We start from the raw sequence: 144,179 nt of genomic DNA, 5'->3' as shown, positions 1-144,179 counted from the left end.
AAAAATATATTATTTTTATAATTGAATGGCCCCTTTCTACATTTTTTATATTGCCGGATACATTTTTAGTTCTCTGCCCGCCATATAAATTGATGCCTGTTTAAAAATTAATAAAACCATTTTTCTAAAAAATATAAATTTTGTGGTAATTTTTAATAGTACCCTATGAAATTTAACAAAAAAAGGTATTTCCATCACTTTTTTGGATTGCTAAAGTCCCCCCCCCAAAAAAAAAAAGCCTGCAAAAACCCACATGGCGTTTTTCTTGCATTTTTTTTTTTTTTTTTTTTTTTTTTTTTTACTCCCATAGACTTCTATGGGAGGAAAACGCCAAGATTAAAAAAAATTTTAGAAAGTTTTTGAAAACCCAAAGGATAAAAAAAAAAAAAAAAAAAAAAAAAACACCAAAATGAAAAACGCCAAGTGGATCTGGCATTTTGCAGTTCACTATTGGCTAGCAGCTAACATCTGGCCTCAGCAAAATGGGCGTTTTTATCTGCGTTTTTGCATAAAAAACCTCAGTGGAATTCTAGCCTTAAGGGGTATTCCAGTATTTTTTTATTTGACTATGCTATAGACAGACTTTGAAAGTATTTATAAGCTGTGACACTGTGGCAAGGAAAGAGTGTATTTCCCTAACTAACCCCAGAGAAACCTCCACCTGTGGCCTAATTAATGAGGTAGCAGAAAGGGGAAGTGTGTTTAAAAGGAAGTCAGACAGAATAGTTGGGGCTCTCCCCAGAAGACAGCAAGGTGGCTGTGGGGGGAGGCAGGGGTCCTGGTGAGGAACACACAGCCCGAGCTTTGAGTGGCCCCAAGTGTGGACGAGACACACACAAAGTGGTTGCAAACGCTGTGTGAACAGTAAGTAGAAGGTTGCAGGAGGCATAAGTTTCACTGGCCGGGAAAAGCCCTCCGGTTGATAGTGGGCAAGGGGCCGGACTTGCATAAAGCCTGTGGCAATTACATAGATAATCAGAAAATACCCCATTACAGTCCCCTGGCATCCCTAACAGAGACATAAAAAAGCTCTGTGGAAATTCTTATTTTTTCTTCTTCATATGTATATATATATATATATATATATATATATATATATATATATATTAGTGCAGCATAGGCTTTGTAGAGGTATGGGTTGTGCTAGGTTGTGCTCCATGTTTGGTGTAAATGGATCCCTAAAATCCATTGCTTCTGCTGGCTACAATTCCCATGAATCCTTTGGCTCCTCCGAGGGACTGTGTGTGAGGTTTGATCACTGCACCTGGTCCTTTCCTTAAGCTGCTGGTTTGGGCGCTCACCTTAACAACGTAGGACGTAAATGTACATCCTGGTGAGCTGGTACTTAACGCACCAGGATGTACATTTACATCCTATACATAACCGTGAGCATTGGAGTGATGCTCGGGTCATGCGCGGCAGGTCCCAGCTGCTGATAGCAGCCAGGGACCCGCCGGTAATGGCAGACATCCACGATCGCGCAGATGTCCGCCATTAACCCCTCAGATGCAGTGATCAATACAGATCACGGCATCTGCAGCATTGCAGTCACTAAAATGTATGATTGAATCACCCGCAGCGATCCCATCATCCAGAACGGCAGACGGAGGTCCCCTCACCTGCCTCCGCTGCCTTCTGCTCTGGTCTGTGATCGAGCAGAAGATGACCTATAACACTGATCAGTGCTATGCCCTATGCATAGTACTGAACAGTATTAGCAATCAAATGATTTCTATAAATGTCCCCTATGGGGACTATTAAACTGTTAAAATAAAAAATAAAAAGTAAAAAAAAATTAGAAAACCCCCCTCCCCTAATAAAAACGTAAATTGTTCCATTTTCCCTATTTCACCCCCAAAAAGTGTTAAAAAAAAATAAAAAATTATAGACATATTTGGTATCACCGCGTGTGTAAATATCCAAACTATTAAAACATAATGTTAATGATACCGTACAGTGGACGGTGTTAACGTGAAAAAAGTGTCAAAAATTGCTGCTTCTTTATAACATTTTACTCCCAACAAAATTGATAAAAAAATGTACTAAAAGTTTTATATAAGCAAATATGGTATCAATAAAAAGTACAGATCACGGCCGCCGATTATACGGAAAAATGAAAAAGTTATAGGTCTTCAAAAAAGGGGGATTTTAGACGTACTAATTTGGTTAAAGTTTGTGATTTTTTTTCAGCACAACAGTAATAGAAAAGTATGTAATAATGGGTATCATTTTAATCGTATCGACCCAAAGAATAAAGAACATATGTCATTTCTACCGTAAATTGTACGGAGTGAAAGCAAAACCTTCCAAAATATGTGGTTTTCTATTTAATTTCCCCACACAAATAGTATTTTTTTGGTTGCACCTTACATTTTATGGTAAAGTGAGTGATGGCATTACAACTGACAACTGGTCATGCAAAAAACAAGCCCTCATACTAGTCTGTGGATGAAAATATAAAATAGTTATGATATTTTGAAGGCGAGGAGGAAAAAACAAAAAAATACAAATAAAATTGTCTGAGTCCTTAAAGGGGTATTCCAGGAAAAAACTTTTTTATATATATCAACTGGCTCCAGAAAGTTATACAGATTTGTAAATTACTTCTATTTAAAAATCTTAATCCTTTCAGTACTTATGAGCTTCTGAAGTTAAGGTTGTTCTTTTCTGTCTAAGTCCTCTCTGATGACACCTGTCTCGGGAAACGCCCAGTTAAGAAGCAAATCCCCATAGCAAACCTCTTCTAAACTGGCCGTTTCCCGAGACAGGTGTCATCAGAGAGGACTTAGACAGAGAAGAACAACCTTAACTTCAGAAGCTCATAAGTACTGATAGGATTAAGATTTTTTAATAGGAGTAATTTACAAATCTGTTTAACTGTTTAACCGGGCATGCTGGGAGTTGTAGTTTTGAAACATCTGGAGGTCTGCAGGTTGAAGACCACTGGTTTTGGAGGTTATACTGACGTGTCCCCGTCACCGCTCATCACCGCTGCCCTGTATGTCGCCTCCCATCGCTGTCGCCGCATCCCCGGGGTATCCCCGACGCTCCAGCAAGGCCTCCGCTTCCCCGGCATCCTCGCTCTCCGTCGCCACCATCACGTCGCTATGCACGCCGCTCCTATTGGATGACAGGATGGCGTGCGCAGCGACGTGATGACGACGATGGAGAGCGCCGACAATGCATGGGATCCCGAAGAGGTCGCGCCAGAGCCCCGAGGACAGGTAAGTGATCGTCAGCAGACCACACAGGGCACCGTAAACGGCTATCCGGTGGCAGCTGAAGCAGTCTGCGCTGCCGGATAGCCGTTTATGCGATGGCCCCGATATACAAAAGCATCGTATGTTGATGCTGCCTTCACCATGCGATGGTCTCTGATCGGCCATCGTATGTTGGGGCCATCGTAGGTCGGGGGGGTCACTGTATTTGATCCCAAAATGGAGAACATCTCAAATAAATTTGCTACATTTTACGGCACTTTTTAAAAGGGGAAGCTCATTCATTGTGTTTCACTAAAAGACTTACATGAGGTAAACCAGTTCCTTTCAAAGGCATCCCGCTTTTATTTTATTTTTTTTACATTTGTAGGTACTGCACAGAGGATACAGCATGGCTTTGCTTTTACTACTGGATGCGCCACAAAGGTAGATGAGTTGAAGATTATTTTTAATCATAGCTTTTGATGCTGCTTTTCATGTAGACTCCAAAGCCTTTTCCTGATTGATATAATCAGAACGTGAAAGATCCGAGTCAAGTTTGCCTGTAACCTTATAATATCATTGAATGTTTGATATGGCTGGAGGAGCACAGATGGATTTTTTTTTCACTCATGCAAATTATTTTGTTTTCTTTTTTGTCTATTTATGAAGAGAAACATAATACAAGGAAACTATCAATCACGGCACCAACAAAAATATAAGTTTGATGCTTTGCTATAAAACAAACAAAAACAGATGGATAAGCGTTTGTTGATGCAGTAAAACTGAGCTTAAAGGGGTACTCCAATGCCCCAGTGTTCAGAACATTTTGTTCCGAATGCTGGGTGCGGGGGTCGTGACATCACGGCCACGCCCCTTGTGATGTCACACTATGCCCCCTCAATGCAAGTCTATGGGAGGGAAATGGAGTATCCCTTTGAAGGAAAACCCAGGCCTAAGAGGCAGTATATGACTAAGCGATTCAAATAAATAAAAGAAAAAAAAAACAGCAGAGTGTTTCAGCAGTTTTTCTTGGGTTGTTCTAATGCACAGATATCACAGTTTATTAAGTAAAAGTCCAATAGGGATGAGAACTCTAGAATTGATTGACTTGTGTACCTGGGGCCGTGAGGATACAAAAAAGACCTATCCGAGGGGCAGCTTGTGGCGGTGCTCATATGTCAAGGAAACAAAGTCTATGTACATGGTATAGCAAGCAAAAACAGAACTCACCCTTTCGTTGCCAATAATTTTATTCAATCATTTCATTGGTACAGCAAAGTAAGGAAAAGTAAGAAAAGGAGCTCCGTGGAGACGACGGTAGCATTTTACAGGCTTTCTGCTAGGTCATGCCTTGGTCAGGCAAGACAAAGTGGAAAGACCGCGTAACTGTACAGTCATCTCCACAGTGCTGCTTTTGGGTCTTCTCACTCTTCCTGTACTAATGAATAGAAGTCCTTACTATTGGCAACGAAAGGGTGAGTGCTGTGCTGCTTTTGTTCTATATACCATATATAGTTTATTATGTGGTTTGGGATGTAGAAACACCCATTTTTGCTCTGCGGAAAAAAAAACTAGTAAAAATGGCCCTTATTTACTATTGCAAACCCAACATATTTTGTCAGACTGTGCGCCAGATTCTGTTGCTTTGCGCCAGAAATTCTGTCTGCGCCAGAATCTGCACCAGAATATAAAAAAAAAAACCTGCCTAACTCTCCATTTTGCTAAGAAAACCTGAAAAAGGGCATGGTCGCCAGGAAAGGGGGCGTGGTCTCCAAAAAGGGGTGTGTTTTCGACATTCTCACAAAAACCCAACATATTTACTAAGGTTTCCACATAAAATGTGATGGATTTGAGCTGAGGAAAACCCTACAGATCAGAGCATGTGTAAAAAAAAAAAAGCAAAGTGTAGGGAAAGTGGAAAATGTAGGGAAACCTTAGTAAATACCGTGGAAAATAAACTGTAGGGAATTAAACCCCACAAAGAAACTTACACTCCACTCTTAGTAAATAAGGGCCAATGTATACGCTCTCTTTGAAGTCAAAAGGAGTTGGGTGGCTTCTCCTAATAAAAAGGACCTGCCAACTGTCTTGACAAGTCCCAATTTAATTTAACAGTCCTGGAGCAACTCGATTGTGTGGTGCCGTTTTACTGTTTAACGTATGGATAATTGACAAGTTGGTGATGTCATTCCCATTGTTAAATGTTCTTATAATCCCTATAATCTTGGATCGTTCAGGCTTTGCAAGATTTAAAATGTATTCATACATTTCCAAGAGGAATAAAAGAGGAATGCACAATATGGTTCGAATAGGTCAGCTGTCTGTTTTTAAATTCTGATTGTAGATTTGTTTTTAAAGTTTATATCCGGTATATGATTGGGCACCCAGCATTTAGAATATGCTTTACAGCAGCTCATGGCTGTAGTCCAGAACAACCTGTATTTTCTTTGACTTCTATGTGAAAGTTCTCAAGACATGCTCTATGACCTATGTAGGTCACTGTGCAGGAAGGGGGAAGAGGTGAGCTGTAACCATTAGCTATTATCAATGCAGTATCCTTTATTATCTAGACACTAGTGTCAACTTTCACTGTAATCCAGTCTGTGATGAGAATGAGGAGAATGATGAAACAGGATCGGGAAGTTCCAGTCAATTACTAGACTCTTTGACCCGAGTGAAAACTAAAAAAATTGCTGATTTAAAAAAATATATAAATAGTAAAAAGAAATATTTTAAAATAAAATAGGTCATTGTATGAAGATACATTCCCTTTTAAGAGTGCCTGTCACCATATTGCTTTCGGTGCCTTTGAATAACCATTATAGATTGATTTATGATTCTATCTATTTACTGCAGCTGTCCGTTAAAGGAGTACTCCGTCCATAGACTCCATACCAAAGGGGACATTTATGTTCAGAACGCTGGTATTGGGCAGCTGTGGTCATGACATCATGCCCCCTCCAGTCATGTCTATAGGAGAGGACATGACAGCTGTGGTCGCTCGAATGCCAGCATGCTGGGCCGGAGATCTAGAGGATAAGAGGTCTGATCGCGGGGGGTCTGGCCTCTGAGACTTCCACAATCAGACCTTAAAACCCCTTATCTCTTGGATAGGGGATAAGATGTCTAGGGGCAGAGTACCCCTTTAAAAGGAGGAGGGAGGTTTACAACTTTGCCCATTGCACGTGATATAAAAAAAAAAAAAAAAAAAACCTTTACTTACCTCCAGCGTCCCGTTCTGGTCCCCAGCTTCAATCCTCTTTCTGTCAGAAATCATGCAGCACTCAGGGTCAAAGCATCAAGATTTCTGAAAAGAAGACGATCGCAGCTGGGAACCGAAACAGGACACCGGAAGCTTGTGAGCTATTTCAATCAGTACGGAGGAAAGGCTGGATGAACAGCGTGGGAAATTGAAGCTTCGGCTGGAGCAATGGACTTTCCTGCTAATGCCGCATCCATGAAGTTTCACTAGCAACTTTTTAGCACTTGGGTGACCATTATTTTTTGTATATTTAACCCTTTAAAGGACACAGCCCATTTTGACCTTTAGGACACAGCCAATTTTATTTTATCGTTTTAGTTTTTTCCTCCTTGCCTTCTAAAATCCATATCACTTTTATGTCTCCATTCACAGACCCATATGAGGGCTTGTTTTTTTACGCAACCAGTTGTACTTTGTAATTACATCACTCATTTTACCCTAAAGTGTATGGTAAACCCAAAAAATTATTTTGTGTTTAAGGAAATTTAAACGAAAATCATAATTTTGCAAATTTGGCGGTGGTGGTGGGGGGTACTTTTTCACGCTGTACACTTTACGGTAAACATTACATGTTTTCTTTATTCTCTGGGTCAATACGATTAAATTGATATCCATGGTTACATACATTTCTATTATTGTACTGCTTTTACATTTTTTTTTTTTTACTAAAATCTGTACATCCACATTAGACCACCTCTAACTTTCCTATTTTTCCATATTCAGGGATGTGTGAGGGCTAATTTTTTGCGCCATGATTTGTAGTTTGTTTTAGTACCACTTTTGTGTATATGTGACTTTTTGATCGCTTTTTATTGATTTTTTTTTGCAGTTTGATGTGGCAAAAAAAAGAAACTTGACTTTCTCCTCTTTTTTTTTTTAATGTTTACACGGTTTGCCATAGGGGATCATTAACATTATATTTTTATAGTTTAGAAACGCACGCGGCGCTACCAAATATGTTTATTATTTATCTTTGTTATGCTTTTTTTGTATTAATATGGGGAAAAGGGGTTATTTTAAACTTTATTGGGGGAGGGGCTTTTTAACTTTTTTTTTTTTTTTTTTACACTTATGTCCCCATAGGGGACTATTTGGAGCAATCATCAGATTGCTAATACTGTTCAGTGCTATGCATAGGGCATAGCACTGATCAGAATTATCGACGATCTTCTGCTCTGGTCTGCTGGAAGGCAGATCAGTGCAGAAGACCCTGGGAGACAGACTGAGGCAGATGAGGGGACCTCCTTCCACCATCTTGGCTGATCTGATCCCCACGGCAGTGCCGCGTGTGATCAGATCAGCGATTTTAAATGCTGCAGATGCCTTGATCTGTATTGATCATGGCATCTGAGGGGTTAATGGCAGACATCAGTGCGATCGCTGATGTCCGCCATTACCGGCGGGTCTGCTGCTGCTGACAGCCGCCGAGACCCGCCGCGAATGAAGCAAGCGCAGCTCCTGCATTCGCGTCACAGCCGCACTGTAAATTTAGGGCACTGTGCGCTAAGTAGTGCCGCACATTTACGGCACATTTGTCTCTACATGTACATTTTTTGAATGTTTATGGATCTTTCTCCAAAATATCCATATCTTCTGGAGATAGTCTCCAGTACTGCACACAATACTCAAGGTGAGGTCTCACCAGTGCTATGTACAGCAGCAGGAGCCCTTCCCTCTACTGCTAATTGTTACGCCGAGCGCTCCGGGTTCCCGCTCCTCCCCGGAGCGCTCGCTTCACCTCCTCCGCTGCAGCGCTCCGGTCACGTCCTCTGACCCGGGGCGCTGCGATCCTGCTGCTAGCCGGGATGCGATTCGCGATGCGGGTAGCGCCCGCTCGCGATGCGCACCCCGGCTCCCCTACCTGACTCGCTCCCCGTCTGTTCTGTCCCGGCGCGCGCGGCCCCGCTCCCTAGGGCGCGCGCGCGCCGGGTCTCTGCGATTTAAAGGGCCACTGCGCCGCTGATTGGCGCAGTGGTTCCAATTAGGGTTATCACCTGTGCACTCCCTATATTACCTCACTTCCCTTGCACTCCCTTGCCGGATCTTGTTGCCTTAGTGCCAGTGAAAGCGTTCCTTGTGTGTCCCTTGCCAGTGTTTCCAGACCTTCTGCCGTTGCCCCTGACTACGATCCTTGCTGCCTGCCCCGACCTTCTGCTACGTCCGACCTTGCTTCTGCCTACTCCCTTGTACCGCGCCTATCTTCAGCAGCCAGAGAGGTGAGCCGTTGCTAGTGGATACGACCTGGTCACTACCGCCGCAGCAAGACCATCCCGCTTTGCGGCGGGCTCTGGTGAAAACCAGTAGTGGCTTAGAACCGGTCCACTAGCACGGTCCACGCCAATCCCTCTCTGGCACAGAGGGTCCACTACCTGCCAGCCGGCATCGTGACAGTAGATCCGGCCATGGATCCCGCTGAAGTTCCTCTGCCAGTTGTCGCTGACCTCACCACGGTGGTCGCCCAGCAGTCACAACAGATTGCGCAACAAGGCCAACAGCTGTCTCAACTGACCGTTATGCTACAACAGTTGCTACCACAGCTTCAGCAGTCATCTCCTCCGCCAGCTCCTGCACCTCCTCCGCAGCGAGTGGCCGCTCCTGGGATACGCTTATCCTTGCCGGATAAATTTGATGGGGACTCTAAGTTTTGCCGTGGCTTCCTTTCCCAATGTTCCCTGCATCTGGAGATGATGTCGGACCTGTTTCCCACTGAAAGGTCTAAGGTGGCTTTCGTAGTCAGTCTTCTGTCCGGAAAAGCCCTGTCATGGGCCACACCGCTCTGGGACCGCAATGACCCCGTCACTGCCTCTGTACACTCCTTCTTCTCGGAAATCCGAAGTGTCTTTGAGGAACCTGCCCGAGCCTCTTCTGCTGAGACTGCCCTGTTGAACCTGGTCCAGGGTAATTCTTCCGTTGGCGAGTATGCCGTACAATTCCGTACACTTGCTTCAGAATTGTCCTGGAATAATGAGGCCCTCTGCGCGACCTTCAAAAAAGGCCTATCCAGCAACATTAAAGATGTTCTGGCCGCACGAGAAATTCCTGCTAATCTACATGAACTTATTCACCTAGCCACTCGCATTGACATGCGTTTTTCTGAAAGGCGTCAGGAACTCCGCCAAGATATGGACTCTGTTCGCACGAGGCGTTTCGTCTCCTCGGCTCCTCTCTCCTCTGGTCCCCTGCAATCTGTTCCTGTGCCTCCCGCCGTGGAGGCTATGCAGGTCGACCGGTCTCGCCTGACACCTCAAGAGAGGACACGACGCCGTATGGAGAACCTCTGCCTGTACTGTGCTAGTACCGAACACTTCCTGAGGGATTGTCCTATCCGTCCTCCCCGCCTGGAAAGACGTACGCTGACTCCGCACAAAGGTGAGACAGTCCTTGATGTCTACTCTGCTTCTCCACGTCTTACTGTGCCTGTGCGGATGTCTGCCTCTGCCTTCTCCTTCTCTACAGTGGCCTTCTTGGACTCTGGTTCTGCAGGAAATTTTATTTTGGCCTCCCTCGTCAACAGGTTCAGCATCCCAGTGACCAGTCTCGCCAGACCCCTCTACATCAATTGTGTAAATAATGAAAGATTGGACTGTACCATACGTTTCCGCACGGAGCCCCTTCTTATGAGCATCGGATCTCATCATGAGAGGATTGAACTTTTGGTCCTCCCCAATTGCACCTCGGAGATTCTCCTTGGACTTCCCTGGCTTCAACTTCATTCCCCAACCCTGGATTGGTCCACTGGGGAGATCAAGAGTTGGGGGTCCTCTTGTTCCAAGAACTGTCTAAAACCGGTTCCCAGTAACCCTTGCCGTAACTCTGTGGTTCCTCCAGTAACCGGTCTCCCTAAGGCCTATATGGACTTCGCGGATGTTTTCTGCAAAAAACAAGCTGAGACTCTACCTCCTCACAGGCCTTATGATTGCCCTATCGACCTCCTCCCGGGTACTACTCCACCCCGGGGCAGAATTTATCCTCTCTCTGCCCCAGAGACTCTTGCCATGTCCGAATACGTCCAGGAGAATCTAAAAAAGGGCTTTATCCGTAAATCCTCCTCTCCTGCCGGAGCCGGATTTTTCTTTGTCTCCAAAAAAGATGGCTCCCTACGTCCTTGCATTGACTACCGCGGTCTTAATAAAATCACGGTTAAGAACCGCTACCCCTTACCCCTCATCTCTGAACTCTTTGATCGCCTCCAAGGTGCCCACATCTTCACTAAATTGGACTTAAGAGGCGCCTATAACCTCATCCGCATCAGAGAGGGGGACGAGTGGAAAACGGCATTTAACACCAGAGATGGACACTTTGAGTATCTGGTCATGCCCTTTGGACTGTGCAATGCCCCTGCCGTCTTCCAAGACTTTGTCAATGAAATTTTTCGTGATCTATTATACTCCTGTGTTGTGGTATATCTGGACGATATCCTAATTTTTTCTGCCAATCTAGAAGAACACCGCCAGCATGTCCGTATGGTTCTTCAGAGACTTCGTGACAACCAACTCTATGCCAAAATTGAGAAATGTCTGTTTGAATGCCAATCTCTTCCTTTTCTAGGATATTTGGTCTCTGGCCAGGGACTACAGATGGATCCAGACAAACTCTCTGCCGTCTTAAATTGGCCACGCCCCTCCGGACTCCGTGCTATCCAACGCTTTTTGGGGTTCGCCAATTATTACAGGCAATTCATTCCACATTTTTCTACCATTGTGGCTCCTATCGTGGCCTTAACCAAAAAAAATGCTGATCCCAAGTCCTGGCCTCCTCAAGCAGAAGACTCCTTTAAACAACTCAAGTCTGCCTTTTCTTCGGCTCCCGTGCTCTCCAGACCTGACCCTTCCAAACCCTTCCTATTGGAGGTTGATGCCTCCTCAGTAGGAGCTGGAGCTGTTCTTCTACAAAAAAATCCTTCCGGGCATGCTGTCACTTGTGGTTTTTTCTCTAGGACCTTCTCTCCAGCGGAGAGGAACTACTCCATCGGGGATCGAGAGCTTCTAGCCATTAAATTAGCACTTGAGGAATGGAGGCATCTGCTGGAGGGATCAAGATTTCCTGTTATTATCTACACCGACCACAAGAACCTCTCCTACCTCCAGTCGGCCCAACGGCTGAATCCTCGCCAGGCCCGGTGGTCTCTGTTCTTTGCCCGATTTAATTTTGAGATTCACTTTCGTCCTGCCGATAAGAACATTAGAGCCGATGCTCTCTCTCGTTCCTCGGATGCCTCAGAAGTTGATCTCCCTCCGCAACACATCATTCCACCTGACTGCCTGATCTCCACTTCTCCTGCCTCCATCAGGCAGACTCCTCCAGGAAAGACCTTTGTTTCTCCACGCCAACGCCTCGGAATTCTCAAATGGGGTCACTCCTCCCATCTCGCAGGTCATGCGGGCATCAAGAAATCTGTGCAACTCATCTCCCGCTTCTATTGGTGGCCGACTCTGGAGACGGATGTTGGGGACTTTGTACGAGCCTGCACTATCTGTGCCCGGGATAAGACTCCTCGCCAGAAGCCCGCTGGTTTTCTTCATCCTCTGCCTGTCCCCGAACAGCCTTGGTCACTGATTGGTATGGATTTTATTACTGATTTACCCCCTTCCCGTGGCAACACTGTTATTTGGGTGGTCGTTGATCGATTCTCCAAAATGGCACATTTCATTCCTCTTCCTGGTCTTCCTTCTGCGCCTCAGTTGGCTAAACAATTTTTTGTACACATTTTTCGTCTTCACGGGTTGCCTACGCAGATTGTCTCGGATAGAGGGGTCCAATTCGTGTCTAAATTCTGGAGAGCTCTCTGTAAACAACTCAAGATTAAATTAAATTTTTCCTCTGCATATCATCCCCAGTCCAATGGACAAGTAGAAAGAATTAACCAGATCCTGGGTGATTATTTGCGACATTTTGTTTCCTCCCGCCAGGATGACTGGGCAGATCTCCTTCCATGGGCCGAATTCTCGTATAACTTCAGGGTCTCTGAATCTTCCTCCAAATCCCCATTTTTCGTGGTGTACGGCCGTCACCCTCTTCCCCCCCTCCCTACCCCCTTGCCCTCTGGTCTGCCCGCTGTGGATGAAATTTCTCGTGACCTTTCCATTATATGGAGAGAGACCCAAAATTCTCTCTTACAGGCTTCTTCACGCATGAAGAGGTTCGCGGATAAGAAAAGAAGAGCTCCCCCCGTTTTTTCCCCTGGAGACAAGGTATGGCTCTCCGCTAAATATGTCCGCTTCCGTGTCCCTAGCTACAAGTTGGGACCACGCTATCTTGGTCCTTTCAAAATTTTGTGTCAAATTAATCCTGTCTCTTATAAACTTCTTCTTCCTCCTTCTCTTCGTATCCCTAATGCCTTTCACGTCTCTCTTCTCAAACCACTCATCCTCAACCGTTTTTCTCCCAAATCTGTTCCTCCCACTCCTGTTTCCGGCTCCTCGGACGTCTTCTCGGTCAAGGAGATTCTGGCTGCCAAAAAGGTCAGAGGGAAAAATTTTTTTTTAGTAGACTGGGAGGGTTGTGGTCCTGAAGAGAGATCCTGGGAACCTGAGGACAACATCCTTGACAAAAGTCTGCTCCTCAGGTTCTCAGGCTCCAAGAAGAGGGGGAGACCCAAGGGGGGGGGTACTGTTACGCCGAGCGCTCCGGGTTCCCGCTCCTCCCCGGAGCGCTCGCTTCACCTCCTCCGCTGCAGCGCTCCGGTCACGTCCTCTGACCCGGGGCGCTGCGATCCTGCTGCTAGCCGGGATGCGATTCGCGATGCGGGTAGCGCCCGCTCGCGATGCGCACCCCGGCTCCCCTACCTGACTCGCTCCCCGTCTGTTCTGTCCCGGCGCGCGCGGCCCCGCTCCCTAGGGCGCGCGCGCGCCGGGTCTCTGCGATTTAAAGGGCCACTGCGCCGCTGATTGGCGCAGTGGTTCCAATTAGGGTTATCACCTGTGCACTCCCTATATTACCTCACTTCCCTTGCACTCCCTTGCCGGATCTTGTTGCCTTAGTGCCAGTGAAAGCGTTCCTTGTGTGTCCCTTGCCAGTGTTTCCAGACCTTCTGCCGTTGCCCCTGACTACGATCCTTGCTGCCTGCCCCGACCTTCTGCTACGTCCGACCTTGCTTCTGCCTACTCCCTTGTACCGCGCCTATCTTCAGCAGCCAGAGAGGTGAGCCGTTGCTAGTGGATACGACCTGGTCACTACCGCCGCAGCAAGACCATCCCGCTTTGCGGCGGGCTCTGGTGAAAACCAGTAGTGGCTTAGAACCGGTCCACTAGCACGGTCCACGCCAATCCCTCTCTGGCACAGAGGGTCCACTACCTGCCAGCCGGCATCGTGACACTAATACCTCTCCCTGTATACCCAAGAGCACTTCCCTTTTTCTACTGCTAAAATAGTGGTTGATAATTTACCTACATTACTCTCTTGAGCAGCATTGAATCTGACCAGAGAACTTACAGGAGCTCAAGACTTAAGAATCACATTATTCCTTCAAAGCAAAAAGATTCTAAAAATGTTCCCACAACATCCACAAGGGTATATTTCATAAGCCAAAACTTTGAATGGGTTTACATACACATTAAACCAGCATTTACTTTGGACAGTCGGTCCTCCAGCATCTTGGTTGTATGGGATAACCGCTCACCTCTTCCTAATTCTAGAACCAGTCTTGGGATCTATTTTGGTTGCACCTTGAAGGAACACAGCCAGGAGTTACTTGGTGGTCTTCTTGAATAACCAAATACTCAGAGACCGATCGTCACACTAAAGCTCAGTTGATCTTTGAAAATAGTGCAGAGCCCCTTGATATACCAGCACCAAAAGATATACTAATTTCTTTAAGTTCTTTGATCATGGTGTTTTTGATCTGTCTTAAAGTGTGGTGGGATCACAAATGCTTTCTAAAAAGTGTTCTGAGACAGTTATGACTTAAAAGAAAAAGACACACCTAAGTATATTCTCCTCTATTTGAATGGGATGCAGCCCAACTAGAATTCTTCCTCAAACTCATGTCTTATATCGTGGAGGAGGAATCTAAACTGTACTCCTTCACAGATGGTGCCATCTAAGACAAAATTGTTCAGACAATTCTGTTTTTTGATAAAGAGTCAAATCGACTTTGAACCAGTTTACAAATGAGAGGCTATCCGGATAGCCCCTTTAAAAAAGCAAACAACGGAACTAGACTTACCAATAGGTCAAAACACATTGCTACTAGTGGCAGAAAGACCTGATCGGTCAATACCTAATCCCACTTTGGTCACTGCATCCACTTGCCTATTTGCTTCTATTAAACGAGTCATTAACAAGTATATACTGGTATTTAGAACAAGATTATGGGCACCCAGAATAAGGGGATAAGATGTCTAGAGGCAGAGTACCCCTTTAAATACAATTTTCTGATATTGAAATATTCCCTTAATTTTGGTTTGTATGTCCTTAAACGGGCCCTGCTCTATATAAAAGTCTTAAAAAGGAAATTCAGGTACCCTGTTGTCTTTTCATCGGCTTCCGGAAAAAAAAAAAATAGGTGAGAAAATACAGTATCCCAATCACATTTCTAAACGACAGAACCCATAATGGATTAGTAACAGCAATACATTTTCTTTCCAGTAGCCTCTACTACTCTTGGTTTACTTTGATGTTAAAAGAGCACAAGTCATTTAACTTAAAAGCAGAGGCTCGACACAAGTAATCTAAAACACCATGTACTATGGAGCATGGCTGCTGTGACAATTCCAGGAAACCATGGCTTATGACATATTTCCATCTTCATTGTAGCAATTTCAGGAAAAGAACATTTTCTTTATTTCAGGTTTCACAAGAAATGTGTTATTAACTCCAAATAAATAAACTATGAAGATTATGAGATATCCTGAGCAGAACCAAGTTTAACACCTCTAAAAGGTAAGACCCCCAAGCATAAAAGCTTGGGATTTCCTTGAGGTCTTATAGTATTTCAAAGCAGAACATAAAAGAGACTTTTTGAGTAGACACCAATAAAAACTATAGACTGAATTATATAAGAAAAAGTGCCACAAGTAAAAACATACTTGAAAGCAGATAGGTCATGACCTACTAGATGCATATTCATTACATTTTGTGCTCATTCCATTTCTTTAATTCTGGTATATTACGTTTTTTACCGAATGTTCCCAATTGATTTGTATAGTGTCAACTTATTTTGTAGTACATTACTAAAAACATACTTTACAAAACCAGCTTTGCAGACATTGGTTAGGCCTGGTTCACACTTCATGATGATAGGCTCTCACTGCAAGACAAAGGCCAAAAGAGTATCCTTTTGGCCAGTATAGGTCAACTTACAACAACAACATGAGGAAAGAAAGGTGGAGCAAACTATAAGATTTCATTCAATGATGGAACAGATACTCCTGTATAACTAGCATTTTGCATTACATGTGTGTTATACACGGCTCTGCAGGTAGCTCAAGAGGAGAAGGTGGTTCACTACAGAGCTGAACTATTACCTTCCCAGGGAAGCTCTAAATTTTCATTTGTACAGCCTACTGTTCCAAAGATCTGTCAAACGCCAGTGGGGTGTAAATGCTCACTGCACCCCTTATTAAATTCTGTGAGGAGTGTAGCTTCCAAAATGGGGTCACATGTGGGGGGTCCACTGTTCTGGCACCACGGGGGGCTTTGTAAACGCACATGGCCCCTGACTTCTATTCCAATCAAATTCTCTCTCCTAAAGTTCAATGGCGCTCCTCCTCTTCTAAGCATTGTAGTTCGCCCGCAGAGCACTTTACATCCACATATGGGGTATTTCCAAATTTTGGGAGGCTTTTTCTCCTATTCCTCCTTGTGAAAATAAAAAATTTGGGGTTACAAATTTTGGGAGGCTTTTTCTCCTATTACCCCTTGTGAAAATGAAAAATTTGGCGAAACACCAGCATTTTAGTGAAAAAAATAAATCTAATTTTTCATTTTCACTTTTTTTTTTTGCTGTCTTAGCACCATAGGGGCTTCCTAAATGGGACATGAGCCCAAAAAACCACTTCAGACAAATTTGCTTTCCAAAACCCAAATGTGACTCCTCTTCTGAGCATTGTAGTGCGCCTGCAGTGCACTTGATATGGGGTATTTCCATACTCAGATGAGATGCGGTTACAAATTTTGGGGGCATTTTCTCCTTTTAGCACTTGTAAAAATTTAGGGGGAAAAATTTACACATCCCATTTTAACAAAAAGTCTTCAAACACCTGTGGGGTGTTAAGGCTCATAGTACCCCTTGTTCCGTTCCTTGAGGGGTGTAGTTTCCAAAAAAGCATGCCATGTGGGGGGGGGGGGGGGGTTGCTGTTCTGGCACCATAGGGGCTTCTTAAATGTGACATGCCCCCCAAAAAAACATTTCAGAAAAACTCACTCTCCAAAATCCCACTGTCGCTCCTTCCCTTCTGAGCCCTCTAGTGCACCCACAGAGCACTTGACATACACATATGAGGTATTTCCTTACTCGAGAGAAATTGGGTTACGCATTTTAGGAAGATTTCTCTCCTTTTACCCCTTGTAAAAAGGTCAAAAACTGGTTCTACAAGAACATGCCAGTGTAAAAAAAATTTAAGATTTAGAATTTTCTCCTTCAATTTGCTGCTATTTCTGTGAAACACCTAAAGGGTTAAACTTTTTGAATACTTTTGAGTGGTGCAGTTTTATAATTGGGTCATTTATGGGGTATTTCTAATAAGAAGGCCCTTCAAATTCACTTCAAAACTGAACTGGTCCCTGAAAAATTTCGATTTTGAAAATTTTGTGAAAAATTGGAAAATTGCTGCTATACTTTGAAGCCCTCTGATGTCTTCCAAAAGTAAAAACATGTCAACTTTAGGATGCAAATATAAAGTAGACATATTGGGGGAGATATAGCTAAACCTGTGCAGAGCAAACATTGACCAGTTTCCCATTGCAACCAATCAGATCGCTTCTTTCATTTCTCAGAGGCCTTTTCAAAAATGAAACAAACGATCTGATTGGTTGCTATGGGCAACTGGTCCACGTTTACTCTGCACAGGTTTTGATAAATCTCCCTCAGTGTGTATGTGAATCAATCTATAATTTATTTGGAATATCCATTTTCCTTATAAGCAGAGATTCAAATAAAAAAAAAATGCTAAATTTTCAATTTCATAAAATTTTGGAAATTTTCACCAAGAAATTATGCAAGTATCGATGAAATTTTACCTATAACAAAGTAGAATACGTCACAAAAAAAACTCTCTCTGAATCAGAATGAAAGGTAAAAGCATCCCAGAGTTATTAATGCTTAAAGTGACAGTGGTCAGATGTGCAAAAAATGGCCATGTCCTACAGTGAAAATTGGCTGGGTCCTGACCACTGTCACTTTAAATGGGTACTCCTGTGGAATTTTTTTTTTTTTTTTTAATCAACTGGTGCCAGAAAGTTTAACAGATTTGTATATGACTTTTATTAAAAAAATCTTAATCTTTCCAGTACTTTTTAGGGTCTGTATACTAGAGTGGAAAGGGTTCTCTTTTTGAAACACAGAGCTCTCTGCTGACATCTCTGTCCATTTTAGGAACTGTCCAGAGCAGCCTATGTTTGCTATGGGGATTTTCTCCTACTCTGGACAGTTCTTAAAATGGACAAATATGTCAGCAGAGAGCACTGTGCTCATGATGTCAGCAGAGAGCTCTGTGTTCCAAAAAGAAAATAATTTCCTCTGTAGTATTAAGCAGCTAATAAGTACTGGAAGGATTAAGATTAATTTTAATAGAACTTATTTCAAATCTGTTTAACTTTCTGGCACCAGTTTAAAAAAAAAAAAAAAAAAAAAAAAAAAAAAAAGTTTTCCATGGGAGTACCCCTTTAACCCCTTAAGGACGCAGGGTTTTTCGGTTTTTGCACTTTCCATATGATGGCTTATTTTTTGCCCCACCAATTCTACTTTGCAGTGACATAACACATTTTATCTACAGCGAAACGGAAAAAAAATCATTGTGCGACGAAATTGAAGAAAAAACGCCATTTTGTAATTTTTGGGGGCTTCCATTTCTATGCAGTACATTTTTCAATAAAAATGACACCTGATCTTTATTCTGTAGGTCCATACGATTAAAAGGATACCCTACTTATATAGGTTTGATTTTGTCGTACTTCTGGAAAAAATCATAACTACATGCACGGAAATTTATACGTTTCAAATTGTCATCTTCTAACCCCTATAACTTTTTTATTTTTCTACGTATGGGGCGGAATGAGGGCTCGTTTTTTGCGCCGTGATTTAACGTTTTTAGCGGTACCATTTTTGTATTAATCTGACTTTTTGATCGTTTTTTATAAATTTTTTCATGATATAAAAAGCATCCAAAAATAAGTTATTTTGGACTTCGGATTTTTTTTTGCGTGTACGCCATTAACCGTGCGGTTTAATTAATGATATATTTTTATAGTTGGGACATTTACGCACGTGGCAATACCACATGTTTATATTTATTTTTATTTACATGGTGTTTTTATGGGAAAAGGGGGGTAATTTGAACTTTTATTAACCCCTTAAGGACCAGGCCCATTTTGGCCTTAAAGGGTAGCTCCCACCATCCTTTTTTTTTTCCCTGCCTATTGCCCATCTTTCCCTAACCCCCTACCTGCCTTAATTTTTTTTTTTTTTACTATTTTAGAAATGCCTTTTTGTCTGCCTGGTAGTGTGCTCACTTACCAGGCAGACTTCCCCAGCAGGCACAACGTCACTGATGCCTGCTGGGGCCGGCACTTCTGCCCTTAGTTCACCTATACAGGGTGCCTCCAGCTGTTTTACCACTACAACTACCATCTTGCCCTGACATCTATCGGCTGTCAGGGCATGCTGGGAGTTGTAGTGGTGGAACAACAGGAGGCATCCACTAACCCCCCCCCCCCCCCCCCGCTGAAAGCAATACATGCAGCGCTAACCCCCGCCCGCTCCGGTGAAAGCATTACACTTGTTTTTGCATAGCGCTGTGGCCGCGGCGCTAACCCCCACCCCGCTGACAGCAATACATTTGTTATGGCCGCGGCACTATGCAACGCCCCCCACCCCGGCGCTAAAATCCCCCCACCCACACCCCAAGCACACATACCCAAGTGCTGTGCTAGTCCTTCCTGAGGCAGCAGCAGCGGTGTATGCCGGGAGGCGGGCCGGTGTGTGAGGCCAGGGAGCCAATGCGCTCTCAGCGCTCGCTACCTGCCTGTCTGATTGACAGGCAGACAGCGAGCGCAGGCTGAATGAAAAGGACCGATGCTCAGCCGCATCAGTCCTTTTTCAGCCATGACGTCACGCCAGGCTGCAGCCGGCCACTAGGAGGGAGACCCCTAGTGGCCGGTTTTCAAACGTAAGTTACACCATATTAATAAAAATAAAAAAAATAATGAAACTATATTAGAGATATGTTGTAGTACATAAGTACTACAACATATATAAAAAAAAAAAAAAGTTTGTGACAGTGCCCATTTAAGGACCAGACCAATTTTATTTTTGCATTTTATTTTTCCTCCTCTCCCAAAAATCATAACTCTTATATTTCCAACTTACAGACCCATATGAGGGCTTGTTTTTTGCGTCACCAATTGTACTTTGTAATTACATCACTTATTTTACCATAAAATGTACGGCGCAACCAAACAATTATTTATGTGGGAAAATTGAAAAGAAAAACACAATTTAGCTAATTTTGGAAGGTTTTGTTTTCACGCTTTACACTTTCCGGTAAAAATGACACCTTTTCTTTATTCTGTGGGCCAATACGATTAAAATGATACCCATATTATATGCTTTTCTATAATTGTACGGCTTAAAAAAAAATCTCAAACCATTTTAACAAAATTAGTATGTTTGAAATTGCCCTATTTTGACCACCTATAACTTTCAAAATTTTCCGTATATGGGGTGGTATGAGGGCTCATTCTGTGCGCCATAATCTGTTGTTTTTATCAGTACCACTTTTGCTTAGGTTTTACTTTTTATAAATTTTTATAAGTTTTTTTTGGAATAAAATGTGACAAAAAAGCAGCAATTTTGGACTTTTTAAATTTTTTTACATTTACGCCGTTCACCATATGGGATGATTAACAATATATTTTAATAGTTCAGACTTTTACGCACGCGGCAATACCAAATATGTGTTTTATTTTTATTACGCTTTTTTGGGGGTAAAATGGGAAAAACGGACTTTTACTTTTTTTATTGGGGGAGGGGATTTTATTTTCCTTTTTATTTTTTTTATTTTTATTTTTTACACTTTTTAAAGTCCCCATAGGGGACTATTCATTGCAATCAGTTGATTGCTAATACTGTGCAGTGCTATGTATAGGACATAGCACTGCTCAGTATTATCTGTGATCTTCTGCTCTGGTCTGCTCAATCTCAGACCAGAGCAGAAGACCCCGGGAAACGGCCGAGCCAGGTGAGGGGACCTCCGGCTGCCATGCTGGAAGATCGGATCCCCGCGGCAGCGCTGCGGGCGATATGATCATCCGTTCACAGTACCGCACTGCTGCAGATGCAGTGATCTGTATTGATCACGGCATCTGAGGGGTTAATGACGGACATCCGCGCGATCGCGGATGCCCGCCATTACCGGCGGGTCCCTGGCGGCTGATCGCAGCCGGGACCTGCCGGGCATGACGCGAGCACCGCTCCGGTGCTCACGATCATGGCGGCGTATAAATGTACGTCATGGTGGGTTAAGTACCACGTCACCATGACATACATTTACGTCCATTGTCGTTAAGGGGTTAAGGAAAGGGTTAAATCACATTTATTAACTTATTTTTTTTTTTTTACACTTTTTTTTTTGCAGTGTTATAGCTCCCATAGAGGGCTATAACATTGCATATACTGATTGCCAGCATTGTTCACTGAAAAGCCGTAGCTTTGCAGTGATCAGAGTTATCGGAGGTCGATTGCTCAAGCCTGCATCTCAGGCTTGGAGCAATCAATCGCCGAAGGGACACGCCGGAGGAAGGTAAGAGGACCTCCGCTCGTGTCCCAACTTATGGGGACACCGCATTTTCACTGCGGTGGTCCCGAACAGCCCCACTGAGCAGCCGGGCAGCTTTCACTTTAGTTTTAGACGCGGCGTTCAACTTTGAACGCCGCTGCCGCACGCTATTAGCTCCGGGTCCCGGGTTCAGATACATGCCGGGACCGACCAGATATGACGCGGAGTCACCGCGTGACCCCGCGTTATATCGCGGGAGCTGGCCAAGGACGTAAATATACGTCCTAGGTCGTTAAGTGGTTAAGCATTAATAACTCTGGGATCCTTTTACTTATGAATTTGATTCAGAGATTGTTTTCTCATGACATATTCTACTTTAACATAGTGGTAAATTTTGGTCGATACTTGCATTTTTCTAACTTTGAAGCTCTCTGCTTGTAAGGAAAACAGACATTCCAAATAAATTTTATATTGATTCACATGTACAATATACCTACTTTATGTTTGCATCATGAAGTTGACATTTTTACTTTTGGAAAACATCAGAGGGCTTCAAAGTTCAGCAGCAATTCACCAGCTCAGTTTTGTAGTGGATTTGAAGGGCCTTCTTATTAGAAATACCCCATAAAAGACCATATTATAGAAACTGCACCCCTCAAAGTATTCAAAATGACATTCAGTAAGTGGGTTAACCCTTAAGGTGTTTCACAGGAATAGCAGCAAAGTGAAGGAGAAAATTCTAAATCTTCATTTTTTAACCCCTTAAGGACTGGGGTTTTTTCCGTTTTTGCATTTTCGTTTTTTGCTCCTTGCCTTTAAAAAATCATAACTCTTTCAAATTTACACCTAAAAATCCATATGATGGCTTATTTTTTGCGCCACCAATTCTACTTTGTAATGACGTCAGTCATTTTGCCCAAAAATCTATGGTGAAGGGGGAAAAAAAATCATTGTGCGACAAAATTGAAAAAAAAAAACGCTGTTTTGTAATTTTGGGGGCTTCCGTTTCTACGTAGTACATTTTTTGGTAAAAATGACACCTGATATGTATTCTGTAGGTCCATACGATTAAAATGATACCCTATTTATATAGGTTTGATTTTGTCGGACTTCTGGAAAAAATCAAAACTACATGCAGGAAAATTAATACGTTTAAAATTGTCATCTTCTGACCCCTATAACTTTTTATTTTTCCGTGTATGGGACGGTATGAGGGCTCATTTTTTGCGCCGTGATCTGAAGTTTTTAACGGTACCATTTTTGCATTGATAGGACTTATTGATATAAAAAGTCACCAAAAATGCACTATTTTGGACTTTGGAATTTTTTTGCGCGCACGCCATTGACTGAGCGGTTTAACTAATGATATATTTTTATAATTCGGACATTTCCGCACGCGGTGATACCATATATGTTTATTTTTATTTACACTGTTTTTTTTTTTTATTGGAAAAGGGGGGTGATTCAAACTTTTAATAGGGGAGGAGTTAAATGATCTTTATTCACTTTTTTTTTCACTTTTTTTTTTTGCAGTGTTATAGGTCCCATAGGGACCTATAACACTGCACACACTGATCTTCTATGTTGATCACTGGTTTCTCATAAGAAACCAGTGATCAACGATTCTGCCGCATGACTGCTCATGCCTGGATCTCAGGCACTGAGCAGTCATTCGGCGATCGGACAGCGAGGAGGCAGGAAGGGGCCCTCCCGCTGTCCTGTCAGCTGTTCGGGATGCCGCGATTAGCCGCGGCTATCCTGAACAGCCCGACTGAGCTAGTCGGGAACTTTCACTTTCACTTTTAGCCGCGCGGCTCAGCTCTGAACGCGCGGCTAAAGGGTTAATAGCGCGCGGCGCCGCGATCGGCGCTGCGCGCTATTAGAGGCGGGTCCCGGCTTCACTATGACACCGGGCCCGCCGTGATATGACGCGGGGTTACTGTGTAACCCCGCGTTATATCAGAAGAGCAGGACCAAGGACGTACCGGTACGTCCTTGGTCCTTAAGGGGTTAAACTTGTATGTTCATGTAGACCCAGTTTTTGAACTTTTACAATGAGTAACTGGAGAAAAAGTCCCCCAAAATGTGTAACCCAATTTCTCTTGATTAAGGAAATACCTCATATGTGAACGTAAAGTGCTCTGTGGGTGCACTAGAGAGCTCAGGTAGGGAAGGAGCAACAATGGGATTTTGGAGAGTGAATTCTGCTGAAATGGTTTTTGGGGGGCATGTCACATTTAGGAAGACTCTAGGGTGCCATAAGAGCAAAAAAAAAAAAGAATGGCATACTATTTTGGAAACCACACCCCTCAAGGCACATAAACAAGGGGGCCAGTGAGCCTTAACAGGTGTTTGACGACTTTTCGTTAAAGTCAGATGTGAAAATGAAACCTTTTTTTTTTGCACTAAAGCACAGTTTGTTTCCTAAAATTTACCATATTTACAAAGGGTAATGGGAGAAAATACCCTGTAAAATTAGTAACCCCATTTCTTCGGAGTATGAAAATACCCCATAAAATGCTCTGGGGGTGAACTACAACGCTCAGAAGAGTGTCACACTTGGCTTTTGGAAAGCAAATTTTGCTGAAATGGCTTTTGGGTTGGCATGTCACATTTAAGAAGCCTATGGTGCAAGAACAGCAACAAAAAAGCAAACAAACAAAAAAAAAACACGTCATACTATTTTGGAAACTACACCCCTCAAGGAACGTAACAAGGGGTACAGTGAGCCTTAACACCCCACAGGGGTTTGACAACTTTTTGTTAAAGTTGGATGTGTAAATGAAAAACTTTTTTCACTAAAATGCTAGTTTTTACCCAAATTTTACATTTCTACATGGGGGCAATCAAAATGCTCCCCCCACTTCAAAATTTGTAACCCCATTCCTTCTGAGTATGTAAATACCCCATGTGTGGACGTCAAGTCCTCTGCTGGCACACTACAATGCTCAGAAGAGATGGAGCACCGTTAAGCTTTTGGAGAGAGAATTTGGTTGGAATAGAAGTCGGGGGCCTTGTGCATTTACAAAGCCCCCCATGGTGCCAGAACTGTGGACCCCCCCCTTCACATGTGACCCCATTTTGGAAACTACACCCCTCACAAAATTTAATAAGGGGTGCAGTGAGCATTTACACCCCACTGGCCTTTGACCGATCTTTGGAACAGTGGCCTGTGCCAATGAAAAATTACAGTTTTCATTTTCACGGATCACTGTTCCAAAAATCTGTCAGACAACTGTGGGGCGTAAATGCTCACTGTACCCCTTATTACATTACGCGAGGGGTGTAGTTTCCAAAATGGAGTCACGTGGGGGAGGTCCATTGTTCTGGCACTATGGGGGCTTTGTATACACACGTGGCCTTCAATTCAGGACAATTTTTCTTTCCAAAAGCCCAACAGCGCTCCTTCTCTTCCGAGCATTGTAGTGCACCCACAGAGCACTTTACATCCACATATGAGGTATGTTCTTACCCAGAAGAAATGGGGTTACAAATTTTCAGGGGCTTTTTCCTATTTTCCCTTGTGAAAATTTAGGGTAACACCAGCATTTTAGTAATAAAAAAATTCATTTTCCCATCCAACTTTAACGAAAATTTGTCAAAACACCAGTGGGGCGTTTCCAAAATGGGGTCACACATGGGCATTTATTTTTTTGCGTTTATGTCAGAACCACTGTAAAACCAGCCAGCCCTGTGCAAATCAATTTAGGCCTCAAACGTACATAGTGCGCTCTCACTCCTGAGCCTTGTTGTGCGTCCGCAGAGCATTTTACGTCCACATATGGGGTATTTCCATACTCAGGAGAAATTGTGTTACAAATTTTGGGGGTATTTTTTTCCTTTTACCTAGTGAAAATAAAAAGCAAATGGGGCAACACCAGCATGTTAGTGTAATTTTAAAAAAAAATTTACACTTACAGGCTGGTGTAGACCCCAACTTTTCCTTTTCATAAGGGGTAAAAGGAGAAAAATCCCCCCACAATTTGTAACGCAATTGCTCCCGAGTACGGAAATATCACAGATGTGGCCCTAAACTACCTGTAAGAGATGGTTTATGTAGTGTTTTACCCTTTATTATGTGTTAGTGTAGTGTTTTTAGGATACATTCACACAGGCAGGGGTTTATGGTTAGTTTCCTGCTAGGAGTCTGTGTTGCGGCGGAAAATTTGCCGCAGCTCAAACCAGAGCGTATTAAAGTGTTAGTCAATTACCAGTATTATACAGAATAATAGGTAGATCATATGGAGCTCAAATTCCACACTGAAGTTTAGCACATAGTTAAAGCAACCTGTAATATAAAAAGAAGGGGAAAAAAAAGTATAATACAGTACTGAGACTAGTAAATTATCCTGACATCACCTTAAAATGAAGGCATCTGCAATCCGTATCAGAGAACATTAAAAGCAAACCCTTCCCCTTAATGGCAACGTAGGAATGGATGGCTTTCAGCAATTACATACACTGTTCTCATGTTATCAGTAAACCTTTTTTCATTATCAGGGGTTGTCCATAATAAGAAACAACAAAAAATATATTTTTTTAAATCCCAGAAATAGGTTACAGGTACCCAAGCAGAAATAACAGACAGTTCAGGAACAGATGTTGCAGTGTTTCTTACAAAAAGCTAAAGCTTTTAGTAAAAGAAAAATGGACATCCACAGGAATTAAAATGGAAAACATGTAAGGCATAGGTTTTACTTTTTGGGAGAATACATATCTCAACTTAAGGAAAAAAAGGGGGGGTACCAAATGCCTCTAGACTAATACCATAAAATGGTACATGATGATGGAATTACAGAAAAAATAAATAAATCGGACTGTGCTTCACTTTAGATGATGTACAAATTTAATATAAAAAATATTACAAATGAGACATAAAATAAATAATGCAAATCTAATACATAAATGCCTCCTACCACAGGGCCCTTGTGGGGAGGTATGATATTTGAATACAAAGCATATATTAAATTTTTTTTAAAATATAGCATGTGAATTACGTTCTACCGCTATCCCAATATATTGCAAACCGACATAGTGTACTTTTGTGCGGTACACTCTATTCTCATGTGATTTGGAACAGTTCACAAAGTGATATAGTTACCAACTCCTAAGGGTAGTTTTGGCTGGACGTCCGAGAGATGGATATGTGAGGGCTGTGTCCAGCGCTAGCGTGCGCATACGGTGACGGGCCCGGATGCCACAGGCTAAAAAAGGTCACCGGTCACGGAGTAATTGCAGGCTCGATGGCAGATGTAGTGGAGGCTGTGTCCAGCGCTGGCATGCGCTTGCGGTGACGGGCCCGGTTGCCGCAGGCCGAAGAGAAGTCACCGGTCACGGAGTGGCTCCGGAGGTGGAGATGTACTCGGAGATAGATGGATCTTGCTCCGGAAACAAGGAAAGGAAAGCCTCGTGGGAGATCTCTCGGCGTCTGGTGGAATGGCGGATGAATTACAGCCAGATGTAAAATCAGCAGATGATGGAGTTGTGTCGGAGGTAAGTGATGGCGATTTGTGGATTGCGGTGGTCATGCGGTAAATATTTCTCTCTCTATATTTCTTTCTTTTACCGCATGACCACCGCAATCCACAAATCGCCATCACTTACCTCCGACACAACTCCATCATCTGCTGATTTTACATCTGGCTGTAATTCATCCGCCATTCCACCAGACGCCGAGAGTAGGAGGCATTTATGTATTAGATTTGCATTATTTATTTTATGTCTCATTTGTAATATTTTTTATATTAAATTTGTACATCATCTAAAGTGAAGCACAGTCCGATTTATTTATTTTTTCTGTAATTCCATCATCATGTACCATTTTATGGTATTAGTCTAGAGGCATTTGGTACCCCCCCTTTTTTTCCTTATATATTATTTTGTACTAGTATTTTTTTGGTGTAAATACTTTCCATTTAGCCTCGATTAATTTATATTGTGAGCTGCACATACCCCAATTTTTTTCGATTTAATCTATTACATATCTCAACTTGTTGGAACAATTATATTACAAGGACTGAAACAGGTAGGAAAAAAAAGTGTTGGGCCAAAAGTCATCTGACAAGAGGTTGTCTGAAAGGGGATTATAGCTAACAATTAGATTTCACCATATAGACAAAGTGTAGCTAAACTGCTATGCCCATTTAGTTCCCAAGAGGGCTATCCAGCCTCTAATTTAATAAGGTACCTGAGATTTTTCGAAAACTTCTCTTTTGTTCTAGGGCATGTTAAAAATGTTGATCGGTACTGTGTCTCCCTGTGTTTATGTGAGCGAGACTGCCCCATAAACTTGCATTGGGAGTCTGTCTTGGTCACATGACACAGTCAGGAGAAAAAATGCTTATTGATGACTACTCTCACCTTGTTCTAGTGATTGGCCAGGGACTGAACGCTCAGACCACTACAGCTCAAAACATTTGATAGGTCCCTAGGATATGTCAACATTTTTCTAAAAAGAACAGAAATATAATTGCAAAAGTATTCACCCACTTGACTTTTTTTTTGTATTTTGGTACATAACAGCCTTAAGTTAAATGTTTTGTTAATCTGAATTTTATGTGATGGATCAAAAAACAATAGTTTAAGTTGGTGAAGTAAAATGAGAAAAATATATAAATAAAACTATTGTTTAGAAATAGAAAACAAAAAATTGCCAAGTGCATATGTATTCATCCACTTTGTTAGGAACCAATAAAAAGCTCTGGTGCAACCAATTACATTTAGAAGTCACATAATTAGTGAAATTATGTCCATCTGTGTGCAATCTAAGTGTCACATGATCTGTCATTACATGTACACACCTTTTTTGAAAGGCTCCAGAAGCTGCAACACCTAAGCAAGAGGCATCAGTAACCCAACACTGCCATGAAGACCAAGGAGCTCTCCAAACAAGGGACAATGTTGTTGAGAAGTAGAAGTCATGGTTAGATTATAAAAAAAATATCCAAATCTTTGATGATCCCCAGGAGCACCATCAAATCTATCATAACCAAATGGAAAGAACATGGCACAATAGCAAACCTGCCAAGAGATGTCCGCCCGCCCGCCAAAACTCACGGACCGGGCAAGGAGGCCATTAATCAGAGAGGCAGCACAGAGACCTAAGGTTACCCTGGAGGAGCTGCAAAGTTCCAAAATACTGGAGTATCTGTACATAGGAAGACAATAAGCCGTACACTCCCTAGTGGGGCTTTATGGCAGAGTGGCCGGAAGAAAGCCATTTCTTTCAGCTAAAAACAAAAAGGCAGAGTTTGAGAAAAGGCATGTGGGAGACTCCCAAAATGTATGGAGGAAGGTGCTCTGGTCTGATTAGACTAAAATTGAACTTTTGGGCCATCAAAGAAAACGCTAAGTCTGGCGCAAACCCAACACATCACCCAAAGAACACCATCCCCACAGAGTAACATGGTGGTGCCAGCATCATGCTGTGGGGATGTTATTCAACAGCCGGGACTAAGAAACTTGTCAGAGTTGAGGGAAAGATGGATGGTGCTAAAAGAATAGGGATATTCTTGAGCAAAACCTGTACCACTCTGTGCACGATTTAAGGCTAGGACGGAGGTTCACCTTCCAGCAGGACAATGACCCCAAACAAACTGCTAAAGCAACACTTGAGTGATTTACGGGGGAAACATGTAAATGTGTTGGAATGGCCTAGTCAAAGCCCAGATCTCAATCCAATCAAAAATCTGTGGTCAGACTTAAAGATTGCTGTTCACAAGTGCAAACCATCCAACTCGAAGGAGCTGGAGCAGTTTTGCAAGGAGGAATGGGCAAAAATCCCAGTGGTAAGATGTGGCAGCTCATAGAGACTTATCCAAAGCCACTTGGAGCTGTGATTGCCGCAAAAGGTGGCTTTACAAAGTATTGACTTTAGGGGGGTGAATAGTTATGCACATTGACTTTTTCTGTTATTTTGTCCTATTTGTTTTTCTTCACAATAAATTTAAAAAAAAAAAACCTCTTCAAAGTTGTGGGTATGTTCTGTAAATTAAATGATCAAAATCCTCAAACAATCCATGTTAATTCCAGTCTGTTAGGCACCAAAATACGAAAGAAGTCAATGGGGTAAATACTTTGTAGCCTGCAACTTGATTCTGAGCCACTCAAAAGAGTATGCTCTACAGAAAAGGTCCTTAACCCCTTAAGGACCAGGCCATTTTACACCTTAGGACCGGAGCGTTTTTCGAACATCTGACTACTTTCACTTTAAACATTAATAACTCTGGGATGCTTTTACCTATCATTCTGATTCCGAGATTGTTTTTTCGTGACATTCTACTTTATGTTATTGGTAAAATGTTGTCGATACTTGCATTGTTTCTTCGTGAAATATTAAAAAATTTGATGAAAAAATTGAAAATTTAGCATTTTTCTAACTTTGAAGCTCTCTGCTTGTAAGGAAAATGGATATTCCAAATAAAAAATTTTTTTATTCACACATATAATATGTCTACTTTATGTTTGCATCATAAAATTGACGTGATTTTACTTTGGGAAGACACCAGAGGGCTTCAAAGGTCAGCAGCAATTTTCCAATTTTTCACAAAATTTTCAAACTCACTATTTTTCAGGGACCAGTTCAGGTTTGAAGTAGATTTGAAGGGTTTTCATATTAGAAATACCCCACAAATGACCCCATTATAAAAACTGCACCCCCCAAAGTATTCAAAATGACATTGTCAGCATTTTAACCCTTTAGGTGTTTCACAGGAATAGCAGCAAAGTGAAGGAGAAAATTCACAATCTTAATTTTTTTCACTCTCATGTTCTTGTACACCCAATTTTTTTATTTTTACAAGGGGTAGAAGGAGAAAATTTATAGTTATATTTGTAGCCCAATTTCTCTCGAGTAAGCACATACCTCATATGTCTATGTAAAGTGTTCGGCGGGCGCAGTAGAGGGCTCAGAAGCGAAGGAGCGACAAGGGGATTTTGGAGAGTACGTTTTTCTGAAATGGTTTTTGGGGGGTATGTTGCATTTAGGAAGCCCCTATGGTACCAGAACAGCAAAAAAATCCCCACATGGCATACCATTTTGGAAACTAGACCCCTTGGGGAACGTAACAAGGGGTAAAGTGAACCTTAATACCCCACAGGTGTTTCACGACTTTTGCATATGTAAAAAAATATTTTTTTTTTCACTAAAATGTGTTTCCCCCAAATTTCACATTTTTGCAAGGGTTAATAGCAGAAAATACCCCCCAAAATTTGTAATCCCATCTCTTCTGAGTATGAAGGTACCCCATAAGTGGACCTGAAGTGCACTACGGGCGAACTACAATGCTCAGAAGAGGAGTCATATTTGGCTTTTGGAGAGCAAATTTTGCTCGGGGGGGGGGGGCATGTTGCATTTAGGAAGCCCCTATGGGGCCAGGACAGCAAAATAACCCCAACATGGCATACCATTTTGGAAACTAGACCCCTTGAGGAACGTAACAAGGTGTACAGTGAGCATTTACCCCCCACTGGTGTCTGTCAGATCTTTGGAACAGTGGGTCGTACAAAATTTTTAATTTGCACAGCCCACTGTTCCAAAGATCTGTCAGACACCAGTGGGGTGTAAATTATCACTGCACCCCTCATTACATTCTGTGAGGGGTGTAGTTTCCAAAATGGGGTCACGTGTTTTTTTTTTTTTTTTTGCGTTTGTCAAAACCGCTGTAACAATCAGCCACCCCTGTGCAAATCACCTCAAATGTACATGGTGCCCTCTCCCTTCTGGGCCTTGTTGTGCGCCCCCAGAGCACTTTGCGCCCACATATGGGGTATCTCCGTAGTCGGGAGAAGTTGCATTACAAATTTTGGGGGCTTTTTTTCCCTTTTACCTCTTGTCAAAATGAACAGTATAGGGCAACATCAGCGTGTTAGTGTAAAAAATAAATTTTTTTACACTAACATACTGTTGTAGACCCCAACTTCACCTTTTCATAAGGGGTGAAAGGAGAAAAAGCCCCCCAAAATTTGTTAGGCAATTTCTCCCGAGTACGGCGATACCCCATATGTGACCCTAAACTGTTGCCTTGAAATACGACAGGGCTCCAAAGTGATAGAGCGCCATGTGCATTTGAGGCCTGAATTAGGGATTTGCATAGGGGTGGACATAGGGGTATTCTACGCCAGTGATTCCCAAACAGGGTGCCTCCAGCTGTTGTAAAACTCCCAGCATGCTTGGACAGTCAACGGCTGTCCGGCAATACTGGGAGTTGTTGTTTTGCAACAGCTGGAGGCTCCATTTTGTAAACAGTGGCGTACCAGATGTTTTTCATTTTTATTGGGAAGGGAGGGAGGCTGTGTAGGGGTATGTGTATATGTAGTGTTTTTTTTACTTTTTATTTTGTGTTAGTGTAGTGTAGTGTTTTCAGGGTACAGTCACACGGGCGGGGGATTACAGCGAGTTTCCCGCTGCGGGTTTGAGCTGCCGCGCAAAATTTGCTGCATCGCCAACTTGCAGCCTGATACTCACTGTAAGCCCCTGCACATGTGAATGTACCCTGTACATTCACAGGGGGGGAGAACCTCCAGCTGTAAAAAAAAACAACTCCCAGCATGCACAGTTTATCAGTGCATGCTGGTAGTTATAGTTTTGCAACAGCTGGAGGCACACGGGATGGGAAACAGTTAGGAAACAGACAATGTTTCCCAACCAGTGTGCCTCCAGTTGTTGCAAAACCACAACTCCCAAACATTCTCAGGCATGCTGAAAGTAGTAGTTCGGCAACATCTTTAGAGCCAGATGTTGCCGAACTACAACTCCCATCATGCTTGGAGTTGTAGTTTTGCATCATCTGGAGGACTACAGTTTGCAGACCACTAATACAGTGGTTCCCAATCTGTGCCCTTCCAGATGTTGCAAAACTACAACTCCCAGTATGTCAAAACTGTCCAGGCATGCTGGGAGTTGTAGTTCTGCAACATCTGAAGAGCAAGATGTTACAGAACTACAACTCCCAGCATGCCTGGACAGTAAGGGCATGCTGAGGATGTGTTTTGCAACATCTGGAAGTGCACAGTGGTCTCCAAACTGTGGACCTCCAGATGTTGCAAAACTGCAACTCCCAGCATGCCCAGACGCCAAGGGCTGGCTGGGCATGCTGGGAGTTGTAGTATACAGGGTCCCAATACAGCAATGCATGTCGCTTTACGGCGACGTGCATTGCTGTAAAGGGCCCGACCGCGGCTGAAGAGGAACTCACCTGTCGCCGCCTTCATCGCCGGGATCCGGGTCTTCAGGGACGAGGTAAGTATCGGGGCCGGTCCCCAGCACTCCCCCGTCCCGTCCGCCGGTCTTCCTCCCGTACTCTCCGGACTTCCAGGGGCCGGGCAGGGCGGGAGAAAGTAACCCCCCCCCCTTGCGATTGGTCGGTTAGTTAACCGACGGATCGCAGGGGATCGGAGGAGGTGGCAGGCTTGCCACCTCGCTCCTAGCCTCCAGCATGGTCCTGGCTGTCTGTGACCGGGCGGTCGGGTCCCAGAGACCCGATCAGCCCGGAATCGCCGCAGATCGCAAGAGCGATTTCCCTTGCGATTTGCGGCGATCGCCGACATGGGGGGCATACATGGCCCCCCTCGGCGTTTGCCCTGGATGTCTGCTGAAGGATTTCAGCAGGTATCCGCTTCCGATCTCTGCCCGGCACGCGGCAGAGACCGAAAATACAACAGGACGTTCTCTAACGTCCTTGGGCTTTAAAGCCCAGGTAGCGGGGACGTTAGAGAACGTCCTATGTCCTTAAGAGGTTAAAGGGGAACTCTGGTGGAAAACTTTTTTTTTTTTTAAATCAACTGGTGCCAGACATCTCTGTCCATTTTAAGAACTGTCCAGAGTAGGAGAAAATACCCATAGCAAACAAATGCTGCTATGGACTGTTCCTAAAATGGACAGAGATATCAGCAGAGAGCACTGTGCTCGTGATGTCAGCAGTGAGCACTGGGTCCCAAAATTTTTTTTATTTCCTCTGTATAATTCCGCAGCTAATAAGTACTGTATAGACGTAATATGCAGATCTGTTTAACTTTCTGGCACCAGTTGATTTAAAAAAGTTTACCACTGGAGTACCCCTTTAAAATGTGAAGGGGCCCAGAGTTGTTGGAAAAAACTGAGCATTGGATGCACTTTTAGCATAACCATAAGCAGCACAATCCATTCTGTGAATGCCACAAACTCTGGTTAGGAACATTTTTCATTCTGGCATAGACTAGGCATGACCACTGGTGCCAAAGATCATGCATCACCATCTTTTGGCTGGGGAGGCCTAAGTATACAGAATGGCGAGAAGCCCTTATTCTACAATACATCTATTTTTGTAATTGAAGTCAAAAGGTAGATAGATCAAAAATGTGTATGACAAAAGAAAATAATAGTTAATAGTTAAATTAATTAAAATATATTCCGGACATTCTCTTTGCAGTATATTTTTATAGCTTAAAATGTATGGCCCAGTGGTGATTAAAACATAGCCAAGATTTTTTATTGGCTTCATCTTTTTTTTCTAATATTCCATTTCCAAAAAAAACCCCCACACAACTTTGACAAGAGAAAAGCAAAAACAAAAAACAAAAAAAAGGCCTGTCTGCTGCTCTAACAATCTTTACGGTTTCTACTGCAGTCTGCAGCGTTCCACAAGCTCAATACAGCACACAAAAAAAAAGTAACTGGAATGTAGGTCACTGTACCCATTTGTGCTTTGGTTTCCTAGCAAATAGAGCTAGCTAACCCATAAACAGAGGGGAGGATGTATCCAGGCAACAGAGAGGCACATGAATATAATAACGCTGTGTTAATGAAGCATCTCACACTCAATTATTGCAGTTAGAAGTTTTTTTTGTTTTTTTTATTGAACAAAGATAAAACATGAGTCAATTGGATAAGGAAATGCAGCTCCCGTCTTAGCTGCATCTTGTGCTAAATAACCTCAGAGACCATACAATTTAGAAATTATTATGCAACGTATTCAGATGTGAGGGCAGAGGAGGAATAATCGAGGTATAACCTCTTGGTCACATAAATTAATTTGTACCTTATTGTATCAAGCCCTTAGCGCTCTTATTTCAGCACAGGCTTTGGAAGCATTCCCCTAATAGGGATTGATTCTTGTTCCTGGATAATGCAGCTAAAACATAAAATGCATGAATAACTGACAAGTCTTATATCAGTACCTAGAAAAAACGTGTCCAGATGTCTTACAAATCATTTTATTTTATAATGAAAGACAATCGTAGCCGTTTCCAATGCTTTAAAATAAGACCAGAAAAGGAAGACGTGCTTCCACTTTTGGTGGTACTTACAACACTTCAACACTTCATTTTCCTAAAACTTTAAGGGCTATGGATATCTTTAACAAATTTTTATTACACTGCAAATAAAACTGATTTACAATTGGTTTTAGAATAAAAATGTCCCTTTGTTTTTTATGTCTAATACTACAATGCAAGCTGCTAGATACTATTCTGCGCTCAGAAAGCTGCCTCCCTGACAGCTCAGCCTGTAGTTCCTCTCTTCACTCCTGAATACTAATATATACAAAAAAAAAACATACATAAATCTTTATAAAATAAAAGATTAGCATTCAAGAGGAAGAGAGATAGAAAGGCTGCAGGCTGAGCTGCTTGATGCAATAAACACAGAACTGAGCCGTTTGCATTGTATTATATGCAAACTGCAGAATCAATTTTTTTAAATTAAAACTAATTGTAAATCCGATTTAATAGTTAACTTACATGTAATAAAAAAGTATTTGAAAATGCCTATTGCCTTTAAGGTGTTAGAAACAGAAATAAAATATGCTTTTTTTTCCCTACAAACAGCATCACTTTTATCTATAGGTGGTGTCTGGGATTGCAGTTTAGCCTTATTCACTTGAATGTAGACAAGCTGCAATACTAGCCACAAACAATAGAGAAGAGTGGTACAAGCCATTTTATAAGAAAGCTTCCATAAATAAAGCAGAACAGCTCTGGGGATTTAACATTCACAGAAAACCCTTCAGCAGTCTAAGGCTGTCTCACATCGGTCTATGATCTACTCCATCCCAGCTGTATATTATAGACTGCCATAAATGGTGATCTAGTAGATCTGAGGGTGGCTGTAAAGGAACACAAAATTACTTGCAGCCATTGAAAATACTCCATCACCCTACATTAAAGGAAAGGGCTGTTCTGTGGTATATTCCGTCTAGCACATCCCAAAGTGAAGGTACCATTTAAAGAGCCAGTAGTAGATCCAAGTATTCAAACCATTTTGTTAGCATTTGCCAACAGAAGAGGGAAAAAGCCTAAATGACTAAATATTAGTTATAAAACAAGGCTAGATAAATGCCATCATCAAAGTAACCTCTGGTCCATACTATACGGCTCCTCAACAGAATAAAAAATAATTATTTGCTCTAGAATTCTATATTGGTCACTACTTGGAATTCCACAACTATAATTAAAGCAGTTGATCCCTTTAAGGTTAGAAGGAACTTTCTGCTTAAGAAGATAAGGTGCATAGGTGATAGATGTCTTGTGTGATGACTTCTTTAGAGCACATGACCCATAGGGGTGTTCTCTCCCAGTCCCCCCCCCAGCATCTGCACAGTGTGACTGTCACCCATTAGTTTGAATTTCCTTGTAATTTGGCAGCTTTTAGAGGATTTTCACAAGGAATCACAAAAACCAACAGTAAATATACATTCACTATAAACCATCAGTTCGTTCTCTTCAATCCTTTTAAAATTCTGTTATTTATGATTGTTTTACTTTTTTTTTAAATGGCAGCGGGAACTGGAAAGCCTTACAGTCCTTATAGAACTGTGGGAGGATACATCTGCTTGGGTATGCATAGATAGTTTCACTCTACTGTATATTGTTACTTAGCTAAGTAGAAGTGCTATTCAAGAGTATGGGGAAAAGGGAAGAGAAGGAATCTGATGTCTTACGTAAAATATACATTGGACAATACTCAAATAAGGTTTGTAATACAGCAAGGTTAATCAATCCCAATATGAAAAGGTTCCATTGTAGCCGTGAGTCATCCCACACCTATTCTCATGCTACTTCAAGAATGCCTTCAGCGAGGCTGCAATAAACCGATAGCTGTGAAATATGATGGACTCTACTCAACAGTAAGTGATCACATACCGTATGTGCCAAGAATCCAGGAATCTGAACAGCTAACAAGTACAATTGGTTTAATGCAGCTTCATTGCATGATAGAGATACTAAATTACTGTAACAAATGTGGTGTTCACAGAACATAATTCACATATTCTCTGACACCAGATGCCAAAATTATCAGGAATGATGGGTGAAAACTAATTTTTTCCATTTAAAGAATGACTCCTATCATGCTCTGGGGGCAAAATATCTGTTTAAAGGTCTATTCATATATACAGTATTCTGCGCAGATTTGATGCGCAGGATGTTCTGTTGCAGATTTCAATGTAAACTAAATAACTGAACACCGCTTGAAATCATGCGTATCAAATCTGCGCAGAATACTGTATATGTGAATAGACCCAAAATCTGTCAGAAACACTACAGCCCAATACATCAATCAGTATACGGATCTGTTGGAAGTCCAATGGACAGGCATGGGATTTCAGGTAAATCCACATACTGATCGCAAAGTTGCTGGGGGATTTAAACAGTTATCTACCGCCAAAGCGTGATCAGAGTTTCGCTTTAAAAGGGGTTATTCAGGAATAGAATAACATAGCTGATTTCTCCCCAAAACAGCACCACAACTGTTCTCCGGTTGTGTGTGGTATTACAGCTTCGCTTTATTCACCTTAATTGGACTGAGCTGCAATATTATACACAACCTGAGGACAGGAGTGGTGCTGTTTTTGAGGAAATCAGCTCTGCTTTTCTAATCCTGACAACCCCTTTAACTTTGTGCACCATGACCACCATGGGTTCAGCAAAAAGCTCAGCTATAACCAAGCCTATTGACCCCTCACAGGTCACAAGCTCCTATTTCTTAGACAGGTTAAGACATATATTACAGCCCTATTTTTCATCTCTTACACTGGATAAATATAAGCACTCATAATGAAATTCTCTCTTTTAAGCAGATCTAGGAATGGACCATAAAAGAATGAGAAATGTAATAGACATACCTACATTTCTTTATTTGGATCCACTTCTGGCTTAGTCCAGTCTAAGAGTTTTGGTCATGCTTCAAGGGTAGGGCAAAGAGTTGGGATCATGCTTCAAGGGTAGGGCAAAAAGTTGAGTGATATCTGTGTGCAGAGTTACCCGCTGCTGGTAAAATGCAATGGCTGTGCTAAAAGCTATTTGTGAAAACCCAAAGCAATAAAATGAATATGTTTTAGCAAAGCATTATCAGCCTTGGTAATCAGGATTACTACTTATCTAATTTAGTTTTTACTGTTGTCTTTAAATGCCAAGTATTTATTTTGCATGATGCATTTTGCATCTCCCATTTAAGCTTCATTCAGGTTTCTGATATCACAGGCCACAAAATGAATTTTGCTTTCTTAATAGAAATTGTAGCGGCACTTTATGATAGACCAGACTCCCCTTATAACTATGCTTCAGATGGCACCAAGATGGCAGAATAACTCTAAATTGATGTATATCAACCTCATCTATGACAAGACTACTGGCCCTTTAAAAGGATACTTGGGAAAGTGCTCAAATAAATATTCAAAAGGGTACTTTTAGACAGAACCATTTAAGTCAGCTTTAAATATATGAGAGGGCTATGTAAACACCAGGAAGATCTGAATGGACAGGACTGCTAAAGTCCACCTCCACCATCTCTAAATCCCATAGCCAGCATAGCATACGTACCTAGTCGAACCATCTGATTTTAAACATTTGGCCATTTTAAATTAACGGTTTGATATTCTTTTTAAATAATCAATGCCAAATTAATATTACAAAATTCTTTACAGAAGAGGTTTTGCCAAATCCCGTTGGCCACACGTATCTGATACTATCTCAAGGAAATGGAGAAAAAAAAATCCATCTTGATGCAGTGCAAAGATATTACAATATCTGTCTTCAAGGTGCTGAGAGAGGAGATTCCCGAGATGGTGAACAATTGTTGTCATCTGGTGGAAAAACTGTAAGAGTACAAGCTCTGATACCCCCAAGGGATTCTGGTAGATCAAAAACTTTGTGCCATTCGTCTTTTTCAGGGTCATATTTCTGGACAATTTCTACCATACATCTATTGTTCCAAGAGTATCCACCAACCACATAAATTTTATTTTCAAAAACCGCTACCCCAACGTCACTTTGTCCCCGTAGCATCGCGGCAATTGGAGTCCACTGGTCCAAAGATGGAGAGTAATATTCACAACTCAGGACGTCATCATAGTCGCTAGTTCCTCTGAAATGGTTTCCACCAATGACATAAAGTTTGTCTCCGACAGTGCACATGCAGTGAAGACCTCGTACTGTAGTCATGGGAGCTTTCTGAGTCCATTTGTCAGTATCCGGATCAAAACACATCAGTTCCTTCTGGAAGGTGTCATGCGTAATTCCTCCTGCCAAAAAAAATCAATAGGTTTACTTTTTGTAATTTTGTCAACATATTCTGCTTTCTTACCATTCTTTCACAAGGAATTTCTACTGGTTTATTCCTAGTTGTGACCTCGTATTATTCAACAACCCCAAGCTGCTTCAGAATACATACAAGATGTTTTGTCGATTTACATTCTGAAAGCTGTGGTGTATAAACTAAGCATGGAACATATATCTGTGGAAGTGATTGAAGCAGGCCAACTGATATATTGAGACTTACCAGAATTAGCTCTAGCCTCTAATGCCACCGATAGGTAACTACTCCAGATGTAACTCTGGATAGGCTAATAGGATAACTCATGTTTGGAAGCTCATTTGGTGACGTTAGAGGAACAGTTTGCATTAGAGTATCTCCCCTAAGCTGCTGAAGTGTAGGTTTCTTTAAAAAAACTATCGCAGGCTGTACTCACAGATCAGTTGAATCAGCCACAAAGGTTTCGTACAGGTCTCAGGCTGCCAGGAGGACAGAACCCCCTGAATCACCAATGACACAAACTCTAAAAGCTGACTGCTGTCAGATCCATTGATGGCTATTGGCAGTGACTAAGCTGCTGAAAGCAACTGACAGGCTCCAGGTATGGAGAGAGCATGGCTCCCAAGCCTATTCCATACCTACTTAAAGGTGTACTCCGGAAAACTAAACCCATCCTTTCCCTCTCATCAACCTATTTAACTGTCTAAATATCTTTCATTAATTATATAGAGCATTTTACCCTCTTTCAGTTGTTACTTATACGCAGGGAGTAAGGAAAATACGCCATCCACTGAGTCACTGTTCAAATCCCTCTCTGAGACTAGCCCCCACCCTCCTGAGAGACAAAGACAACATGGTTTCTGCCCTGCACTGATGAGTCATTTTTCCCTTAGTGCTGAGAGCTGAGACATGGTACAGCCTCAGACAATATCTCTCTGCTCAGAGAAGAGAGTGGAGGTTGCTCTCAGAGAGGGAGCTGTGAGGAGCTGGAATGGCTGCTGGGAAATGTAGTATTCATGTACTTTCTTGGAGCACCTTTTAATGACCGTACGTCATGGTGAGTTAAAGAAGTAATGATAACATTCTGGCTGGAGATAAGGATTTTACTGCATTCTGTTCAGAATATACATTCCCTGTAAGGGTCTATTCACAAGGTAGAATTTCCGCACATCCACACCAATTCTGCTTCTGAATTCATTAGGGTGGTTTCTTGCGTGTGCGGAATTGGTACAGAATCTGCATGCGTAAATTCAGATGTGTGAACGGGAGTCTGGAATCCCATAGATGTCTATTGGGCTTTAATTTTAGGCAGAACCTGTGCGGATTTCGGCATGCGGAAATTCAGACATGTGAATAGACCCTAAGTTTGTCCATCAACATCCACTAGTAAAACAAAAAAAATACGTTTGGTGCAACATTTTAACCTACATTAGGTCTTTGAAAACCACTGCTCTAGATGCGTTTGAATTTACTGTATATCAAGATCAAAATACCATTAAAAGAGCAAGGCATTCAACATTCTAAACAGATTAGATCTAGTGTTTTTTACCACAGGAAAAAACTGTTCATTCGATGCATTCATTTAACAATATAACAAGTATCATGCTCATATTTTATGCATAAAAAATTCAAAAGTAGTAGGAAAAAAATAAATCTTGTTACATGAATAAATTGCTTTTCACATAATTGTGTGCACAAGCATTTAATGTGCACTTAACAACGCATTTCTTACATCCTCCACTGAAGCTTGACAAAGTTTGTCAGCTCAGCATCTAAGTAACGATATCTCATTGTTAAGCATCTATTCCCAGCTCTCTTCTAGCCAGTTTACGGTTATATTTTTGAAATAATGCTTTCATGTCACCGACCTGCATCTAGCTTATAATGGTCAAAAAAAGAAGGAAGGGATGAGGGGGAGCATATTAATGAAATGAATATGGTGAAAAAAAAAGCAAGGAGAAGAAAACTCCAAACAAAAGGAAAGTTATCCTGCTTTCAGCAAGTGTATCGCTGCATAAAGGAAGTCATTCAGTATGTGTCTGTTTTCCAGCGATGGAACAATTAACATGAGAATATGCAGCGTGTACTAAATACATAAGATAAATTCTGTTCACGTGCATTCAGGAAGGGAACACTGATCACAGGAAGGGCAGCCATCTCGCTGCAATGAGGCCAGTGTAGAGAGCAGTACAGCTGCAGCTGTGGTCTATTGACTTCATTGTGAAATGAATATTCTTCCTGTGATGAGCCTCTCAGCGGGACATAAATAAGGACCACTTACACAGGCTTTGGATAACGTATATCGAAGTAGTAAAGCAACGCGTCAGATTGTTTCGGGAAATAGACCGCTCTTTGGATTTAATCTAATTTATTACTTTGCGCTGAAGGCTTTACCCTGAGGTCGAGCGTGAATAATAGACTTCTGTCAAAGTAATATGCATTGTTCCTCTCTGGATTTAAAGATAAATATCTTAATGCTGCGGCTGCAATATCAACAGATTCTGATAATTGTTCCACAATGCTGAAGCTTTTGAATATGAAAAGGAAAAATGGGACCATTAATACCAAGCTCCAGGTGGCTTACGCTGGGTGCTTGTTCTCCGTATCCTTAGGAGAGATATTATACAGGCAGTAGAAGCAGTCAAGGCGAGATTAACTTTCCAAAGAGCAACTCCTCCAATATTTCTTTCATCTATTTCCCTAAATGCATTCATGGTCCCTTGACATAAACCAATGCTTTTTCCAAAGCAAACACTGATCCTTGGCGAGCACAGCCTTTTTTATTTATTTTTTTTAAATTTAATTTAAAGGTATAAAAATTTTACAGGATAGTTCAATCTTATTTCAAGAAAATCAATAGCAACTTAATTATTGCTGACCATAATAAAAAATGACACTGGTCAAACCTATGCAGAGGATATGTTAATATTTAGCCATAAGGAATTATACATGCAGAATTAAAGAAGCAAGCAAAGAAGTGCCCTTATTAGAGAGTCATTGCCCTCAACGGGGTTCATCCATTATCCCACAGGTCCTGCCTACAATTAGGGATGGTAGTGTATAGAGTTAGGATTTAAAGGGGTATTACCGTGGAAAACTTATTTATTTATTTATTTATTTTAAATCAACTTGTGCCAGAAAGTTAAACAGATTTGTAAATTACTTCTATTAAAAAATCTTAATCCTTCCAGTACTTTTTAGGGGCTACATACTACAGAGGAAATGCTTATCTTTTTAGATTTCTCTGATGTCATGACCACAGTGCTCTCTACTGACCTCTGCTGTCCATTTTAAGAACTGTCCCAAACAGGAGAAAATCCTGATAGCAAACATATGCTGCTCTGGACAGTTCCTAAAATAGACAGCAGAGAGCACTGTGGTCATGACATCAGAGAAATCTAAAAAGATAAGCATTTCCTCTGTAGTATATAGCCCCTAAAAAGTAATGGAAGGATTAAGATTTTTAAATAGAAGTAATTTACAAATCTCTAACTTTCTGGCACCAGTTGATAAAAAAAAAAAAAAAGTTTGCAACGGTAGTACCCCTTTAAGGTTACACTTTATGATTAGTGGTTTTATGTATAGGGTTTAGAGTTCGGGTTTAGAGTTCGGGTTTAGAGTTCGGGTTCAGGGGTAGAGCGCAGTCACCTCTAGCCCTAATTCTAAACACTTGCAAACCCTAATTTTGCAGTACAAATAAGGACAAGTATCAGACATTACAATATTATGCACTAAATATCCATACAGGAGGAGTGAGGGCCCTGCTCGTGAGAGCTTACAGACCACGAGGAGTGGGGCTGAGACAAAAGGCATAAAAGTGCTTTATTGATACAATGGTCCAGCGATGTTTTATAAATAGTATAGGTTGCAAACAGGAGTGTGAACCAGTCACTAGCTAGTCTCCGAATGTCTTAAGTGCATATAGAGTAGGAGGAGACTGCGCATGCGCAGCACCAGGACCAGCTAAGCTCACATCAATCGAAGTGATGTGGGTCCAATATTCTGAGAAGGTCACAGAACATTAACACACAAAGATGATGTATATATAAGAAGCATCCAAATCGAATACTGGAGTGCTTCCTCTCCTTGATTAGTTGTTTAAGGATATGTTAACACATGCCATATTTTTCTTTGTATTTTCCTGCTCATTGAAGTCAATTTCCTATTTTCCCTTGTGAAAATGAAAAATTTTGGGTAACACCAGCATTTTAGGCAATAAAATTTTTTTTTTTAAATTTTCCCATCCAAAGTTAAGGAAAATTCATTAAACACCTGTGGGGTGTTAAGGCTCACTATACCCCTTGTTACGTTCCATGAGGGGTGTAGTTTCCAAAATGGGGTCACATGTGGGTAATTATTTTTTTGCGTTTATGTCAGAACCGCTGTAAAATCAGCCACCCCTGTGAAAATCACCAATTTAGGCCTCAAATGTACATAGTGCACTCTCACTCCTGAGCCTTGTTGTGCGCCTGCAGAGCATTTTACGCCCACATATGGGGTATTTCCGTACTCAGGAGAAATTGTGTTACAAATTTTGGAGGTCTTTTTTTCCTTTTACCTCTTGTGAAAATAAAAAGTATGGGGCAACACCAGCATGTTCGTGTAATTATTTTTTTTTTTTTTTTTTTTATTTTTTACACTAATAGGCTGGTGTAGCCCCCAACTTCCTTTTCATAAGGGGTAAAAGGAGAAAAAGCCCTCCAAAATTTGTAACGCAAATGCTCCCGAGTACAGAAATACCCCATATGTGTCCCTAAACTGTTTCCTTGAAATACGACATGGCTCTGAAGTTAGAGAGCACCATGCGCATTTGAGGACTAAATTAGGGAATGCATAGGGGAATTCTACGCCAGTAATTCCCAAACAGGGTGCCTCCAGCTGTTGCTAAACTCCCAGCATACCTGGATAGTCAGTAGTTGTCCGGAAATGCTGGGAGTTGTTGTTTTGCAACAGCTGGAGGCTCCATTTTGGGGGGGGGGGCAGTGTAAGGGGGTTTAGACAGTCATGGCTGAAAATGTTGGCACCCAACATTTTTCAAGAAAATGAAAAGTATTTTTTCACAGAAAAGGATTGCAGTAACATGTTTTGCTATACACGTTTATTCCCTTTGTGTGTATTGGAACTAAAGCAGAAAGGGGAGGGGAGAAAAAAAGCAAATTTCACCTAATGTCACACCAAACTCCAAAAAGGTGCTGGAAAAAATTGACACTTTCAAAATTGTGGAAAAATAAGATTCTTTCAAGCATATTATGCCCCTTTAAACCTCGTGCGAGTAATAGGTGTGGGCAATATATATATAAATTAAAAAAAATCACACCTGAAAGCAGATAAAAAGGATAGATGTTACCTTTTTGAATTGTGTGTCTGTGTGTGCCACACTTGACTTGAGAACCAAAATTGTGGAAAAATATCAACAATCTCAAGGTTACAACTCCATCTCCAGAGATCTAGATTTGCCTTTGTCCACATTGCACAACATTATCATACAGTTTGCAACCCATGGCACTGTAGGTAATCTCCCTTGGCGTGGACGGAAGAGAACAATTGATGAAAGGTGTCAATGCAGGATAGTCCAGATGGTGGATAAGCAGCCCCAAACAAGTTCCAAAGATATTCAAGCTGTCCTGCAGGCTCATGGAGCATCAGTGTCAGTGCAAACTGATGAAATTTAAATGAAATGCTATGGCAGGAGACCCAGGAGGACCCACTGCTGACAGAGAGACATAAAAAAGCAAGACTACATTTTGCCAAAATGAACTCGAGTAAGCCAAAATCCTTCTGGGAAAATGTATTGTGGACAGATGAGACCAAGATAGAGCTTTTTGGTAAAGCACGTCATTCTACTGTTTGTTCTTTTCTTTGTAGGCCTAATTTAATTTTCAATACAGTACCTACAGTGAAATATGGTGGAGGTTCAATGATGCCTCTGGCACTGGGTGCCTTGAATGTGTGCAAGGCATCATGAAATTTGAGGATTACAACAGATTTTGGGTCGCACTGTACAGCCCAGTGTCAAAAAGCTGGGTTTGCGTCCGAGATCTTGGGTCTTCCAGCAGGACAATGACCCCAAACATATGTCAAAAAGTATCCAGAAATGGATGGCAACAAAGGGCAGGAGAGTTCTCAAGAGGCCAGCAATGAGTCCAGATCTAAATCCCATTGAACACCTGTGGAGAGATCTTAAAATTGCTGTTGGGAAAAGGCACCCTTCCAATTAGAGAGACTTGGAGCAGTTTGCAAAGGAAGAGCGGTCCAACATTCCGGCTGAGAGTAGTAAGAAGCTTTTTGATTGTTATAGAAAGCAACTGATTTTAAATTATTTTTTCCAAAGGGTGTGCAACCAAATATTAAGTTAAGGGTGCCAATAATTTTGTCCAGACCATTTTTGGAGTTTGGCGTGACATTATGTCAAATTAGATTTTTTTCCTCCTTTTTTGGTTTAGTGCCAATACACACAAAGGGAATAAACATGTGTATAGCAAAACATGTGTTACTGCATTCCTTTTCTGTGAGAAAGACTTTATCTTCTTGAAAAATGCATGTAGTGTTTTACCCTTTATTATGCGTTAGTGTAGTGTAGCGTTTTTAGGATACATTCGCACTTGCGGGGGTTTACGATGAGTTCCCGCTAGGAGTTTGCGCTGTGGCAGAAAATTTGCCGCAGCTCAAACATGAAGGAAACTCCCTGTAAACCCGCTCGTGTGAATGTACCCTGTACATTCACATGGGGGGGAGGGGAACCTCCAGCTGTTGCAAAACTACAACTCCCAGGATGCACTGACAGACCGTGCATGCTGGGAGTTGTATTTATTAAACAGCTGGAGGAACACTGGTTGAAAATCCTTCAGTTAGATTCTGTTACCTGACTAAGAATTTTCCAACCAGTGTGCCTCCAGCTGTTGCAAAACTATAACTCCCAGCATGTAGTGATCGCCGTTGGGCACGCTGGGAGATGTAGTTATACAACAGCTGGAGGCACGCAACTACAACTCCCAGCATGCTGAGACAGCCGTTTGCTGTTCGTGCATGCTGGGAGTTGTAGTTTTGCAAGATTTAGAGGGCCACGGATTAGAAACCACCGCACAGTGTTCTCCAAACTGTGGCCCTCCAGATGTTGCAAAACTACAAATCCCAGGATGCCCGGACCGGAAGCTGCTGTGTGGGCATGCTGGGAGTTGTAGTTTTGAAAGATCTAGAGGGTCACAGTTCAGAGACCACGGCACATTGATCTCCAAACTGTACCCCTCCAAATCTTGCATAACTACAAATCCCAACATGCCTAAATGGCTGTCTGGGCATGCTGGGAGTTTTAGTTTTAGAACATCTGGAAGGCTACAGTTTAGAGACCACTATATAGTGTTCTCCAAACTGTAGCCCTTGAGATGTTGATACCTACTCACCAGCTTCTGTAGTCTGTACCAGGGAGCCACATGTCCTCGCCGCCCGCCGCCGAACGCCGGTAAGGGACCTCCACCGCCGGTCACAGGACAGTTCCCTCGTTCTGCCTGGATTACCGTGGGTGGGCAGAACAGGGGGAACCAAACTTTAACCCCTTCCACCTCACTCGTATCCCTTCAGGGGAACCGGGGGTGTCTTTGACCCCCCTGGGCGATGTGCCTGGGCTAGCGGTGGGGACCGGAATTCCCACGGGCATACCTGTATGCCCTACGTCCTTAAGGACTCAAGATGCAGGGCGTATACATACGTTAAAGACCTTTTGTTATATAGTGGTTTACAAAATTTTGAACATTTAATAAAGAAAACAGTCCCTGAATATCCCACCACAAGGGTCCCCATTCCAACTGGGGAACTAACCAGTCCACCAGCAGCATCAGGCTTGTCCATGAGTCATGGACAAGAGATGCCTCATGGACAAGGCTGCATGAGCAGATAAACCAATTACCTGCCACAACTACAAAGGAGGAACACACCACCTTCCCAGGGAGGATTTCTAACACTAAGTTAATGAAAAGAGATAGATATATATATATTATATATATATATATATATATATATATATATATATATATATATATATATTTATAACAATAACAGAAGAAAAAAAATTACATGTACATGGTCAGAATTTTTTTTTTTTTTTTTGTGGGGGGGGGGGGGGGGGGGGGGGAATCTGACATGAGAAGGAGCTCAAGTGTCATTAGACACAAGTGCACCTGTTACATGTTGCAGTATACACCCAGTGCAGGACTGTTGTCAAACAGCATCTGCAGTGCAATAAAGCTCCTTAAGTAGCCACTGTAAAAAAAAAAAAAAGTGTATTGGAGATCACTAAGAAATCAAATGCAGTGGCTACCAATAAGTGACAACTAGACTGCAATTGGATCAAAACACTTTTTTTTGTAATTCCGATTTTCTTTTTTCTTATTCAATTGCTCAACAAGCAAATATATACTAGCCAATGAGAAAGGCTTGGGAAAGATTTATCAAAACCTGTGTTGAGTAAAAGTGGAGCAGCTGCCTATAGTAACCAATCAAATCGCTTGTTTAATTGTTAAAAAAGGCCTCTGAGAAAAAAAAGCAGCAATCTGATTGGTTGCTATGGGCAACTGTCACTTTTACTCTGAACCGGGTTTGCTAAATCTTCCCCTTTAACTTGGGGTAATAGGTCTGCTGTAAAAATAAAAAAAATAAAAAGCAAGCACGTTGTTGCTGAATTACCTGAAATGTACATGAGTCCACCGAAAACAGTCCCAGCATGGCCATAATGCGGCTCACTCATTTTTGCGACATAGCTCCATTCATTTGTTCTGGGATTGTAACATTCCACAGTAGCTGAAAAGAGGAGGAACACAAGAATGTAAACACAGGCATACACCAAGCATCAAAACAAGTCTGTTCTAGCTAGTCAACAGCAAACAAACAAAAAGGGAAGAGCGCTCCATAGGTAAAACCGCCTATAGGTGATCCACCAATGTAACTAGGAACTCTTACCATAGGAGGTTGTGTGGACTCACACACAACAATGGTCAGCGTGAATGAGCAATAAGCCCGGTCTGCAGCCTCCCCAACCAAACAAACAATAACAGGTGAAGATTTCCAAGGAAGGAGTGGGGTTCAACGGCGCTGACCAGGAACAAGCACGTCAGGTAGGATAAGGTGGTTTATTGGATAAAAGAATGCAAAGCGTTTCACGGTGCTTGCGCGGTTTCATTGGGCATCTGAACATCAGGCATTTGTAACAACAAACTGAAGACTTTCCGGTGTTTACCATGATGCGCACATGCCACCAATGACCCTAGACTTAAAAGGAATTGAAAAAAGCCTGCTACTCTTGTCAGAAGGGTCCCCAAAAATAAACAAACAAATGTATAATCTAGGGGCAGACTAACAAAATACACAGAAAAGCACATACGTTTACAAGTCAAAAGGTACTTTATTGATATAAAAATGGTAATGAAAAACACAAAATGTATTAAAATTTAAATGGATATGGAGGTCCAAGAGAAATGTCAAGGATAGTTCTGATCATGACCACATCCTAGATGAAGCAATAGCAGAATGTTGGGTTTGGCATGTGGCGTGGTATGCTATTCTCTTGCATTTACCATTGTTGATACACTTTGTACTTAATATTTGGCATGTACCTGGTGACACTATGGGGATCATAATTGGATTTCCTGTATTCATGCTGCATGTTATTTCCTAGCCACCACCTTTAGCTCTTGTCCTCCTTGACATTTCTTGGACCTCCATATCCATTTTACTTGCTTTTAAATAATTTGTGCTTTTCATGACAATTTTTGTATCAGTAAAAGTACCTTTTGACCCATAAACGTAAGTTCTTTTCTGTGTATTATACTAATTTAACTTTGGGTCATCTTTTGATCCCTGGGGATTTTTCTGTGTAAGACATTAACAAAAGAAAAAACAACAGGATAGGAGATGCTTGAATGAATGCACGGAGCCCGAGATCTGGAACCGCTGTGATGTCTAGAACCAGGCCCCGGCTCTCCCAACCCGAAACGTATCATATCATATCACTTGTAATCATATCAATTGTAATGCATATTCCTGAAGTGAATTTTTTGTGTGACCATTTAAATTATTCTTGTCAACCTCACATATTCCTGTGTAAATAGGGAATGTGCAACTAACAGCGATAACTAACTCCATCAGGATGCCAGGATTTCTCATTTTGACACTTTTTTTTTCTCATTGCCTTCCAATTGCCAAATTGCTTCCAAATTTTCACCTACAGACCCATATGAAGGCTTGTTTTTTTTTCACCACCAATTGTAAATTGCAATGACAATGACAATCATTTTTTGGGAGCTTCTGCTTCTACTCACTGCACTGCAGTAAAAATGACACATTATCGTTATTATGTCGGACCATATGATTAAATCCAATTTATATGATTAAATCCAATTTATAACCGTTTTGTTTTACTACATAAAAAAAAAAAAAAAAAAAATAAAATTGTACAAAAATCAGTATGCTTAAAATTTTCTGACCCCTATAAAATTTTTCCATATACAGGGCCGTATGAGAGAATATTTTGCACAGTGATCTGTAGTTTTCATCCTTACCATTATTGTTTTAATGTAAAATTATTTGATCACTTTTTATAGATTTTTTTTTCGGGTATGAAGTGGCCAAAAATTTATTTTTACGCTCATACCACTGACCGTGTAAATAACCTATTTTAACAATTTGGACAATTACACATGCAGCAACATCACATATTTATTTCTGTTTACATTATTTTATTTGAAAAAATGAAGGGGGGGGGCGATTTAAACTTATTGGTGAAGTTTTTTTTTCACACCTATTAACTTATTATTTTTTATTTTTACCTTTCTTTCATAATTTTTTAGCCCGCATTTTTCGATTGGATACATTTAACATCCATAGCACAGCATTGATCGGTGTTATCTGTGCCAAATTGCTACAGGCTGCCAGCAGTATTGGAACACCGATCAGACGGAACGAATGTAGGTAAGTGACTGCCGCCCCCTCCTTTAAGCAGATCAGGACCCTAAAGGCTTAATGAAGACATCACACTGATCAGTATTATTTGGCATTAGCCATGGGTCCTGGCAAAAACCAGCTATGAAGCGAGCTTCACAGACTGCAAGCGGGTGCATGGTGTACATTTACTCGCTGCATCCTCTAGGGGTTAACTGGTTGCACGACTGATCTAGCCTGTAAAGGCTAAGCACACAAGTGTCAATCAGCATTCCTTATCTTGTATCCATTGGCCTGTGTAAAAGTGCCCAAATCGCCAGATTCAGTAAAGGATTCCTATAGCACTGCAAAATAGGTCAGTGCTGTAAAGCAGATGGCAATCCTCTTTTCAATTCTGGACTCCGTTCACCCAAGCTAAACAAGGGCAAATTAGAGGTGCAATTATGTAATCTGTCATTCCAGGGCCAGGACTGACTATTTAGTAAGAACTGCACTATTTTATCATTTGTTTTTTCACAATACACATTTATTTATTCTTTTATTCGACAGATGCAGAAGTCAACTGAATCACAGAACTTTACTTTGAAGCAAGTTATTCATTTGTTGCGGTGGTGCATTGAAAAGCATTATCATTTTTTGTTTGTTTTATGTACAAATCTCTGACTTAAGTCGGCTGACAAATGCATGTGTGCAGCAAGACATCTGCAGCCTAAAGTGGCACATTTTAAGTGAATTGAAGTAAAGCTAGCTCCATAGCTTTGTTTGCTTTAAAAACCGGGTTTCCACTGCTGATGGCAGACATCAACGATCATGCTGATGTCCACTATAAACCCATTAGATGCCATGATCAATGCTGATCATGACATTTAAAGGCTTACCAAATGGTGCAGGTGGGTTCGGCATGCTCATTGGACCCCCAAAAGTAAGATTATAGGGGTACAATGGGTTAAATTGGCAGGAGGTCCGCCTACCTTGCTTCTGCAGGCAGATCATCCTCCAATGATTCACTCTGGCAGTGTAAAATAAAAAATAGCTTTTTTTTTTTTATTATACAAAAGCTCGTCTCCTAATAAAAATCACCCCCACATTTGGTATAGCCACATGCATAACAGCCCAACTTTAAAAACAAAATGTAAACCTAGTCTAACACTCCGATTATACAATTGGAGTCACATAGCACAGGATCACCCTACTAATACATAATTGGTCACAGCTCACCTCTTCTCCCTCCCTGCACAGCAAACACTGAATAGGTCACGGAGCTAGCCCCAATACTCTGAACAGTATTTAGTAATCTAAACAGACACTACTATATTTTATCATATCTTTACAAAAATTTAGTAAGCACAAGAAAACATTGGCGAAATGTAATACTACGAGAGGCGATTAACTCATTTACATTCACTTAAGACACAAACTCAACAATCTCAGACTGACAAATGTATATGACGAATGGCGCTGTGTCGGCTCTGATGTCAGGGTAAATGCGTGGTATGTGAAGACTTGATAAAATACATCTCAACAAGTGACACTGCAATAAAGAAATCCCCTAGAAATAAAGTGACTTGGAAAGACCTCACAAGCTATAAAGTAACTCCTCATTTTATGAGCTTGATTTAGAAGGCTGCTGGCAAATCTGTCTGGTATTTTCTTTACTGACCTGTGATGCTTGGTTTTATTATAAGATGTGGAAGCTCTAGAGAATGACTGTCATGAAGAGCCTTGAAGAACCCACAGTATACCACTTCACATAAAACTAGTGAAAACAAATGGACCTTTAAAGTGGACTCATAGTTCACATAAGAGCCACTTATTTTTGAACCAAGACACAAATGATGCATTGGTTTCATAACGTTCATAAGAGAAAACCCAAAAATAGCTAACAGTCAAGCAGAATGCTCTTCATTATCTCAATCTCATATATGCCAATATGCAAGCCAAGGTTTTACCCCATTAACCTCCTTGGTACTCGTGTATAGTCCAGTTTTTCCCAATCAGAGCGCTTCCAGCTGTTGCAAAACTACAACTGCCAGCATGCACAGACTGCTGAAAATGTTCGTGTTGTCATAAAGGGGTTAAGTGACTCTATATGCAAATCCTTTTAAAGGGGTACTCCACTGCTCAGCTGTCACGCTCCTTCCCATAGACTTGCATTGAGGGGGCGGTGCGTGACGTCATGAGGGGGCGAGGCTGTGACCTCACAAGCTTCTGGCTCCAGCATTCGGAACAGTTTGTTCCAAACGCTGAGCAGCAGAGTACCCCTTTAAAGGGGTTATCCACCATAAGGTGATTTTAGTACGTACCTGCCAGACAGTAATGGACATGCTTAGGAAGGATCTGCGCTTGTCTTGGGGCTAAATGGCTATGTTGTGAGATTACCATAAAACTGTGGCTAGCTTTTTGTGAACTGGTATTTCCTGCTTGGAGTTTTCTTTTTTTGACTACAAATCCCATAATTCCATTTTCCTCCCTCCCACACATCAGCCGCCACCCCCCCCCCCCCCCATTGAAACATGTATGAGCTGCCTCCATTCAGAAGACCTGTGGTTTTCAATCAGGGTGCCTACAGCTGTTGCAGATTGATCTCTCTCCCACCAAGCGATCGCTCCACCCATTGAAGCAGACAGGCTCCCCGTCATCAGCCGACTAGTGAGTCAGGTCTCGGCCGCATTACAACCTGGGAAAAATCTGAGACAACAGTCATTTTGTATGCTGTTAAAAAAAAAAATATTGGGGTGAAAATCACATAAGAATTGTGAGAAAACCGTAACAGATACAGACACTACATTATGAACTATACTAACTTTGCAGCCCCTGTAGCATAGTAAAAACATTTTTTGTGGAATACCCCTTTAAGGCCAGTACAAGTAAAGAAGTAACCTAAGTACACTGTCCCAGATCTCAGGTGTATCTTGGATTATAGTCAGGGGCAACCCATAATCCGCAAGAGCCCTCAGTACAGATTAATACATGTTCATGATTGAATGTGTTCAAAGCAGATGACAAGGCAGATGTGATCCTAGCCTAACTAGGCTACAGTGCACAATGCCTAGTCTAATCTATACCAAAAAAGGCATCAGGAAAGGCCTGAAGCACATAAATCATGAGCCCTGCTAGGTTTAAAGTGTACCTGTCATCAACAAAAACTTTTTATATAATGTAGATAATATCATTATATGTATAATTGTAATATACAGTGGTAAAAAAGTGGGAATTCTGATTTACTGATAATTCAGTTTTCATGAGTCTATCACGACAGCACCACATGAGATTGCCCCCTATCTGCATAGGAACAGGAAGCACAAGAGAGGTTAAAAGGCCCCTCCCTCTATACTCCCTCAGTGTTTATAAATTACTAAGAGCAGATGTTAATATACATGTACATATAAATAATAAGGGTGAGAATAAATAGGTGCTGTTGTGATTGACTCATGAAAACAGAATTATCAGCAAGTCATTATTCCCACTTTTCAGATCGTCCACTCACGACAGCACCACATGAGACATACCAGATAAGTGTAGATTTAGGGAGGGACCACAGCCTGCAGCACCTTCCGGCCGAAACCAAGGTCCTGAGAAGAGGCTACGTAAAGCTTATAATGCTTGAAGAAAGTGTGTGTGGAGAAGACCAAGTTGCCGCTCTGCATATCTGTTCTAGAGAGGCTGAAGCTCTCTCGGCCCAGGAGACTGAAACAGCCCTCGTGGAATGAGCTCTTTGATTCCTACCGGGAACTTCTTGTCCCGCAGAAGCATAGGAATGACCGATTGCTGACTTAATCCATCTCGAGATTGAGTTTTTCGATGCTTTCTTCCCTCTGTTTGGTCCTTTATACTGAACAAAGAGGTTAGCGTCTTTTCTCCAGGTTCTAGTGGTCTCTAGATAGTGTAAGACCGCTCTCCTGACATCCAGCTTATGGAATTCTTCCTCACTATTATTGGGACTGGCGCAGAAAGAAGGAAGAATGTCTTGGGACCTATGAAAATTGGATACAACTTTTGGGAGAAAAGCAGGATTATGTTTAAAAAGAATCTTATCTTCGAGTACAATAAGGTAAGGATAATCTGTAGACAAAGCTTGGATTTCACTTACTCTTCTGACAGATGTTATTGTCACAAGAAAAACAGTTTTCCAGGTAAGGAACCTGATAGTTGATTCTGACAAAGGCTCAGAAGGTTCTTTAGTTAAGGATGATAAAACCTTTAAGTCCCAAGGGGAAGAAAGATTCGAAATTTTTGGTCTTATTCTGGAAATTGCTGAAAAAAACCTTTTGACCCATTTGTGTTCAGCAATGCTGACATTAAAAAAAAAACAGCCAAGGGCTACCGCATGGACCTTTAGTGTACTCAGAGATAAACCTAGATCAAAACCATCCTGCAGGAAATCTAATATTTTGGGAATATCAGGGTTAAGCAGATCTGGCGGAGAGGAGCCACATCAGGAGCCGCATCAGGACATAAACTTGTTCCATTGTTTAAGATAAATGGTGCAAGTAGAATCCTTCTAGACCCTTTTGCTCTAACATAACCCTCTCAATAGCCAGGCTGCCAGCTGGAGATTGTTTAGATTTTTGTGAAATAGAGGGCCCTGGTACAAAAGATAGTCTCTCTGAGGAAGAAGGATGGGTTTTGCCATGGCAAGTTCTTTTAGAAGGCTGAACCAGCTTTTCTTCGGCCACATGGGAGCTATGAAGATACATTTTCCTCTTCCTAGTCTCACCTTCAGGAGAGCTCTCGTGATTAGAGGAACTGGTGGAAAAGAATAAGCTAGATTGAACGACCATATCTGTTGAAGAGCATCCACCGCTTCTTGGTTCTCTCTGGGATTGAGAGAGAAGAAACCATGAACTTTGCGATTCTTCAGGGACGCAAAGAGGTCTATTTCCGTAAGACCCCAAGATTGAGTCAGAGAGAGAAAGACCTGAGCATTCAGGGACCATTCCCCTGCATCCAGAAAAAAAAAAAAAAAATCGGCAGATGGAATGTCCCCCCCCTTTTAGGTGTACTGCGGAAAGGGATAACACATTTTGGTCTGCCCAAAGAAAAATCCTCTCTGCTAGAATCTTCAGGGCTGTGTGTCTTGTTTCGCCCTGGTGATTGATGAAGGCCACTGCTGTAGTGTTGTCCGAGTAGACTATCACATGAAGGCCCCCCACTTGATCTTTTGAAGCTTTTAAAGCTTTGAATATCGCTTTTAGTTCTTGATAATTCGAGGAACAGGTTCGAGTTTCTTGGGACCATGAATCCTGCAGATGAAGATCTTCCACTACAGCTCACCAGCTCCATAGACTGGCATCTGTTTTTATAGAAATACAGTGGGGATCAAAAGTTTGGGCACCCCAGGTAAAAATTTGTATTAATGTGCACAAAGAAACCAAAGAAAGATGGAAAAATCTCCAAAAGGCATCAAATTACAGATTAGACATTTTTATATGTCAACAAAAGTTAGATTTTGTTTCCATCATTTACACTTTCAAAATAACAGAAAACAAAAAAATGGCGTCTGCAAAAGTTTGGGCACCCTGCAGAGTTAATATCTTGTACTGCCCCCTTTGGCAAGCATCACAGCTTGTAAACGCTTTTTGTAGCCAGCCAAGAGTCTTTCAATTCTTGTTTGAGGTATCTTTGCCCATTCTTCCTTACAAAAGACTTCCAGTTCTTTGAGATTTCTGGGCTGTCTGTCACACACTGCTCTTTTAAGGTCTATCCACAGATTTTCAATTATTTTGAGGTCAGGAGATTGTGAAGGCCATGGCAAAACCTTCAGTTTACGCCTCTTGATGTAATCCCCCGTGGATTGCGAGGTGTATTTGTAGAAACCATCCTCTCTTTAACTTCAGCTTTTTCACAGATGGCATCAAGTTAGCATCCAAAATTTGCTAAAATTATATTGAATCCATTTTTTCTTCTACTCGTAAGATGTTCCCTGTGCCACCGGCTGCAATACATCCCCAAAGCATAATTGATCCACCCCCATGCTTAACAGTTGGACAGAGGTTCTTTTCATTAAATTCTGGTCCCCTTCTCCAAACGTACCTTTGCTCATTCCGGCCAAAAAGTTATATTTTAACCTCATCGGTCCACAGAACTTGTTTCCAAAATGCATCAGGCTTGTCTATATGTTCATTCGCAAAGTTCAAAGGCTGATTTTTGTGGTGAGGATGTAGAAGAGGTTTTCTTCTGATGACTCTTCCACCATATTTGTACAAGTATCTCTTTATAGTGGAATAGTGTACCACAACTCCAGTGTCTGCCAGATCTTTCTGGAGGGATTGTGCAGTCAAACGTGGGTTTTGAATTATTTTTCTCACAATCCTGCGAGCTGTTCTGTCTGATATTTTCTTGATCTTCCAGATCTTGCTTTAACTTCCACAGTTCCTGATGACTGCCATTTCTTAATTACAGTCCGAACAGAGGATATTGACATCTGTAAACGTTTTGCTATCTTCTTATAGCCTTCTCCAGCTTGGTGAGCGTCAACTGTTTTCAGTTTCAGGTTTCTAGACAACTGCTTAGAAGAACCCATGGTGCTGATTGTTGGGGCAAGGTCAGATGAGTCTGGGCATTTAAAACCTTTGAGATTGACATCACCTGGTCTTCCTAGATGATGATTGAGAACAATCCATGACACTGGCAGGTCTCAGCTTTGTAAAGGGGGCAGTGCATGCTATAAATTCTGCAGGGTGCCCAAACTTTTGCAGACACCATTTTTTTGTTTTCTGTTATTTTGAAAGTGTAAATGTTGGAAATAAAATCTAACTTTTGTTGATATATTATAAGAATGTCTAATCTGTAATTTGATGCCTTTTGGAGATTTTTCCATCTTTCCTTGGCTTCTTTATGCACATCAATACAAATTTTTACCTGGGGTGCAAAAACTTTTGATCCCCACTGTAGATGGAAGAGGGATCCATGGCAACCCTACCAGAAGATTTTCCTTCTTTAGCCACCACTTTAGGGATTTCTTTACAAAAAGAAGAATCCTCATCTTTTTTTCCAGAGATCACAGAGTGATCCCAGGCCTTCAGTATTTGTGACTGAAGAGACCTGGATCTGGCACCAGGGTACAGCTGGAATGCAGGAAGTCATGGACCCCAGTAGGGACATGGCTTCCCTTAAGGTGACAGATTTGCTTCTCAACACCTTTTTCATCTTCTCCTGAATGGATGATATTTTTTCTCCTGAAAGAAAGGTTTTTTGTACCTCTGAATTCAGGATCATGCCTAGGAATCTCTTAATTCTTGATGGAGAGAGATCTGATTTCTGAAAATGTACTATCCAGCCTAGGTCTTGCAGGCATGACACTGTCCGCTGGACATACAGCAGAGACAGCAGGTGATGAAAATTTGCAGTGATCAAAAGAACGTCTAGGTAGGGAATAATGGTGATCCCTTCTAGTCTTAGGAAGGCTACAACCTCTACCATGACTTTTGTGAATATCCTTGGAGCCGAGGATATTCCAAAGGGTAGAGCTTTGAATTGAAAATGATGAACTTTCTTGTTTAACAGGACTGCAAACCGAAGGTATTTTTGGTGAGGCTCGTAGATTGGAATATGGAAGTAAGTCTTTTAAAATTGATACTCGCCATTCAGGCATCTTTTTGGATTAATGGAATAACAGATTTCATAGTTTCCATTTTGAACCTTTTGTATGTAATGCATTGGTTCAAACCCTTCAAATGTATAATGGTTTTGAAGGAACCATTGGGCTTTGGGAATAGGAATAAGTTGGAATAATGACCTAGGCCTTGTTCTTGCAGAGGAACTGGAATGACAGCCCCCAAGGGATAAGATAACTTTTATACCGAAGCTGAGCCTCATGCTTGCATTTTCTGATCCTAGATCTGTAATGCGATATCTTTGAGGAGGAGGGAAGGCAAACTTGACTCTGAAGCCGAACTCCAGAGAGCTCAGAATAAAAAGATTTTTTGAGATTTTCGCCCACTGGCGACAAAATTGAGTGAGTCTTCCCCCCACCTGAAGACCGTCATTGTTTTTTAGAAGCAATGTTTGAGGGAGGGTTGAGCAAAAATTCTCTACTTTTACCTCCCTTTGGGTAACTCCATCTACCTGTTTTTCCTTTTCCTTTATACAGTTTGTTTTTGAGAAAGGAATGAAAACTAATTTTGTTTGGTAGACTTTTTCGCAGCTTGTTCCAGAATGTTATCTAAAACTGGGCCATATACAGAGTTACCCTGGAAAGGAATAACACAAAGTTTACTCTTTGAGGTAGAGTCCCCCTGCCAACATTTAAGCCATAAGGCTCGTCTGAATGAATTGCACAGAACAGACAATTTTGAGGACATTCTGACCGACTTGAGGCGTCAACTAAGAATGCTGTAGCTAGTTTTAACATGGGAACTGATGCTAAAATCTCTTCTCTAGATGTTGAGCTGGAAAGAGGATTTTCCAGTTGTTCAAGCCAGATGAACAAAGATCTTGCTACAGCAGTAGCTGCAATATTGGGTTTAATCTGGTCAGAGGAAGAGTCCCATAATTTTTTTTAACAGAACAGTCCATCTTACGGTCAAAAGGGTCTTTGTGTTAAGAGCTATCCTCAAAAGGTAAGGATGTCTTCTTTAGATACTTGATCAATTTTCGGAATTTTGTTCCATAACTTCGTATCTTCTTTATTAAATGGAAATCTAGAACCAAATTCATTGGAAAGTAACAGCCTTTTCTCAGGTTCTTTCCATTCTTCAAGAATCAAATCCTTAATGTTGTCATGAACAGTGAACACCTGTTTTTTAGGTTTCAAACTCGCAAACATGCGGTCTTGAATAGAGGTAGGTTCAGAAGTTTTAGGAATGTTGATTGCATTTCAGACAGCATTAACTAAAATTTCAGTGTCCTCAGAGGAGAAATAATACCTCTTATCACTCCTCTGTGTACAAGTTTCAATTACTTCACCTACTTCTTGAGAATTAGAACCCAACGAAACAATGTCAACCTCAGAATCGGATTTAACTAAGACAGTGGTTTTTCGTCTTTTTAACGGAGGAGGATCCGAAAAAGAAGGAAGATCCGAGATATGGAAAGGATCAACCGGTGGAGATGGATCAACTAACTGAGCTTTTAGCAGAGCCGCAGGAACAGAAGTTTGAACTTCAGATTTAATAATAGAACAAAGCTCCTCCAAAAAAAGACGGAGATTCCTGCTCAATTAACTTATCCATACATGCTTTACATAGGGGCTTAATATATCCTTCATGCAATATAGTAGCACAAACCCCACATTTTTAAGGTTTAACTTTGGAATCTTTATCCTTAGTTTTCTTTGGGGCCTCCTTGTCTCCCTGAAAGGAGAGAAGGAAACTCATAAGAACAGGGAATTATAAACAATACTCCCCCGCCCCCCAAAAGAGAGAGAAGTAAGTGTACCCGCAATGGGTCAGCTACTCACTGGGTTGCTGGGTCCTGTGCACTCCAGAGATGCAGAGCGGGCAGCGAGCGAACTATCCATGGTGTCCAGAGGATGTGGATAGACCTGGGGCTTCCTTATATCCCCAGAAATTCGAAAACTGGAGCCCGCCTCCCATTTACCTTCCGGGCTCCAGCCAATACTCAAGGGCGCACGTGTGCATCGTTCGTACGCCGGAAGCAGCCAGGGGAGCCGGAGCACCAGAGGCCAGCCAAAAGAACCAGGTCCCCTGCATAAACTCCAGGAGCACCGCAGGGGACCAAAAGTGGGACCAGAGAGGCGCCTCTACAGCAGGCCATGACCCAGTGCGGGGAAGAGGAGAGCGAGGCCCAAGGCGACTGACTCCCCCCGCCTGGACTCCACCATACACAGCCCACAGGAAAAAATGTACAGATCTTTCAGCACCACTGCTCCATAGGAACAGGAAATATTTAAGGGAGTACAGAGGGAGGGGCCTTTTAACCTCTCTTGTGCTTCCTGTTCCTATGAAGGTAGGGGGCAATCTCACGTGACGCTGTCGTGAGTGGACAATCTGAGAAATATATTTGTCCCTGCAGCTATTGTCTGTATCTCTATGAAGAGTCCAAATACAGGAAGTGTGGGTTGATAAGCAGGTCTCTGTACACTGAGGACAAGCAGAGCTCTGTACACTGAGGCTCTGTGATATGCTTCCAGCTCACACGAGAATGATTGAAAAGTCAGGAGCCTGCAAAGAGCCCTGCTTGTCCGGCACTCACTTCCTGTATTTGGACTCCTAATAGAGACCGACAATGGCTGAAGGAATAGCACTTTTTCACCCAAAAATATACACATTTTTCAACGAATGTATATTACAAATATACATATAATGGTATTATCACATTATATAAAAAGTTTTTGTTGACAGGTACACTTTGTCAACAATTGCTGGTTTATATGAGATAAAGGTCTAAAATTTTGTGGATAATAGAAAGCAAAATAGCCACATGGCAATATTTCAAGTGTAAATGTAAAGGGCTGACAAATTATGTAGACAGTCAAACAGTCCGTTTGATTCCTTTAGCGGATAGCAATAAAATAAATATTAAATGAATAACCAAAAATTTAGACTGAACAATGTCAATCGTATCCTTGGATTTAACTATTTTAGAGAGATGTAGGTTAGTAGCCTAGTAAGTTCACTGTGACTTGAAAATGTCATTAATACAAAAAAAAATATATATATTTTTCTCTCAAGTGCAGTTATCAGACCAGAAATCCATTTATCCAGCATTGTTTTTTTTTCTTTTCAGAAATCCAGTTATCCAGCATTTATTTTTTTATTTTTGCTTTCACATAGAAAGCTGGAAATTACTATTCGGGTGTGAATAAAGCCTAAGACAAAATAGAGAAACCTAGTAGGCAGAACTGTTCTCCGAACGGTACAGGGTTTGCACTTTTAGTTTTTGTTCTTCCATTTGCCCCTCAATAGGATGTCCACTCCTACCCATTTTACTAACATTACTAATCTAACAATATCCTATTTAAAAAAAGCTGCATGCTTACACGCCAATGCAATCTGAAAACTCACCAGACCTGCATAGTATTCGGCTGTCCAGATTTGTCTTGCAGGAATCAAAGCAAACTAAATAGACGCAGCAAAATACAGAAACTATACTACAGCAAATAAAGTTTAGTAAATGTACAGTAATAGGTAAAACTTTCTGGAAATTTCAAAGCCATAGAAAAGGACAAACAATTCAGAATGGATTTACGGATTAAAAATCAATTCATTGTTGGTCTTACCATTTTATTGAGAGGAGGAAAAGAAAAAACTATTTACTAGGAAACAGACAAATACTATCTGTGATGAGGAGGGAGCAAACATTTAAAGAGGTATTCCAGGAATTTTTTTATTTTATTTGACTATGCTACAGGGGCTGTAAAGTTAGTGTAGTTCCTAATATAGTGTCTGTACCTGTGTGTGACAGTTTTCTCACAATTGTTATGTGATTTTCACCCCAATATTTATTTTTAACATCATACAAAATTACTTTTGTCTCAGATCTTTCCCAGGTTGCAATGTGGCAGAGACCTGACTCCCTAGTCAGCTGATGACAGGGAGCCCGTCTGCTTCAATGGGTGGAGAGATCGCTTGGTGGGAGAGAGATCAATCTGCAACTAATGCAACAGCTGTAGGCACCCTGATTGAAAACCACAGGTCTTTTGAATGGATGCAGCTCATTTATGTTTCAATGGGTGGGATGGCTGATGTGTGGGAGGGAGGAAAATGGAATTGTGGGATTTGTAGGCAAAAGAAGAAAACGCAAACAGGAAATACCAGTTCACAAAAAGCTAGCCACAGTGTTATGGTAATCTCACAACATAGCCATTTAGCCCCAAGACAAGAGCAGATCCTTCCTAAGCATGTCCATTACTGTCTGGCAGGTACGTACTAAAATTACCTTATGGTGGATAACCCCTTTAAGGAGAAGTAGCATGCCTAAAAACTTGGCCGCTGCTTCATGAGACACACCCCGTTCCCAGAGAGAGTCGGGGCCCCATACAGGAAATTGCAGGGAGTCCCAGTGGTCGGACTCCCCACGATCTAAAACTCATCCACGAGCATACGAACAGGGGACAGATCACCTCTGTTTTTAAAATGTTTCCAGGCCTTCGCATCTTTAAGAAAGAGGCAATAAAACACAATTCTATTAATCAGTCATCAATTTATTTAATCTTGTTGTTCTGCTTTCTCAGTATTCCAATTACCTAGTGAAGTCTAAAATAAAATCGTCCAGAGTCACTAGATTCCGGTTTGGCGAATCGAAATACAGATTTGCTCAACTCTCAAACCATCATGGCAGCTACTGTCAGAGTAAAATACATACAGATCCTACACCACTTTCTGTAGGTGGCACACATAGCTGCTATGGGGAATTCAATCCACCATCACTGTGGGTTATCATCAGATGAAATTGAGGTAATAAAGGAACTAACGTAATATAATTATAGGAGCTCCAAAGAGGAATTGCACATTAAGAGACATTCACCTAACCTTGAATCAAGCAGGATATCCTTAGTCCTTTTAACTTTATCTTTTACTTGTTTGTAAATAATACATACATTTCCCATTTCATGTCCACACCCCTCATTTCATGTCAATCCTCCAATGTCACATTTCCCCCCTCACCCCATTTCATGTCCAATCTTCCCCAATAAACGTAGTGCCGGAGTGTGGGGAAAACATAAAATAAAACATGATGCTCACCTAGCTCCAGCCCCCCCATAGGTCTGCCGGAAATCCTGTTCTCCTCCATGCAGTCCAGTGTCTTATGGGACTTACAGGACCTTCCTGCTCAATCACTGGCCTAACACATGACATCACTGCAATCACTGATAGGCTGAGCAGGAAAGGTCCTGAAACCAGCTCATTGTCGGTAGCACAAAGAAAAAAGCAGGATCACACAGAGGAAAAAGGGATCTGTGGTAGACCTACAGGGTCTGAGGCTAGGGAAGCATCAGGTTTTTAGGTTTCCCCACGATGCTAATATTTATAAGGACCGTTTTTCCTAAACAGGATGCCTAGAGCTGTTGCAAAACTAGAACTCCCAGCATGTCTGGACAACGAAAGGGAAACATAAGGAAGCAGGTCAGGAGTGGTTTATAGTACCCAATCATCAAACTGCATTGACTATGTTTGGAGCACTTCATGTTTCGATGAATATAGGAGGCCTGGGTTTACAAAAATGACAAAATACAATACATTATTTGCCGGGAGATCTTTCCTTAAATCAATTCTGAACAGGACGTTTTTTCAGAAACAAAATATAAAACAGCTTCAGCAGCACTGCTGTAGCTGGAGGGTATAATGAAGAATGAAGCAATGTTCAGATTTCAACACAAAGGCCTACAAATCAATAAGCAGGTGCACCCAAAGCATTATACAGTCATCCAGATTCTGTCTACTTCTCAGGTGAATACCATAGATAAACCTGGATTAAAACTAACAAGAAATCATTAAAAAATTATTTACATTTTACAGCCCTAAAACTAATATATACTAGCTGAATACCCGGCGTTTGGTCTTACTACCTAAACCTTGTAGGGGAGAAAAAGCAACAGTGACGCTCTAGTCCTCAAATCCCCCCCCCCCCCCCCCAACACACTAACTATTAGTGGTGCATCAAAATGAAAATTTTAGCCTCAAATCGAAAATTTTGTAAGTGCTTGGCCGAAAACGGAAACGGACCCAAAACTACAACTGCTAGCATGTTGTGATATAGATCAGTGATCTTCAACTTATGGCTCGGTAGCTGGTGCAGCAGTACAACTCCCAGCAAGCAATAACTACTAGCAATGCATAAGGGACAGTAGCACAATAAAGTACATGCACTGATCTAGTAAAGCTTTTGGCTGACATGCTGGGAGTTAAGGTTCTGCACTAGCTGTATAGCCACAGGTTGCAGATCATTGCTATATTCTGTAGTTTTGCAACAGCTGGCGGCATAATAGTGACCTGTGGCATGGATCGGCAGCTGTCAAAGTCAGTGCTTGTGTGCTTGCAGCAGTGGGGACTTGTATACTGGAGGTCCAACCATCAAGTGCACTGGAGGGTTATATTTCTATCCCTTTTAAGCAAGACTAACTATTATGAAGATGATGGGTGGGTATTTGGGACTAACATTGTAGGAAAGGAGTCTTCTCTGGGGCTGTTGTAGCTCTAACCCGTGGTAGGATATTCATCAGATGGATCTATGAGTGTGTTTTGGAAAACATTTGGACAAGTTATCTGTCCTGATATTACCTACACAGTGTGGTGTATATCTGGATCCCCTTAAGTTAAGTCTTATCTATTGTGGACTGCAGAAAAAGATTTGTAAAGTAGGCATTATCCAGTTATCCTCTTCATATGGTGAATTTAGTCAGCTGTATCTGTCTTTCTTTATAAAATCTCATCAGTCTACTTGACAACAGAAGGACCAAATACTTTCATACCAGAGGACTTCAAGCAATCTGCCCCTCATTGTGGCCATTGAAAATGATCACGTGCTTCACGTTTTAGTCTTGCTATTATTTGTAATGCCCTCTTTAGCTATGTAACTTGCAGTGTGTTTATGTATCTTTGTACCTTATGATACAATGGTCCCTCAACATACGATGGTAATTCGTTCCAAACGACCCATCGTTTGTCGAATCCATCGTATGTTGAGGGATTTGTGCAATGTTAAGTATAGGAAGTTATACTCACCTGTCCCCGCCACTCCGGACCAGGTCCTCACCGCTCCCGATGCTGTCCCGCTGCTCCGGGTCCACTTCGGGATCCTCCAGCTTCTTCTGCATCTTCTGCAGGGTCCGGGCCTCGCTTTCTGGTGACATTATTACACTGCTGCGCCGGCACAGCGCGCGTAGAAACGTAATAACGACGCCAGAAAGTGAGGCCCGGACCCTGGAGAAGATACAGAAGACACCGGAGGATCGCGAAGTGGACCCGGTGCAGTGGGGATAGGTAAGCAAACCTGTCAGGGATGCTTAAACTGCTATCAGACAGCAGCTTAAGCATTTTGCGCTGTCGGATAGCAGTTAATGCGATGGCCCCGACATACAGTGGTCCCTCAACATACGATGGTAATTCGTTCCAAACGACCCATCGTTTGTTGAATCCATCGTATGTTGAGGGATCCGTGCAATGTAAAGTATAGGAAGCTGTACTCACCTGTCCCCGCCATTCCGGACCAGGTCCTCACCGCTCCCGATGCTGTCCAAGGGGCTCCCGATGCTGTCCCGCTGCTCCGGTGTCTTCTTCGCGATCCTCCAGCTTCTTCCGCATCTTCTGCAGGGTCCGGGCCTCGCTTTCTGGTGACGTTATTATGCTGCTGCGCCGGCGCGGTGTGCGTAGTGACGTAATAACGACGCCGGAAAGCAAGGCCCGGACCCTGGAGAAGATGCAGAAGACGCCGGAGGATCGCGAAGTGGACCCGGAGCAGCGGGAATAGGTAGGCGAACCTGCCCGGGATGCTTAAACTGCTATCCGACAGCAGCTTAAGCATTTTGCGCTGTCGGATAGCAGTTAATGCGATGGCCCCGACATATAAAAGCATCGTATGTCGATGCCGACATGCGATTGCCTCTGAGAGGCCATCGTATGTCAATTTGATCATATGTCGGGGCCATCGCATGTCGGGGGGTTACTGTACATCTGTCTCTCCACCTGCGTACCATTTGTAATCAACTGATGAACCGTATTTTAGCATAGGATATATAGGGAAATGTGTCGGGAAGTGTGGGATATATTAACCTGAAGGCTTAATAATTTATGAATGGATTTTGTGTTGTATTTTTTAGAACAGGGTTTTAATTGTGAACATAATAAAGTGGGGTTTTTAGCTATACTGTAGTAATTTTTGGTGTAAAACTAGCTAAATTGTCAGTGATAGTGTGGCATAATAGTTGGGATACACTGGTCTAGTAGTCCACTTCTGTACAGACATGTGCCAGCGTACTCCACTTTTTCAGTAATGCATTGTGTCAGGTTATTTAGATCAAGATACACAGAAACATGTCTGCATTGTAAGCCATACAGATTAAGTCTTATAAGACACAGATTTGTAGCTGTAAAATTAGGGCATACAGTGCCCATTATGTGTTACTGTAAAAATGGCCCTAGGCATGGTCTGCACATATTAGTGCAAAACAAGTGCAGAACAACAATGTGACATATTAAGTCCCTTCCGAATGCACATGATTGAGCCATCAGCATGGCAGTATGCAAAATCCCTACTTTGGAACCACTAGCACTGTAATGGTTCTTTAGTCTGGAAATATTGTTTTGGCATATACTATATGGTATCAAAAAACAGAGGGACAGTAGGGCCCCAAATACATACAAGGATTTATTCCCACCTTTCAAAAAAAGGACAAAGTGTTTCCCCATCAGTGTGCCTACAACTCCCAGCATTCCCAGACAGCCTTTGGCTCTCTGCGCATGCAAACACTGATCTAGACAAACACGTGTTTAGACATAGCCTATGTACACTACTGAACTTAAGAGCAGAGATATTCGGCTAAGAAATGGTTTTCAACAGGATTCTGCTGAATCTACAGAATGTCCACGGTGGAAAATTCAGATGAGCAAATTTGGATTTAAAACTGCACTGAAATTATGAACATGTTCATTCTTTTGACGGAATCTGCTCAAAAATGCATTGGTGTCAATAGAGACAGAGCATTTCTGAGCAGTCCAAGTGTAGATTTATCTCAGCGGCTGTTGCTTCATACAGAATATAAGACTATGGGGGAAATTTATCAAAACTTGTCCAGAGGAAAAGTTGCTGAGTTGCTCATAACCATCAGATGCCTGATGAAAGAAGCGATCTGATTGGTTGCTATGGGCAACTCAGCAACTTTTCCTCTGGGAAGGTTTTGATAAATCTCCCCCTATAAGTTCTCCAGGCAGATATTCCATAGTGTGAATGGGCCCCAAGGCTCTGTTTTCAATACACAAAGTTCTGTATTAAGAATGTCCCTGTGCATAAACCAAACATATCTGTAAAACCCAAAGCACCAAGTATATACCATGAGATTGCCCTTGAGAACATGCTGGGCTAGTATACGCCAGGATATTTTTTTCCTATTGTACAGGGGAAACAGTCTTCAGCACTTTCCACTACAGAGGGACATAGAGCTAATGGGCAAAACATGCCACAGTATTCCTATACAGGTTTCCAAGTGAGGTATACATTGATGATGTTTTTTTGCTTCAGTTTTTGATATACAAGATGTGAAGCCTTGTATAATTACAACAAAACTATGACACTTCACCAGTTACAATAAGCCAATGACTTCATTACAATGGATACAAATCATAAGCTTATATGCACCCGTGGGGTAACTACAAATGTAGTGGTGTACTACAAATCATGAAAATGTTTTACTTTTACTGATAGGCAAAAAGTATACGACTGTATGTCTTCAGTTCTACTTTGGATTTTGCCAGGATTTGACTGACAATTCCCATTGAGACTAGTTCTGTTAAGATGCCATTACACGCTTTGCTAACACGTGTAATTTGACTAATTACAATTGTTGCTTACAGTTGTCTTAAATGTAAAAACCTGTTCACGATCGCTTTACATGGTTGAATTCGCTATAGAAAAAATTTCACCTGCAAGTGTTGTATGTTTATGAAATCGCTAGTTTCTTTTTTTTTCTTTTTCCATTTTTGGTTTTTTCCTCCTCGCCTTTTAAGAGACCGTCTTTTATTTTAACATCCGTATGAGGCTTGTTTGTAGCATGACCAATTGAGCTTTGTAAAGGACACCTTTCATTTTATCACAAGATGTACAACATAAAAAAAATTATATATATTCCATATATATTTATTTATATTATTTTTGTGGGACAACTGGAAACAAAAGAGCAATTTAGTAACTTTGCTTTTTGGAGGGGTTCTGTTTAAAGAGTGCACTTTATGCTAAAGCTGATAACCTGCTGGTATAAGAAAGAGAGAGACCGGAGTGGGCGCCTCGTGTAACATCGTTTAGGCTATTGGAAGAAATAAGGCATGGGGTGTATAACCCCTAGGTAGTGGCTGCTCACCTTGGAGCAAGTATGAACTTGCGTTTCAACCCAATTGTGGGGTTAAAATATAGCTGGAACTGCCAATAAGCCTGAGATCACAGGAAAAGGAGAACCATTCCTGGATGGAGACAAGCAATTACCAGAAAAAAATACCTTGGAGAGGCACTGCTGATTCTAAGTAGGATGTGACAAACCAAAGCCAGAGATGCAGGAGTACAAAACACTGGAAGATTTATTGTATGAGCAAATAAAATAAAATGGAGATGTCCATTTTATTTGTTTTAATCGCTCATTCAATAAACCTTCCAGTTTTTTGTACTCCTGCATCTCTGGCTTTGGTTTGTCACATCCTACTTGGAATCAGCAGCACCTCTGCAAAGGTCTTTTTTTTGTTATTGCTTGGCTAAAGCTGATAGGTATTCTGTAATGTTTATTTTTTATCGGTACTAAGTTTGCACATATATAAAACTTTTTGATCACTTTTAACTAAATTTTTTATTTTTTTGGGGGGGGGATATTTTTTATGTTTATGCCGTTTACCACGTGGGCTCATTAAAATTATGATTTAATAGTTTGGGTATTTCTGCAAACTGAAATACTAAATATGTGGGGAATTTTGTTTTTTTTACTTTAATTGAAAAAAAAATTGAAAAGGGGGGGTGGTTTACTAGGGAAGGGGCTTACGTGTGTTTAAAAAAAAAAAAAAAAAAAATAAGCTTCATTTTACTTTTCACTTTTTAAAAAGGATAACTGACAATCTAGCGACCTGCAATACACCTAATACACTGGGTTTTAGTCCAGATGAACAGCATTAAAACAAGGGGTCAGTTACATAAATCTGTTCCAGTGATTAAAAGTTCTCTCGTAATCCTTATTGCTACATCGCTTCTGTGCGCAATAGAGGCGGGGAGCCAGCTTGCTGAGCTCCCCTGTTTCCTCTATACACAGCGCTATGCTCTCCAATCTGATGAATATTCTAATTTTTTCAATCTCACATCCTAGTGATGTAAGAGCCTGCAGGCACGTGAGCACTCTGTTCTCTTGCCACAATAGCAGAGCATTCACATCCTTGTAGACTGTCATGTCATTAGGATGTGAGATTGAAGAAATTAGAATATTAATTTCAGGTGGCGGGCAATGCGCAGCATATGGGGGAGGCAGGGAGCTCAGCAAGCCCAAAAGCATGGTAGCAATGTTGTTGCATAGCATAATTCAAGGTTATTAGGGATCTGCTGGTAGAGCCTGGATCAGCAGACTATAGCAGCAGATTAGAGCTGGGACCCACGCAGAGCAGCTGAGAAGACCTCCAAGCAGGACAAAAAAAAAAATGATCGGACTCCCATATACATGTTGCAGGGGTGCCAATGTTAGGGGAACAACGCTATTGATCACAGCCCTTAAGGGGGTTAATAATGGAGAACGGCAAGATCGCCATTCTTAGTCATTGACTGAAAGTGCACATCTGCTGCTAGCAGCCGTCACTTACAGTGTATGATGCAAACGCAGCTCCTGTCGCTTTCTTCATAGTTGGACCACCGCTCAGGACATATATGTATATCCTGGTGCATTAAGAACCAGGGCTACAGGACATACATTAACATCCGATGTCCTTAACGGGTTAAGGAATCCCAATAGGAACCTTACCCAATAGTTAACCTTGACCTTTGCTAATACCACCTTAATGTTTATGTCTAGGGTAATACATTTTTTTTTTTTGCAATGCCCTCCTTTTTACAAAATTTTTAGCACAAAATATATTCAACAAGTTTCAGTTAAAACCTACAGAAAATTAATTCATAAGTCCCCCTCCCCCTCACATTTTACTTTTGTAGGAATTAGTCTAAATCTGTTCTAGCTAAATGGATAGAAACATAAGTATCGGACAACACATTAACCCCTTAACGACGTAGGACGTATATTTACACCCTGCGCCGGCTCCCGCGATATGAAGCGGGATCGCGCCGCGATCCTGCATCATATCGCGTCGATCCCGGCGCTCATCAACGGCCGGGACCCGCGGCTAATACCACACATCGCCGATCGCGGCGATGTGCGGTATTAACCCTTTAGAAGCGGCGGTCAAAGCTGACCGCCGCTTCTAAAGTGAAACTGAAAGTGACCCGGCTGCTCAGTCGGGCTGTTCGGGACCGCCGCGGTGAAATCGCGGCGTCCCGAATAGCTGACCGGACACCGGGAGGGCCCTTACCTGCCTCCTCGGTGTCCGATCGACGAATGACTGCTCCGTGCCTGAGATCCAGGCAGGAGCAGTCAAGCGCCGATAATGCTGATCACAGGCGTGTTAATACACGCCAGTGATCAGCATAGGAGATCAGTGTGTGCAGTGTTATAGGTCCCTATGGGACCTATAACACTGCAAAAAAAATGTAAAAAAAAAAAGTGTTAATAAAGGTCATTTAACCCCTTCCCTAATAAAAGTTTGAATCACCCCCCTTTTCCCATAAAAAAATAAAAGTGTAAAAAAAACAAAAAAAAAAACATATGTGGTATCGCCGCGTGCGTAAATGTCCGAACAATAAAAATATATCATTAATTAAACCGCACGGTCAATGGCGTACGCGCAAAAAAATTCCAAAGTCCAAAAAACCGTATTTTGGTCACTTTTTATACCATTAAAAAAAATGAATAAAAAGTGATCAAAAAGTCCGATCAAAACAAAAATCATACCGATAAAAACTTCAGATCACGGTGCAAAAAATGAGTCCTCATACCGCCCTGTACATAGAAAAATAAAAAAAAGTTATAGGGGTCAGAAGATGACATTTTTAAACGTATACATTTTCCTGCTTGTAGTTATGATTTTTTCCAGAAGTGCGACAAAATCAAACCTATATAAGTAGGGTATCATTTTAACCGTATGGACCTACAGAATAATGATAAAGGTGTAATTTTTACCGAAATATGCACTGCGTAGAAACGGAAGCCCCCAAAAGTTACATAATGGTGTTTTTTTTTCGATTTTGTCGCACAATGATTTTTTTTCCCGTTTCGCCGTGCATTTTTGGGTAAAATGACTAATGTCACTGCAAAGTAGAATTGGCGACGCAAAAAATAAGCCACAATATGGATTTTTAGGTGGAAAATTGAAAGGGTTATGATTTTTAAAAGGTAAGGAGGAAAAAAACGGAAGTGCAAAAACGGAAAAACCCTGAGTCCTTAAGGGGTTAAATAAAAGTGCTAATACAGTTACAATACTAAGACTAAGATCCCACAGACAAGCGGCATCTCCCAGATGTATACATTAGAAGGAGGCCCCAATGTATAGGTCCAAAGCATACCAATGACAGATGACACTCCGCAGCATACATAGGGTCTCAAGAACTAGCTAAAAAAAATCGTGGAGTTGTACACTATTCCTTTAGGCAAACGCTGGCGCATACATCCCAAATGGAGGCCAAAATTACACACTTCTGGCCTCTGTCAGGTAAATGGGGGTCTATGGATGGATTTAACACAGGGAAGGAAACTACCCCTGCGCATTAAACGGCCCCTGCTGGACAGTGCTTAATGCAGTGTGAACCCAGCCTAATAATAGTAATTCTAAAAATATATTTTCCATGTTGCAAACAAGAGATGCCTTATAGTTTAGAGAGTAGAGCTTCTTAAACTTTCTCTATTGAGGCCTCACTATACAGACTAAGGTGGTGCCTTGGCCTACCTGTAGTGAAAATCCTAGTAAAAACTAAACTAAAAACCATTCCTTTACTTACCTTCTATAGGTCTTCTGAATACTGTAGGACATTGAAATAAGTACAGAATGTCAAATATGTTGCTAAACTTGTTATTGCTATACCTACAGAATAGGCAGTCTTATCCCTCCTGTGAGAACTGCCTCCCCAACAACTAGGGGACGCCTGATAGCTTGAGAAGCTCTGGACTAGAGAACAGCAGCTTTTTATTTCTCATTCCCTTACTGGAGCTTTAGGATGCATTCACACAACGTTTTTGCAATACAGTTCCCGTATCAGGTTTTTGATGAAAAATGTATTGCTCAAAACTTGACTAAACTGTATCAAAACGTGTGTACAAATTTCAACCCGCATACAGTTAAAAACCGTATACGGTTTGAAAAATTATGTCTGGTTGCATCCGTTTTGTAAGAAAAAAAACTTATAAGATTTTAACTTTTTACTCCATTTTGAATAAAGTTTTACTTGTTTTATTGAAATTCCAAGAAAAAAAACCTGTTCAAAGTCAAAAGCCGTATGGTAAAAACCGGATGGAACCGTATGCACATATGGTTCTGTACCGTTCCCATTGACTCCCATGTAAAAAACAAAAAAAAAAAAACACATACGGTTTAATACAGTTTTTCACCCGGACCAAAAACGTGGTAGACTACGGTTTTGGGTATGGGGAAAAAAAAAACTGACAAAACCTTACAGGATGCAAAACGGACACAACCTGATGCATCTTTTGGCATATGGTTTTCAATGGAGAGTCAATGCATATGGTTTTCAATACGGTTCCGTACGGTTTTCACATTGAAAACATATACGGGAACTGTATTGGAAAAATGTGGTGTGAATGCAGCCTTAGTAAGCTCCTATGAGTTTACTTACCTAGAACAGGAGTGATGAAACCTTTGGTAAAAAATTTGCCGAATGTTTTTCCAGCACCAAGGTAACAAACACTTAGGACTACAGGGTAAATGGAGTAGTCCAGTTTGAAAAACTTATCCCCTATGCTAAGGATAGGGGATAAATTTCAGACCATGGGGGGTCCGACCGCTGGGGCCCCCCGTGATCTCCTGTACGGGGCCCTGGCAGCCCGCGGGAAGGGGGAGTGTTGACCACCGCACGACGCGGCGGCCGACACCCCCCCTCAATACAGGGCTATGGCAGAGCCGGAGATTGCCGAAGGCAGTGCTTCGGATCTGCCATAGAGTTGTATTAAAGGGGCGTGTCGGCCGCCGCTTCCTGCTGTGGTCAACATGCCCCCTTCCCGCGGGCTGCCAGGGCCCCATACAGGAGATCGCAGGGGCCCCAGCGGTCGGACCCCGGCGATCTGAAACTTATCCCCTATCCTTAGGATAGGGGATAAAGTTTTTCAGGACTGGACTACTCCTTTAAGCTGAGGAAAATTGTGAAATTTCCAAAATGATTTTTCAAGTTTACAACAAAAAAAATAATCCACAAAACAGCTCTTACAACAGAACAGTGCCAGAACCCTTGAAAGAATGCTAGGCACACGTAGTTCAGAGAGTGACGTCCCAATTTCTTGAAGAATGTTGACTGTGGTCTGATAGGGACCAGCAGGAAAAGACATCACTCAGTACCGCAGTGATCTCTGGAAAGTTCAGTTTGCCAGGAAAGTTTTCATATTTTCTACCAATTTCTATATTGTCAGCTGCCCTCACCCATAATACAAATACTCCGATATAAAAGGTGTGAAGAGGTTACAGAAAAAAGTACACAAAGAAGCACTTAATTGCAAGTCCTTCTTTTACAGGACACAAACCGTCCCTTCAAGGGTCTAGGTCTTGGCTGAAGCTCAGGGAGGACAACAATGCTCCCAACATCCACCTGGGGGGGGGGGGGAATATCAAGTAGGAGCCAAGAACTAGGTGGCATCCTTGTAAAAACAGAAACCAGGGGTTGCAGGAAGGTAAGGTACCTGATTGCCACTCCTCCAGATCCCTTAAACCTCCAGAAGAGACAACAAAAGTAGCACGGAACCCTGAAACTCATTCCTGGGTCTATAAAACAATTCTCACCTGCAGCCAGAAGGCCAGAAAGCTAGAGGTGTGCACTGGGAAGGGTGGAAAGTTCAGGCATCCAAGGGTCACCAAGGGGCATTTCAGCACATCGGCTCTTACTTTCGAACAAGTCTAAATTATTCATAGCTATGTTCACATTTGTTCTTTGTTTACCTTTTGTGCTTTCAATTACACTAACAAAAACAGTGCAGCAAAAAGGCTCTATTCACACCTCCATTTTACTATGCGTTTGGTTGCATGAGCCGATAAAATTATATATATATTTTTTTACTGTATAGAAAAGCAGTCTTCTCTATACAGTAAAAAATTTAAAAAGTATGTGCCGTGCTTATGTTTTTATCACAATGGGAGTCAAAGACAGTCATATCTATTCAGCAGCATACAGTACATAGGAGTTTTTTTTTTTTTTTTTGAATTGTCGTAACTAAACCTTATTTATCGGGGTATACCACGCACAGGCCTATAACACGCACCCTCATACCCTCATTTTACCAAGGATATTTGGGTAAAAAAAAAGTTTTTTACCCAAATATCCTTGGTAAAATGAGGGTGCCTGTGTGTGCACATGCGTATACCCCGAAACACACCCAAGAAAGGCAGGGGGAGAGAGGCCGTCGCTGCCCGCTTCTCTGCCCCTGCCTTTCCTGGGGTCTAGAGCCCTGCTGCCGCCGCTTCTCTCCCGCTAGCTATCTGCGCCGCTGCCCGTTCTCTCCCCCTGACTATCGGTGCCGGCGCCCCATTGCCGGCGCAGATAGCCAGGGGGAGAGAAGCGGCGCCGATAGCCAGGGGAGAGAAGGGGCAGCGGCACCCATTGCCGGCGCCGCTGCCCCCCCCATCCCCGGTTGTATAATTACCTGTTGCCGGGGTCGGGTCCGCGCTGCTTCAGGCCTCCAGTGTACGTCCCCTGCGTAGTTGCTATGCGCTGCACGGCGCGGCGCAATGATGAGCGACGTCATTGCGTCTCGCAGCGCATAGCAACGACGCAGGGGACGCACACCGGAGGCCTGAAGCAGTGCGGACCCGACCCCGGCAACAGGTAATTATACAACCGGGGATGGGGGGAGGAAATGGGGCAGCGGCGCCGGCAATGGGTGCCGCTGCCCCTTCTCTCCCCCTGTATGTCGGTGCTGCTGCCCCATTGCCAATGGCACCGATAGTCAGGGGAAGAGAATGGGCAGCGGCACCGATAGCCAGGGGGAGAGAAGGGCTCTAGACCCCAGGACAGGCAGGGGCAGAGAAGCCGGCAGCGGTGGCAGTCTCTGCACCTGCAAAGCCGCTGCATTTCATTGATTTAAAGCGCTCGCTTTAAATCATTGAACTGCAGCGGCTTATTGGCGTATAACACGCAGGTACACTTTAGGCGAAAAATTTTAGCCTAAAAAGTGCATGTTATACGCCGATAAATACGGTATACCTTTGTTGGAAGAAAAAAAAATTGTTGGTAACCAAGCCTCATTCTTGCTTTTACGTTATTAAAGCTTTGACATCCATATGACAGATCTAGAACAGTGCAACTGATTCTTTAATGAATGCAAATATGTGAGCAGTCTAAATTAATGTAGTGGAGATGTATAAATAAAAATAACCCAAAAAACTTAAATATCTCACCAAGTTCACCAGCTGCATTTCGACCACCAACTGCATACAGATGACCTTTGAGGGCACTTAGGTGGAAAAAGGTACGCTTTTCATTTAGAGATGCCACTTGCATCCATTTATTGTATCGAGGGTCAAATCTGAAAACCGTGTCCACAGCAGTTTTTCCCTTTGTGTCGTAATTGCTTTGGCCACCAACTACGTAGAGAAAATTTCCAATGACCGCTATTCCATGCTGGTATCGGGGAGCATCCATTGCAGCCAAAGATTTCCACTCATGGGCCTTTTCGTCGTACATCCGCAGCTCTTTGCTTACCACCAGCTGTTGTCTTAACACTCCCCCCAATGTCACCAAATGAGTGTTGTCTGAACGAATGGCAGTTCTTTCTGACTGCATAACCGGCTGCATATACGGCATCATTTGGTAATTGCTAGCTTCCAAAAGTAAATTTACACATGTATTGTCAGTTCTCATGAAGTCCACCGTCTGGACGTGGTTTATAAGGTCTTGTGGTGTCATAAGAGGGAATCGAATGTTCTTCATTAGTTTTGCAGCAAATTCCATACGCGAATCTTCGTAACGTAACCAGCGACACGCGGCCTTGAACAGTTCAAGCTCGGAACACTGCTTAAGGCTATTACTAGAAAGCACAAAGGCGAGACGTTCAAACGGGAGTTTCACAAACTCCCCCGTAGTTAATAAAGGTGGGAAATTTTTCAGAATAAAGTTATTGACATATTTATCGACTTCTGTGAGGTTGTAGGTGTTTGCGATGCGTCCAACCTCCACACAATTTTCCAGAGTAACCTGCAACAGACAAAATACACGTCAAAAAATAAATATATAGTATTGTTTCAACATTCTGTGTCACCACCTCTTCTGTATCCTTTCCTCAATGTTTGTTAACTCTTACAAAGCAAGTCCCCTGTGACTTCTACATACATTTCATAATGTGTCCTAGTTGTGAAGGTATTCTGTTAAGGGTAGGAGCACATGGAGTGTATTTCACAGGGCTTGGGAACATTCCCTTTGCACAAAGCCAAAGTGATTTGCAAATTGAGAATACTGATTAAAGCACAACTGAAACACAGATCAGGGAGCGGTAAGTATTATTATAATCAGTATCATCCACACTGGTGATACTGATCATTTTTTAAATATATTAATACTTAACAGGAATCAAACATACTTTCAAACATTAAACAAGTCAATACAACCAAACATATTAGGATATTGCCTAATTACTTTTAAATCACGCAATATCTGTGCTTATCTTGTAACTGGTTACAAAGCATCACATAATGGTGTTCTATCATGGACTCCTTAGTGCAATTGAGATTTTAACTCAGATTTTGTATTTTCAATTCATTGCACTATAGAAAATTATGGATGAAGCAGTATTTCCCCAACTACTGACTTCAAGAACCCTGAGCAAATCATGTTTTCTGGATTTCTGTGGTATTGCAAAAATGATGTGTCAATTCCTGATGCCCTGACAAAAATTACAAATGCCCATCCCTCTTCCTATGTAGAACATGGGAAGCACTGATCCCCAACTACTGCATATGGGAAAACATGGTGCTAAGTGCTCCATAAATCTTTGGTCAAGATCAGTTTTTCCCAACCAGGGTGCCTCTATATCTGTTGCAAAACTACAACTCCCAGCATGCCCGGACAACCTTCGGTTGTCCGGGCATGCTGGAAGTTGTAGTTTTACAACAGCTCGGGGTAACCTGGTTGGGAAACACTGGACAAGAGAACAGATGCAAGGGGGTTGGGGCTTTTTCAATCCTTGATACCAGAAAACTAGTGTAAAATAGTTGAAAATTGTAGGACAAGCAAGCCTAATTTTTGCAGAAACAGTTTCAACTTTAGTAACTTTTATTAACTCCAGTTTTTTTTTTTGTAAACTTTATTAACAGGAGTAAGCCCGTCATTACAGTCAAGCAGTGCATAACAACATAGCATGTTACAAAAGCCAGCAATAAAATGTGCACAATAAGATTAAGATTCCTATGCAATGAATTGCCACCCAACTCCTGCTTTTAGGTAAGGAAGTAAACCATTGGGACAGACATCGCCATAAGGTCAAACAAAGTACAGACAGAGTAAGTACAATTTGGTCCCAACCGTAATGATACACTAAAATGGATAATGTAGAAGAAAACATAACATAAACCACATCTAACTATAATCAGGGATGTGGAATTTCTATCGCCCGACGCCCCGGACTAGCAGTTTTAAGCGCCGGGCAGGTGAATTTGTCCGGCCCTTAGCCCGGCTTCGGGCAAGCAGGGCCGGACCTGACAAGTGCGGCGGATCTGCAGTCTGTATGGAGCGGGCAGGAGTCGGGAGCCCGCTCCATACAGACTGCAGATACGAAGCAGAGTAGGGGAGATGAGAAGCTGTGTATGTCTCTCCCCTGCTCTGCAGACGTGTTGGGGGGAGATGAGGGGGCGTGGCTTACTTCTCCCCGTGCAGACCTGCGTCCTCTGCCTTCACTCCCCCCCGCTGTAGCTTCGGAGAGCTGAGGGGAGGAGGCACGTCTGCACGGGGAGACTGTATGGGGCGCTCTGCAGTATGTATGGAGCGGGCTCGGGATTCCTGCCCGCTCCATACTCTGCGGCCCCCGGCTGTTCTCAGTAGCCGGGGGCCGCCGCTAATAGTCAGCATGCGGCGATCGCCGCGGCTGGCTATTAACCCTTTAGATCGCCGCTGTCAAAGCTGACAGCGGCGTCTAAAGCCTGGGTTCTCAACCTGGGGTACGCGAAAACGCTGACAAATACCGGCCATGCATTGGCCAGTATTTGTCAGCGCATCGCCGCGGCAGCTCACTGTACAGTAGCGCGGCCAGAGATGCAGCCGGGGCTACTGTGAGTGAGCTGCGTGGTTGCCAGGGAGACGTGTGGCCTCCCCTGACGTTGCGCGGAGTTGCCGCACAGCGCAGGGGGACGTCACACGTCAGTGCGGCCCTGTGGAACATCCCGTGAAGCAGCAGGCAACGGGACCACAGGACGCCAGGTAAACAGCTGTATGGTACAGGGGGGGGGGGGGGGGGGGGGACTGTATGGGACGGAGCACAAGGCATTAAGATGGAGGGGGAGAGGGATAATGGCGGAGGGGGGGGGGGGGGGAGTAATAAAGCACAAGGCATTGAAATTTTATGTCTTGTGCTTTATTACTCCCCTCTCCCCTTCCATCTTAATCCCCTTGCACCATTCCCCCCTTCCTCCATATCCGATAATAATGGCACAAGGGGATTAATATGGAGGGGGGAAAATGACAAAAGGGGATCAGAGGGAGGGGGGAATAATGACACAAAGGGATTAATATGGAGGAGGGGGGGGGGGGGTTGATTACCCCCCCCCCCCCTCCATCTTAATCCCCTTGTGCTATTATTATCTGATATGGCAAAAGGGGATCAGAGGGAGGGGGGAATTATCAAACCCCCCCCCCCCTCCATATTAATCCCCCTGTATCATTATTCCCCCTCCTCCATCTTTATCCCCTTGTTCCATATTGGATAATAATGGCACAAGGGGATAAAGATGGAGGGGGAATAATGGTAAAAGGGAATCAGAGGGAGGTGGGAATTGTGGGACAGGGGGACTAAGACGGAGGGGGAATAATAGCACAAGGGGATTAAGATGGAGATGGGATGCATTAGTATAAAGGTAAGAACACGCCTTTTGTCTGCGGGTCACTATGGAGGTAGCCGGAGGACTTACCTCTGCTACCTCCTGTCCCTCTGTCATTGATAGATCCTGGCTGGACCAGGCTCTATCAATGGATCACAGAGCACACGGATTAATAGAGTTCAATAGAATCTATTCATCTGTCTGAGGAATCTAATGATTCCTCATATAAGTCTAATAAAGTGTAAAAGAAAAAAAATAAGTTTTAATAAAAGTTTGAAAGACACCCAGTGGTCTTCAAACGGTGCCCCTCCAGATGTTACAAAACTACAATTCCCAGCATGCCAGGACAGCCGTTGGCTGTCCGGGCATGCTGGGAGTTGTAGTTTTGCAACATCTGGAGGGCCACAGTTTGAAGACCGCTGCATTAACCCCTTCCATGTTAAAAGTTCAAATCACCCCCTTTTCCTATATAAAAACATGCTAACATAATAAAAATAAACATATTTGGTATCGCTTCGTGTGTAATTGTGCGACCTATTAAAATATAACATTATGTATCCCGTACGGTAAATGTAAAAAAATACCAAACCACAGATTTTCAATTTTTATAATATCCCAGAAAAAAAAAAATTAAAAAGCGATTAAAAAGTCAGATCAATGCCAAAATGGTATCGATACAAAAAACTGATTATGGCACAAAAAATGAGCCCTCATACAGCCTGGTATGCGGAAAAAAAAATAAAGCTACAGGGGTTAAAAAATGTCAATTAAAAAATTTTAGAAAAAGTCCAGAATTAGTAAAACATGACGTAAACGATACAAATCTGGTATCGCTGTAATCAGGCGCCTAAAGTATAAAACTAACATGTTACCTCAACCACAAGGTAAATGGCGCAGAAAAGAAAACCACCAAATCTGCTAAATTATCTTTTACTATTTCAATTTCACTTCCCTAAATATATATATATATTTTTTGGTTCGGAGAATATGTTATTGAAAAATTAAAAGGTGTCATTATATTAGGTAGTTATGGCTATTATAGGGCGAGGAGGAAAAAACGAGCGCGTAAAAGCGAAAATTGGCCGGACAAGTGGATCGTCATGAGGGACAAGTAGATTTTGCTCCATTTTAGTCCCGTGGACAAGTAGTTTTTTATAAAATTTCCACACCCCTGATAATAACAATTCTTTAACCCCTAAAGGACGAGCGCCGTAAATGTACGGTGCCGCTAAGAAGTTCTTAGCGCACAGTGCCGGAAATTTACGGCACAGCTTTCCTTGATCACCGCGTCTCTGGACACTGTGATTGGAATGGGATGACTGCTGATATCTATCAGCAGCCATCCCGGCATATCGCCCAGGCTGGTCAATTCAGACTGACGATTTACCGCTATTCTGGGTCAATTGGGTCTCAGGTGACCCGGAAAAAAAAGGGTGAATGGGGCTGTCCGAGACAGTTGTAGCAGTGTGCCTCCAGCTGTTGCAAAACTACAACTCTCAGCATGCCCTTCGACTGTCAATGCATGCTGATTGTTGCAGTTTTGAAACAGCTGGAGACACATTGGTTGTGAAACAGAGTTTGTTACCCAACTCAGTGTTTCGCAACCAGTGTGCCTCCAGCTGTTGCAAAAATACAACTCCCAGCATGCACTGAGAGACTGTACATGCTGGGAGGTGCAAAAACTACAACGCCCAGCATGTATGTTCTTTCAGTGAATGCTGGGAGTTGTAGTTTTGCAACAGCTGGAGGTTTACACTAACATGCTGGTGTTGCCCCATACTTTTAATTTTCACAAGCGGTAAAAGGAAAAGACCCCCAAAATTTGTAACGCAATTTCTCCCGAATTCGGAAATACCTCATATGTGGGCATGAGATGTTCTGTGGACGCACAAGGCTCAGGAGTGAGAGCGCACTATGTACATTTGAGGCCTAAATTAGGTGATTTGCACAGGGGTGGCTGATTTTACAGCGGTTCTGACATAAACGCAAAACAATAAATACCCAGATGTGACCCCATTTTGGAAACCACACCCCTCACGGAATGTAACAAACTGTATAGTGAACATTAACACCCCACAGGTGTTTGACAAATTTTCGTTAAAGTTGGATGTGAAAATGGAAAAAAAAAAAAAGAATAGGAAAAAAAAGCTCCCCAAAATTTGTAACCCCGTTTCTTCTGAGTGAGAACATACCCCATATGTGGATGTAAATTGCTCTGCTGGCGCACTACAATGCTCAGAAGAGAAGCAGCGCCATTGGGATTTTGGAGAGAGAATGTGTCCGAAATTGAAGGCCACGTGTGTTTACAAACCCCCCTGGATCCAGAACAATGGGCCCCCTCCACATGTGACCCCATTTTGGAAACTACACCCCTCACATATTGTGATAAGGGGTACAGTGAGCATTTACGCCCCACAGGTGTCTGACAGATTTTTGGAACAGTGGTCGGAGAAAATGAAAAATTTTATTTTTCATTTGCACAGCCCACTGTTCCAAAGATCTGTCAAACGCCAGTGGGGTGTAAATGTTGACTGCACCCCTAATTAAATTCTGTGAGGTGTGTAGTTTCCAAAATGGGGTCACATGTGGGGGGGTCCACTGTTCTGGCACCATGGGGGGCTTTGTAAACGCACATGACCCCCGACTTCTATTCCAACCAAATTCTCTCACCAAATGCGCTCCTTTTCTTCTGAGCATTGTACTTCGCCCACAAAGCACTTTACATCCACATATGAGGTATTTCCATACTCAGACAAAATGGGGTTACACATTTTGGGAGGCTTTTTCTCCAATTACCCCCTTTGAAAATGAAAAATTTGGGGCAACATTAGCATTTTAGTGAAAAAAATCTGGAGTGCTGAGGGGGGTGGGTCCAACCAACAACATATGGCAGTTAAGTGTGAGAGAAGGTATGATTGGATGAGGCTGAACACATACCCCTCAGCACTTCAGGTTGCACTTCCTGTGTTTGGGCTTCGGTCCTAAATCTGTGTATAAAATGGGGGGAAATGTGCTCTTGAGCTTTTTTAAGCACAAATAAAACAGAAAACTTTTTTTTTTAAACAAAGTATATTAGAAATATTATTTATTTACCATAAGGAGTGCTATAGCAAAAATTAATTTTAATGAGTTACCCTTTAAGGTGAAAAAGGGCTCAGTCCTTAAGGGGTTAACAACAATGTTGCATGTAAATCCTAGGGGTAAATAAGGAGACATTAGTGTACCCAACGACAACCCCGATTTTTTCAGTGCTCCATAGAAATGGCTCAGTTTAGGAGATTGCGAGGGGTCCCAGCGGTGGGACCCCCTGCAATCAGCTACTTATCCCCTATCCTGTGGATTAATAGATTTCTCCTTTAATTGGGAAAAAAAAGTATCACTGGCTGATGCCAAATTGTGCAGGGACATAAAAAAAAATACACTTAATCCTCTACATAAATATTGAAAACAATAACAAATTGTGAAAAGATGAGCTCCTGGGTTATCATCTGGAAAAACACAAATCAATCTCTCCTAAATAGAAGAAAGATTAACAAGATTAAAAAGTTGTGATAATTAATGAGGGAAAACATGTCACATTATGTAGGATTAATTATCCCCTACCCCTGATGCCAACGCGCATCTCAATTGTATTCCACTATTTACATTTTGCCCCTCTGAGGCAGCCACAGGCTTTTAATGCAATGTACCGAGAGATACAGAAGCTTAGACGTCTCTGTAATGTGGAAAGCTATCATTAAAGCAGCGGGGTGAACCTCACACCTAGAGAAGTGATACATACACACAGGATGTGGTTACACAAAATATGTGCAAAATACTGTTAAAATATTTTCTATAATATGTGTGTGCGCTGACTCAAATAAAAGGGAAACTGACAGCAGGGTCACCCATACTAACCTGCTGGCACTGGGTGATATTGGGGGTTGACGCCTATCACTTCCGGTGTTAGTAATTTTTTAGACACGTCTTACCATTTAGATGATCTGAATAAAAATATGAATATGAAAATGAGTGTGTTTAGTGCATCGGGGGTGTTTCTTACCTGCCAGGTGTACTGCAACACCTGAACAGCAGGTCCAGAACACAATTTAATAATAATAATAAATATACATAACCTTCCTCATCGGATCTCACAGCGCATATTGTAGTAGCTACATGACTACTGAGGAGTGTTATGCATATTTACTAGGGAAGTGTTCTTACTGGACTTACAGGGCAAGTGAAGGAACACCCCAATGCACCAAACATACTCATTTGCATATTATTTTCATCCTAAACGGTGCAACATGTGAAAAATAAAAACAAATTGTGATCAGCATCAACCACATTATCACCCAGTACCAGCAAGATAATACGGCCGACCCTACTGTCAGTTTCCCTTTAAGGCCGTATTCACACGGCAGGATTTCTGTGCTGAATTCTGCATGAATTTATAACCCATTCACTGCAATGGAATTCCTGCAGCAGAAATTCTGCTATGTGAATAGGTCAACGAAATCCCATTGAAGTGTATTGGATATAAATTCATGCAGAATATTCATGCAGAATTCAGTGCAGAAATTCTGCCGTGTGAATTCGGCCTAATGGTATGTTGGCCTGTACATAATGTGTTGCAGCTCTTCCGCACAAAAAAAAAAAATCAACTTTTCTGCAGCGAAATTCTGCAAACGGATTATGTTTCTACCCATTGACTTCAATGGGTTTGCAGCAAATCCACGGCAGATGTGTGAACGTACCACATTTTCCTGCAGCAGATGATTTTTCTACCTAATGAAGTCAAGAGGTAGCAAAATCTGCTAAGTAAACTCTCCCGTAAAACATGCACATGTAAATGTACGGTGGGGGTATTGATGAGTGTACCCTCAATGTACTGATGGACTAATCCATGCCATGAATATTGATTTCTTGGCGCTGTGACAGCTGGGATCATCATCAGAATAAAGTGTGCCTGTGCCTGGTACTGCATTTATGTCCTGTTTAGTGAATATGTTTAGATGCAGTACCAGGCACGGCCAAACTCCTATATGTCGCTGTCCAATTCATTTTTATTATGGTTTTACATGGACATAATACAGCCTTATTTTTGTGGCATATTTAGAAAATGTTGTTCTGCACCAATTCCCCAGAAAAGTCTGGCATGACACCTTCCTTGGAAACCTTAGAGAGTCTCATTTAAGATTTCTCCAGGAAATATGAAAACTTGGACAGGAGAACCAACTTTTTGAAGACTAAACAAACTGATTTGGCGAATCCTACTGTAGATTTGTTCAACTCTTATGAATAGTAATTTCCTCAAATGTATTGCCCCATATAAGAATCACTACCTTAACATAAATACAGGGACCAGAAGCAATTTTCCTGGCAGTCTCATATAAATCAGAGCAAACTCAGTTAAAATTTATGAGAAGCCTAGAAAAAGGTGTATAATATCCTGTGTATGAGAAGAGAAAACTATAGGGAATCAGAATACCCCTCAGTCTTATAAAGTGATGACAAGACTAAAAAATCTTATTACAAAACGGTAAAATCTTATTAGAGGACATGCAGTTATGCAGTATCCTCCTGAAAGTCCACCTTATTGGAAATTAAGGTGGATTTCAAGCCACATCAGCATGTATTTATGAGGGATCGTTCCTGTCAAGCTAACCTGATCAGCTTTTATAAGGAGGTGAGCTCCAGACTGGACCAGGAGGAATCGCTTGATGTCGTATATCTGAATTTTTCCAAAGCATTTGATACGGTGCCACATAAAAGGTTGGTGCATAAAATGAGAAGGATTGGACTGGGGGAGAATGTGTGTAAGTGGGTAAGTAACTGGCTCAGTGATCGGAAACAGAGGGTGGTTATTAATGGTACTTATTCTGATTGGGTGACTGTTACTAGTGGGGTACCACAGGGGTCAGTCTTGGATCCGGTTCTATTTAAAATATATATTAATGACCTTGTAGAGGGGTGGAATAGTAAAGTAGCAATCTTTGCAGATGATACTAAACTCTAAAGCGGTAAACACAATAGAGGACAGTGCACTGTTACAAATGAATCTGGATAGGTTGGAGGTTTGGGCTGGGAAGTGGCAGATGAGGTTCAACACTGATAAATGTAAGGTAATGCATATGGGGAAGAAAAATTCGGGCTGGGATTATGTATTAAATGGGCGCACACTTGGGACGACTGACATGAAAAAGGACTTGGGAGTCTTAGTTAATAGTAAATTCAGCTGTAGTGACCAGTGTCGGGCAGCTGCTGCCAAGGCAAAACAAATAATTGGGTGCATCAATAGGGGCATAACACCACGACAAGGAAATAATTCTACTGCTGTACAAATCACTAGTCAGACCACACCTAGAATACTGTGTACAGTACTGGGCACCAGTGTATAAGAAAGATATAGTGGAGCTGGAGAGGGTTCAAACCAGGGTAATACGGGGAATGGGAGGACTAAAGTACCAAGAAAGATTATCAGAATTAGGGTTATTTAGTTTAGAAAAAAGAAGGCTTAGGGGAGACCTAATAACTATGTATAAATATATCAGGGGACAGTACAGAGATCTCTCCCATGATCTATTTATACCCAGGACTGTATCTATAACAAGGGGACATCCTCTACGTTTAGAGGAAAGAAGGTTTCTACACAAATACAGACGGGGGTTATTTACTGTAAAAGCAGTGAGACTGTGGAATTCTCTGCCGGAGGAGGTGGTCCTGTTAACTGTAAAATAATTTTAAGGGGTTTGGATGCATTTTTTGGAGAATATCAACATAACGGATTATGAATTCTAGATCTATAGGGACTGAAGGTTGATCCAGGGATTTATTCTGATGCCATATTTGGAGTCGGGAAGGAATTTTTACCTCAAGTATGAGGTTTTTTTGCCTTCCTCTGGATCAACACAGTAGGGACTCATTAGGGATATAGGTTGAACCTGATTGACTCTGGTCTTTTTTCAGCCTTATGACCTATGTTACTAAAAAATTGTAGTCACTATGGATTACATAAAATCATGCTGCGCTTCTGCCAGTTTGGAAGCAGATGTAAAATTGACCTGTCTGGGAGAAAATGAATCCATATAACAAAGTCCATTCTCAGATCAAACATTAAACATTAGCTTAACTTCAGATCCCTCAGTATAAAACTGTATTTTTAGTACAATGGATTTTAACCCATATACAGTGGGTGGATAATGTCAAGAGTGGAAGGTCTTTCATTTTACACATGAAACTTTAATTGTTTCGTTTATTAAGTTTTTCAGTTCAGATCATGAAAATATAGCTATTTTAGAGATTTATTATATAAACCATGGACAGCATAAAACAGGTGCTGGCAGACTGACTTACTCTGAAACCCTCCAGGTAACTAATCATTGGGGGTGTCACAGTGGCTGCTCTCCACCCCGCCAACAGTGAGCGACATGTCTTTCCATATAAACAGATTGAGAGGGGAGTCAGCCTACAAGGCGGAGAGCAGCCACAGGGACTGCCCCCTGTGACTAGTTACCTGGGTCCTGGCGGCTTTATAAAATTATGGTATCTATGAAATTTCCAAGCGTTTCAGAGTAAATCATAGTGGGCTGAGATTGTGCTGCCTGCACCTGTTTTATGCTGCCCATGGTTTGGAAAGCATAAAACTGGTAACAGGTTTCCTGTAAAGATTTTTGGTGATGTTTTTTCTAATTTTCTATTTTACTATCTATATTTTAAAATAATCCTGAAAACTTGCAGTTTCCATTTTCACAACTAGGCCACATTGCCTTTGTGTTCCATCCCATTCTGGATCAGTTGAGCTGTTTTTTCTACCGGACAGCCCCAAAATGGGCCATGGCACAACTGACACCAGTGGGTCATCACCGGATTTCCTTTACTTAAATGGGGTCTGCCGGGGATCTAATTTTTTCTCTGCTAAACTTCTGTTGTTACGACAGAGTCCTACAGCATTGTGAACTTAGCCTAAGCATAAAATTCCTGATTTGTATGTGATAAGGAAAAGACAGCTGGAAAGTGATCAACACTTCATTACAGTAAAAGTGGCACCAGTAGATAGAGAAGACAATAGATTGGGGCGCCAGTTCAGCCCCTCCCCCCCCCCCCCACACACACACACAACCCACCATCATAATGACCCCTACAAAAGGTCACAGAGAATGCCCAGTAACCTTAATATTCATATGAATGGGACAACTGATGTCTGATGTTTCCTGTGTCCATGGGGCTTGCTGTAAGGCTGCTAAAAACAGATATGGCTAGATTGCTGCCCTCATAATAATTAGAGATGAGCGAAGTTACAGTGATTCTATTTGTCACAAACCTCGCGGCTCGATAGTTGCTGACTTTAGCCTGCATTAGTTCAGCTTTCAGGTGCTCCGGTGGGCTGGATACTCTCTCCTAGGACTATATCCACCTTTTCCAGCCCACTGGAGCACCTGAAAGCTGAACTAATTTATGCAGGATAAAGTCAGCAACTACCAAGCCGCGAGGTTCGTGACGAATCACATCACTGTAACTTCGCTCATCTCTAATAATAATGTACAAAATGGAAATAAGATAAAATAAAAATCAAGATGACAAAATAGAAAACTGATTGTAAAAACAGAACATGTTTCTGAATCTGGCTGTAATGAGTGAAAAATAAAAATATAGGCAATATATTCCCTTTAACATCTTTTACGCATTCAGGTCATAGAGAAAACTCAGTAACATGAGTAAAATGCTTAGAGATTTCAGGCAGATCTGAAGAAAGAGTTCAGTTCTTTGGTCTTACCCCAGATATAAGAAATACTTTACAGAAGTCCAGCACAGGCAGTATCTGTAAAAAGCTTGCAGCTTCCAGTGTATCTTGAAGATTATCCATATTCAGGGAAAGTTTTGCAGTGTAAATGAAATCAATAATTTTCTTTAATCCAATTTTGTTCACACCGTGTAATTTAATGCACATTAAGTCCTGTTCCTTCATTCCACCTAGACAAGAAATCAGACTTCATTTTAATTATCCTTAAGATGTGCACAAGTTAAATAAAACGTTGTACATTAAAAGTCTTTGTTCGCAGTAGACACTTGAATATGCATAGGGCGTTAAACTAAATTCCAGGTTTAATTACTCAAGGATTAAATGTTACACAGAATGTTCTTACGCATAAATTGCATTTAGTGTTTGCAGGTGAAGAAAGTAAGAATTACACATTCCAATTTTAGACAACTGATATTCTACCAAAACACTGACAAGACAAAGCCTCATATATTACATCATGGGCATTTACATTAGTTTCCTATAAAAACTAAATAGTTAAATGGTTTTACTCTTTTTGCACTATTGTATGCCATATCAGTTCCATCACAAACGCAACAAAAAACAGGTGGAATTATTTTATTATTAATAATTCTATACTTTATAACTAATTTTGTGTCTGTATCCTTAGATAAAGAAAATAAAAACTGCTTTTAATTATTATATGACACACACTGCTTATACAGGTATATCTTGGTTACATTAACCCTTCAGAGTGATGACTGATTTTTGAGCTCTCACTGCCTTTATTGCATTTCTGAGAGTTCCTTTCACCTATTTCTCATTCTCTCCATTTCATTGAGTGAGACCAGAGACAGACTGTTTGCCAGTAGTACACACAGTTACTTCCTCCCTTCGTTGTCTGGCCCCTCCTGTATCCCATCTTGCTGCGTTGTTAAAGACAGATTTCCCCTTACAGGCAGTGAAAAGCAAGATTGCAGTGAAGTGAGACACCTAGTGGCCAAGCCTCCATCACTTTCTTCTGGTGTAAGCAGTCATTTTTGGTAAATAAAATGATTTACAAATCATATTATGGTATTGACAACAACAGTTATTTTAAAAAGGTTGCTCATGTGGAAAGGTCTTTTTGTCTGAAATAATTTTTATGCCTGCTAGGGACAGTCACATATTTGCCCCTAAATTTCCTTTTCCAGTTAACAGGCATATTGAGTTGCTGGAAATCCTGCTACACACCAGCAGGACCGGGATGTTGTCATTCAGGACAAAAAAAAAAAAGGACATATTCTGCATGGCTCATCAAAAGTGTCCTTATACAAACCAATCAGAACCCAGCTTCCTACTCTGGAAATGCATTTGGACTGGTTGCTATGGGCCAGTGTTTCCCAACCAGGGTGCTTACAGCTGTTGCAAAACTACAGCTTCCATGCCTGGACAGCCAAAGGCATTAACAGACTAGATAAACATGGCCCAAGTCTGCAAAATGAGGCATAGAAGAAGTAAAAGCATGAAAAAAAAAAAATCTATTAGAAGACGGCAACATTATTTCTACTACCACATCAAAACCTTATTGTTATCCTGTATAATGTCCATTAGCTTATGCCCGGTTACAATAAAAGGAAGGGTTCATCTCTTCTGCACTTTGTATTTTCAGTATTATCCATGACAATGGGACAAAGCAAAGCAGCATTTCATAAATAAAAGATGAATTGCTGCTCAGCATTACAAAAAGCTCAAACGCCATGAAATATTGGAAGGTCATGTATCCAAATTGTTATGTATTTGTATACAAACAGGCAACCAAGGGCAATGCAAATTACACTATATCAAATTGAATAATAAAAGAAAAAAAATACAAAATTTAAAAAAAAAATCTTTAATAATATGACACACAATATTAGACGGTTCTGTGAGTCACTATAGATGGTATATTGCCATGATTAACATGTTATACTGAATGTGACTATTTGGTTATGTGTCTATCTAAAGGACAGTAAATACCAGAGGGAGCACCAAGAAAGAAAAAAGTGTAATTGATTTAAATGATGGTGTATGTTACTAATGCCAATGTTTCTTGTGTGCTTGTGCCAATTTATGGAACAAAGCATAAAGGGTTCTCCAAAGGAGAAATAAGGTATAGCAAGCAGTCTCAAGAATCTTAACTGCCCTATAATCCGTTTCTGTGATTCCTTTTTAACTTTGCAACATTTCACTATGATATCACCTGTAAACATGGCTTTGAAGTAATCACTTGAGGATGCCATCATAGCTCTGTGAACTGGAAAGATTTCCTCCCCATCACCTGGCACTAATGTAACATCACAAAGCAAGCCTTCTATTCGTAGCTGGTCAAATCCCTGTAATCAGAAAAGAAAAGAGCATGAAAGAGTGAATAATAATAAATATATGTAATAGGAAAACTACCTAAATTATTTATCCAACACTCAATGTCCTTCAACAAAGAACCAAAATACAGCTTATAACCCCTAATGTTAATGTTTTCATAAACATCATGGCAGAAGGGTGGGGAGAGGATTCATCAGCTGGCAAGCGCCTGCCTAATTGTGTTCACTGTGTGCTTTTATTTTGGACATTGACTTGAGCCAAAGCTAGCTCCCAATTACGCAAAATTTTCACGTTCGTAACCTTCCTTGCAGAGGGTGTGGTTTGCAGATAGTTGTGCCGGTTGGTGTGCTCTTAATTATTTGCACAAATGTACTCCAATGAACCACTATGAACTTTTTCTCTATTTCTTTTTTTAGCTTGATCTCTTAGTGCTCGTTCACATTGCTGACAGGCTACGTTATACAAAGCTACATTGGAAAGTCTGTCGCAATAACAGGAATTTGACGGAGAAAAAAATTGTGATAACTATTTTTCTCGGCTAAACTCCGGTAAACTACTGGATCCCTGACAGACCGCATTCAAGTCAATGGGATCTATAGGGACTCAATGGTGACATGGTGGAGTTTGCTGTGCTCAGACTCATTTTTGGGGCCGTTCGCCTAACGGGCACTTAACGGGACGAAGTACAACGACAATGTGAACTCAGACTTATGGTACGGACATGCTACCCAAGGCATTTTAACCCCTTAACGACGCAGGACGTATATTTACATCCTGCGCCGGCTCCCGCGATATGAAGCGGGATCGCGCCGCGATCCCGCATCATATCGCGTCGGTCCCGGCGCTCATCAACGGCCGGGACCTGCGGCTAATACCACACATCGCCGATCGCGGCGATGTGCGGTATTAACCCTTTAGAAGCGGCGGTCAAAGCTGACCGCCGCTTCTAAAGGGAAAGTGACCCGGCTGCTCAGTCGGGCTGTTCGGGACCGCCGTGGTGAAATCGCGGCGTCCCGAACAGCTGACCGGACACCGGGAGGGCCCTTACCTGCCTCCTCAGTGTCCGATCGGCGAATGACTGCTCCGTGCCTGAGATCCAGGCAGGAGCAGTCAAGCGCCGATAACACTGATCACAGGCGTGTTAATACACGTCTGTGATCTGTGTAAAAGATAAGTGTGTACAGTGTTATAGGTCCCTATGGGACCTATAACACTGTAAAAAAAATGTAAAAAAAAAAAGTGTTAATAAAGGTCATTTAACCCCTTCCCTAATAAAAGTTTGAATCACCCCCCTTTTCCCATAAAAAAGTGTAAAAAAATAAAAATAAACATATGTGGTATCGCCGCGTGCGTAAATGTCCGAACTATAAAAATATATCATTAATTAAACCGCACGGTCAATGGCGTATGCGCAAAAAAATTCCAAAGTCCAAAAAAGCGTATTTTGGTCACTTTTTATACCATTAAAAAATGAATAAAAAGTGATCAAAAAGTCTGATCAAAACAAATATCATACCGATAAAAACTTCAGATCATGGTGCAAAAAATGAGTCCTCATACCGCCCTATACGTGGAAAAATAAAAAAAAGTTATAGGGGTCAGAAGATGACATTTTTAAACGCATAAATTTTCCTGCATGTAGTTATGATTTTTTCCAGAAGTGCGACAAAATCAAACCTATGTAAGTAGGGTATCATTTTAACCGTATGGACCTACAGCATTATGATAAGGTGTCATTTTTACCGAAATATGCACTGCGTAGAAACGGAAGCCCCCAAAAGTTACAAAATGGCGTTTTTTCTTCGATTTTGTCGCACAATGATTTTTTTTCCGTTTATCCGTGCATTTTTGGGTAAAATGACTAATGTCACTGCAAAGTAGAATTGGCGACGCAAAAAATAAGCCATAATATGGATTTTTAGGTGGAAAATTGAAAGGGTTATGATTTTTAAAAGGTAAGGAGGAAAAAACAAAAGTGCAAAGAGTCCTTAAAGGAGTAGTCCAGTGGTGATTCAGTGGTGAGCAACTTATCCCCTATCCTAAGGATAGGGGATAAGTTGCAGATCGCGGGGGGTCCGACCGTTGGGGCCCCCCGAGATCTCCTGTATGGAGCCCCGACAGCCGGCGGGAAGGGGGCGTGTCGACCTCCGCACGAGGCGGCGGCCGACACGCCCCCTCAATACAACTCTATGGCAGAGCCGAAGCGCTGCCTTCGGCAATCTCCGGCTCTGCCATAGAGATGTATTGAGGGGGCGTGTCAGCCGCCGCTTCGTGCGGGGGTCGACACCCGCTATCTCGGCGGAGAGCCGGGGCCCCGTACAGAGAGATCGCAGGGGGCCCCAGCGGTCGGACCCCCCGCGATCTCAAACTTATCCCCTATCCTTAGGATAGGGGATAAGTTTTTCACCACTGGACTACCCCTTTAAGGGGTTAAGATGCTAAAAAAAAAAAAAAAGATTTAAAAAAAGTATGTTCACAGTTTCAAGAGGGCAACATTTATTAGAAATTAAAGCAAAAACAGAAAAAAAGCATTTTGATGTGTTTTCCTGGTGTTTGTGTCCTTTTTGACTTCAAAATGCTGCAGCCAGATGTTACTTTAAATTTAAGAGTCTACACGCAGAGTACTTTTGTTCATGAAGTTGTTATAGTGTTCATAAGGTTCATGATCGTGACAAGTAAAGCTGATAAGTACTGTATTTACTGGGGTATAACACGCAATGGCCTATAAAACGGACCCTAATTTTTCCAAGGAAATTTGGGTAAAAAAGGTTTTTTACCCAAATATCCTTGTTAAAATGAGGGTGCGTGTAAATGCGTGTACCCTCATTTTAACAAGGATATTTGGGTAAAAAATTAAACTTTCTGGCCCCGCAGAAGCCATTGCGTTTCAATGAATTAGAAGCTTCTGCAGGGCCATAAAGAGTTTATCTGCATATAACACGCAGATAGACTTTAAGCTTACAATTTTAGTTACAAAAATGTTTGTTATACGCCAATAAATATGGAATCTGATAGATTGCTGTATTATGTCATCTTTGGCAGTCCCATAGCAAGGGGATGGAGCACTGGTTGAGTGTTGTGATGTGTTCTGTTTGGGGACCTCTTAACCCCTTAACGACTTGAGCTATATATATATATATATATACGGCGTGGAGCTGAGCACACTTCGTATGCTTTCGGTCCCGGCTACTATGAGCAGCCAGGATCTGCGGCTAATGCTGGACACTGGCCATCGGGCCGATGCTTTGCAGTAACCCTTTAGACCACGCAATCAAAGTTGATTGCAGCGTCTAAAATTCCAAAGATGCAATTTTGGCAGCTCAGCGGAGCTGATCGGGATCATCGTGGTAAAAGACCCTTACCTGCCTCCTCGCCGTCCTATCGATTCTCCAAGGCTCCAGTCAGCTTCAGCAGGCTGGAGCAATGCAGTACTGATAACACTGCAAAGCTATGGCATAGTATTGAACAGTGTAAGCAATCTAATAATTGCATGTAATAGCCCTCAATGGGGACTAAAAAATAGTGTAAAAAAAAAGGTTAAAAAAAAAAAAAAAATGTGGTAAAAAAAAAAAAGGTAATAAATGTGATTTAGCCCCTTTCCTAATACAAGTTTCAATCACCCCCCCCTTTGCCCCAAAAAATATAACAAAAACAAAAACAAACATACATATGTGGTATCGCCACGTGCGTAAACGTCTGAACTATAAAAATATAATGCTAACCTCTTAAGGATGCAGGGCGTACCTGTACGCCCTACGGCTTCTCCAGCAGGTATATAACACGCCGTGACCCCGCGTCATACTGGGTCAGTCCTGGTGTCTAATGACAGCCGGGACCCTGGGCTGGTCCCCAATCGTTGTGCCGCGTGCTATTAACCGTTTAGACGCGGCGTTCAAAGTTGATCGTCGCATCTAAAAAGAAAGTAAAAGCTACCCGGCAGCTCAGTTGGGCTGATCTGGAACATTGCGGTGAAGTCGACCTATCGACCATAAATAACACCGATCTTTGTCAATGCACGGCAATGATTTGTGTACGAGATCGGTATGTTCAGTGTTATAGACACTAGGGGGGGCTATAACACTGCAAAAAAAAAAAAAAAAAGTGTGAAAAAAAGTTAAAGATCATTTAACCTCTTCCCTAATAGAAGTAAGAATCACCCCCCTTTTCCCATTGAGAAAAAAAAAAAAAAAAAAAAAAAAAAAACACATATGTGGTATCGCCGTGTGCGGAAGTGTCCGAGCTATAAAAATATATTGTTAATTAAACCGCAATGTCAATGGCGTATGCGCAAAAAAATTCCAAATTCCGAAATAGCGTATTTTTGGTCACTTTTTATATCATGAAAAAATTTATAAAAAGCAATCAAAAAGTCCGATCAATAAAAATATGGTACCGATAAAAACTTCAGATGACAGCGCAAAAAATTAGCCCTCATATCGTCCCGTACATGGAAAAAAATAAATTATAGGAGTCAGAATATGACAATTTTAACGTATACGTTTTCCTGCATGTAGTTATGATTTTTTTTTTAGAAGTACGACAAAATCAAACCTATATATGTAGGGTATTATTTTATCCATATGGACCTACAGAATAAAGATAAGGTGTCATTTTTACCGAAAAATTTAACGGAAGCCCCCAAAAGTTACAAAATAGTAACAATTTTTTTTTCAATTTTGTCGCACAATGAATTTTTTTTCCCGTTTTGCCGTGGATATTTTGGTAAAATGACTAATGTCACTGCAAAGTAGAATTAGTGGCACAAAAAAAAACCATAATATGGAATTTTAGGTGCAAAATTGGAATAGTTATGATTTTTAGAAGGTGATAAGGAATAAATGAAAATGCAAAAACGGAAAAAGGTCCTTAAGGGGTTAATCAAACCGCACGGTCAATGGCGTATGCTAGAGATGAGCGAACTTACAGTAAATTCGATTTGTCACGAACTTCTAGGCTCGGCAGTTGATGACTTATCCTGCATATATTAGTTCAGCTTCCAGGTGCTCCGGTGGGCTGGAAGAGGAGTATACAGTCCTAGGAAAGAGTCTCCTAGGACTGTATCCACCTTTTCCAGTCCACGGGAGCACCTGAAAGCTAAATTAATTTATGCAGGCCGAGCCGAGAAGTTGGTGACTAATCGAATTTACTGCAAGTTCGCTCATCTCTAGCGTATGCATAACAAAAAATACTAATGTACAGAATTGCGTGTTTTTGGTCGCTTAGTATACATATAAAAAAAAAAAAAATCAATCAATCAAAAAGTCCCATTAAAACAAAAATGGTCCCGATAAAAACTAGACATACAAGTATGAGCCCTCATATAGCCCCGTATGTGGAAAAAATAAAGTTATAGGGGTCAGAAGAGGACATTTTTAAACGTGCTAATTTCCGTACAAAAAGTTGTAACTTTATCAAAAAAAAGATAATTGTCATTTTTACCGAAAAGAGCCCCCAAAAAGGTTTATTTTTTTATTTTATTTTTTTTTCAATTTTGCCCCAAAAATATATATATTTTATGGTGAAATGATTGATTACAAATTCAATTGGTGGGGCAAAAAACAAGCCCTCATATAGGTATGTAGGTGGAAAATTTTAAGAGTTATGATTTTTAGAAGGCGAGGTGGAAAAAAACAAAAGTGCAAAAATGAAAAAACAACAACAAAAAAAAAAACAACATGTCCTTAAGGGCTTAAACTAGACTTTTTGTGGCAAGTCTTCCCCGCCAACAAGAACCCCCTTCCCCCAGCCAACCAAGCCCCCCTTCAACACCACCATACTGTTCCATGTTCAGCAGTCCACCTGACCTCAACATTTACTGCTTAGTCCAAAACATATGGGAATATGCGCATAGACATTCACACACTTCTTGTACAGGGGATAAGTGTTACTCACAACCACTTTGTCTTCCACAATGTTTCTTCTTTATTTGCAGCACAATCGGTCAACAGTAAGATGACACAATGTATCTCCTCCACTCCAAGGAATGTCACCGTGACGCAGAGAGACAGCATTCCTTGGAGTGAGTGGCGAAGAATCATTTTGCCCTGTACAACAATCTATACACACGTTCCTCTATTTTTCAACTAAGAAGCGCCCCCCCCCCCCCCCCCCCAATATCAACAGAGTTATCAAAACTTTATGTATCATACTCTATAGAAGAAAACATTACTACTTTTTAAAATCACTGAAATCCCAGTGTGTGGTGACTAAAAAAAAAAAATTGTTAGTGCCTCTCTACTGCAGGTATTTGGAAGAGATTTTGTATCTCAATGCCATTACTACGGACAACAATTTATTTTTTTGGGAAAGAGACAAAAATGTTAAAATGTGTAGTTTGATCCCAACAGTGGCTGTACACTTTCAAAGGGGTTATCCTGACCTTAAAGAGTCCAGCTTTATACATCTTATCCCCTATGCAAAGGATGCAGCCCCCGGCATTCTGTGCTGGGTGCTGCCTCCGAGACGGGGATGTGTCATCACTGCCACACAACATCCCTCCCATAAACATGACTGGAGGGGGCGTGCCGTCACTAGGAGGCATGGCCGTGACGTCACATCCCATCTCAGAATGCCGGGGGCTGCACAGAGATTGTGGGGGTCTCCTGCGATCATGCATCTTATCCCCTATCCTTTGTATAAAGCCAGAATACCCATTTAAATTTTGATGGCTTTTTCCTAGAATAGGAGGCAATCAATATTAGATCAGGGGGAGTCTGACTCCCGGCATCCCCACAGATCGGCTGACTGAGAAGTGACCAAGACCACCTCTCAATTTTCACAAATCATCATCACTACAATTGTCATACTATTAGTAGCTGCAGTGAAAGGTACTGTAGTGCTGCCCTATTTAAGAGAGCAGAGCAAGGCTGCGGTACGTTGCTCCACTGCTTCTAATCGCACAAGCAATCTCTATACTAACACACTAAAGTTCTGTAATTTTCAGATATAAATCTATGATTGAAGGCGTTTGGAGTAGCAGTATTAGTCCAGTGACGCAAACACTGCTGTAGTATCAGCTGACACAGAAAACCCCCTTTAGCAATGCCATTGTGCACACAGTCCCGATGGCAAATACTTACTGTTCTCCATAACACACAAAACCTGACAATAAAAGAAATGTCACAAGGAGCCGGCATGACTCACTATTCTCCATTAAACAGGAAGCCTAAGAGGCACAGCTATTAAAATGCTCAAGGACTTAACAGCGATGTATCAAGCATTTAATTTTAGTTTAAGCAATTACATTTAAGTATATAGAGAAGAAGGAATTTATTTTATTTTTTCAAATATTTTAGAGGTCATATTAGAGGCATGCACTCCTTGGCTTCAATGTCTGTTCAGACAGTACAGCAGAGTGTGTGTCTTAGGGCAGATTTCTAAGAGTTATCTGATGTCAGGATTGCAGGAAGAAATGGAGTCCATAGACCCGGTAGTGACAAAGGACACACACACACACACACAGTGGTTCCTTAACATACAATAACATACATAATATAAATGTGAATTTGTAGAGAAATGCCATATTAATCTAATATGGTCATCTGCTTGTCACGTCAGACTTCTAGTGATGAATGAGGTGAACCCATGAACTGGTAATCCACAAGCATGTATTGGTGATGACCAATGCAAACACATCCAGTAGGTTACAGTTGGGTTGATTAGACTCAAGTGGGGTCAGTTCAGACTACATGAAGTTTTAATGAGTTTTGTTGCAAAAAATACAATACAAATTGCCATGTGGAGAAAAAGAGGTTATCGATAAATCACAACTGAAGCGTTTCATGAAGATGTTAAGTTTGATAAGGTATTTTAATAAGGTATACTCCAGGTATACCGACTGCACCAAGGGCTAAAATGAAGTGCAGCAATCAAATGCCATCCTTTCTCTCAGTAAAGCCAGAGGTATCATGGGAAATGTAAACAGCATTAGAAAATCATTTCAGTGGGGAAAAAGAAAAAGGCTGCTGGCAACCCCTGCATGCCACATCAGCTAAATCGGGTATACACAAGAACCTCCACATTATTCTCTAATAGTCTACGCTGCACTATACAAGTAAAGAAAAAAAAAATTATTTCTTGAGTGTAGCCCTATTTGCAAGGACAGCTAGACAATTTGGTGCACAAAAGGAGCTCATTATAAGTCATCAGAGAATTGGTATAAAACCTTTAGATGCTTTTAGAGTTAGACATTTTTTGTGCATGTTTGACATGTGCAAAATTTAACAAATGAACTTGCACATGGACAGTAAATCCATGAACAGACAAAGCTTGTGTTAAAGATAGAAGGGAACTTAGTGGTAGAGCAGTTTTGTTGTTCATACGGGGATGTGGAAATCCTATCGCTCGACGCCCGGGACAAGTAGTTTTGGGCGCCGGGCAGGTGAATTGTTCATAGATTTAGCCCTGTATCGGGCAATCAGGGACAGACAGACTTCTCCCTTATTTTTCTTTAATGCCGGTGTGAGGCGCAGGAGCCGATGCAAGTCTGCACCTCACACCGGCGCTCAGAGTGTATGGAGGGGGCAGTGGCCCCCAGCTGATTTCAGTAGCCGGGGGCCGCTGCTCAGAGCCCCCCAGCCGGTGTGAGGGGATCTCAGGAACGAGGGCAAAACCCGAGGTCACACGTCTGCAGGAGATGATTAAGCCACGCCCCCCTCATCCCCCTTCCCGGAGGATGGAGAGCGCAGCTCTGCATAATACAAGAAGACAGGGGGAGAATGAGGTAGCCCACAGCTCCTCCCTCCCCCACACACAGCCTCTCCCTTCCCCCTGCTCTGTCTACACAGGACCTATTTTATCACAGGGAGGTTTCAAGTATTCAAGGGGGAAAATACAGAGCGGGGAGAGGACGAGTGTGAGGAGACTGCACTGCACAGGCTGAGGATTTCACCTCACACCGGCTCAGGTGAGGAGGCCGAGCATGCAGGCGGAGGAAGGGGTGGTTGTATATGTATGTAATGTATGATTGGGGGGGGGGGGGTGTGTATGTATGATGTGTGCATATGTATGGTGTATGTGTCATGTGTATATATGAAGTGTATATGTGTATGGTGTCCGTGTATGTGTGATGTGTAAAAGTTGACAGCAGTATCTAAAGGAATCTTATAACCATCCCTGGTGGTCTAGTGGGGTGAATCGTACTATTTTGGTTGAAATTATTTTATCTACCAGGACAAGTGGATTTTCTTAAGGGGCAAGTAGATTGTGTTCCGCTTTAGTCCCTTGGACAAGTAGTTTTTTTTTTTTTTAAACTTCCACACCCCTGGCATATGTTGTTAAAACTGGCATTTTTGCACTAAAATGTTGCACGTTTCACTTGGTGTAGATGTGCTTTGGTTGTGTTGTACATTGATTTCCCTGTTTAGGTTTACAGTGGTAACAGATTTATGAAATACATTTCCACATTTTAAGTGCAAAAAATGGCACAAAGCATGACATTTTGGTACAAACTCATATCAGCCAGGACCACACTTATTCAAATCTAAGCAACTTTACTATTTATGAAGAACGTGCACCTCTTTGATAAATGTGGGGGAAGAACACATGATGTACCCCGAGGCAAAAGGGGTAAAAATAACTACACAATTATACATTTCCCCCATACAATTTTAATAATTCCCCCACTGTGCTGAATCTCCTGTTACCCATGCATAACACTACATACATGGCAAACACACAGCTCCTCGATACATACATTGTACAATACAATACAATAGCTTTTCTTGATGAGATTTACTTTATCAGGTCTCACTGGTGAAAGACATTTTAATGTAAAACAAACTACTTACAGCACTTAGTTATGATGTCAGAAATAAATTATTTAGGATTGTTAAAAGGGAAACTGAGCATGTTTACTTACCAAGATCCGTGGTCCGGTTCGGAAGATACAAGGTGTATTAGCCAGCACTGCTAATCTGGAAATTACTGGCTTTGTGGAAGAGGAAAGGCCCAGTATACCCAGCTTCCCTGCCTCCATCATCTCTGCATCAATATGCCCATCCACCTCATGATGCATATGGGAGCAGAAAGGACCAAGACAGGGAAGCTGGGTATGCCTAGTCCAGCCACCATTGCACAAATTGATATTACTGTATATACACGAGTATAAGCCGAGTTTTTCAGCACGATTTTTCGTGCTGAAAACACCCCCCTCGGCTTATACTCGAGTGAACTCTCCACCCGCAGTAGTCTTCAACCTGCGGACCTCCAGAGGTTTCAAAACTACAACTCCCAGCAAGCCCGGGCAGCCATCGGCTGTCCGGGCTTGCTGGGAGTTGTAGTTTTGAAAGCTCCGGAGGTCCGCAGGTTAAAGACCACTGCGGCCTTCGACATCATCCAGCCCCCTCTCACCCCCTTTAGTTCTGTACAGTACTCACCTCCGCTCGGCGCTGGTCCGGTCCGGTGAGTAGGTCGTCCGGTGGGATAGTGGTTCCGGGCTGCTATCTTCACCGGGGAGGCCTCTTCTAAGCGCTTCGGGCCCGGCCCCAGAATAGTCACGTTGCCTTGACAACGACGCAGAGGTACGTTCATTGCCAACGTACTTCTGCGTCATTGTCAAGGCAACGCCTCTATTCCGGGCCGGAAGCGCGGAGACGAGGCGCCCCCGGTGAAGATAGCAGCCCGGAACCACTATCCCACCGGACCACCTCCTCTCCGGACAGCCCTGCAGCACCGGACCAGCGCCGAGCGGTGGTGAGTACTGTACAGAACTAAAGTGGGGTGAGAGGGGGCTGGATGATGTCGAAGGCCGCAGTGGTCTTCAACCTGCGGACCTCTGGAGGTTTCAAAACTACAACTCCCAGCAAGCCCGGACAGCCGATGGCTGCCCGGGCTTGCTGGGAGTTGTAGTTTTGAAACCTCTGGAGGTCCGCAGGTTGAAGACCACTGAGGGCTGATGATGAGAAGAGGATGATGAGAAGAGGATGATGAAGGGGGGGGGGTGTGGGATGATAAGAGGATGATGAAGGGGGGGGGGGTGTGGGATGATAAGAGGATGATGAAGGGGGGGGGGGTGTGGGATGATAAGAGGATGATGAAGGGGGGGGGATGATAAGAGGATGATGAAGGGGGTGTGTGGGATGATGATGGGGGGGTGTGGGATGATGACAAGGGGATGATGAAGGGGGGATGTGTGGGATGATGACAAGGGGATGATGATGATGAGGATCTGGATGATGACAGGCGCTGATGATGATGAGGATGTTAATGACGGGTCTGGATGATGACAGGGGGGATGATGTATTTCCCACCCTAGGCTTATACTCGAGTCAATAACTTTTCCTGGGATTTTGTGTTGAAATTAGGGGTCTCGGCTTATACTCGGGTCGGCTTATACTCGAGTATATACGGTATTAGCAATGAAGGCTAATAGACCGAGAATGTGTGAGACGTGATTGTAGATCCGGGTAAGGGATACTTCACTGTAATCCAGTCCACCCCTGTGTATTGGGTTTAGTGCGGATAAATCCGCTCAGTTTCCCTTTAAAATAGGTGGGCAGTCCGCAAAACCATGCATTAAAATATCCCATACCTGTAACACCACTGAACTATGAGTATTGCTGGTGAAGAAGCGAGTGGTGCCCGTCTTTGAAGACTGGAGATGAGCAGACACACCCATATCGGTGCTCCCTAGAGAGACTTTCAAGTGAGGGTCCTCCTCTTCCACCAAAGATCTGAAATAAAATTGTAACCAGACTAAATCGTTTAGCACATGCAACATTACATTATAATATACATATACGGGCACACACAATATTTGGGAAGAACGGGAGTGGGGGGGGGGGTTAGTAGATTAAGTTAGCCAACCACAATATGAATGAACAAGAGGAGTGGGGGAGAATACTACAACTGCCATGCTCTATCCACACATATTTTACCAGCCCCCCACCCCCACGGATTCTATTAACCTCAATGGGTAGACAGCTCTTTCTTCACACCTAAATTTTTATTTTATATACGTTATTGTTAAATGTCAGGAAGCCCCTCAAACATTGGAGACACAAAAAATAAGAAAATCTCCATGGAGGACTAGTGGATAATAGAAAGAAATGCATAAGGAAATTGTATAGCGGAATTTTTTTGTACTTATAAAATTCTTATATACTATTTGTATGAAGATCGAGTATAGATATGTCCACAATAAAATCTTGCATTTTTATAAATTGGTAGATAATGTAGGAAACCATAGAAAAAATTTTTTGTTCAAACTTAATGCCCACGTGACAGAAATGTGCTGTATTGTACGATAACTAAGACTAATGAAATGCTTGACTGAATTTATTATAAGGTGTGAATGCCCTGTTGCTCCTTAGAAATACCATTCCCCATAGTCTGTTATTATTCAATCCTATTTGTAAGGCATACAAAATTCTGATACTCAAACAAATTGTCCACAACCAAGAACATGTAAGATGAGAATGAATTTGATTAATTGTATTTTCATGCTAATCTGAATTCTTCTCCTAATGGATTCACTTCTGACTCTGGCTCAAAAAAATAAAAATATTTTATTTTCTTTAACGGGAAAAAGTTTAGATTTTCTTTTCAGTTTTTATTGGAGGAAGGGTTTTTTTTTTTTATAAGAAAGAAAAAAGATTTTATTTTAAAGGGGGGGTGACAAACTTATTAGCAAAAGGGGTTAATTCAAATTTATTTTTTTTACACTTTTTTTCCCCACCTTTTTAGTCCCCATAGGGCACTATTACATGTAATCTGTAGATTGCATACACTGATCAATGCTCTGCCATAGAATAGCAGTGATCAATGTTGTTGGTGCCCCTTTACTACTGCCTGCCATGGCTAGTAGCAGTAAAGGAGGGACGATATGACGGCACAGAGCATGGCAAGGTACCTCAACTTTGATCGTGGCGTCTAAAAGGTTAATACCATCAAAAGGTTAATGACATCACCACTGCTCACCGATCAGTGGTGTTCGGCATTAGCCACAGGTCTCAGCTATGACACGCAATCAGCTGCTGGGCGCGCTGCATAGTTTGGCACCTCTGCGATACCTGCCGGAGGGGGTCCCGCTGGCAGGTATCTGATTAGGTATCAGGGACAATTTTGCACGAGTACCAGTATCTGCATTAGGACATCCCTAGTTTTCGCACAGGTTTTTATGGCTTTTTTTCCTTTTGGAAAACTACTGCCACTGCAGTTTTTGAGCCAAAGTTAGAAGTGGATCCAGTAGGAAGGAGAAGTATAAATCATTCCTTTATGTGTCCCATTCCTTTCAAACACACTTCTGGCTTTGGCAGTTAGTTTTCAAAAATATGGCAGAAAAAAAATCTGCATGGAAAGCTAGCCTAAGAAACATATCCAAACTTTTCATCGGTAGGGGGCTGAGCATTCAGACCCCAAACAATTGGGGGGAGAAGTGCATTTTTAAAGGCACCTAAACTTGCCTTTGGTCAGGACGTAAATATTTCCAAGCCATTTGGTTGTGAATTGTACTAGGAGCCATATATACACCTTCAAATGATTCAATATAAGTTTAAGATGATACAAGTACAAGGATATAACAGGAGAAGGTCATTAAAGTTATTATACAAAGTGTCAGCATTATTTGCCTGTTTCCTCTATACTCCACACCAATACTGATCACAGTTAATCTACACCCAGGATTTGCAAGGTTTAAAGACCTCTTTTCTATTAGGTCACATAAATTCTTCACTAAATTTTAAATTACTTTTCTGACCAGACAAAACATGTTTCAATCAGAATTGTTTAAAAAGTGATGTTTCTATACTTAAATGTTGTTAAATAACAGGCATTTCTTGTTCAGGTTGTCGCGGACTGGTCTGCACAATAGCAGGCGTCACTCTTGACATATGTGAACAGCAGTACCGGAGACATTAAGTCAGCAAACTGTGTGTCTTCAGCTGTTGCAAAACTACAACTCCCAGCATGCCTGCCTTTGGCTGTCCAGGCATGCTGGGAGTTGTAGTTTTGCAAAAGCCGGAGGCACATTGTTTGGAAAACACTGCACTAGATGACCGTTCTGAGCAGTAATCAAATTAAACACCAGGGGGCGTTGTAACAATTATCAGCTACATCTAGACACAGATGATTCTAAGGCTGGTATCACACTTGCAAAAAAACATTCTAGCTCAATGACTTTTTTTGGGCCAAAAACACTGTGGCCAGATATTAGTTAGGAGTCGATTGAGAAATATGAAACTTCATTCCCACATAGCAAATTTTTGTGGCATAGTTTCCAGCATTTTAATTGCATTTTTAGGCTCAGTGGCAGTTTTCCCAAAATCCCATCATGCTGAGGGAATGGCTTTTTTTATTTTTTTTTATTTTGGCATCATTCCTCTTATGGATATTGTTCATACAGCGGAATTTTCACAATTCCGCAGAAATACCGTTTACCATAGTTTGCTGAACGGAACTGCGGGGGAATTTCTGTGTTTTCAGAACTCAGAAAACTGCCGAAATTTAAGTCCCACATATTTAGCAGAATTTTGTAACAGAATTCAGCAAAATAAAAGACTGGTCTTATATTATTGCTAAATTCAAAAAGCAGAAATTCTGCTGTCTGAAGGGGACTGCAGAATCCTATTTAGGTTAACAGACCGTAAATAACAGCAGAATACCGCCATGGGAACATACCGTATAGGAGGGAAAAAAAATTGTATTTAATATTGCCATTTTTAATCCTCGAGTCATATGATAAAAGAAACACATGACTTGTAAAGGCAGGGGATAAAACAGCAAAAGAAAAAGAAAAAAAACACCTATACTAATACACAAATTTTTTGGAAGAAAAAAAAAATACAAAGAAAAACAAAATGCATCTTGGGAGTGCAAAATGAGGGGGCAATTTTTTCTAGCCAAAATAAAAACCAAAATGTTAAACAAAAAGTTTCCCAGCTTATAGAAAGTTTTGCAAGACCAGAAAAGTTAAAATATTAATTCATAGGACAGCCCCTTTAAATACCAGCTATGAAAACACAAAAATTAGTTATTTCTACAAAAAAATATCCTCACTTACACTAACACAAGCATTAACAACATTACCAGCAACGAAGCTGACCTGCCAAGTTAAGACACCCACAGGTTCTAATACAGTGCTGAAAAAGCGCCCAAATTTGCTGTCTGCAATATTTTTTTGTATTCCTTCTCAAAAGCTTACTAAGTGTATACTGGGAAATCAATGTATAAAAAAGGGAGTTAGTTCTTCATTTACAAATTTATTTGTACACAGAATTGTGACTTTAGTCATCTGTTTCTATGTGAAATTTAGTTAACAGCATTTCCAACATTAATTTTACCCAAACTGAAACCCATCAGCTTTGCCAAAACCTTAATCGAACCCTGGAAGGGCGCACAAGTCCTACTTCTCATTACTCATGTCTTACCTTGCCATCAAAGGAGGAAGGGTATGGTGCGCACCCCACAGTTCAATAATTTAATGAAATGTAATACGGAGGATTCAGACACTAAATGTCACACTGCAGCCTTCTACAGTTTTATCGCGTGGTTTCAAACCAGAAAGTAGGTGTTCAGGAAGAAGTACGGTAACTTCCTTAAAATATTGAGATGCTCAAGATAAGTAGGTTTACAGAAAAAACGTATAGCTAAAATGCTCAAAGTGTGGCGGTCATTAGACTGCATATATAGATATATACTGTCTCAACCTGGGCCACATTTATTGATACCAGGACCCACAAGAGCAATGGCAAGTTTATACAGAAATCTCCAATATGGCAGCTGTGATGGATGGTTTCCATGTCTTTTTTTTTCCTTCAAAGTAAAGTTTATTGATTTTCATAAACTCATACAGAAAAGCTTTGCAATAAGCACAATAGTACATTAAGAACAAAACAACACTATACTCGAGTGCAGCTAGTGAAACACAACAGGATCCAAACCTAGGGCTCAAATCAACAGTATACTCCAGTCACAGTATGTGTCAGTGAAACCGTATAGGGAGTGGAATGTCAATGGTGCATGTGGCGAGCCCAGATAGGGGGCTGCATACGTAATCTGTGCGGACATGGATCAGTGTGTTAGGGTATGATGAGCTACAGGAGGGGGGGGGGAGGAGGGAGGAAAAAGAGGGGGAGAAGGAGCAAAAGGCTAGAGAGGGCAGAAGGAGAGAAGAAGGAAGAGGAAAAAAGCAGTAGCAGGAGAGTTACACAGGGACTTACCTCATGAGCAGAACATCCACCGTCGACCCCCCAGACCCCTCTCCGAAGCTCAATAGATAACAGGTGAGCGGTGGCTACCAAATCTTCATTCGCTGTTGGAGGTATGTAGGGTTGAGAAGTCAGGAGATTATACAAAATGTATCCAAGGGCCCCATATGTTGTGGAACTTTTCCAATTGGTACTTAGAGTCAGCAGATAGTTCTTCCATTCTAGAGATATGTGAGACTTCCTGAAGACAGGACAACAGGGTCGGAGGTGAGGTTGATTTCCACAGCCGCGAGATAACCGTCCTGGCTGCTATTAGAAGGAAGTGAATGAGTTTGGACAAATGTTTAGGGAGCAAGGCGAGGGGGGTAGGATGTGAAGGAGAAGCAGTTCCGGCATTTTTGTAATATTTCTGGTGACAAGACGTGAAACAATGGCCAGCACCTGTGACCAGAAGAAATCAAGGGCCGGGCATGTCAACCATATGTGTAGCATGGTACCAGTGTCATCACACCATCTCCAACAGGAGTTCGGTACTGTCGGATACAGCCGAGAGAGCAGGGCAGGAACTCTGTACCATCTGGTGAGGATTTTGTAGCTTGTTTCCTGTGCTTTACAGATCATGGTCATCCGATGGCACAGAGAGAAAGCTTTTTTCCAGTGTTCATCTGGGAGGGAATGGCCCAATTCAGTTTCCCAGGAAGAGTGGAAGAGCAGGGGACGGGAGGAGAGATACTCCAGTAAGAGAGAGTATAGGGTGCTTATTGTACGAGAGGGTGATGCGGAGGAAATACAGAGGAGTTTAAATTGGGTAGGGGGGGGGAGGAGTGTAGTAATGGCCTCTGTTTATGAGTGTAATAGAAGTGATGCAATTGTAAGTATTGAAAGAGGTGAGTCAGAGAGGGGGGTGTAGGGCATGGCGGTATACCGGTTCATACCGGATACCGTTTCTTTTTTTCTCCGACATTATGAATTTTGCCCCATGCCGCTACACCGGTGGGGCACCTCCCCCCACCCATGAATGAATTACAGAGCCCACGGCTCCGCTCTGTCAGGGGAGAGCAGGATGAGACTCCTCATCCCCGCTCCCCCTGCAGTTTCAGGCAGGCTCCTCTCTGCAATCAGAGCCAGGGGAAAGCGCAGAAACTGCATCCCCTGGCTCGGATGTTTCCTGGAGCCTCGAGCCGGCTCCCTGCTCCAGTCCACCTCTCCCCTCTCTATTCGCCTACTTCAGGGAGTGTTCATAACAAGCGCCAGCTCCCCTTGGTCCTGCGGCGTAAGGCAGAGCATTGTGCCGCATTTCTTCTAGTTCCGCCGCCAGCTCCTGAGGCCCCTAGTGCACGCCGCAGGACCGAGGGGAGCGAGCACTTCAGGGGCGGACAGACCGCCTGTGAGGGGGGCCCGCTGATCTTTGAAAGAGCGGCGGGCCCCCTCACACAACGCACGTGAGCTGCGCCGCTGCTGCTCACTGTTCTAAAGTGGCCGTGGCGCATAATAGCGCAGTGGGCACTTTAGATCAAAATTTCAAATTCCCTCCTGGCGGAAACGTCAGCATCCTGCGCTGAACGCTTCCGCCAGAGAGGATCCTGTGTCCGGGCGGGAAGCGCCCACGTTACTGCACTGATGACAGGAGCACTTCCCAGCAGCTGCATCAGCGCTCAGGTGAGGAGGAGGGGGGTTAATGGAAGCAGAGGGGGTAATGGAATAAGGGGCAGGAGAGGATAAATGAAAGGATCAGGGGGGTTAATGGGTGCAGGGGGGTAATGGAATGAGGTACAGGATGGGGTGAATGGGTGCAGGGGGGTGAATGGAAAGAGGGGCAGGATGGGGTGAATGGAGAGAATTTTGCTGCCCTGACTCCTCATCCCCTGTAGTGCAGAGCTGTGATAGACAGCAGTGGGGGAGTATACAGTACAACGCTGTTTCCCCAACCAGTTTGCCTCCAGCTGTTGCAAAACTACAACTCCCAGCATGCCCAGACATCCGCCGGCTGTCCAGGCATGCTGGGAGTTGTAGTTTTGCTACAGCTGGAGGCACACTGGTTGGGGAAACCCTGATGTTCTGACACTTCAAAAAAAATACTGTGATACACATTTTTGGTCATACCGCCCAGCTCTAGGGGGGAGCTCCTTCCGATATGTCTGTCAGGGGTTTAAGGCCAGTTGATGTAAGCACTGAATGGAGTGTGGTACCTTCGGAGCAAGAGTACAAGAGAAAGGAAGAAGTGTGTAGGGCTGGAGGGAAGGTTTCATTACCGAAAATGGGAGTAAGTGGGCCAATAGTAGAGAAGAGTGTGGAGTGCCTAAGATATGTATAGCGAGCATGGGCTATCGATCTGATGACCGGTGGAAGGGTGCCAAAAGCCTGTGAGTGAGGGGAGCGAAGAGGGGTCCACAGTATCGACATCGGTCCTAAGTTGGCTGTGTTTATCATGGTTATGGTGGAAGCAGACTAATATTCTGGATAAAACAGCTGCCAGGTGGTAGATAAGAGGGTCAGGGAGAGCTAAGCCTCCATCCAGCTTCTTCCTAAATAGGACATGTTTAGCGAGGCGAGGCTTTTTAAGGGCCCAGACGAAGTCCGATTGGAGCTTCGAGAGTTCTCGGAAGAAGGAGCGTGGCAGGTGTATCTGGATACCTGCAAAGAGGTACAGGAGACGTGGAAGGACATTCATCTTAAAGATATTGATCCTGCCCGGAAAAGTCTTTCCGATCCCATCTGGCCAGGTCCGCCTTTAAGGTATAGAGCAAGGGGAAGTTTGCTTTATTAGAAATAGCTCGATCAGCAGGGATATATGTACCCCTAAGCATCTTAAAGACTGTTTCTGCCACTTGAAGGAGTAGAAAGCATGTAGGGTCTGGGCTAATCCGTCCGGTAGGGTTATGTTGAGGGCCTCACTTTTAGAGGGATTAAGCTTATAGTTACTGTACATTGCAAAACATCACAGGGTAGACAAAAGGGAGATTATTGGGGATGAGATATAGAGGAGGAGGTCGTCAGCGTACGCCGAGCATTTATAATGACACGAGGGGAGGGATAGTCCTCTAATGTTAGGAATCTGGCAAATATCCACTAAGAGATTCTCCATACAAAGTACATAGAGTAAAGGGGAGAGGGGACACCCCTGCCTCGTGCCATGTCAAATGATAAAAGGGGAGGAGAGTTGGCCGTTTAGTTGAATTTGGGCCTGGGTGCGGGAGGAAAGGGCTAAAATACGTGACCTCATTTTAGTCCCTAGACCAATCTGTAAAAGGGTAGTTGCCAGGAATCCCCAATCCACACGGATGAAGGCCTTCTCTACGTCCAGGGACAACAGAAAGAGTGGTATGTTGCGTTATCGCGCATAGTGTATCACAGAAAAGGCGTGTAAGGTGTTGTCCCTGGCCTCTCTACCATTTATTAAACCGACCTGATCCGGGTGGACTAGGGAGCTCATATGAGCCGTCAATCTGTTCACTATTAGCTTAGCAAATAGCTTGGCATCATTATTAATAAGGGAGATGGGGCGGTAACTCGAGCATAGCAGGGGGTCTTTACCCTCTTTAGGAATGACAGTAATGTAAGCTCCCAAGAATGCAGGGGGCGATTCTGAGGAGATGGAGTTAAAGGCAGACAGCAACGTGGTGGATATTTTTGGGCGCAAGGATCTCACCCGCCTGCATGGAGGCAACAGCTCGCTCGAGTTTCTCTCAAGAGAACGGAGACTCCAATTGGTGCAGTCGTTTCAGAGAGAGTGGGGAGCGCCGTGTCGGCAATGTATTGCTCCAGTGAAGGCCTGGCAGGACCTTTTGGGGAGTGGAACTGAAGGGGCGGTAGCCATGTCTCTTTTGCTCACCAGTAAAGAATAAAGAATGAATAATTACTTTGAATCAGACAGTACCAAGCTGAAAAGGGTCATACATGGAACCTACACACACTAGAGGAGATGCCAGTGAAAACTGGCATGACAAGTTTTCTCTTGGTCTGCAGACAAGTTAGATGCAAGGCATTTTGCAACAGCTTGTCGTCAATTCAAAAATAATTTGCTAAAAGAAAATATAGTTGGAGATGGAATATTGCGCACCATGGATGCTCAAGCATATAGACGAACATTTTTGTTTAGAAATACCTTTGCCCTAAAACAAAAAAGGTGCAGGGGTATGACACACCCATGGGTGTCTGGCCCGCAGAATACCCGGCAGGTACCGGCTGTTATCTGCTGCTGATACCTGCCGGTAATGACTGCCATTGGAGATCACTTGGATGCACATCTTTTAACAGTTTAAATCCCAGCATTTACGCAATTATGGTGCAGATACCTGGTGGTCCAATCAGCCCACCACTTCAAAACATCTATCGCCGTGTGCAGAACTGTCCATAAATTTACATTTGTGACCCAGAAGGATCAAATGTGTAAGCGCAAAAGTCAAAATTGCTGATTTTTGGTCACATCCTATCACAGAAAATTGGATAAAAAAGTGCTCAAAAAAGGTCAATACTACACAAAATTGGTACCATTAAAACTACAGCTCCTGGTGTCATAACATGCATGATAAACTGACAAGTCAGGAACCTCAACCTTCATTGTGACAAATTTCTCCCCACTACATTCATGTAGATCACTTGGATACCTGAATGACTGCACTGGTCCACAAATGCAAAGTTACAAAGTTGTCAAGTAGACTGTAACCAAGCATTGGATGCATAGGAACGTTTGTTGGTACAAATGTGGTCTTAGACATTGCATAATGATTTGCACGTTATGAGAAAACGTTTCTAAAAAGAACTTGAATTCTGCAGAATTATGTTAAAATATACAATGCTACATTTTATGAATATACCTTATAGGAAACCTCTACCAGCCCAGTTATTTTTATTTCTTTCATGTACATAGCATATGTGCAGTTTCCAATTGATGTGTTATCAGGGTTAGAGTGCATGCACACCACGTTTCAGAGATTCTGCTGCAGGATCCTGCTAAGAAATTTCAAAACCGTCCGCTACTGTATCCCAGCTGGACCGGCGCCGAATTTCATTCATTTAAATGCGCCTGAGTCAGATAGTGACTCCAGTCAGCTAATTTTTGCCCCGTATCAAGTTTTGTGGCCGGACTGAAAACCATGGTATGCTGCGGTTATATCTATCAAGTTCTCTTCCTGGTGCAGTCTCAAAATTGGATAAGTAATTTTGTGGCATCATTATCTCAATGTGTTGCCTGTGTGAACAGTTCTCCAATGTATGAAAAACATATGTACCTGCATCGGGGTGTCCCAGAAAAGTGTGAAAGTCTTTGGTCCCCCTGGACAAATTCACATATAGCCAGATATCCCGAGAGCCCCAGATCCAGCCCCCTTCTGGTACCTTGGTTTGTCAGGATGTCCCCGGCTGATTTCTCTCCCCAATGAATCAGTCTTTCTTTGATATGTGCAGCCCAAACAGGTCTTTACATTTCTAGTAGTTGTTCTTGACTATGTACACCATCATATATATATGTATTTAAGGCTGCAATTAATAATAAATATCCCCACTACCAAAAAAAAAAATTAAAATAATTTTCAACGATTTCCATCATTGATTAATCCGTAAAGGGGTGTGGCCTAGTAATATAGTGTCCCTTCTACTTTTCCTGCCTTTTAGCCCCTCTGTCTACCCCCAAATGTCCCCCTCCGTCTCCTTCTGGTACCTCTGGGTGCCTTTTTGAAGATGCTGCTGGCCTGTAACATCTGCAGCCTACCTCCAGCACTCAGACCGTGGTCTGGAGTGCAGTCCAGAAGCAGACACCACTTCCTTGGCACCTTCGGTCACAAAAAGCCTACGATCCTTACTTCAAATGGCCCCCCTGTCCAGCCAGATGCTCCGCTTTCCATCCTCTGTGCAGTGACTGATCTTTTTGGTGCAGGGAAGATGGCAATCACTAAGGTCTGAACTGCTGCTTCTACTCTGCAGTGAGGCCCATAGGTTAACCCTTCAGGTGCTGTCTCCTCTCTTTTCTTCCCTGTTAACATTTTAGTTGCTGTCCCTTCACACTTCCCCAGTTAACCCTTTTGGTGCTATCCTCTATTTCCTCTATCAACTTTTCACAATGCAGTCCCCACTTCCTAACATATTTTTTTTATCCGATTGAGGCAATAATCGGGCAATTTTTCAAGTTGCAGCCCTACACAAATAGTGGTGTTGATTTTTTTGTTAGCATTCCTGTCTGAGAAACTGCGTGGCCAAGGTCCATACTGGTAAAAATAAATAAATAGTATATTCCATTTGTAATAACATAATATTGTAGATCTTAATAGATTATAGATCTTTCTAAAAATACAGGTGGACAAATGTCTGTAGATTTTAGGACATAATAGGGACTAGTTTGGTATTGCCAAGTATTTTACCATAACATATTTCTGGCTACCGTGGTACCACACTATATTTTGCAATGCAGTAGAAAGGCAAAAAAAAAATATTATATTATATATATTATATATATATATATATATATATATATATATATATATATATATATATATATATATATGACTTGACCTGAAAATGAACAATTTAAATATAATCTGATAGCAGTGCAAAAATTACTTAAATCTGCAGCCTTGAAGTAACCATATTTTATTATCAGCTGTTTACACTGGCATCATGGGTGCCAAATTAACAGGATACAAATCCATCTTGAGAACGGATCTCATTGACTTATAAGGGGACTATCAAGTTTATTTTTGTTCTTTTTATTCACGAGTTATGACGCCAGTGTGAACAGAGAATTATAGCTAGATCGATGCTTACAAGTGCGGCTGAAGACAATGAGTAGGAGCAGCTGCACACAGCCACCAATTACATTACACACTTCATCTTCAGGCAGATCAGACAAGTAAAGCAGCAATGTGACCAGCGGCTATGGACATCTACAGGTTGGGATAAATCTCTAGTGTACTGTAACATTTCAGGAAATCTGAATCTTACCGCCCTGTCTACACAGAAGAGTAAGATCCTTTTAACCCAAGAGGAGGTTTTCCAAAAATCTGGTTAATTCAGCATTTTAGTCAGTATGGGAAATTTTATTCTCTATTACGGTACATATGAAGGATACTTACTGTATATTCTGACAAGGGCTAAAACATTTGTGTCTCTAACACCAGAAAATAAGCAGTGAACTTTTAGTCTGTTTACCTCTTTGGCTATGTTCAGGTTACTAATCAGAATTGTGGAATTCCAAAACACAGAATTCTGATACAATTCAAAGCCGCAAAATTAAAGACTGGTCTTTTGAGGAAAGCGGAAATTCTGCTGTGTAAATGGGACCGCAGAATCTGGCTGAATTTTGGCTGAATTGCACAGGGAAACATGGCCTCACCTGATTATCTTTTCATTAACAAGTGTCTTTGAAAAAATGAAAAATGTGAAATAAGATGCAAGCAACTTGTTTAGGAGATTTTTGGCTGTTTTTGTGTTCCTTCGCAGCCAACCAAAAAAAAAAAAAAAAAAAGCAGTTTAGCTGTAGCTTCTCCCAAGGGGGTGTTAAATTGGAGACCATGAGTCGTTAAAGGGTTAAACCGCTATTTCTGTATGCACACTTTTACATTAAAAAATGATAAGTTATCCAGAAACTTTTCTAACAAGACTATACATCAATGATCAGCTCCCCCTGCTCTATGACCGGATGCAAACAGAGCATCATACATCACACAACTATCAATTACAGTCAGTGGTTGAAAATGCCATTTCTGAAAGACAAAACTAGTTTACATGCTTTAAAAGGAATCTGTCAGCTGTATTTGCTGCTAAGAGCTGCAAATACTGCTGAATAGAAATTGTACCTTTCCTGGAGCTGTTTGTGGCTGCCAAACTTATAAAATCTCATTTTTATGTCTCAGTCAAGTGTCAAGAAGATGGAGCCAAGTTTCTCAAGCGCCACAGCTCGGCGGATCTGCTAGGAAAGGCATTGCAGTCCGTCCATTCCTAGCGCCGACCGCGAGATCTCTGGCGGAAATTCCGTTTGAAGATTCCACAGTGTGAACCCAGCCTAATACATGACTATCCTTTCTGCAAGGCCCAAATGTCAGGACAGAACAAACAGTGAATCTTTCTTAGGATATGTTCACACTGTGGAATTCCGCACAGTGAACGTTAGCATCATCGTAAATGGGTATTACACAAGACCCGTTTACTCTGCGGAATTTCAGCGGCTGACAATTCCGCTGCTGAAATTGTTCCTCGCAAAGAAAGAACATGTTCATTCTTTGAGCGGAAGTCCGCGAGTAGTGCATAGCAGTCAATGGTGATGGTGAAGTGCCACGCGTACCTACTGCCGCCTGCCAGGCTGAAACCCCGCAAGTGGAGATTCAGCGACACATCCTTAGTGTGAACATACCCCAACGCTGCTCTCTCACTACATTTTGCAGCCAGACAGTGCTATACACTCTTTGGCCATTTTTTTTTTTTTTTTTTTTTTTTTGGGGGGGGGGATGTGGCCTTTTGATGCATGCACATATGCAGTAACTTTAAAACAGTATGTAAACAGCCTAAACAATACTAATTGTGGTTCAACTATACTTCTTTTCACCACAATGCTGCCTATGCCAAAGATGTAGCATGTTGTGTGAACCTAGAGCCGCCAGCCCCCAAGAACAAAAACCTGCACAGCACCAAACTCGTCCAATTCCATTCAAGTGAATGGGACAAAGCTGCAATACCAAACATACAACCTGCTAAAGTTTTCTAGCACAAATGTTTATGCCAACAGCAGCACGTTATACCGTATTTTTTTTTCGAGCTGTATTGGAGTTTTACCATACAAACTCAATCTATAGGAAGACATGGCCATGTATCCATCTGCCTTGCCTTATGTTAGTTCCATAGTGAAAACAACCTATGGACCTGTAAGGCTCTATTCACACGTACAGTATTCTGCACATATTTGCATATGTGCAGGATTTTAAGCTGTGTTCTGTCTGAAGCTTCAAATCCTGCTCATCGAATAAATGCAGGATACGGTATGTGTGAATACACCCTAAAGGGCCTAAGGGGATGCCGTGTATTAAAGTAACAAGAAGATAAACCTGGCACTTGACTCGGCCATATTGGAGCAGACTAAACAGTGGCAATGATGCAACCAAAGCAATGTATTTTCTGTTCACAGTTTTACTGCTTCTACGTTGCCTCAACCTTTTATCCCTGGATATAAATGGCAGCAAAATCATCACGCAGCTGTTGCAAAACCACAACTTCCAGCATGCCCGGACAGCCTTTGGCTGTCCGGGCATGCTGGAAGTTGTGGTTTTGCAACAGCTGGAGACAAACTGGTTGGAAAACACTGGTCCAATGTGTTCAAGTAACATGGTGCCACTTAACCAAGCTTATATGAATACTCTTCTACCTCTCTGCAGGTATCAAGATGTCATACATAAGAAGCATGAAGAATCATTTTATTATGGACCGAGAATGGTCTTGTTACTCTTAACCGCTAGAGGAGAAGGTAGGTTTCATAACCTCAAGAAAGCAGTGGGAGGCAATGAGATGGAGGAGCAATGTCTGAGCAGACTTCTTACATAAGCCTTTACCTGCCAATATAAGGACCTCTTAAAAAGAAAATGTCTATAGCTGACACCATACTGGGACATCTGAGCCACGCTGCTGGATACTGAATAATCAGACAACACTTACTAAATGAGCTCATCACATAGACACACAGCACATCTAACATTACATCCAGTTAGGTTATCTCTAATTGTATTATTAAAGCATTAACAAGGGCTAGACAAGTACTAGAAATGCTACTACAAGGAGCTATGCAGGAAAAAGGGCAAAAAATAAAATATGATAAAATAAAAATGTACATGGCCCCAAGCAGCATCTCATCATAGAAATTAGGTCATGGGCACACGAGATGCCCAGATACCCACAGGGATGTGCTACAAAAAATGTAAATAAATAAAAATCATTGAACTGTAAAATAAAAGCCAAAAATTTAAAACACCACCAGAATAATACAGCAAGAATGATGGTCTTAAATACTATAAGTATAGGTATACGTGTGTGTGGGCCGGCAAAAAAGCTCTAGGAGACAGAGCTTTTTTTTAACATGGTTATAGGAAGAACGGATAAGAAGGAGCCAAGAAAGGAACAGAAAGAAATCTTTAGACAAGGATTGATGTCATCCATATGATAAGTGGTCCTGGACTGCAACACCAAAACGGACTCACCCTCTACCCCTCACATTTTCAGGCATCCAGGATATGATTGTTTTGTATTACAGCCATTTCACAAGTATCTCAACATACTATTATGGTCCCTCAGCAGAAGCACATGCTTTCTTATGTTTCAAGGCATATCAGGAGATATATTTGGCCACCTCATCTATATAACCAAAAAGTACCTAGTCCTAGGGCGACATGGCATAAGGACCATAATAAACTGGGTCTGTGTTTCCCAACCAGGGTACCTCTAGCTGTCGCAAATCAAATTCCCAGCATGCTGGGAGTTGTAGTTTTGCGACAGTTGGAAGCACCCTGGTAGGAAAACACTAAAGTTTAGAAGAAAGAGTTAACTCCTTTGCTAAACCTAATGATCTATCTACATCCTCGAGCTAATAAACCTGAAAAGGAAAGTAATTGAAATGTTTTGCTTTTTTGACCTTATGGTGAATAAGAATGGGGGCATTGTCCCTGAACCCATGTGAAAAATGTCACATACAGACAGTGGACTTCTCCAGAGCCTGAAGGGGCAGAAACTCAATAATACAATAGTGTCTAGTTTATGTCCATCAAACCAGTCAATGGATGAGCAATTACTCAAGGTCTGAGACGGGGTTAATAAACCAATCTGCTGTAATATGTGACAGAGCCTACCTAAAGCGACATAACCGAGCGGAAGCAAGGTGACAAAGCTTTTATCGTACATTGTCTAGCAGTAAAGGGCACCTTAGTTGGTGTCATCCAGCCCTATTAAACCTTAAACCACCCTTTGGCCTGCCCTTGCAGTCTGCTTTCATGGATCTTGATGAGGATAATTACATACGGTAACTATAAGATAGATAGAGATAGATAGATAGATACACTTGCATAGACACCCCCCCCCCCCCCCCCCCACATAGATTTCTTGACAAGGTCATGGACGTTACACAGTACGGCATGAAAGTGACAGTATATTGACCAATACTAAATTCCCATTCAAGGACAAAAAAATAAATTAAGTGTGGCTGCAGTTAACCCTAACATTGCGCTCTCCCTGTTACTCACAGGAAGCTGAGATATAGGGAGCTGTTTGACAGTCCTAAGCTCGTGGTCACTGGCATTTTTCAGGGATTCTCCTTTGAATGTAGTCATGTGTATTTTATACCTTATGTACCAGTATGTAGCCCTCAAGTGTACTGAGATTAAAAGCAAGATTACCTAAACCTTCAGGTTCTGAACGTAAGATTATGTAGGAAAACGCAATGAGTGGTCTCTATATTGTGGACATCCAGCTGTTGAAAAACTATAACTCCCAGCATGCCATGGGTTGTAGTTTGCAGTTTTACTTTGGTCCACAAGTTGGATACCAGTGCTCTATATTATGGACCATTTCTCTATATCAGTGTTTTTCCTAACCAGTGTGCCTCCTGCTGTTGCAAAACTAAAACTCACAGCATGCCTGGAAAGCCAAAAGGAGGTACATTGGTAGGAAAACATCATGGGTGTGAAAGGACAACAAAGGTTAAGTTCAGACCATCACAGACAAGAGATGCAGGATGTACACAGTACACGTTCAACCAATATTATTCTACATTAGCCTCACTGAAATATTACAGTAACACAAAGTACTCTTCTTAATAGTTTCTGATCCTAGTTGTTTACAGAAATAAAAAAAAATACACATTATTGGTTAAATTATTTTAAAAAATAAATTTACAAAGAAATGGGAAAATGCTCAGATCGTACTACAAGCAACAAACACTGGAAGCACAATATTAAAATTTCATTATACATGTATACAAAACACACATGCTCCGCTTTACAGAGGTAAAGGAGGTACAGCAAACCTGGTCACGTCTTATAAATCATGAGGGTACATGATTTATGAAGGATTTATTGGCACGGTACACAAACTGGACACATCATTGGTTAAACAACGGCAGGTATGGTTCGCCCCCAAATAAAAAAAAAAAAAGGAATAAAAACTACAAATAGATTTAGGATATCTGTCCACCTTAACACAGACTGAAAACACCAATGGTCAATTGTTAAGGGAAACTTACAAAGACCACTAAGCTTAAGGCTGGACCTTTTTTCAATGTAGAATACCCAATAATGTCAAATCTTTTTTTTTAATTTTATTTATTTTCCTTTTTTATTTTTTTTGCAGAGGATGTCTAGTTTTGCTCATTAACTCCTAGCAATCTGAATAACAGATTGCACCCAAAAAATAACTTTTTGTTTCTGCGAATTGCGTTGTAAATTTTTTTTTATTTTTAGTTTAAAAATGGCAAAATGCCAGCATTTTGCCCACAGGGTATTCGCTTGAATTAAAGCCCACCTTAGATTTCCTCGAGTCTCTCACTTACATGTATGCTGGAGAAAGCAGCGATGACCTGGATGTTTTAAGCACGGGAACAGGGAATTTCCAGATAGCAGGAGAGCTGGTTTTCCATTTCAATGGCATGTTGTCACCACGGTACTACAATAACAGTAAACAGCGTTTCCATAACAGACTACCGACTAGGACTTCCATCCCACACACTACTGACATGGCAGTGGATGATGCTGCTGCTGATGCTGCTGCTCTGCACACAAGCAAATGACTCTGCCAATGCCCTCAAACCGATGCTTCCAATCTGTAAAATAGGGTTGCCAGGCATTGCCTTTTAAATCCTCCTGTCCCCTAAAGCGATCTGATGAATCTATCTTTCTACCTCAACAATAGTGCCACCTCGTATGGGAAGCGTTGACTGCAGTGGGTAGTAAGGAGATGGAAGAAAGGAAGAGTGAGAGGAGGGAAGAGAGAAAAAAAAAGTAAGCCCCGCACTGCACACAGCAGTACAATGCAGCTTTATTAAAAAGCAGCTAAAACGATATCAAATGCAAATAAAAGCTTGATTGTAATGGAATTCAGCTAAGGAGACTGCAGCACTTTAATCAAGCACCCATGGCTCTAAGCTTGATTTCTATCCAATACAGAGGGTGGGAAAGGGGGGGGGGGGGGGGGATTTGCATAAAACAAAACATACCTACTCAGAATACACTTGTCATCCTCTGAACATTCTTCCTTTGAGCTGCAACAATACAAATGGGATAAAAATCTCAGCATAGCCTTAGGCCAGGGCTAGTGAGTGATCAGTGGCTAAATTCCGCAGCCTGTCTTCCTCTGGAGCAAGCTTTGGTCAAACAATGCAAGATTGCCATAATGAAGGGAGGGAGAAAAAAAACAACACAAAAAATAGAAGATATATTCAGTCCATTTGATCCTTCACTGGGACGGAAAATTGCAAAGATGAAGGGCTGGACATGTCTGCATAGCGCACGGCTCCGACAGCTCTCTCATTTCCCTAGTCTTTTGCCACATTCTGTAAGAGGAACATCCTGGCCGGCTAACATGCTGTAGATTGAGGGATATCTCTGTCTTCTGCAGTAGAGAAGCGTGCTCCTATTAGCAGTCCTTGTAGGGACGTTATCAACAATCTGATTCAATGCTCACCCCTCCCCTTGTACGGTTCACAAATTGCCTAAAGTAGTGACAGGGAAGCCAGGCATGCAGGTGTCCATCTGGGGGCCACTCTGCAGCTCCCGGCTCTTGTCTGCTGACCTCCGGAGGCTGCTGACTGACGAAGAGGTTTCAAATGGGAAGGGGGGGCAGCAGATAAATATGAGATTCAGGCAACTCGACAGAAAAGGGATGGACGGTGTGCACCAGCTAATCGTCTAACAAAAGAGCACTGGATTCATTACAGAAGCCCCCTACTGACTGTGTGCCCTGCAACACTACTACCATGTGTTCCTCAGGATACAAAGAAGCCTGTATACTGTGCATCTTATCATGGCTGTATTCAGTACATCCCTGTCCTCTACAATCTATTGCATAACCTTATAATTCTGATTGAAGGAAAGATCTACAGCTGCCTGTGCAACCGATACATCTCCACTATGCATGTGCTTGTCATTGCCACCTACTTCACAGCTATAGGATACAAATTGTAACATCTGTACACAACAGACACATAACATGAAGTTGTATTAAAAAAAAAAAAAATGCTAGATAATGCAGGAGTCAATCTACTGTAGGACCCTCATATACTGCAGATAAACCGCACTGGTTCAGACTGAATCTGTACAATTACGTTCTGACAACTGTTCATAAGTTTAACAATAAGGTATTGTAGCCGCTTCAATAGAACCTAAACAATAGCTGAATGTGCACTGCACTGGAATAATGGATGCCAAAAAAGGCTAGTAACACTGCACCTGATGTACTAGAGATGTAGCTGCTTACATGACAAAAGTATCATGAAAGTATCAAGGTCAGGAAGCCTTAATAACTACTATAAAGAAACAATCCAGGCAAAATGCACATTCAGTGCTTTGTATACTGCGGTGCCATTTATAGCAGAGGTCAAACAAGTCTCTTAGACCGGTGTCTTCCAAACAATGCATCTCCAGCTGTGTGGGCATGCTGGGAGTTGTAGTTTTGCAACAGCTGGAGAAGCACTGTTTGGAAAACACTGCCTTAGGGTGCGCTCACACGCTATTACTAGCAGCGGGTTTCACGCTGCGGTAAACCTGCTGCGAGTTACGCTACCATTGATTTGAATGGGTCCACAAACAGTCTGCAATAGTGTCAGATTTGCGGACTGTCCGCGGACCCATCTAAATTAATGGTAGCGTAACTCACAGCGGGTTTCCCGCGGCGTGAAACTCACTGCAAGCTACTAGCGTGTGAACCCTTAGACCATGAGACTCGCTGAGAACAAGCACCAAGCAAAACATATGTTTGAAGTGATCCTTTTAAGGGTGTGTTCACACTGAGTAAATCAAGAGGAATTTTCTATTCGCGCGGAATTGCACGCGGAAATAGGGGAGAAAGTAGTCAAGGAGTTTTCAGCCATTTCCGCGCACACTCCGAGCGAAAAAGATGTCGGGCGGAATTTTTATTTTATCATTTACTATTGATTTCTGCTAGCAGATTCCGCTTGAAGAATCAACATGTTTCTTCAAGCGGAAAGGAATTCAGCGTCGGAATTCCGCTACCATAATTTCCGATGTGTGAACAGGACAGCAGAAAAAACATTAATGTCAATGGGCAGAGGAGATGTGCATTCATTTGGAGCGGATGATTCAAGAGGAATTACTCGAGTAAAGTCCTCTTGAATTACTCAGTGTGAAAGCACCCAAAGGGGTACTCCGGTGGGGGAAAAAAAAAAATTTCAAATCCGCTGGTGCCAGAAAGTTACACAGATTTGTATATTACATTTATTTCAAAATCTTAATCCTTCCAGTACTTATTACCATATTTTTCGCCGTATAAGACGCACTTTTTCTTCCCCAAAACTGGGGGGGAAAAGTTGGTGCGTCTTATATGGGGAACACACACCTATCGGGTCGGTCCCTGCGGCCATCAATGGCCAGGACCCGCCGCTAATATAGGACATCACCGATCGCGGTGATGTCCTGTATTAACCCTTCAGACGCGGCGATCAAAGCTGACCGCTGCGTCTGAAGCGAAAATAACACTAACCCGGCTGCTCCGTCGGGCTGTTCGGGACCGCTGCAGTGAAATCGCGGAATCCCGAACAGCTTACAGGACATCGGGAGGGACCTTACCTGCCTCCTCGGTGTCTGCTCCATGCCGGGATCCCCTGCGCTCTCCTTCGACGTCATCACTTCGTCGCGCACGCCGTCATCCAATAGGAGCGGCGTGCGTAGTGGCGTGATGACGGCGACGGAGAGCGTGGATCCCGGGGAAGAAGTCCGGAGCGTCGGGGACACCACGGGGACACGGCGACAGCAATGGAGCGACATCCAGGGCACCGGTGACGGGTCCGGAGCGGCGGGGACACGCGAGTACTACCTCCTACACCAGTGGTCTTCAACCTGCGGACCTCCAGATGTTGCAAAACTACAACTCCTAGCATGCCCCGACAACCAATGGCTGTCCGGGCATGCTGGGAGTTGTAGTTTTGCAACATCTGGAGGTCCGCAGGTTGAAGACCACTGTTGGGTTCAGAATCTTTATTTTTTTTTAGATTTGGCACCTATAAATTGGGTGCATCTTATCCGTCGGTGCGTCCTATAGGGCGAAAAATATGGTAACTGCTCTATACTAAAGAGAAATTTATGAATTTCCTTTCTGTCTGTCCACAGTACTCTCTGCTGACACCTCTGTACGTGTTAGCAAACCTATCCTGCTCCGGACAGTTCCTATGGGGATTTGAGGTGTCAGCAGAGAGCACTGTGTCAGACAGAAAAGAACAACTCAACTTCCTCTGTAGCATACAGTAGGGCTGCACGATATGAGAAAAATGTGCGAATGCCATTACGGAGGTAAATATTGCAATTTCGATATGTGATTGCGATAAATAAGCCAATGGTGAAATCCCTCCCACATTTCAAGTCCAATACCCTTATTTCATATAGCCAACCCCCCCCCCCCCCCCCCCCCTTGTTTTCTGTTCATTGACTGGAAGGGAGCACTGGGAATATGTGACTTCCCTTAAATGGGCACTGTCAGACACAAACTTCTGATATGTTGTAAAGCATGTATAACCAATAGGTTTTGCAATTGCCTTCATTAGAAAATTTCAGTATTTCATACAGAAAAAGCCAGTCAAACAACTGCTTAAAATTGTATGCTTAAAAATTGTCCTCTTCTGACCCCCACTTTATTATTTTTCAGTATGCGAGCTGTATAAGGGCTTATTTTTTGCACCGTGATCTTTGTTTTTATCGGTACCATTTTTGTTTTGATGGGACTTTGATTACTTTTTATTCATTTATTCTGGTATATGAAGTGACCAAAAATTAGCAATCCTGGTATTTAGTATTTTTTTACGTTTATGTCAATGACCATGCTGTTTTATTAACCCCTTAAGGACTCAGGGTTTTTCCGTTTTTGCACTTTCGTTTTTTCCTCCCTACCTTTTAAAAATCATAACCCTTTCAATTTCCCACCTAAAAATCCATATTATGGCTTATTTTTTGCGTCGCCAATTCTACTTTGCAGTGACATTAGTTATTTTACCCAAAAATGCACGGCAAAACGCGAAAAAAAATCATTGTGCGACAAAATCGGAAAAAAAAATGCCATTTTGTAACTTTTGGGGGCTTCCGTTTCTACGTAGTGCATATTTCGGTAAAAATGACACCTTATTATTCTGTAGGTCCATACGGTTAAAATGATATCCTACTTATTTAGGTTTGATTTTGTCGCACTTCTGGAAAAAATCATAACTACATGCAGGAAAATTTATACGTTTAAAAATGTCATCTTCTGACCCCTATAACTTTTTTATTTTTCCACGTACAGGGCGGTATGAGGACTCATTTTTTGCGCCGTGATCTGAAGTTTTTATCGATATGATTTTTGTTTTAATCGGACTTTTTGATCACTTTTTATTCATTTTTTTAATGGTATAAAAAGTGACCAAAATACGCTTTTTTGGACTTTGGAATTTTTTTGCGCGTACGCCATTGACAGTGCGGTTTAATTAATGATATATTTTTATAGTTTGGACATTAACGCACGCTGCGATAATACATATGTTTATTTTTTTTTTTTTTACACTTTTATTTTTTTTATGGGAAAAGGGGGGTGATTCAAACTTTTATTAGGGAAGGGGTTAAATGACCTTTATTAACACTTTTTTTTTACTTTTTTTTTGCAGTGTTATAGGTCCCATAGGGACCTATAACACTGCACACACTGATCTCCTATGCTGATCACTGGCGTGTATTAACACGCCTGTGATCAGCATTATCGGAACTTGACTGCTCCTGCCTGGATCTCAGGCACGGAGCAGTCATTCGTCGATCGGACACCGAGGAGGCAGGTAAGGGCCCTCCCGGTGTCGATCAGCTGTTCGGGACGCCGCGATTTCACCGCGGCGGTCCCGAACGGCCCGACTGAGCAGCCGGGATACTTTGAGTTTCACTTTAGAAGCGGCGGTCAGCTTTGACTGCCGCTACTAAAGGGTTAATACCGCACATCGCCGTGATCGGCGATGTGTGGTATTAGCCGCGGGTCCCGGCCGTTGATGAGCGCCGGGACTGAAGCGATATGATGCAGCTTCATATCGCGGGAGCCGGCGCAGGACGTAAATATACGTCCTGCGTCGTTAAGGGGTTAATGTCATATTTTAATAGATTTACACACGTGGCGAAAGCACGTTTATTTTGTTTAAATTATTTTTATTTAAAAATAGGCAAAGGGGGAGTGATTTAGGATAGGGTCAAACGACACTGATCTGCAGCATATTTTACGCTGCGGTACGCCCGATGACCCGACCGTTAGTGTGCCTCCAGCTGTCCCCCCCCCCCCCCCCCTCACCCACTCGCAGTGGCAATCCGCAGCTCCAACCAGTTACACAAGGCGAATCACCGTGCGCAGTGTAGACATAAAACATGCTGCAGATCCGAGTCGTATGACCATACCCTTAAACTTTTATTAGGGAAGGGGCTTATACATTTTTTTTTTAGGGCAGTGTTTTCCAAACAGTGTGTCTCCAGTTGTTGCAATACTACAACTCCCAGCATGCCCAGACAGCCAAAGGCAAGCTGGGAGTTGCAGTTTTGCAACAGCTGGAGACACATTGGGTCATATTACTTGCAATCTTGTGATTGCAGATACTCCTAAGTGTTGTGCCATAGAAGCCTATAGCACAGCACTGATCAGTGTTATCGGCGCTCTGCTGCTAAGGCTTCCTGCATTATTGAAGCGCCGATTGGACGGGTTGGTGGAAGGTAGGGAGCCTCCGAATATCCTCTCAGCTGATCGGGACCCCACAGGTTTTAACGTGGGTCTCCCAATCAGCTCAACTGAGCTACCGACATGTGTTTTCAGAGTTTTAGACACCGCAATCAACTTTGATCACAGCGTCTAAAGGGTTAATGCCGGACAACACCCGGATCGGTGATGCAAGTGAGACTCACGCTGGAGAGGCCAGGCGGCGCTGCACGTGAAACACTGCGAACTACAGTGTTTCACATGAAAGTCTGCTCCCGTGCTGCGCAGCCCAGCCTCTACATCACTATATCGCAATCACCAATTTTCACAATTTGATTGCAATATATAACACTATAAAAAAGTACAACTTGTATAATCTCTTCCATGGAATAAGAAAGTGGAAAAGCGGAGAATGTTAAGATTTAGGTAACAAATGTATGGCTCAAGCTGATAACATGGACGTATTGCAAAACAAATGATCAGGCAGTAAGTTGCAATATCGACAATCCTAGAAGTGTGACTGACTAAAACAGAAGTGAAGAAGTTACAGAAGTGAAAAATCCCACTTCAGGCTCCATTCACAACACTCTCCACATGTGGCAAAGGTTTTCAGATGAATATCACAGCATGTCCCATGCGAACCCGTTGACCCTAATGCATTAAATGTAGTTTAATTGTGACTAAGTTCAATCCGCTTCATGGACATTTACCTTTTCTGTGCTTGTCTGCTGCACTGATAATAGCTTACTATTAAATTATTTGTTTGGCAAGTGACTAACAGCAGGGTCACCCCCACTAACCTAAATATACAGTTAGATAGTGTGGGTGACCGTGATTCCTATGCATCTTACCAGGAGAAAATAGTTACAGAAGTTCAGGGGATATTTATCTTTTTGCTAGTATGGTATTTTCTTAATTGCACTTAACCCCCGGGATCTCCCAAACAGGGCCCCGGCATTGCCGCGCTGTAGCCCCCCCCCCCCCCCCCCCCCCAAATACAGCTCTATGGGAGAGGCGAGGAGGCACGAAGGCTGCATGACTGCTTCTCCCATAGAACTACACGGAGGAGGAAGAGCTTGGCCGCTGTGCAGGAGATCACTGGGTCCCCCTCCCCCACGATCAAACACTGATCCCCTATCCTGTGGGGGGATAAGTGTTATATCACTGCAGATGTCCTTTATCCTGGCCATGCATATATTGATCAGCCAAAATACAAGAGATCAAACAATTCCACTGTTCACATTATATATTAGAATAATAAATAAATCGATAATACAGGCGAGATTGCAGGCGTCAATACACAAGCCATCACATCTAGCCCCCGATACACATGAATTTTGTCAGGATAGGCAGCCGCCTAATGTATATGGGGGTCTTCCAGTTAGATGAAAGCAGGGAGAATTTCCACTGCCTGATAGTTTTGCTCTCTCTCTAATGTGAGTTGTTATTATTAGACAATTGTTGCTAATGAGTTAACACAAACCTGTCAATGTGACAGAGAGACATTAACTATTTTCTTGCAACATCTTAAAGAAAAATGGTCGTGCAATAAGAAAAAAAAAAAAACTTCTCCCCCAGAAAATTAACAGTTATTGACAGTACATGGGCCAAGTATATGGTGCACCACAGAATACATGTTTGTTGGGGAAACAGAAAGCTGGTTCATCGCCTCGAGGGCACTCTAGCACATAGAAAAATAGAGAATCCCATGTAGAAGATAAACTGCTGTAAGAACACACTAAAAATGTTACTGCAAATATACCCGAAGTCTGCAAACACAGGAGGCTGGGTTCACACTATGATTTGAACAACGGTTCCCGTATACAGCTGGGAGGAGGGGTGGGCGGGGCTTAATCGCGGCGCCCGCACTCAGCCGTATTCGGGAACCGTAATTAATGTATGTCTATGAGCCGACCGGAGTGAACCGCAGCCTCCGGTCGGCTGCTTTTTTGGCCGTATGCGGTTTCCCGACCGCAGGCAAAAACGTGGTTGACCCAGCCTAAGGCAGATAATCTGACTCACACCGCAGATAACACATTCTAGTATTTCTTTCCAGGGACCCTTAACATAAAGTCAGTAATCCTGGCAAGGAGAGGCAATAGCAAAAGGAAAAGAGTAGTTTCATCCAGTTTAAAGCACCATCTAGAGGAGACAAAAGAACAGCAAATACAGTGCTTTCTCAAGAAAGAGCTCAGAACACAAGAAAAACTATTAAACATTTTAACGGAAGGGGATCAAATACACTAAGACCATGCTGAAATGTTTGTGTTTATCACATGTTTCCAGAAACTTTGAGGTTGTGTGAGGTGCTGTAATGTATCCCATGCAGTCATAGCCTAAATACATACCTCTACCGTAGGAGTAAATGTGATATACATATGATATGTATATACATTTTGACCTGCACTTCAAGTTTACAGCAGGGCTGTGGAGTCGAGGAGTAATTTTGGGTACCTGGAGTCGGATACGGCAAACTCTACTGACAAACTATAATGACTTCTCTACTGTAAGAATAAAGACCAATGCATGCAGTGCCTCACGTAACCGCAAAAGGAACAAGTTAAGTGACCGTGAAGAAGCATGCTTTTCATGTGCTTCACTATATGGCACGCAACGCACAATTAGGAGCGGTAATACTTATACTTTCCATAGTGTTGTGTTCTCCTGTTACAGGAAACCCATGGGTAACCTAGCCGCTCACTGATGTTTGCAGGACTAGAGACACTTGTGTAAGTGAAGGGAATGGAGGGTCAATAGTTCAAGACTGAAGCTGTAAACCATTGGAAAATCTGCTGCCATTCAGCTAAGGCTATAAAAACTTGTAAACTCAGATTGTTAGCTTAAACTTTAAACATGACTATGGGATTCTACTAGGGAAATCATGTTTTATAATAAATTCCCCTTCCTGGATCCTCCCCTGGCCCTATCTTCAGCAGCAGATCAGCACACAATAAGGAGAAGGCAGCAGCTTCTGCCCAACTACCTCTGTCTGCTAGAAGAGCTTAGAAGAACTTAGTGGAACAGCTTCTTGGATTCCACTGTAAGTGTTTATAAATACATTCGCATATTAATACAGAGGAGTCGGAGGTACAAAAAACTGAGTCTGAGTCAGAACATTTATCTACCGATTCCACAGCCCTGGTTTACAGACTGCGTATTATGAGAAAATCCCTAATACGTATATAGCAAGACAGCTGTTGGAAAGCCAGTCATCCAGTCACTTTGAGGTAGAAAACATAATTAATAAAAGAAATAAGAAAACATTGTGGCAGATCTATTTTTTTTTTTTTTTTGGGCCATTCAAAGTCATTTCCTGAGTAGTTAAATACACGCATGTCATTCTGGCCAAACACCTTATTTATAAGGATTCTTTGCCTAGTTTCTAATACAAACAAAATGTATTGGAAAAGGGTGGCACAACGTCAAAGTCTCTCTAGACTAGACTAGAAAGAATTACAAAGTTCCAGGCTCCTTAGCCCAAACCTTAGGTGTGTACTAGGAAAGGCTTCTGGTGTTTATATACAGTGGGGATCAAAAGTTTGGGCACCCCAGGAAAAAAAAATAATTATTCATTTGCATAAAGAAGCCAAGGAAAGATTGAAAAATCTCCAAAAAGGCATCAAATTACAGATTAGACATTCTTATAATATGTCAACAAAAGTTAGATTTTATTTCCATCATTTACACTTTCAAAATAACAGAACACAAAAAAATGGTGTCTGCAAAAGTTTGGGCACCCTGCAGAGTTAATATCTTGTACTGCTCCCTTTGCAAAGCTGAGACCTGCCAGTGTCATGGATTGTTCTCAATCATCATCTGGGAAGACCAGGTGATGTCAATCTCAAATGTTTTAAATGCCCAGAATCATCTGACCTTGCCCCAACAATCAGCACCATGGGTTCTTCTAAGCAGTTGTCTAGAAATCTTAAACTAGTTGACGCCCACAAAGCTGGAGAAGGCTATAAGAAGATAGCAAAACATTTTCAGATGTCAATATCCTCTGTTCGGAATGTAATTAAGAAATGACCGTCATCAGGAACAGTGGAAGTTATAGCAAGATCTGAAAGACCAAGAAAAATATCAGACAGAACAGCTAGCAGGATTGTGAGAAAAACAATTCAAAACCCATGTTTGACTGCACAATCCATCCAGAAAGATCTGGCAGACACTGGAGTTGTGGTACACTATTCCACTATAAAGAGATACTTGTACAAATATGGTCTTTAGGGAAGAGTCATCAGAAGAAACCCTCTTCTACTTCCTCACCACAAAAATCAGCGTTTGAACTTTGCAAATGAACATATAGACAAGCCTGATGAATTTTGGAAACAAGTTCTGTGGACCGATGAAGTTAAAATTGAAGGGGAACAGAATTTAATGAAAAGAACCTCTGTCCAACTGTTAAGCATGGGGGTGGATCAATCATGCTTTGGGGTTGTATTGCAGCCAGTGGCACAGTGAACATCTCATGAGTAGAAGGAAAAATTGATTCAATAAAATTTCATCAAATTTTGGATGCTAACTTGATGCCATCTGTGAAAAAGCTGAAGTTAAAGAGGGGATGGCTTCTACAAATGGATAATGATCCTAAACACACCTCGAAATCCACGGGGGGTTACATCAAGAGGCGTAAACTGAATGTTTTGCCATGGCCTTCACAATCTCCTGACCTTAACATAATTGAAAATCTATGGATAGACCTTAAAAGAGCAGTGCGTGACAGACAGCCCAGAAATCTCAAAGAACTCGAAGACTTTTGAAAGGAAGAATGGGCAAAGATACCTCAAACAAGAATTGAAAGACTCTTGGCTGGCTACAAAAAGCAATTACAAGCTGTGATAGATATTAACTCTGCAGGGTGCCCAACCTTTTGCAGACACCATTTTTTTGTTTTCTGTTATTTTGAAAGTGTAAATGATGGAAATAAAATCTAACTTTTGTTGACATATTATAAGAATTTGATGCCTTTTGGAGATTTTTCCATCTTTCCTTGGCTTCTTTGTGCAAATTAATACAAATTTTTACCTGGGGTGCCCAAACTTTTGATCCCCCACTGTACTGTACAGCACATGTATGCATAGGTCTCTATTAACCCTACACAGGCCACAAGAGTATTTGTCAGGATAGTATGCACCGCCATACCTTTTCTCAACTGTATAGGCGAGTGCAGCAGGTTGTGCTTTTCTATGTAGTAGACAAATAATAACTTGCACAGTTAACTTATCTCTAAAAAAATTACCCCTATCCAAAGTAGAGGTCATTGTTTTCTAACCAGTGTGCCTCTAGCTGCTGCAAAACTACTACTCCAGTGGGAATGCTGGGAGTTGTAGTTTTGCTGATCAGTAAGTGTCCGAGCACTGGGACTCCGACCAAATACAAGATGGGGGTTAATTCTTCATGAAGTGGCCAAACATTGCTGAGCTCAGATGCTGTGCACAGTGGATAACATTTGGAGATGGGATGCCCCCCTTAACAGTGTGGTCAACAGATGACCTATGTTATGGAATGGCTACACAGAAGCATATATCGGAAGTATACATCATGAAATCTTCCCAATATTCCCCTGTAACAGAAGACAAGCAGACTCCTGACTTTACTGCACTTTTCACATATTCTGGAAAGCTAATTTTATGTTCCATTAGTATAATCTCAGATATACATTATAGCCAGCAAACAGAAAAGTAAGGCTGTTTATTCCAGTATATTGCACTAATATAGGTCTTTCTTACATTGCAGCACAGATAATCCTACATACCAGGCTTCTTGTCCACTGAGCTCATACCAACAAGTATACAGGAATAACAGGTGGCTGTTTTGTCAGTCAATAGTTTGACATTGTCAGGAAGGTATTTGTCTAGGCTTGCTAGTATCTGAAGAAACTCAAGTTCATATACTCTTCAATGGTACCCTACAATAAAGTACCTTACTATTGAAATATATATATACACACACACACACACACACACACACACTTTTGTTCTGACTGTAATAAAAATCTGAATCATACTAATAAAAAAGTGTCACATTAGGAAAGAATTCTATCATTCACTGAACTAGATAAACTTACTCCGCTGTACTCAGTGCTGACTTACGCCTCAAACAACAAACCCCAGAGGGCAAACAGGGTAATGAAAGTAAGAACAACTTTAGGGGCCACCACCCTAAAAAAAGGGGTACCCTAAACTTTTAAAATGTAGTGGTGAAAAACAAATATAGTGATTCACCTGAATCTCTGCTGACACCACGAGCCCAGCGCTCTCTGCTGACACCACGAGCCCAGCGCTCTCTGCTGACACCACGAGCCCAGCGCTCTCTGCTGACACCACGAGCCCAGCGCTCTCTGCTGACACCACGAGCCCAGCGCTCTCTGCTGACACCACGAGCCCAGCGCTCTCTGCTGACACCACGAGCCCAGCGCTCTCTGCTGACACCACGAGCCCAGCGCTCTCTGCTGACACCACGAGCCCAGCGCTCTCTGCTGACACCACGAGCCCAGCGCTCTCTGCTGACACCACGAGCCCAGCGCTCTCTGCTGACACCACGAGCCCAGCGCTCTCTGCTGACACCATGAGCCCAGCGCTCTCTGCTGACACCATGAGCCCAGCGCTCTCTGCTGACATCTCTGTCCATTTTAGGAACTGTCCAAAGCAGCATATGTTTGCTATGGGGATTTTCTCCTACTCTGGACAGTTCCTAAAATGCACACAGCCATGTTATACATCTACAATACATTACCATGAGCCTCATGCACGCAGCCATTTTACACATTCATAATACATTGCTCATAGATTGTCATGTGCCCATACTATACCTTTAATTTGATATGCAGGAAAATAATTTATTTTTCTTGGAATCATGTTGAATCCAGATGCACAGAGTGCCTAAATCTACACATAATACAGGCTGCCATATGGGCTTCTCGTAACTAGCTTTGCGTAATTCTTAAACTTAAAGGACATCTTGACATCCGTGCAGGTTAGTTGCAATAGTAGGCACCAGACCAAAAAGACGTTTCATGCAGCATCTTTTTGGTCCAGCGAAACCTACCAGGGACAGTTATTCCAGACAGTCCAGAGGCCAAGCACATTTCAACCTATGAGGCAACACATGGGACATCAGATGCATAGGATCCAGCCTGCTTAACCCCTTAAGGACGCAGGACGTAAATGTACGTCCTGGTGCGGTGGTACTTAACGCACCAGGACGTACATTTACGTCCTGTGCATAACCGCGGGCATCGGAGCGATGCCCGTGTCATGCGCGGCTGATCCCGGCTGCTGATCCAGCCAGGGACCCGCCGGCAATGGCCGACGCCCGCGATCTCGCGGGCGTCCGCCATTAACCCCTCAGCTGCCGGGATCAATACAGATCCCGGCATCTGCGGCAGTGCGCGATTTGAATGAATGATCGTATCGCCCGCAGCGCTGCTGCGGGGATCCGATCATTCAGAACGCCGCACGGAGGTCCCCTCACCTTCCTCCTTCCGGCTCCCGGCGTCTCCTGCTCTGGTCTGAGATCGAGCAGACCAGAGCAGAAGATCGCCGATAGAACAGATCAGTATTCGCAATCATGGTATTGCTATGAATAGTCCCCTATGGGGACTATTCAAGTGTAAAAAAAAATGTAAAAAAATGTAAATGTAAAAAAAAAGTGAAAAATCCCCTCCCCCAATTAAAAAGTAAAACGTCCATTTTTTCCTATTTTACCTATTTTAAAAATAATTTTATAGACATATTTGGTATCGCCGCGTGCGTAAATGTCCGATCTATTAAAATAAAATGTTAATGATCCCGTACGGTGAACGGCGTGAACGAAAAAAAAAAAAACTCCAAAATTGCTACTTTTTTAATACATTTTATTTAAAAAAATTATAAAAATTTATTAAAAAAGTTTTTTATAAGCAAATGTGGTATCAAAGAAAAGTACAGATCATGGCGCAAAAAATGAGCCCTCATACCGCCGCTTATATGGAAAAATAAAAAAAGTTAGAGGTCATCAAAATAAAGGGATTATAAACGTACTAATTTGGTTAAAAATTTTGTGATTTTTTTTAAGCGCAACAATAATAGAAAAGTATGTAATAATGGGTATCATTTTAATCGTATTGACCCTCAGAATAAAGAACACACGTAATTTTTACCATAAATTGTACGGCGTGAAAAGGAAACCTTCCAAAATTAGCAAAATTGTGTTTTTCGTTTTAATTTCCCCACAAAAATAGTGTTTTTTGGTTGTGCCATACATTTTATGATATAATGAGTGATGTCATTACAAAGGACAACTGGTCGCGAAAAAAAACAAGCCCTCATTCTAGTCTGTGGATGAAAATATAAAAGTTATGATTTTTAGAAGGCGAGGAGGAAAAAATGAAGACGTAAAAATTAAATTGTCTGAGTCCTTAAGGCCAAAATGGGCTGAGTCCTTAAGGGGTTAATCCAGCTTTCCCATCCGGGACAGCTGCAAATCGACAAAGATATGTGAACCCAGACAAAGGGTACGTTCACACTTACTATTTCATGATGTAGATTTTACCATTGACTTACCAGCATAAAAGTAGAGGCATATCCAGTAGGTGTGGTAAATTGCTGCACAAGAAACATAAATTGTGGCTGAATTCTATATTAGCTCAAAGCTACCATAGATTTCAGAGTGTCTAGCATGGGCAGCCACTAAAGTATCTGATCTATGCGTAATACAATCGAGTGAATTGGAAGCCATAAGGGCTGCACGATATATTGCAAAAGCAATCGAATCACGAACTTTGCTTTTTGCAATATAGCGATACGGCCTCCCAGGAAAATTTGCGATTATCTGCTCGGGCCGGCTCCCGTGTGCTGCTGCGGGCGGGGGCCAGCCAGAGCAGGTAAAAACAAATTTAAATACTAAAAATCAGTGTTTCCCAACCAGGATGCCTCCAGTTGTTGCAAAACTACAACTCCCAGCATTCCCGGACCGGCAAAGGCTGTCCAGGCATGCTGGTAGTAGTTTCACAACAGCTGGAGGCACCCTGGTAGAAAAACACTAAGCTAAGTAAAAGGGCACATGGATTAAAAAAATAATAATAAAAATCCGCTCACCTACTCCTGGTCCCTGCAGATGCAGTTTGTCTCCTACATACAAGTAGTAGGACCTTTCCCTTTTAAGCCAATCACTGGCCACAGCTGTGTTACGTGTCAAGCCAGTGATTGGCTGATGGGGAAAGGTCTTTTTCGGGGGGGGGGGGGGGGGAGGGTAGATAGAAATTAAATGGGGAGATGTGAAATGGCCGTGGGCATACAATGTGTGGATAGTTGTAAAATGGAGGAGATTGGACATGAAATGGCAGGATTTATTTTCACCATTTATTTATTATATTGCATCGCATATCAAAATCGCAATATTTAGGCCCATAATCGCACTTTTCCCCATATCATGCAGCCCTAGAAGCCATACTAGTGTGTTACATATGAAATGCTGGTCTTCATAAATAAGTTATAAATTCCCCCCTAAGATAACTACCACTTTAAAGAAGACTTGTCCACCGATTATAGTTGGATTTACAAAGGCACATTACAGATGCTTGACTTCAACTGATAGAAAGAATGCACCAGTAATATCCCTGTAGCTTTAATTGAATCTGTCCTATGTATATATCAGCTTACCACCAAAAAAGTGATGCCGACATATACGACTGCAATGGTCCTTCACTTAAATGGCTTCCTGCATGTACATACTCCAAAAAAACAATATACCACACTATAGAGTCCCACAAAGTTAATGTATACATGCGGTAAGTGGCAGAAATGTAGTCATTGCCTGTCTAATATTCTGGCTATTAAAGCATATTTGTCTATTGCTTTATTCCACGGTAAACATTGGCATATATCTTTTTTTACATATACCTAGGACGGACTTTATTATCGCTGTATGAATTCAGCCTAGAGCAAAGAAATCAGTCATCCTGACACAAACACAGCATAAAAACAAAGTAAACGGCCCATTAGCAAACAAAACACGTCAGGTAACTGGTCTAAAACATGCAATTTAATGTAGTATATACAAATTTACATGCAGTAAGAATATGCTGGCCAAAACTAGCACTTTGGTAACATCAATAACTATTGTTTTCATCTGACAGTGAAGAAAGGCACTAAAACTACATCAAGAAAATTTAGTTTTCCTGTGCTTTTATGAGGAACAAAAAAACAGAAGGACAGACTTGGCTCAAGCTGAACCAGAGGTTTGAGCCAGCTGTGGTGATGAAAGAGGAAATCTGGGAACTGGCGAGAGTTTATTAATGGTGTAAAGAACAGGAAGAGAAAGTTAAGTGACAATGACACACACGTGTGTGCTGCTGCCGTAATGGTTATGCCCCACGGGACATTGTACACCACAATTAAGGCCGGGCTCACATGGCCCCTTATCTACCCGTGTAGCATCTGTATAGTGTCCACTAAAAACAAGACTGAAATAGATGAAAAAACTTCTTATACAATATAGCCACAGTAAACCTGATTGAATTTTGTGCTGGAAACAATTGTCTTACACTGTATTATGTGATGCTGGATTAATTCACAGTATACATTGCTCAATCTTAAAGGCTGAGAACACCTTAGAGAAAAGAAACAAAAAACATTACAATCTGAAGGGTTTCAGGGCTGCCACTCAAACATGCCGACATGATGGCCCTCACACTCTGTGCACTTTAGGGGTGTCCAGTATAGTGCACATAGAGCCCTCCATTGTAACAGAGTCCTCCATGCTGGTTTATGAGAGGCAGCCCTGTAACCCATTAGATTGTATTTTTTTCTAAATGTGTCCATAGCCTTTGGATCCCCCCCCCCCCCCCCCCCCCCCCCCAATAGAACTCTATATATCTGTCTGAGGAATCTAATGATTCCTCCTATAAGAGTAATAAAGTGTAAAAAAAATTAAATAAAAAAGTTTTAATAAAGGTTTGAAAGACACATTAACCCAGTGGTCTTCAAACTGTGCCCCTCCAGATGTTACGCAACTACAATTCCCAGCATGCCAGGACAGCCGTTGGCTGTCCGGGCATGCTGGGAGTTTTAGTTTTGCAACATCTGGAGGGCCACAGTTTGAAGACTGCTGCATTAACCCCTTCCATGTTAAAAGTTCAAATCACCCCCTTTTCCTATATAAAAACATGTAAACATAATAAAAATAAACATATTTGATATCACTGCATGCGTAATTGTACAACCTATTAAAATATAACATTATGTGTCCTGTACGGTAAATGTAAAAAAATACCAAACCACAGATTTGCAATTAATATAATATCCCAGAAAAATAAGTTAAAAAGCGATAAAAAACACCAAAATGGTACCGATACAAAAAACAGATTATGGTGCAAAAAATTAGCCCTCATCCAGCCTGGTATGCAGGAAATAAAAAATTAAGCTACAGGGGTTAAAAAATGGCAATTAAAAAAATTAGAAAAAGTCCAGAATTAGTAAAACATGACGTAAACGATACAAATCTGGTATCGCTGTAATCAGGCGGCCTAAAGTATAAAACTAACATGTTACCTCAACCACTAGGTAAATGGCGTAGAAAAGAAAACCACCAAATCTGCTAAATTGACTTTTACTATTTCAATATATATATATATATTTTTTATTTTTTTTGGGGTTCAGAGAATGTGTTATTGAAAAATTAAAAGGTATCATTATAGTAGGTAGTTCTGGCTATAATAGGGCGAGGAGGAAAAAATTAGAGCGTAAAAGTAAAAATTGGCCCCGACAAGTGGATCGTCATGAGGGACAAGTAGATTTTGCTCCATTTTAGTCCCGTGGACAAGTAGTTTTTTTATAAAATTTCCACACCCCTGTACATGTTTATTCGCCTTTGTGTGTATTGGAACTAAACCAAAAAAGGGAGGAAAAAAAGCAAATTGGCTAATGTCACACCAAACTCCAAAAATGGGCTGGACAAAATTATTGGCACCCTTAACTTAATATTTGGTTGCACACCCTTTGGTAAAAATAACTGAAATCAGTGGCTTCCTATAACCATCAATAAGCTTCTTACACCTCTCAGCCGGAATGTTGGACCACTCTTCCTTTGCAAACTGCTCCAGGTCTCTCTTATTGGAAGGCGCCTTTTCCCCAACAACAATTTTAAGATCTCTCCACAGGTGTTCAATGGGATTTAGATCTGGACTCATTGCTGCCACTTCAGAACTCTCCAGCACTTTGTTGCCATCCATTTCTGGTGCTTTTTGACGTATGTTTGGGGTCGTTGTCCTGCTGGAAGACCCAAGATCTCAGACGCAAACCCAGCTTTCTGACACTGGGATGTACAGTGCGACCCCAAATCCTTTGGTAATTCTCAGATTTCATGATGTCTTGCACACATTCAAGGCACCCAGTGCCAGAGGCAGCAAAACAACCCCAAAACATCATTGAACCTCCACCATATTTCACTGTAGGTAGTGTGGGAGAGATTTATTGAAACCTGTGCAGAGGAAAATTGCCCAGTTGCCCATAGAAACCAATCAGATCACTTTCATTTTGCAGAGGCCTTATTAAAAATGATTGATTGGTTGCTATGGGCAACTAGGCAAATTTTCCTTTGCACAAGTTTTGATAAATCCCCCCGTGTTCTGTTCTTTGTAGGCCTCATTCCATTTTCGGTAAACAGTAGAACTATGTGCTTTTCCAAGAAGCTCTATCTTGGTCTCATCTGTCCACAAGACGTTTTCCCAGAAGGATTTTGGCTTACTCAAGTGTTCATTTTGACAAAATGTAGTCTTGCTTTTTAATGTCTATGTGTCAGCAGTGGGGTCCTCCTGGGTCTCCTGCCATAGGGTTTTATTTAATTCAAATGTTGACCGATAGTTCGCGCTAACACTGATGCTCCCTGAGCCTGCAGGACAGCTTGAATATCTTTGGAACTTGTTTGAGGCGGCTTATCCACCATCTGGACTATCCTGCGTTGACTTTTTCTCCGTCCAGGCTCAGGGAGATTAGCTACAGTGCCATGGGTTGAAACTTCTTGATAATGTTGCGCACTGTGGACAACGGCAAATCTAGATCTCTGGAGATGGACTTGTAACCTTGAGATTGTTGATATTTTTCCACAATTTTGGTTCTCAAGTCCTCTTCTCTTTCTGTTGTCCATGCTTAGGGTGCATGCATACCACATTTTCACTGTACGGGTGTCAGATCTGGCTGGGGGAGAGGAAAACCATGTGCTCCCGGACCGGCGCTGAAATCGATTGACTTTAATGAGCCGACCAGAGTCACCGTTTTAATCCGGTCTCCTCATTTTTGACCCGTATCCGTTTTTCTGACCGGACCTCAAAACTTAGTATACTACGTTTTGAAGTCCTGTCAGAAAATCAGATACGGGTCAAAAATGAGCCGACCGGAGTAAAACTGTGACTCTGGTCGGCTCATTAAAGTCAATGTATTTCTGTGCCGGTCCAGCTGGGGTATGGGAGCGCACGGTTTTCCCCTCCCCCAGATGGATCCGGCACCCGTACAGTGAAAACGTGGTGTGCATGCACCCTTAGTGCGGCACACAGAGACACACAATGCAAAGTGAACTTCTTTCCTTTTTATCTGCTTTCAGGTGTGATTTTTATATTGCCCACACCTGTTCCTTGCCCCAGAGGGGTTTAAAGGAGCATCACATGCTTGAAAATCTTATTTTTCCACAATTTTGAAAGGGTGCCAATAATTTTGTCCAGCCCATTTTTGGAGTTTGGTGACATTCTGTCCAATTAGCTTTTTCCTCCTTTTTTGGTTTAGTCCCAATACACACAAAGGGAATAAACATGTGTATAGCAAAACACGTGTTACTGCAATCCTTTTATGTGAGAAATACTTACATCTCCTTGAAAAATGTTAGTGGTGCCAACATTTACGGCTTGTATGTTGTACAGACAGCTGCCACTGCAACCACACAGATAATGTGCAGCCGCTGTCTATACAATATACAGGAACCATTGCATAACAGTACGGCTGCATTAAAGACACTAACTGTGCACTATGGTGGTGTCCTCCCTTTAACGGAAGTTGTGCCAACAACAAGCTACCGCTGTTTACATAACTCTGGGGGCTTATTAGTTTATACCAATTGCACAATTATAGTCAATGGGAGTTAGGCCAATTGCGCGTAACCTCCCCCATTCCGCTGTCTTCTGCTTCCCGACCACCTACAGCAGCTGCTAACTAGGGATCGACCGATTATTGGCCGATATTGACGATTTTCTAAGTAAAAAATTGGCAATTACCTTGCCAATAATACTGGTGCTTTAAATCAATGAACTGCAGTGGCTTTTGCGGGACCAGAGACCACCGCCGCCTGCTTCTCTCCCCCTGCCTCTCCTGGGGTCCTGAGTCCAACCACCGCAGCTGCCCGACTGCCTCCCCTCTGGCCAGAGACCGCCGCTGCCCCATTTCCTCCCCCATCCCCGGTTTTATAATTACCTGTTCCAGCACTACTTCTGGCTCCGGCGGAGTCCTGAGCTGTCACTGTGGTGACTTAAATGCACGGAATATCGGTATAATTTATCGGCTATCGGCCTGAAAGTTCACAAGTTATCGGTATCAGCTCTAAAAAAAAAAATCAATATTGGTCGATCCCTACTGCTAACTGCCTTCAAGTAGGCCAAGAAGCTGACATTAGGAGATCATTCAATTCTGTTTAAAAGTGCCAGTCCCAAAGGAGTCATGTCATAGTAGAGTTAAGCAAAGATTGCGGATTTCTCCTAAAAAAAAAAAAAAACAGCACTACCCTTGTCCTCAGGTTGTGTGTGGTATTGCAGCTCAGTTTCTTTAACCCCTTAAGGACTCAGCCCATTTTGGCCTTAAGGACTCAGACAATTAAATTTTTACGTTTTCATTTTTTCCTCCTCGCCTTCTAAAATCATAACTCTTATATTTTCATCCACAGACTAGTATGAGGGCTTGTTTTTTGCGCGGCCAGTTGTCCTTTGTAATGACATAACTCATTATATCATAAAATGTATGGCGCAACCAAAAAACACTTTTTGTGGGGAAATTAAAAAGAAAAATGCAATTTTGCTAATTTTGGAAGGTTTCGTTTTCACGCCGTACAATTTACGGTAAAAATGACGTGTGTTCTTTATTCTGAGGGTCAATACGATTAAAATGATAGTCATTATTACATACTTTTATATTATTGTTGCGCTTAAAAAAAAATCACAAACTTTTTAACCAAATTAGTACGTTTATAATTCCTTTATTTTGATGACCTCTAACTTTTTATTTTTCCGTATAAGCGGCGGTATGAGGGCTCATTTTTTGCGCCATGATCTGTACTTTTTTTTGATACAACATTTGCATATAAAAAACTTAATACATTTTTTATAATTTTTTTTTTAAATAAAATGTATTAAAAAAGTAGCAATTTTGGACTTTTTTTTTACGTTCACGCCGTTCACCGTACGGGATAATTAACATTTAATTTTAATAGTTCGGACATTTACGCACGCGGCGATACCAAATATATCTATAAAATTTTTAACGCTTTTTGGGGGTAAAATAGGAAAAAAATGACGTTTTACTTTTTTATTGGGGGAGGGGATTTTTCACTTTTTTTTACTTTTACATTTTTTTTTTTTTTACACTTTCATAGCAATACCATGATTGCTAATACTGATCTGTTCTATGTATAGGACATAGAACAGATCAGTGTTATCGGACATCTGTTCTGGTCTGCTCGATCTCAGACCCGAGCAGAAGACGCCGGGAGCCAGAAGGAGGAAGGTGAGGGGACCTCCGTGCGGTGTTCTGAATGATCGGATCCCCGCAGCAGCGCTGCGGGCGATCCGATCATTTATTGAAATCGCGCACTGCCGCAGATGCCGGGATCTGTATTGATCCCGGCATCTGAGGGGTTAATGGCGGACGCCCGTGAGATCGCGGGTGTCGGCCATTTGCGGAGGGTCCCTGGCTGCAATCAGCAGCCGGGATCAGCCGCGCATGACATGGGCATCGCTCCGATGCCCGCGGTTAAGCACAGGACGTAAATGTACGTCCTGGTGCGTTAAGTACCACCACACCAGGACGTACATTTACGTCATGCGTCCTTAAGGGGTTAAAGTGATTAGAGCCAAGTTGTAATACTAAACAAAACCTGTTTTGGAAGAAATCAGCTCAGTCTTTCTTACCCTGGACAACCCCCGTAAGCTCCTGAGATCTTGAAGGCTTTAAAGGGGTACTCCGATGTTAGACATCTTATCCCCTATCCAAAGGATAGGGGATAAGATGTCTGATCGCGGGGGGCCCGCCACTGGGGACTCCCGTGATCCCCACTGCAGCAGCCCGGTACCTCACATCTCTGAGGCTGATGATGAGCGGTGCAGGGGACGGGGCATCGTGACATCACGGCCCCGCTCCCTCGTGATGTCATGCCCCGCCCCCATCAATACAAGTCTATGGGAGGGGGCGTGACATCACAATGCCACGTCCTCGCCCATCATCGGCCTCTGAGAAGACTTAGCTCCGGGCTGTGAGGTACCAGGCTGCTGCAGGGGGGCATCCCGGGAGTCCCCAGCGGCAGGCCTCCCGCGATCAGACATAAGATGTCTAACAGCGGAGTACCCCTTTAAAGGTTGCTGGCTCATACATGTTACTCGGTCATACTAACACATGGAATGCAATAAGAAGCCAAAAAATTTTTTTAAACAATTCTATCATAAATTATCCTTGTTACCCATCCACCTGCTCAGGTTAAAAACCTCAGATTCACCACAATGCAACTCATATGTAATATGTAAAGAAAAGCATCTATGCATGTCAAAACGCAGAAAGAATTTGCATGTCTTCTAGGATGTATGGAACATCCCAAGTGTAATATAACTATAAAGAACACTGCTGTCTGCAGAATATCATGTGAAACTGGTGAAAATATTTCAAAGGTCTAGTTATAACAGGACTAATGACATTTTCCAATGATGAAGTCATCCAGCAATCAGGCTGTAATCACACAGCGAGGCTGCCCTGGACGAAAAATCTTTTTCCATATTTGCATGAGAAAGTATGTTTAAGACTGAAGCATATGATGAACATAGGACCTATAAGATGAAAGCGTAACTATTTTTTTTTTTCCAGTAAACTTCTTTAGGCCAAGCAAAAAGGGAAACACAGCCAACTTAGTTTGAACCACAATGTTAGTTTGGCTTCTGAACAAGAAAAATAATGCAAAGGACAAGAGTGAAAAGAAGAAAAAAAAAAAAAAAAAAAAAAAGCCTAAAGCTACAGCCCCATTTGCACAGCAAAACTAAATGTCACGATACAAAAAGCCACAGCTAACAAACATACATTCCTTGTAAGGAAAGCTATATCTGAATAAACAGTCAACATCTAGCTAACAACACTTTTTGCATATGGGCCTTTTAGTCTATTCACGTGTACAGTATTCCAAGCTGTGTTCAGTTTACATTGAAATCTGCAGCAGAAAAATCTGCGCGTCAAATCTGCACAAAATATTGTACGTGTGAATAGACCATAAAGGCCCAAATGTGTGCCAAAACTGCCATATTGTAGCATGTAAACAGCCCAACACTTCATTTAATGGCCGTCATTTTTAGAGCTGTAAAACTATTACCGTATTTTTCGCCTTATAAGACGCACTTTTACTTCCCCAAAACTGGGGGGGAAAAGTCGTGCGTCTTATACGGCGAATACACCCCTACCGTGGCGGTCCCTGCGGCCATCAACGGCCGGGACCCGCGGCTAATACAGGACATCGCCAATCGCGGTGATGCCCTGTATTAACCCTTCAGACGCGGCGATCAAAGCTGACCGCCGCGTCTGAAGGGAAAGTGACACTAACCCGGCTGTTCAGTCGGGCTGTTCGGGACCGCTGCGATTTCACCGCGGCGGTCCCGTACAGCCCAACTGAATAGCCGGGTTAGTGCTTACAGGACACCGGGAGGGACCTTACCTACCTCCTCGGTGTCTTCTCCATTCAGGGATCCCCTGTATGGCCAGCGCTCTAATTCCTCGCCATCACGTACGTGCGTCGGCGTAACGACGTGATGGCGGCGACGGAGAGCAAGGATATCCGGCCAGCAGCAGAGACGTTCCGGAGCGACGGGGACAGCGATGGAGCGACATCCAGGGCAGCGGTGACGGGTCCGGAGCAGCAGGGACACGTGAGTATTACCTCCTATGCAGTGGTCTTCAATCTGCGGACCTCCAGATGCTGCAAAACTACAATTCCCAGCATGCCCGGACAGCCAACGGCTGTCCGGCCATGCTGGGAGTTGTAGTTTTGCAACATCTGGAGGTCCACAGGTTGAAGACCACTATTGGGTTCAAAATCTTAAATTTTTTTTAGATTTTGCACCTATAAATTGGGTGCGTCTTATACGCCGGTGCGTCCTATAGGACGAAAAATACGGTATATGTGTGGACACTAGAGGATATTTTTCCTTGATTGCAATAGAACGCCAAAAGAAAAAATACAACCTTTTTGGGGCAATGATTTTGGGGCAATGATGAAAATTCTTACAGGGTAACTATCTTTTAAAAACTTCCAACAAGCCAAACTAATAGTATGCCTGTTTCTGCTCAGCACCACTCAGCTCTGTTCAGAGAGAAGCACAAGTCCACAGACATCCCTAGGACATGTCAGCAGTTTAACCCTTAAAAAAAACATATGCACAATAGTGTTCCTTCAAACACTAAATTGTACGCACCAATAGAGGTCTATGGGGCCCTACCCTACATACATATGCTTCAATTTTCACCCAAAGTTTTGTGTGTGTTTTTTTGTACCACATTCTATTAGATGTATTGATATTAGGGAGGAATATAGCTGTAATACAGGACAGTCCAGAGTGAACATACAGTGGCACAAGGACTGTCACTGTCCACGGTATGAGCAGTGAAAAAACTTCAGCACCTCACAATTTCCTATTAAATATTACAGCAATAGGAGCTTTGTCTTCTATTGCATCTCAAGTTTGCAACTACCAGACTACAGTCACACAGCAGCCACATGACATACAATTGATACCCTTGTGGGAAGAGAAAAAACTAATTTCACAAGTCACTTGCAGTGCATGAATAAGAAAGAAATAGAATTTTAAAATAAGTTCTGCTTAACAGCATTGTACAAACTGGCCATAGAGCATTTTTTAGACCAGACAACTATAGGGCTAAGAATTTTTTTGCATAAGGGGAGACATTAAAGAAGATAGATCACGCAAAAAATAAACGTTTTAGATCGCAGGGGGGGGGGGGGGGTCCGACTGCAGGAAACCCCCGCAATCTCTTGCACAGGACCCCGGCTCTCCCCGGGAACGAAGCAGTGGCCAACATGTTCCCT

At 42.2% G+C, this 144,179-nt stretch overlaps 1 protein-coding gene across 6 annotated transcripts; it reads right to left on the bottom strand.

The window, feature by feature from the left end:
• Positions 1-34,572: 34,572 nt before the first annotated feature.
• On the bottom strand, positions 34,573-119,833 carry KLHL13 (kelch like family member 13). 6 transcript variants are annotated; one of them, XM_056541096.1, is made up of 8 exons: positions 119,164-119,832; positions 118,501-118,613; positions 101,372-101,513; positions 89,720-89,852; positions 87,514-87,710; positions 75,132-75,927; positions 47,581-47,694; positions 34,573-38,890 (listed from the first exon to the last, which is right to left on the bottom strand). In XM_056541096.1, exons 2-8 carry the CDS (start codon positions 118,596-118,598, stop codon positions 38,403-38,405), a joined length of 1,968 nt encoding a protein of 655 aa, XP_056397071.1. In that variant the 5' UTR covers positions 118,599-118,613; positions 119,164-119,832; the 3' UTR covers positions 34,573-38,402. The 6 variants fall into 6 exon arrangements, with proteins under 6 accessions (XP_056397071.1, XP_056397072.1, XP_056397073.1 ...); XM_056541097.1 differs by having other exon boundaries at positions 119,168-119,832; XM_056541098.1 differs by lacking the exon at positions 118,501-118,613 and having other exon boundaries at positions 119,164-119,833.
• Between the last annotated feature and the right edge of the window lie 24,346 nt (positions 119,834-144,179).

The sequence above is a fragment of the Hyla sarda genome, chromosome 9, assembly GCF_029499605.1.
Source record: "Hyla sarda isolate aHylSar1 chromosome 9, aHylSar1.hap1, whole genome shotgun sequence".
Lineage (NCBI taxonomy): Eukaryota > Metazoa > Chordata > Amphibia > Anura > Hylidae > Hyla > Hyla sarda.
The sequence above is the reverse complement of the archived record's forward strand: the minus strand, read 5'-3'. Positions and strand labels throughout refer to the sequence as shown.

Bases quoted from the DNA above. Each gene is read 5' to 3' on its own strand.
- KLHL13 (XM_056541096.1), bottom strand. From the start codon at position 118,598: ATGCCATTGAAATGGAAAACCAGCTCTCCTGCTATCTGGAAATTCCCT. The intron at 75,928-87,513 runs GTAAGACCAAAG...TGTCTGTTGCAG, and splicing joins AAGTATTTCTTATATCTGGG to GTTACTCTGGAAAATTGTGT. The intron at 38,891-47,580 runs GTAATTCAGCAA...TTTTTTTGGCAG, and splicing joins TGGACTCATGTACATTTCAG to GAGGAATTACGCATGACACC.